General features: G+C 37.6%; 2 long non-coding RNA genes across 3 annotated transcripts; one reads left to right on the top strand and one right to left on the bottom strand.

Annotated features, from left to right (window-relative positions):
* Positions 1-53,854: 53,854 nt before the first annotated feature.
* LOC122232685 lies at positions 53,855-70,656 on the bottom strand. Its single transcript, XR_006210074.1, has 3 exons — positions 70,569-70,656; positions 60,795-60,988; positions 53,855-54,007 (listed from the first exon to the last, which is right to left on the bottom strand). It is a non-coding gene; the product is annotated as an uncharacterized LOC122232685 (long non-coding RNA).
* LOC122232684 lies at positions 63,938-106,134 on the top strand. Of its 2 annotated transcripts, none has more exons than XR_006210072.1 (5): positions 63,938-63,978; positions 64,728-64,853; positions 84,590-84,667; positions 103,420-103,488; positions 105,825-106,134. It is a non-coding gene; the product is annotated as an uncharacterized LOC122232684 (long non-coding RNA). The 2 variants fall into 2 exon arrangements; XR_006210073.1 differs by lacking the exon at positions 105,825-106,134 and adding an exon at positions 104,813-104,899.
* The last annotated feature ends 38,045 nt before the right edge of the window (positions 106,135-144,179 follow it).

Consider the following 144,179-nt stretch of genomic DNA (forward strand, 5'->3'; position numbering starts at 1 on the left):
TATTAAATCAGTTGTCCAATGTCCCAGGGATTGTAAGCGGCAAAGCCAAAATTCCAAACCACTGTGTGACTGTGTGCCATGAGGACACTTCAGATCTCTGTACTAGTGCCAGATAGGAACTGAGTAGAAGGCTTCTGCTCATCTATAGCTCATCTACTGTTGACTTTGCTCACTCCCACACCTACAATCCCCCCATTTTCCCTCCCCCAAAATGTCAATTACCACTATTGCCACAAAACCTCCCATGACATGTCTAATCCTCAAAGACTGAGTTATGTTAACTATGGTAATTCCAGTTCCAGCTCTATACTCCCTTATCTTCTTGGATTATTCTCAACATGTTGGTTCATGTGTGTGTTTTATCTTCCTAAAGAAATGTACATTTATTTGAGGGAAGAAATATTTTTCTGCCTTTTATTATTATAATTTTTTATCTTCCACACAGTTAAGAAGTTAACTCCCCTACACTGATCAGTTGATTATGTTTTTCCTTAAGATTCTACTCAGCCCTACCTCAAGGGCTTGCCAAATGCCATATTGAATGCTTCCATCAATAACCAAGTCCTGGGACACAGGTTTTCCGCATGTGGGTCTGATGTAGATCCTGGCATATATGAAATCCACTTATTTCTCACAGGTGTTGCCTAGAATGATCCAGCAATACTGGGGAATGTGACTAGAGTCACACAATGCCAGTGCAGAGAAGAGACGGTTAAGATGTGAACATCAGTTCATCTTCCAGAGCTAAGATCTCCTCCTGTATGGTCCTGTCTCCTCTCAGTATGTATTTCCACTGGATCCCAACTCTATTGGGTTTTTCTTGAATTTTAAAACTTTTGTTATTATTTCTACAATGTTTAATTTAAACAAATGCATGGGTGTTACTTTCAACAGTCTTTAATGTAAATGCATAAATAGAAACTTATTTCAGGATAATATAAACTGAATTTTCATATGGATGACACTCAATTCTATCTGAAATACCTGAAATGAGGGGGGATATATATACATACATGTCCTAAATATCTGATGTTTTTTTGTTTCATAAAAACAAATTTTAACCATTTTGTAGTATATTTTTCAAGAATATATATTTTGCATTTTCACAGCAGCTATTGAATACACTTTAAAATACATTTTTATAGACATCAATTTTTGTGCTATGAAGCAATGTGCTTGTCATTGTTTTTTTTTGCTTTTTTGTTTGTTTGTTTCTTCCTTCAATTACATGTCAGCTGTCACATACCCTTCTGTTATCAGGAATATATCTAAGAGCCCACTTCTAGGTCACCGTTTTTAATTCCTGTGGGAAGAGATGCTAGAAAAGCAAGCTTGTTAATGAAATCACAATGCCTGAATGACGCCCAGGGGAATAAAATGTATAGGTTTAGTGCCTGGGCTTTGTCACGGCTGTTTTAGGAGCTGAAAGGCCTTTATAACATTTTCCTTATCCATGTCTTTGGTTGAGCTGGCTGAAGTCAGATTCCTTGGGCAGATATTATGGCAAATACAAATTCTGTGCAGAGTCTTCTGCAAGATCTTTTTTAGTGATATCAACAAAGAGATGCACAATTATTTTGATTCTTATATTCATTATCTAATTGTGGAGACTAAAAAGACATCATAGGTACATTACCAAAGGAGTGAATAAACATCAAAAAAGAATTTAAGGCCAGATAGTATGGAGGCAATGTACCTTTGAAGAAGTGAAAGGCACATCTGGAGCAGATCCTCCTGGCTGGGCGAAACCGTGGAGGTTAAGAATATGGAGGTCACACAGGGGGTCGTTAATAACTTAGGTGGGCTTGATGTCTAACCAGCAGGAGATGCTATGATTTATTTCTGCGTGATGATAGAAATCTTCAGTGCCCAGAGTTCCCTCGTGTTCATGGGGACTCAGAATGTATTTGGGGTTCTTTTCACTGCTCCTAATTTAGACCTATGACTGTCAGCTGTTTTGCAGAGCCAGGGCCTCTGAAGTCATTCCTTATGAGGCTTTGTGAAAAATTTGGACGGCCTAGGACACACACATGTAGGGGAGGAAAAAAGAGAAGAGAGAGAGGAGAAAGTAGGTAGATTTTATTTTTTTTACAGTTGGCCTTTATTTTTTAAATAACCTTGTACTCCTTTTCAATTTCCCCTTAGAACTGTTTCTCCTCTGCTCGCTTCCTTTTTCTTCATTATTTTAATGGCTACATCTTTGCTCTGATGTGTCAATGGGAGTGGAAAATCCTGTGAAGCCAGGGCTTAATGAAATGCCAGCTGGAACAGAGGGATAAAGTTTCTTTGGAGCAGCTTCAAAGGGATGCGGGCTGGGCGAGCTCCGGGACAATGGCGCCCAGGCCCGAGGACAGGGACAGCCCGGCCAGCTGGCCCTGCCTGGCCCTAACAAGGCGTGAAGGGATGGGGCCCCACGTCATTGAGCACACTGAGCTGTCATGGGTACAGGATGGGGGATTTTAAACGCTCTCTCACACATACAGGATGTGTCCTTATATTTCACAACAAATGGTATTTTCATGATATGAGGGACCAAACTGTGACTTTTGCTGGCAGAAGCATGAGCTAATTTTTCTCAAATGCCCTGGCTTCCTGAAGCCTGCCAGGCACCTCCCCTCTCCACTTTTTCCCTTTTGGAATAAATATTACATTTCCTTTTATAGGAGAATTACCACAGAAACTTTAGTTTTGATAGGACGTGAGAAAGATTTATGAACACTCATTGGTCATTTTTGGTCAGGTGGCATTTCTCTTTTCTTTTTTTTGTGAATAAAGCAGGCAAAGTGACTTGGAAATAGGCTATAAATCTGGAAGGCTCAAATGCCACGTCTGGTTGTCGGCCCCATTTAGACCTCAGCTACGGAGGCCCTTGTACTTTGAATGACATCAAATGACAGCTGCAGTTTACATTTAGAAGGGATTTTTAGGAAATTACAAGGTACTTACTTCAGCCTCTACATGGTTCATTTATGTATATTACTATGCCTTGTATAAAACCTGTTCTCTTACTCCTAGTACCTTGCTATGGAGGGCATTTGATCAATTACATTGACTAACTTATTTTATTAACTTCCAGAATTCTTAAAAGTGTGTTATTGGGGCTATGTCTTTGTAAACTGACTCTTCCAGAAGCTGAGATATTTCAAGTCTAGAACAAGAATGGAAAAGATAATTTTCACCTATTTCTCTTGCTTATGAGAATTGACAAACAAGGGTTTGGGTTATGTTTTATGTTCCAAACAACAAATATTTATTGAGAAATCAAGACTGACATGGTCCCTGCTCCTCACGACTTAGAAAACTTAAAATATGGACCTTTATTCAATTCAGCTCCATAAGCAGGTATAAATCACCAACCCGTTTGCAGCTATTTAGTTACCTGCCAAGAAATAAACCCAAATAGGAGATCGCCCTGCCTTCAGGAGACTCACCTATGGGCAGGAAAGTTAAGACTCTACATAGGAAGCTCCATTTTTGTTGGTCAGAAAGAGCAGAAAAGCAGAAACTTCATATGGTTTAATCTAATTTTATGGTAATTTATAAAAATGCAATACGTATAGAATTATGTGGCTTTTGGTGAAGGATTCCTAAAGAAGATGACATTTGAATGTGACTGGTAAAGACAGAAAGATATTCCAGAGGAAATTCCGGAAACAAAAACCTAAAGGAAAGAAGTGACATGGTATGTGAGGAGAACTACAAAACACCAAGGATAATGGTTTTAAATCATTCAAGAAGGCAAAGACATTCTGGGGATGATGCCAGTCAGGTCAGTAGGACAAGAACAAGGAGGACTTTGAGTGTCTGCCTCGGGCTTAATTCTGTAGGTTATCAGGAGGCAAGAGAGTGTTTCAATGACTAGAGTGATCCGGTCAAGTAGAGCATGTTGGATATATCATTTTGCCTCTCCTGTGGAAGATGGATTTGCAGGAGTGGTTATCCTCCACTTGACCCACCCCTCACACACCTGTTCTCTGTACTTCTTTTGTCTTGCAGGCTTATCACTATGGCTCCACTACTTAGGCCCCTTCCCATGTCAGTGTTGGTAGGGGTTTACCAATGGAAAGCACTGGCAGCAGTTTGAGTCAGTCATAAGGAAGGATAGTTTGTTGTGTTCATTCCCCTGGTCCCTCTATATCTCCCTACATGTTTAGTCATGGTTGTTTTCCTCCGTGGTCACAACACTGATCAGGCAGCCCCTCTTCTTTGGCACTGGCTCTGACCAGATTCTTTTTTGAAAAGTCACAACTTTCTGCTCTTACTAATTTGCATCTTTCACCATGTCCTTTTGGCTTCTTTACCACACCCCCACCCTGTGCTTATGACTGAGAATGGTCCCTTTATTAACTCCTTTGAGCTTAGCATTTATTGCTAGGACTTTGGTAAGTGTAAAATATGGAGATAGAAAGTTTAATTGGGAGAATACTATGATGGCTCACCTGAGAGATATGAGGGGCTAGATTATATTCTAGAGGAATACAGTTATATTCTAGAGGAATTTAGGATATAAAAATTAGTGACTGAATAGACTAGGTACAGTAAGACCAATCACTATGAGGTCAATTTTTTGAGGGGCAATCAGAAGACTAGGAAAAGTTCCTAAAGGGCAGAGGTCAATGCAAGTGAGGCCACGGGGAAGAGGCTAGAGATATTGCTGTGAATGTTGATCCTAACACAAAAAATTGTTCAGGTCCAGTATTGTCTATTTGAAAGACTTACAGTGCTATAAGTATTATAAACCACTCTACTAGGGTGAAGTTCTAATACATAATTGTAATAATTACTGCATTTTCTGTTGGGTATTTTTTAATGTTTATTTATTTATTTTGAGAGAGAAAGCACAGGGGAGGGGCAGAGAGAGAGAGAGAGACAGACAGACAGAGAGAGCGAATTCCAAGCAGGTTCTGAGTTATCAGTGCAGAGCCCGATGCAGGGCTCGAATTCATGAACCTGACATCATGACCTGAGCTGATATTCAGAGTCAGGGGCTTAACCGACTGAGCCACCTAGATGCCCCATCCTTTGGATATTTTTATGATAAGATTGTTATGTTTTAGTCCTAAACATAAGTAAATCAGAGGTTTGCAAGTGGACAAGAGATGGTGTATGTCCCAATTCTTTAGTTTAGCTAGAGCCACTCTCTCCTTTAAGAACTTGTTTCTCCTCAAAATGCTGTCTTGTGTCTCTATCTACCCACTCTTGATACTTACTGTTATTTGCAGTTATGGAAGAGAAAATGACGCCAACTATACTACACTATTTTGTCTTTGTCTCTGAAGCAGATTTGACTTTAAGTGGCTCCTACAGGGTGGATGTTTCCCCCAAGTGATGATGATAAGGTCATTTGACAATGCACACAGGAGGAATTAAAGGTAAAAATCAGATAACTTACAAATAAATATTCCAGTATAACTCTTACACATCTCATCTTTAATCTAGTACATGTAATTTACAGAGCAAACAATTAATACCTGGATAATCAACCAAGCATTGACTTGACCTCACTACTCTTGGTGAAGCTACCACCATCTTGATGAAACAAAATCCAAACAATAATCAGATGCCTAAAAGTTCTCTACTTATCAAGGCTTTCTTTTCTTATTTCAGCTATGGGTGCTTTTGTAGAAGTTTATGTGCTACTGCTATGTGCTGGGGCCCTCCTATGTCTTTATCCAAGTCTGGGAGGCTTTGCTGAAGGTCAGAGGACCCAAGAGCAGTGTTCTTCAAGCTGCCACTATAACAACAGTAGCTCACCCTTGGTCAAAGGTGCCATAAGCTGTCATGTCCTGCCAAGGTTAAAATACCTTATGGCCCACTTAAATTCGTATACTATGTCCAAAGTAATAAAAGCCAATTTTACAATTCTAAATTCTAACTGGCTTAATATGAGCTTTTTAAAACTTCAAGATCAGAATGCCCTGTCCACCCATTCAAAGCTGAGGCTCAAAGCTACAGTCGTGGCCTTACCAGAATCCTCAGCTATGACATGGTTATTCTACCAGATCCAATTTTTATTACTCAGTATTACCAGACAATACACAATGATATCAAGATTCTAAAATTCACTGGGAGTGCAGCAATCCCTGTCCCAGTGCTGGCTTAACCAGCTAGTAAAAAATGTCAGAGGTTTCATACTCTCTTTTTTGTATATTCCTACCACTGTAATTGGCATCATTTGTTTGATCATGGTGCCATATATTCATTCCTATAATAAAACAAGGTGACCACAGTAAGAACGTAGGAAATACCTAAGTTTCTGGTGTGAAGAGAAGGCTTTTTGAATTTCTATTTCTTTGGACACTGTTAGTGAGCTCTGCTGATAAAATTGCTAATGCAAGTAGGCCCTATATCTCAGAGGAGTTAAAGGTTCATCAGAAATCTCTAATATTGCTGTTTGCATCTTGATGAGATGTATTTATACAAAATCATTTTTGTAATTGCTAGCAGTAAAACACATTGAACTTCAGAACCAGTTTCCAGCCTTTATTTCTGGGTTAACGTTTACAGACAGAGATGCTTGTGACCATGATTTCTTCATAATTGATGGGATTTCATTCCTTCCTTACAGGTGGACCAACCACCTATAGTTCTCAGAGCATACTGCCAATACATATTCTCACAGTGTCCTTTAATTTTGATGGAAATGGATGCCTCTTCCTTGGAAAAATTCACATGGTACATTTTATTTTATTTTATTTATTTTAATTTATTTTATTTTTATTTTTTTAATTTATATCTACATTAGTTAGCATATAGTGCAACAATGATTTCAGCAGTAGATTCCTTAGTGCCCCTTACACATTTAGCCCATCCCCCCTCCCACAGCCCCTCCCGTAACCTCAATTTGTTCTCCATATTATGAGTCTCTTCTGTTTGTCCCCCTCCCTGTTTTTTCTATTATTTTTATTTCCCTTCCCTTATGTTCATCTGTTTTGTCTCTTAAGGTCCTCATATGAGTGAAGTCATATGATTTTTGTCTTTCTCTGATTGACCTGTTTCACTTAGCATATACGCTTCAGTTCCATCCATGTAGTTGCAAATGGCAAGATTTGATTCTTTTGGATTGCCAAGTAATACTCCATTGTGTATATATACCACATCTTCTTTATCCGTTCATCCATCGATGGACATTTTGGCTCTTTCCATACTTTGGCTATTGTTGATAGTGCTGCTATAAACATGGGGTGCATGTGTCCCTTTGAAACAGCACACCTGTATCCCTTGGATAAATGCCTACTAGTGCAATTGCTGGGTCATAAGGTAGTTATATTTTTAGTTTTTTGAGGAACCTCCATACTGATTTCCAGAGTGGCTGCACCAGTTTGCATTCCCACCAGCAGTCCAAAAGAGATCTTCTTTCTCCGCATCCTCGCCAACATCTGTTGTTGCCTGAGTTGTTAATGTTAGCCATTCTGACAGGTGTGAGGTGGTATGTCATTGTAGTTTTAATTTGTATTTCCCTGATGATTAGTGATGTTTAACATTTTTTCATGTGTCAGTTGGCCATCTGGATGTCTTCTTTGGAGAAGTGTCTCTCCATGTCTTTTTCCCATTTCTTCACTGGATTATTTGGTTTTTGGGTGTTGAGTTTGATAAGTTCTTTGTAGATTTTGGATACAAACCCTTTATCTGATATGTCATTTGCGAATATCTTCTCCCATTCTGTCGGTTGTCTTTTAGTTTTGCTGATTGTTTCCTTCGCTGTGCAGAAGTTTTTATTTTGATGAGGTCCCAGTAGGTCATTTTTGCTTTTGTTTCCCTTGCCTCCAGAGACGTGTTCAGTAAGAAGTTGCTGCGGCCAAGGTCAAATAGGTTTTTGCCTGCTTTCTCCTCGAGGATTTTGATGGCTTCCTGCCTTATGTTTAGGTCTTCCATCCATTTTGAGTTTATTTTTGTTTATGGTGTAAGAAAGTGGCCCAGGTTCATTCTTCTGCATGTCGCTGTCCAGTTTTCCCAGCAACAGTTGCTGAAGAGACTGTCTTTATTCCATTGGATAATCTATCCTGCTTTGTCAAAGATTAGTTGGTCATACATTTGTGGGTCCATTTCTGGGTTCTCTCTTTTGTTCCACTGATCTGAGTGTCTGTTCTTATACCAGTCCCATACTGTATTGATGATTACAGCTTTGTAGTATAGCTTGAAGTCAGGGATTGTGATGCCTCCTGCTTTGGTTTTCTTTTTCAAGACCGCTTTAGCTATTTAGGGTCTTTTCTGGTTCCATACAAATTTTAGGATTATTTTTTCTAGCTCTGTGAAGAATGCTGGTGTTATTTTGAGAGGGATTGCATTGAATATGTAGATTGCTTTGGGTAATATCGACATTTTAACAATATTTGATCTCCCTATCCAGAAGCATGGAATCTTATTCCATTTTTTTGCGTCTTCTTCAAATTCTTTCATAAGCTTTCTACAGTTTTCAGTGTATAGATTTTTCACCTCTTTCGTTAGATTTATTCCTAAGTATTTTATGTTTTTTTTGTGCAACTGTAAATGGGATCAATTCCTTGATTTCTCTTTCTGTAGCTTCATTGTTTGTGTATAGGAATGCAACCGATTTCTGTGCATTGATTTTATATCCTGCAACTTTGCTGAATTCATGAATCAGTTCTAGCAGTTTTTTGGTGGAATCGTTTGGGTTTTCCATATAGAGTATCATGTCATCTACAAAGAGTGAAAGTTTGGCCTCCTCCTGGCCAATTTGGATGCCTTTTATTTCTTTCTTGTTCCTGACCTTAGGGGAAAAGCTCTCAGTTTTTCCTCATTGAGGATGATATTAGTGTTGGGTCTTTCATTTATGGCTTTTATGATCTCGAGGTATGCTCCTTCTATCCCTACATTCTTGAGGTTTTTTTTTTTTTATCAAGAAAGGATGCTGTATTTTGTCAAATGCTTTCTCTGCATCTATTAAGAGGATCATATGGTTCTTGTCCTTTCTTTTATTGATGTGATGAATCACGTTAATCGTTTTGTGGATATTGAACCAGCCCTGCATCCCAGGTATAAATCCCACTTGGTCGTGGTGAATAATTTTTTTTTTAATGTATTGTTGGAGCCAGTTGGCTAATATCTTGTTGAGGATTTTTGCATCCATGTTCATCAAGGAAATTGGTCTATAGTTCTCCTTTTTAGTGGGGTCTCTGTCTGGTTTTGGAATCAAGGTAATGCTGGCTTCATAGAAAGAGTTTGGAGGTTTTCCTTCCATTTCTATTTTTTGGAACAGCTTCAAGAGAATAGGTGTTAACTCTTCCTTAAATGTTTGCTGGAATTCCCCTGGAAAGCCATCTGGCCCTGGACTCTTGGTTTTTTTGGCAGATTTTTGATTACTAATTCAATTTCCTTACTGGTTATGGGTCTGTTCAAATTTTCTATTTCTTCCTGTTTCAGTTTTGATAATGTATCTGATTCTATGAATTTGTCCATTTCTTCCAGATTGCCCATTTTATTGGCATATAATTGCTCATAATATTCTCTTACTATTGTTTTTATTTCTGTTGTGTTGGTTGTGATCTCTCCTCTTTCATTCTTGGTTTTATTTATTTGTGTCCCTTCCTTTTTCTTTTTGATAAAACTGGCTAGTGGTTTATCAATTTTGTTAATTCTTTCAAAGAACCAGCTTCTGCTTTCATTGATCTGTTCTACCGTTGGTTTTTTTTTTTTTTTTTTTTTTTTTTTTTTTTTTGGTGTCGATAGCATTAATTTTTTCTCTAATCTTTGTTATTTCCTGTCTTCTGCTGGTTTTGGGTTTTATTTGCTGTTCTTTTCCAGCTCCTTAAGGCATAAGGTTAGGTTGTGTATCTGAGATCTTTCTTCCTTCTTTAGGAAGGCCTGGATTGCTATATACTTTCCCCTTATGACCGCCTTTGCTGCATCCCAAAGTTTTCTGCTATGAGTTTTGTGTTGTGGTGTTATCATTTTCATTGACTTCTATATACTTTTTAATTTCCTCTTTAACTGCTTGGTTAGCCCATTCATTCTTTAGTAGGATGTTCTTCAGTCTCCAAGCATTTGTTACCTTTCCATTATTTTTCTTGTGGTTGATTTTGAGTTTCATAGCGTTGTGGCCTGAAAATATGCACGGTATGATCTTGATCTTTTTGTACTTACTTAGGGCTGATTTGTGTCCCAGTATATGGTCTATTCTTGAGAACATTTTATGTACACTGGAGAAGAATGTGTATTCTGCTGCTTTAGGATGAAATGTTCTGAATATATCTGTTAAGTCCAACTGGTCCAGTGTGTCATTCAAAGCCATTGTTTCCTTGTTGATTTTTTGATTAGACGATCTGTCCATTTCTGTGAGTGGGGTGTTGGAAGTCTCCTACTATTATGGTATTACTACTGATGAGTTTCTTTATGTTTGTGATTAATTGACTTATATATTTGGGTGCTTTCACATTTGGTGCATAAACGTTTTCAATTGTTAGGTCTTCTTGGTGGATAGACCCCTTAATTATGATATAATGCCCTTCTGCATACCTTTTTTACAGTCTTTATTTTAAAGTCTAGATTGTCTGATATATGTATGGCTACTCTGGCTTTCTTTTGTTGACCATTAGCATGATATATGGTTCTCCATCCCCTACACTCAATCTGAAGGTGTCGTTAGGGGTAAAGTGGGTGTTTTGTAAACACCATATAGATGGTTCTTGTTTTCTTATCCATTCTGTTACTCTATGTATTTTGATTGCAGCATTGAGTCTATTGACATTTGGAGTGAGTACTGAAAGATAGAATTTATTGCCATTATGTTTCTTGCAGACTTGGAGTTTCTGGTGGTTTTCTCTGGTCCTTTCTAATATTTGTTGCTTTTGGTATGTATGTATGTATGTATGTATGTATGTATGTATGTATTTTTTCATCTTTTCTCCCCTCAGAGAGTCCCCTTAAAATTTCTTGCCAGGGCTGGTTTAGTGGTCACAAAATCCTTTAATTTTTGTTTGTCTGGGAAACTTTTTATCTCTCCTTCTATTTTGAATGACAGCCTTGCTGGATAAACTGTTCTTGGCTGCATATTTTTCTGATTCAGCACACTGAATATATCCTGCTACTCCTTTCTGGCCTGCCAAGTTTCTGTAGATAGGTCTACTGCAAACCTGATCTGTCTTCCCTTGTAGGTAGGGACTTTTATTCCCTTGCTGCTTTCACGATTCTCTCCTTGCCTGAGTATTTTGTGAATTTGACTATGATATGCCTTGATGGTAGATTTTTGTTGAATCTAATGGGGGGGGGGTCTTCTGTGCTTCCTGGATTTTGTGATCTTTGTCTTTCCGCAGGATAGGAAAGTTTTCTGCTATGATTTGGTCACATAACCCTTCTACTCCTATCTCTTTCTCTTCCTCTTCTGAGACCCCTATGATTCTGATGTTGTTCCTTTCTTTAATTTTTTTTTAATTTTTATGTTTATTTATTTCTGAGACAGAGACAGAACATGAGTAGGGGAGAGGCAGAGAGAGAGGGAGACACAGAATCTGAAGCAGGCTCCAGGCTCTGGACCATCAGCACAGAGCCCAACGTGGGGCTCAAACTCACAAACCATGAGATCATGACCTGACCCAAAGTCAGTCCTTCAACCAACTGAGCCACCCAGGCACCCCAAGATGTGTTTCCTTTTTAATGAGTCACTGATTTCTCTAATTCTTAAATCGTTCTCTTTTTCCTTTCTCCCTCTTTTTTTCTGCCTCATTATTCTCTAGAATTTTGTCCTCTATATTGTTGATTCTCTGTTCTGCCTCATTCATCCTTGCCTCCATGGCATTTATTTGAGATTGTAGCTCAGTTATAATATTTTTTTACTTCATCCTGACTACCTTTTACTTCTTTTATCTCTGCAAAAAGGGATTCTAATCTATTTTCGACTCTAGCTATTATTATTGTGATTCTAAATTCTGGTTCAGACATCTTGCTTGTATCTATGTTGGTTAAATCCCTTGCTGTCATTTCTTCATGCTTTTTCTTTTGGGGTGAATTCCTTCATTTTGTATTTTGAAGGGAGAAAAGGAATTAATGAGGTAGAAAAATTAAAATAAAAAAAATTAAAATTAAAAAAATATTAAATTTAAAAAATTAAAAACACACACACAAATCGAATAAATGATGCTAAATTCTAGGTGTGTTTTGTCTGGGTGTTAAAAGTGGTTTGACATATTAGAGAAAAAAAGAGGGGGAGGAAAAAAAGAAAATTGTTTGAGAATTTGAAAAAATGAACCCACTGGAGTAGACTAAAATGAGAGGATGGGAATAAAATAGAATTTGAAAAAATATACACAAAAGTAAAGAATAAATTAGAAAAAATTAAAGAAAATAAGAATTAAAAATAAACATGAATATTTTCTTTCTCTGTATTCAAGAAAAAGAAAAGGAATGAAAAAGAGAAAAAAGATTTTAAAAAAAGAAAGAAAAAAAGAAATCGTTTGAAAATTTGAAAAAGTGAATATACTGTAGTAGACTAAAATAAAATGATAGAAGTAAATAGAATTTGAAAAAATTTACATAAAAGCAAAAAATATGGTAAAAAAATTAAAGAAAAATATTTTAATAGAAATTGAAAGTAAAAATGAAGTTTTTCTCTTTCTGCATTCAAGAAAAAGAAAAGAAATGAAAAAGAGAAAAAAGAAAAAGAAAGGAAAAAAAGGAAATCGTTTGAAAATTTGAAAAGGTGAATACACCGAAGTAGACTAAAATAAATTGACGGAAGTAAAATAGAATTTGAAAAAATTTACACAGAAGTAAAAAATATAGTAATAAAAGTTAAAGAAAAATATTTTTAATAAAGATGAAAATAAAAGGAATTTTTTTCTTTCTGTATTCAAGAAAAAGAAATGAAGTATAAAAGAGAAAAGAAAGAAAATTGAATAGATGGAACTGCTAAGAGATTGAAGTAGGGCTGAAATTATTTCGTTTTCCCCTACAAGTCAGTCTATGTAGCACTTTATAATCCATAAACTAAGCTGGAGGTGAGACTTGTGTTTTTGAGAGAGAAGTTGGCCCAGTTGGGCGGGGCTCAGTGTAACGGCTCTGTTCTCCACTAGATGGCGCTTCTAGCCTACTGGGGTGGATGGTTGCAGCACTTGTAGGTGTGTATGCACATGCCCCGGAGCGATAAAAATGGCGCCACCCAGCTGCCCAGTCTGTTCTCCCAGATCAGCAATCGCGGACCTGTCTTCTGTCTGCAGCTCTCCTCCACTCCCCGCTTTTTCACTCTCTGTTACCAAGCCCCAGACACACTCTCCCGAATTTTGTCTCAGATGCGGCTGTTTTCCCCGGCCCCTTACTTTTGACCGACTGCAGCTTTGACCCACTGCGCCCCTCTGTGGGAGGGCCTCACTGAGCAATGGCCGAGTGAGCAATGGCGGAATATCGGCAGCACCCAGGAACGCCCACCGGACCCTGCTGCTGCTGGTGCCGAGACTGCAGCCAGGTGCCAGCCCACCCCAGAAAAAGTTCGCGAGACAGTGTAGCAGCAGCATTTCAGGGATTATGGAAAATCACAACACACATCTGGCACCCGGCTCTACCCTTAACGACCTTGTTCCAGCCCCAGCGAATGTGGCCGTTTTCTGGGGTCTGCCAGGACCAGGTGGCTTCAACAGTCTCTACCAATTGTCCTTCCAGCAGTGGAACCGCTTTTCCCCGTGTGGCCCAAGAACCTCCCGGACCCCACTCTGTTCCTGGGGATTCGCCCTTCCACCAGAGCACCGCCAGGTATGGAGCTGTGGAGTTGCAGCCTTTGCGCTCCCCTTGTTTATGGTCTTAATGGAATTTAAACCCTCTCCTTTCTCCTTTGTCCCTTTTTAATTTAGTCCCTGCAGCTGTTTCCAATTTTCCACTTTCTCTCCAGCTGCTTTTGGGGAGGGGTGCTTTTCCCGTATTCTCCCCCCGCCCCCCAGTGTCTGTCCTCTCTCCGCTCACAAAAGCACCTCCCTTCCTGCACCTTCTCGCCCCCCAAGTTCACTTCTCCACGCCACGTACCTACTGAATTCTGTGGTTCAGGTTGTGCAGATTGTTGCGTTAATCCTCCAGTTTTCTAGGTGGGTAGGATGGTTTAATGTTGGTCTGGCTGTATTTCATGGACGCGAGACACACAAAAATCTTCCATGCTGTTCCGCCATCTTGGCTCCTCCCTGGCACGTTTTATTTTCATGACTTCTGGCTGTAGGGAAGGGATGCTCAAGGTGGGAGCCTTATATTTCTCCCTAGATGAAAAGGCATAGCGATGTTTTCCAGGACTGCCATCTTAGTAGCCCCAACTATTTTGGGAAGTCCTTAAGAAGGGCTTATTGAAACCAAATTCAGCACATATATCTGAGAGGCACTTGAGGATGTATTTGAACACCAAAGATGTTCAACCACATAGCAGAAGAGATCACTGCTATGAAATAATAAGCACCGTGCTTTCTTTCATAAGAGGAAAAAAAAAACTGTTTCAGCTAGATGTGTTACTTGATGGATTCAGATCTATTTTTATTTGCACAGTCACTCTTAAGTGCCTACAGTCTGGCTGGGACTGAGCTACACACACAAGAAAGGCAGAGGAACAGTCAACATCCTTAAAATATAGTAAACACACATACACTTGGAGCATATGACACAAAACTAGATATAATTAATTATGAAGGTTCCCCAAATGCAATAATAACATAGGATAAAATGATTCCTCATGTAACAAAATTAGTACATATGTGGGCTTTCAGGACTTCAGCCTCTTTGGCTATTTTATAGGATATACCACCTTAGGAATCTGACAGAAAACTGAGCTTAACCATGAGAAACACACTCACATATACAATTGTGCAATCCATATTATGGGAGGGTGTTATGGATTCCTTGAACCATATCTATAAATCTTCCCCCTGCCTGGGAGTCAGTCTGTCAAGCCAGGATTAAGATATTTAACATTGCTAGGACTCTTTATAGCTCCAAATACAGGACGCTTTTGTTCCTTTAGTAAGTTTTGTTTTCAGCTTTAGCTGAAACTTTCTCTTTCAAACTTATCTACTACTAAACTCCATCATGAACCTTATTCTGTTAGGAAGATAACCTAGTTTGCTCTGGTGACACTGTTTTTATATTTTTCACCTGCATGCCTTGCTCATGCTGTCGTCTCTCAGTGATGCATTCACACATATTTATGGTGCCTCAGTAAGGCATAATATGGTGCCCTGCACATATTTATAGTGCCCTGGGATACATCAATGAACAAGATGGATCAAAAGCCCTGTCCTCATAAAGGTTACATTCTACTCTACAGAAATGCCTGACTCCTTCTTGCCCTCCCCTGTCCTACCAGTTTGTTCAACCAAGATACAGTCCCCTCCCCTCTGTGAATGCAAAATTTCTTTCCTCTGATATTTTGTCAAATATAAACCGCCTGTTCATCTTCAGCAAGGTGTGAGCTTTCTTGTATCTAGTTATCACATCTACTTAGTTTGATACAGCCCTACATTCTCATCACACTGCCACATTTCTTTGCCTTCTCTGTGTGGTACCTGTTAGGTACTCAGACGTTTTGATTGACTGATGATCATATATGCTATCCTTTCCTGCAATAGCCTACCATAGTTAAGAAATCAGCTTAAGAGAAATCTTGCATTTGTATGGCATTTAACCTTTGTATTAACATATATTATTCTAGCACATTCTCAGTATAATCTCTCCATTTATAAGGTAAGTAGGAAAAGTGGTATTATTCCAACTTTAAATACAGGAGAGTTAAAGGAAATTCAGTCACTTGCTCAAAGTCACAGAGCAAATTAGTCCCCAACTAAGAGTAGATTCAAAGTCTCTTGGGTCTTATCTTATGCCTAGTTCCCTCCACATTCCATAGGGCTCCAGTATTATAAAACAACCAGCTAGGAAGCACAATCAATACTTTAGGCAGAGCAAAATGCAGTGTATAAGAACCTTCAATTACTTGTGAGGGGGTGGGAAACAGACAGCTGCAACTGAAATCTGCAGGTAATTCAAAGACTTTCATTTAGTTCAGCACCCTCCTCCACAAAATGGAGACAGGTGGCTTAATCTGACACACTCCTTTCTCTTCTCTCTAATCTTACATTTGTGTTTGTAGAGGGCAATTCCAATCCCAACGCCCATTGTTACAGATCCCATCTCTATGGGGCAGCTTACTATATGATCTTGAATATGAGCATAAACTGGCTTAGATGGACTTCAAAATACCTAAAGGAAAGTAGAGCAATCAAAATGCCTAAATGGAAAATAGAGCCAATAACTTGTTTCCTAATGCTTCAGGAAATAATGGGGTTGTATTGAAAATGTTTGTCATCATATTTCTTAACATAAAGTTAAAAGCACAATATTGGGCAGCTAGAGTGGCTCAGTTGGTTAAGCATCAGACTTTTGATATCTCACATGTTGTGAGATCGAGCCCTGCATTGGGCTCTGCACTGACAGTGTGGAGGAGCCTGCTTGGGATTCTTTCTTTCCCTTTCTCTTTGCCCCTTTCACACTCACGCTCACACTCATGCTCCCTCTCTCTCTCTCTCTCTCTCAAAATAAATAAAGTTAAAAATAAAAGTTAAAAGCACCATGTAAATGAAAGCTCCAATCCAAATCTCAGTCCCAACAAAGGTTATTTCCAACTACCAAAGCAGATATGAATTTTCCCTTCTCTAGATTACAGAGTACATAACATTCATTCCAAAGAGCTGGTGTTTACATATAGGCTTATACCAAATACAGTCTTGCCTTCCCTCTTTAACAGAAAGACTATAGTGGTTCATTCGTAAGGTCCTTCAATATTTTCAGTTATTTATTTTTTTAATATTTATTCTTGAAAGAGAGAGAGTGTGTGTGAACAGGGTGGGTGGGAGGATGGGAGAGAGAGAGAGAGAGTCACAGAATCTGAAGCAGGCTCCAGGATTTGATCTGTCAGCACAGAGCCCAATGAGGGGCTCAAACTCAGGAACCATGAGATCATGACCTGAGCCGAAGTCAGATGCTTACCTGACTGAGCCACCTAGGCTCCCCTCAGTCATTTCTTTTACGTGATCTCAGTAAGTAGGTTCTAAATAAAACTTATTAATGTTAGTCTAGCTGGATACAATGGTTTCCATTCTTCAGGGGCAGTGGTGACTTACCCAGTCAGTTGGTGCAGAGTCAGGTCAGGAACCTTAGTCCTTCACACTGTAGGTGTTGCTCTTTCTCCAGGGCTGCCCCTCACTCATTCTTGTGGAAAGTACTCCAATGAGAGCCTATCATGTGTGCTTTTTCTATCTACAGCACAAACCATTAACATAAAAGGAGCTTCAAAACACTTAATTGAATAGATGAATTCATGACTCCCAATAGCATAATTTTCCATTTGATAAAGAAAAATAAGGACTTTAACCTCAATTGTTTGTTGTCCAAGCATCTATTGTTTGTTTTACCTAAGTGCAAAGTATGACTATAACACACAAACATAGGTAATGGGCATAATAAAAATTCTCTACATGTGATTACCTCATTATTATACCAGCCTCAGACTATGATTTTCTACACCCCAAACGGAAGAAATATGTGATTGTAGAGGTTATTATTTCTATTTGAAGCACAGATGTGTTTAAACAGATGTAATGGTTTTTTTTTTAATGTGTTGAGAGGAGGGTAGCTTGGAGACCTGGAAGCTGTCTCTCAGCTTCACTTCTGAGGAGCTGTGTGACATTTGTCAAACCAATTAACCTCTCTGTGTTTGAGAGTTTCCATGTTTTGAGGAGGTTAAAATAATACTTGTTTTCTATAGCTGTCTACACCCACAAAGTGAAAGACATGTTTTAGAGGAGCTAAGGCAATTATTCAGATGATTCAGGCTAAAATCAATCCTGCTATGGAAGAAAAGGAAAAAAAAAAAGTGTGCATTTGGACCTCAGCTGTCGAGATTGCCTGTCGACATCAATCAAATTCAGAGAATAAATGGTTCAACCCTTTGCTTCCCTTTGCTTGTGTTGTGAAGTCACCTTTAGGGGCATATTAGCTTGTTAAGACCAATGAGAGAATCATTAATGGCTTCAGGTCACTTAACATGCAACCAAGAATACTTGAAACACAAGAAGGCTCTGGATTGTGGGATTCCTGAGTTTTAAAGAATACTCATCTCCTCAGGTCACCTTCAAAATTAGCATCAAAGAGGAAGGGGAAGAAAAAATAAATCTAGACTTGGTTTTCTGTCCAGAATGTGCTTGACATTGTGGTGGGTGTCTCATTCATCTATTTGCTTCATTCAGCCCTCAAAACAACAGTATCAGGTAAGAGTTCCAGAAGAGGAAACTGAGGCCCAAAGAGAGTGAGGAGCCCCAAATCCCACAATCAACAGCTGACTGGAACTTCATTCCAGGTCCCTAAGTTACCCACCATATCATACCAGCCCCTACTGATGGTCTGATATGATTCAGTAAAATTCAGTAAACATGAGTGAATCCCTGCAAAGTGCCAAGCATGATGCCAGAAGTTGAGCACAGTAATGTAAATGAGGCATGGTCCTACTATCATGAACTCTTACCTGTAAAAGGAAAGAATGACATACATTAACTTGACAGTAATACAGCATGAGCCATCTACAACAAAGTACAGAGAAGGGGCTGAGACACGGGCTCCTACAAATACCTCTAAGGAACATCGTACAAAGATGTTGTCCCCTGGGCCCAGAATCTATTCTCTCCTAACATTAAATCAAAGGTCAGGAGAAGAGTCTAGCCTCAGTGGGTTCATTGTGCAGAGTAGATAGAACCTAATACTTAACCTCAACTTTACAGTTTGAATTCCAACTACATCTTTTACAATGCATTAAACGTGGCCCGAGTTACTGAACTTCTCTGAGTCTCCAGAGCCTGCCTTGGTAAAAGGGTGAGGGAAATGGCTGCTTCACTGGGCTATTGTAATCAGACATAAATCATTAATGGAGAGTGCCTAGTATATTTCCTGGCGTGGTCAATACTAAAAAAGATGCCATCCTTATTAATCTAATTTTTCTTCTTCTTAAAAAGAAATATAGTGGGGGTGCCTGGATGGGTTAGTTGGTTAAGCATCAGACTCTGATTTTGACTCAGGTCATGATCTCACAGTTCATGGGACTGAACGCCACATAGGGCTCTGCATTGACAGCAAGGAACCTGCTTGGGATTCTCTCCCTCCCTCTCTCCCTCCCCACCATGTGTATGCATGTGCACTCTCTCTTCCTTTCTTTCTTTCAAAATAAACAAACAAATATTAAAAAAATAAATATGATGGGAGCTAACAAATAGTCCATTAATGTCTATCAGGGATTAAAGAGTGAATTTTTAGTGTCTATGTTCTTGAGTTAAATCACTCATGGAAAAAACTATCTATCTATCTATCTATCTATCTATACACACATATATATTAATAATTATGAATAAACCACTCTACTTGTCACATTGATTATTCATTACCTACCAAGCAAATTCTGACATTCAAGACTATTTCTATTTTGGTCTTGATGTCTCCTAATTAAAAGTAAAATTTGTCTGGGCACCTGGGTGGCTCAGTCAGTTAAGCGTCTGACTTTGGCTCAGGTCATGATTTCATGGTCCATGAGTTGAAGACCCACATCAGGCTCTGTGCTGACAGCTCGGAGCCTGGAGTCTGCTTAGGATTCTGTGTCTCCCTCTGTCTCTGCCCCTCCCTGCTCATGCTCTGTCTCTCTCTCTCTCTCTCTCTCTCTCTCTCAAAAATAAACGTTTAAAAAAAAGAAATGTTGTAAAAGTAAAATTTGTCATGTCACCTCAGCTACCATCTGAATTCCTCCAGACTAAGGATCCTCCTTTTGTTATTCTGAAGTTTCTGTGCCCACAAACCCCACTTTGGCACATAAAGCAGCCTTAAATAATAGTGCTCACCAATTCTCTTTTTTGATCCACTAATTGCTGTGCTTTCCACCCAAATAAGACTGAGTGGACTGTCAAGGTCAATAGGAACCTCTTCCTCATAGACCAGAGTCTCTTCAGGGTTTGGGACCTGGGCCTTATGCACTAAAAATTCTGGTGAGTGCCTGAAACATAGTTAAGTGCTTCCATGTATTAATGGGATGGAATGTACATTGATGAAAGAAGGTGTGAATTCCAGTTAAAATAACCATCAAAAGCCTATTTGAATAGGAACAAAGATCTACAAAATAGAGTTGTTAGAGGACAATCAGGACGGTTCTCTCTGTGCGTTGAAGTTCTTGTTACTGGCACAGTGTGTAACTGGAGAAGATGTACGTGGTTATCAGATTCTCTTAAGAATTGTTAGCCAGGCACCAGTAAAGCCTAAGATGGCAGGTAATTATACCAACTGACCCAAATATATAATATTGGTATATATAAAAAAAGACACAGGCTTCCTTAACTAACAAACTTGCCATTCAGATAACCTGGCCCTATGAGAACCCAATCAGAGGCAAGCAAGGCTGGATGTGTCCTGAATCCTGAGTTTAAATGAGACCCCTGCACAGGAGGCCCACTGGCTAAGCACTGTAAAATAAACAGGAAAAAGGGTCTGCATCAGGTCTTGGCCAGGATAAGTATAAAACCCTCATGATCTGATAGAGAACACAAACAGAAAGAATATTTTATTGGGCAGTGATAAAACTTGGTTATAGAAGAGGAGATACTGATTTGTGATATTCCTGTTGGATAGAGAGGCAAGAAGTGTTTGAAAAGTCCTCCCCTGCAGCCATGTTGAAATTAGGGTGGTGACAAGGCCCTCGGATTAGAGGCATGTTCCCCAAAGGCCCTAAGCTTAGAATTGCAATCAGAGGAGACAGATGTTTAACATGCAGTGCTGCAGCCAGTAAAGAGGCTAATGAGATTCCAGGCTGCTTGTCCACAGGGCTAGCCATCACAGTGTCACTAGGCAGGGAGGCTGCTGTCCCTCTTACAACCACTCTTCTGAAACTGCATGTGTGACATGGCATCTGATTCTCAGCAGCTTAATAGTGACATTGTCTACTTAGACTAGCCAGACTACAGCAGGGGAACAGGGTGCTGATTAACTGGCTGGAAGGAGATTTCTTCTTGGAAGGTGGCAGAGGGTCTGAGTTGGATTAGGAAGCCACAGCCACAGGCAACATGGGGAGAAGACATATATGCAGGTCTCTGCACCATGAACTGGACTACTGAATTTGGACTGAAGAGGGTGAGGTAGATACCAGAATTGTGCCATGCAGATGCTGTCTAAGCGTCTTGACGTGACCCAGCCAAAAATAAGAGGAAAATGTAGAAGATATTTCCCCCTCCTCCTGGAAAAGTAGATTTGATTGGCATTTGGCTTAAGAATATAACAAAAAACAAACAAATGAATAAAGAACAACAACAACAACAACAACAACAACACCAACAACAAAAAACCCCAAATGTACATAAGCCTATTTCTACCTGGCTGATGAAAAGAGTTCATGGTCTTGGCAGGGCCAAGAATAGTGTCAATGAAACAAAAACACAGTTGATTGGGACAGAGAAAATAAGGGGCATCCTCCCGCCCTGGTACTACTCACTATGGAAATTGTGAGTAGTTTCTTTATCCTCTGGATTCCTGAGAATCCTCTGGATGCTCAGTCCCATAATCTGTCTTGTGAGCAACACTTACCCTTATGGGGACAGTCGAATGAAATAATGGATGTTGAACTGATCTTTAAAAGTACAAATATCATACACAAATGAGGCATCTGTGATTAAAACATTCACATTCATTGTTTTGCTAGTCAATACATTTTCAAGAGAAGAGATTGATCAAGAACACTGGAGGGGAGGGGTGTCAGTGATAATAACAGCCTTGTTCTCATAGGCACAATTCTATTCTTGAAAGGATGATTTGAAAATTTCCATAATTATTAAAAATGAGACTAAAGTCCTAAAAATTTGGAGAGGGCCTGTTGATATACCCAGTGTTCACTTGCTATTTAGCAAACCTACTTAACTAGCCATCTACAATGGTTAAAATAATTCTGTTTCAAAACTGCCAATGTGTGAGGGTCTGTCTCATTTATGCCCAGAGAGATCTGGATGGCACTTCCATGTATAGTTGCACAGGCTGTGCATTAAACAACTTTCCTGCAATGTTCACATAGACTTCAATGAAAAATAACATCTCCTAGAATTGTGTAATGTAGAGAATGTAGAGACTCATTCTGAGAATAATTCTAGAAGAATTTTTTCAGAAGTACATTAGCCTATATTCAACCCAAAATTGTATTAAAATCAGTTTCTTGCAGGTCAGATCATTTTTGGTTTCTTCTACAAGCAACAAATGTGAAAAGTAGTTTACCACAAATATTTTTGCTTTGAAGGAGAGCTACTTGCATCTTCCCATGGAATTACTTCTTTCTATGCTTGTCTTTTTAACATGGGGTTGGAAAAAGGGATTCTGGTGTGTAGAAATTCAAGCAGGTGGCAAATAGGCAAGGTTTTACTTCGAGGGGTGGCTTACATGGACACCATGTTCTTCTTTCCACAGAGCTGCCCTCTAGTATAAAGAAAACCATTTTTAATTTTCAACTTAAAAAATGATTTCAACAGAAATATTTTACTTTCCTTCAGTGGCCTGACTTTCATCACTACCAGTAACTACTGATAGTATTATGTCACTGATATATTATGATGCCAAACTGAAGGCTGATGACACATGTTTTGGCATATAGAAATTATTCTTAGTGAACTAGGTACTTCCCCAAATGCAAACTTAAGAAAAATGCATTCATTTTTTTCCCTTTTATATCTATCTATATGTCTACGTCTACGTCTATATCTACGTCTAACCTGCCAGTATATGTTCTTAACTGAGCCTTTATTAGAAAGTGCTCCACATGCTGGGATTTTCCTCCTTCTCAATCCCTCTCCACCTTAAGTGTCCTCTACCTTCCATAATTTGGAAGGGGATGGCTGAATGTTATCTGATGATTGCCACCTAATGCTACCCAAGTCTCACCTCTCTGCCCATTGCCATGCATTTATTTGTGGGAGAAGTCTTGGCTGTTTTGTTCTTACAGCTAGATTGGAGATTTGGGAAACAACAAGAGTGGCAGTGTTTATTTTTCTCTACCCAAAGGTACCTCCAAAGAAGACCGTTCCCCGTATCATAGTTTGCAGTGGGTTTATATTTATGATACTTAAAGATCTAACGATATCTTCAGAACTTCTTGGTCATATATATTAATATATCAGTTTATCCCCAAATATTTCATTTATTTTTTGTGTTTCCTGTATTTTTTAATAATCATTAAATTATACTTCTTGTTCATTTATGTGTATTTGGAGTTGTTATTTTCTCCCTTTTTTCATCTCTCCTCTATTCCTCATCTCAGGTCACCCTGGCAGCTAATTTGTAAAATCTCTTAGTGTTCACACAGGACTAAGTAATAGGCTATAGGAAAACAGCAAGGGTTAATTCACTTCCTCTGCGGACTATGGAGAACAGAAACTGCTAGAGGCCATAGAATCTTATGGAGTGCTCTGCTCACGAACTACATTTTTGCTCTTCACTATAGACTTCATTATGTCAAATGGGAAAATAACTAGCTTGAGTTTATCTTTTGAGACTTTGATTGATTATTGGTAATAAGAGCTTATAAAAAGTTTACTTTCTATTATATACCATTTTGAACAGATTTGTACATTTTTTTCTGTGGCAGTAATAGCTTGGTGGAAGGGAAGATCAAATAAACATAAGACAAGAGCTATGGAACCAGAAGTTTAGTCATGAAATTGGGAGACGATATGGTAGGATATACAGAAGTTTATTTTTGCAAACAATTTTTAGGAAACCAAAAATTCTGTCTAGAAAGTTCACTTTTCTACCTGTTTTTCCTTTCTCATCTCATCTTCCTCTGAGATTATTTCTCTCAGTCTATTGGCTGTACATCTATGGCAAGCCTTAATTGAGGGTACTAAAGCAGGAATTGATGAGCCTCCTTCTTCATTGCTCATCTTCAACATCAGTGCTGCTGTCATTCCTCAGTGGGGGCCAATGACACACATATGTGTCAGTTATTTTGTTCGATATGGATATTATAGATTTTTCTCGTTTGCTGCCCAACCTACTCATTAATTATGTCCCTGTGGTCACCATGGGGATGAGCAAACAAGGAGATGGATGTATCAGCACAGAAGTCTTACATTATATGTCTGCTTTTGAAATAAGTATGCTTGATAGAATTGTGTACCAAAGGGGGTGGATTTTACCGTATGCAAATTATAGCTCATTTTTTAGAAAAAGTAAGTAGGTGTTTCTTTTCAATAAATGTTATTAGAGGATCTCCTATTTGCTAATATCTGGGTTAGTTGTCAGGGGATGAGTTCAGCTTTGTTCTTTTTTGTTTTTACACTTCATCCCTAATAGCTAGGATTTTCTGAAAGCAATTGTTGATGCAGTGACAGAAATAGTATTACTTTCCAATACTCATCATTATGAACTTGAGACCATAATGCTTTAGGTTTACCTTAAATCTGACCTCTAACAATAAGCCTTCCCTGACCAAATTTTCCAAACAATTCATTAAAGAGGGGGAAATGGTTTATGTTTGGGCAACACTTCCTAGTTAGAAGAGTCAATTCTCACAGATTACTGTAAAGTTATAATCTCTACTTTTCAGATGACAAAAGTCAAGCTCAGAAAAGTTAAAGAATTTGTTCCACTGTACACAGCCCTCTAGTAAGCCCAAACACAGGGCTGCTGACTCCACTGTTCTATCACATCACATCACATCACCTCCCAGATGTCCTATCCTTAATGTGACTTAGTCTGAGGCACTTGAAGACAGCAATGTGTCTTTTCCTCTCACAAGAGGACCTTTATGGTTGGGGGGCCTCAGAGTAGTCATTTCCTTCCCACCTACAGTGTGTGTGATCTGAATATGAAATGATGGCAGGGATCCAAAGAAGGGCAGCTTAATTATAAACATGAGTATCTCCACACACTAGATATATGAATATAAATGTCTCTACATGATTTCTCCATTTCTCTTGCATGCACACTTAGTTCCTGTTCAGCTTTTTTAAGTCAAGATATCTCTTTAACATCCTTACTTCTATTTTTTATTCTTTTAAGATCATCTTCTGGAAGCCTTCCAGTCTACTCACTCATGTCCCTCATTAACAAAAATCTCTCCTCCCCTGAAAAATTATCTCTAATGAAATCAGCTGACTGTATCCTACCCTATCTTTGGATTCCATTTATCTTTACTTATTCATTGATTGCTGCTCATTTAATGAACAGATTTGTGATATCTTTAATGTTATGGTTATATATTTTCCTGCTCCATACACACAATTACAGCTTACACTTAGGTACATTTTTTTTTAATGTATGAGATTTGTTGTCAAATTGGTCTCCATACAACACCCAGTGCTCATCCCAAAAGATGCCCTCTTCAATACCCATTACCCCTCCTCCCCTCCCTCCCACCCCCCATCAACCCTTAGTTTGTTCTCAGTTTTTAAGAGTCTCTTATGCTTTGGCTCTCTCCCACTCTAACCTCTTTTTTTTTTTTTTCCTTCCCCTCCTCCATGGGTTTCTGTTAAGTTTCTCAGGATCCACATAAGAGTGAAAACATATGGTATCTGTCTTTCTCTGTATGGCTTATTTCACTTAGCATAACACTCTCCAGTTCCATCCATGTTGCTACAAAGGGCCATATTTCATTCTTTCTCATTGCCACGTAGTACTCCATTGTGTATATAAACCACAATTTCTTTATCCATTCATCAGTTATGGACATTTAGGCTCTTTCCATAATTTGGCTATTGTTGAGAGTGCTGCTATAAACATTGGGGACACTTAGGTACTTTTTGATAACTGGATTGATTATACCTCACTTAGATTCACCTTTTGTATTAATATGAGAAACTTTAAGCTAAATATTTCTTTTTAAACACAATTTCTGCTGAAGCTATAAACAAGCAAATATCTGTTTTCTTGTTTATAAAACCTGAGTCCCACTGGATGGGTCATAAGGCCATGCACTGAATGTTTGCCAACATATCTATAGAGTCAGATATTAATCCATTGATTCCACAAATCCATACTGAACTCCAAGTTTGTGAAGACCCTGTGCTGTTCCCTGCTGTTATGAAAGATTCAATCCTGTCAAAATACAAGATCTCACTTATAAAGTATTGGGTTAAACTTTGACCAACTGACGTACAATCTTCCTCACAGAAACTTCCACCTCCAGATGAAGCCTGCGTCTATACAAATACTAGTAAACGTGCTATTTAAATGACCATATCAATTTCTATTTATTTTCTTAAATTCACACTTTAGCTTAAAGTGTGCTGGAGTAATGATGAAATCAAAGGCAAAAACACTTCTTTTTTCTCTTTCATTTTAAAAGAATGGGATGTCCTCTTCTCTTCTCCACCAACACTTGCATTCCAAACAACACATTCTAATTCTCTTTCAATATAAATGCTCACATCCCCAAGGAACAGGAGGAGCCAGAGGAGCAGCAGAAGGGGAGCTATGCTGAGAAAGGCATTGGTACCCTAAGGGACAGTTTTTATCTCGGGAGAACTGACCTTTTGGAGAAAGCAAATTGAATTATCTTTCTCATCCTTTCCTTTTGCTGTGACATCATTAAAATGCATGTTACATACCAACACTTGTTGTTTTGTATTCATTACCTTAAACTAAAATTAATCAGTTGTCACAACGATTTAACACGTTTGTTAATGGTTCCTAGCCAAAAATCTGTATTGTTATAAGAAAAGCAGCTTTATGTATACACCCTTGAGAAAAACGCCAGAGGAGAATTAACTGGTGGCCATTGAACATTCCTTTCTCCTGCTCAGAAAATAGCCATCTTCATTCTCTTCTTTAGTCGTTGAACTAGTGTTTCTGTTTTGATGCTTGACATGAAATTTGCTGCTTTGACAGGAAGAAACACTTTTTGTCTAAGTCTGATTAATACAAATTAGATCCTACAAAGTTTAATAAATACATGAATTTAGCAAATAAGCATTTGTTAAGGTCCAGTTTGGAGCCCAGACACTTACATTGGATTTGTTATTTAACACATATTTATTGAGAACTGATGGAACTGGTGAAGATCTATTTATAAAAGACGCAAAGCCATTGTCTTTGAAAAACTCATATAGTCTTGTCAGACAAAAGTTGAGTAAACAGTTAACTCACATCACCATGTTTTAAGTGCTCTAAATGAGATAAGCATACTCCCGAAAGAAAAGGTTTGAGAGACAAAGAAAGGATGTCTCTCAGGAGTCATCGAGGCTGGATCTTGCATAGTCCTATGAAGTTTATCTAGTATAAGTGGGAGCTAGCCTGGGGAAGATGATCTAAAATACCATGCCAGGCAGAGAGAAAAGCAGACCCAAAGCCCAGAGCAGTGGGCTGAGGTGAAGTGGCATTTAGGGACAGTTCAAATCCCTAGAGAGTTTTAGGAAAGAACAGGACCTGATGTAATGCTTTATTTATTTATTTATTTATTTATTTATTTATTTATGAGTGAAACCAACTCTTCTCCTTAATTTCTATTAATATTATGTCAACTATTAATGAGACAATAACTATTCCATGCATTAGTCAAAGTCCTTTCTGAGAGGATATTTCTTAAATCCTTCATCACATTGTATAATCTCTTGGAAAGGTGAGAGTTAGTTACCTGCCAACTCTGAACAGAAAATTCTGTCAACTGCGTAACACAAGTAATCTGAAATGCATGGCACAATGCTCACATTGATGGATGCAATTTGGCTTTATATTGACTTTACATTTTCACAGTGATTTTCTCCTTTTTTATTAAATTTATTTATTTATTTTACATCCAAGTTCGTTAGCTTATAGTGGAACAATGATTTCAGGAGTAGATTCCTTAATGCCCCTTACCCATTTAGACCATCCACCCCCTCCCACAACCCATCCAGTAACCCTCCATTTGTTCTCCATATTTAAGAGTCTTTTATGTTTTGTCCCCCTCCCTGTTTTTATATTATTTTTGTTTCCCTTCCCTTATGTTCATCTGTTTTGTCTCTTAAGGTCCTCATATAAGTGAAGTCATATGATATTTGTCTTTCTCTAATTTCACTTAGCCTAATACCCTCTAGTTCCATCCATGTAGTTGCAAATGGCAAGATTTCATTCTTTTTCATTGCTGAGTAATACTCTGTTGTATGTATATACCACATCTTCTTTATCCATTCATCCATCCATGGACATTTGGGCTCTTTCCATACATCGTGGATAGTGCTGCTGTAATTATTGGGGTGCATGTGCCCCATTGAAACAGCATACCTGTATCCCTTGGATAAAAACCTAGTAGTGCAATTGCTGGGTAGTAGGGAGGGTCTATTTTTAATTTTTTGCAGAACCTCCATACTGTTTCAGCTCCATTCCGGAACCTCCATACTGAGGTTTTGCAGAACCTCCATACTGAAATGCAGCTCCATTCCAGAGTAGCTGCACCAATTTGCGTTCCCACCAGCAGTGCAAAAGACATCCTCTTTCTCCACATCCTCACCAACATCTGTTGTTGCCTGAGTTGTTAATGTTAGCCATTCTGACAGGTGTGAGGTGGTATATCATTGTGGTTTTAATTTGTATTTCCCTGATGATGAGTGATGTTGAGCATTTTTTCATGTGTTGGTTGGCCATCTGGATGTCTTCTTTGGAAAAGTGTCTACTCATGTCTTTTGTCCATTTCTTCACTGGATTATTTGTTTTTTGGGTGTTGAGTTTGATAAATTCTTTATAGATTTTGGATACTAATCCTTTATCTGATATGTCGTTTGCAAATATCTTCTCCCATTCCATTGGTAGCCTTTTAGTTTTGCTGATTGTTTCCTTCGCTGTGCAGAAGCTTTTTATTTTGATGAGGTCCCAGTAGGTCATTTTTGCTTTTGTTTCCCTTGCCTCCAGAGATGTGTTGAGTAAGAAGTTACTGCGGCCAAGATCAAAGAGGTTTTTGCTTGCTTTCTCCTCCAGGATTTTGATGGCTTCCTGTCTTATATTGAGGTCTTTCTTCCATTTTGAGTTTATTTTTGTTTATGGTGTAAGAAAGTGGCCCAGGTTCATTCTTCTGCATGTCGCTGTCCATTTTTCCCAGCACCACTTGCTGAAGAGATTATCTTTATTCCATTGGATAATCTATCCTGCTTTGTCAAAGATTAGTTGGTCACACGTTTGTGAGTCCATTTCTGGGTTCTCTATTCTGTTCCATTGATCTGAGTGTTTGTTCTTGTGCCAGTACCATTCTGTCTTGATGATTACAGCTTTGTAATACAACTTGAAGTCAGGGATTGTGATGCCAATTGCTTTGGTTTTCTTTTTCAAGATTGCTTTGGCTATTTGGGATCTTTTTTGGTTCCATACAAATTTTAGGATGGTTTGTTATAGCTCTGTGAAGAATGCTGGTGTTATTTTGATAGGTATTATATTGAATATATAGATTGCTTTGGGTAGTATTGACATTTTAACAATATACTTATTATCCAGGAGCATGGAATATTTTTCCATTTTTTTGTGTCTTCTTCCTTTTGTGTCTTTCACCTCATAACTAGATTCATTCCTAGTTATTTTATGGTTTTGGTGCAATTGTAAATGGGATTAATTCCGATGATTTCTCTTTCTGTTGCTTCATTATTGGTTTAAAGGAGTGAAACCGATTTCTGTGCATTGATTTTATATCCTGCAACTTTGCTGAATTCATGGATCAGTTCTAGCAGTTTTTTGGTGGAATTGTTTGGTTTTCCATATAGAGTATCATGTCATCTGCAAAGAGTGAAAGTTTGACCTCCTCCTGGCCGATTTGGATGCCTTTTATTTCTTTGTGTTGTCTGATTGCAGAGGCTAAGACTTCCTATACTATGTTGAATAACAGTGGCAAGAGTGGACATTCTGTCTTGTTCCCAACCTTAGGGGGAAAGCTCTCAGTTTTTCCCCATTGAGGATGATATTAGCGTTGGGTCTTTCATATACGGCTTTTATGATCTCAAGGTATGCTCCTTCTATCCCTACTTTCTTGAGGGTTTTTATCAACAAAGGTTGCTGTATTTTGTCAAATGCTTTCTCTGCATCTATTGAAAGGATCATGTGGTTCTTGTCCTTTCTTTTATTAATGTGATGAATCACACTGATTGTTTTGCAGATGTTGAACCAGCCCTGCATACAAGGTTTAATCACACCTGGTTGTGGTGAATAATTTTTTTAATGTATTTCTGGTTCAGTTGGCTAATATCTTGTTGAGGATTTTTGCATCCATGTTGGGAAATTGGTCTATAGTTCTTTTTAGTGGGGTCTTTGTCTGGTTTTAGAATCAAGGTAATGCTGGCTCATAGAAAGAGGTTGGAAGTTTTCCTTCCATTTCTATTTCTTAGAATAGCTTCAAGAGAATAGGTTTTAACTCTTCCTTAAATGTTTGTTAGAATTCCCCTGAAAAGCCATCTGGCCTTGGACTCTTGTTTCTTGGGAGGTTTTTGATTGCTAATTCAACTTCTTTACTGGCTATGGGTCTGTTCAAATTTTCTATTTCTTTTCTGTTTCAGTTTTGGTAGTGTATATGTTTCTAGGAAGCGTGTTTCTTCCAGATTGCCCATTTTATTGGTGTATAATTGTTCATAATATTCTCTTATTATTGTTTTTATTTCTGCTGTGTTGGTTGTGATCTCTCCTCTTTCATTCTTGATTTCATTTATTTGGGTCCTTTCCTTCTTCTTTTCGATCAATCTAGCTAGGGGTTTATCAATTTTGTTAATTATTTCAAAGAACAAGTTTCTGGTTTCATTGATCTGTTCCACTGTTGTTGGTTTTTTTTAACTTATTTTTAATTTATTTTTTTTTATTTTGATAGCATTGATTTCTTCTCTAATCTTTATTATTTCCTGTCTTTAGCTGGTTTTGGGTTTATCTGCTGTTCTTTTTCCAGGTCTTTAAGGTGTAAAGTTAAGTTGTGTATCTGACACCTTTTTTCCTTCCTTAGGAAGGCAGGCCTGGATTGCTATATACTTCCCTCTTATGACTGCCTTTGCAGAGGTTTTGGGCTATGGTGTTATCATTTTCATTGGCTTCCATGTAGTTTTTAATTTCCTCTTTAACTTCTTGGTTAACCCATTCATTCTTTAGTATGATTTTCTTTTGCCTTCAAGTATTTGGTATATTTCCAAATATTCACATGAAAGATGTTAGTGATATGGCTTCTGTGAAGGTAGTGAAGTTGAGGGTGGGAAGAAATTGTTGAATTCGGCATATGTTAAGGAGGAAGAAGAATCAACATGATTAGCTGGATTATCAGATATATATGAAAGGCATTTAGGTGCAAGAAGCATGTAGCCTTCACTCTCCAGTACTTTATATTCCGTCGGAGAAATCAAAAGTAGGAAATTTAAGCGCTGATATTTTTAAGCAATTTAGGGTTGTAGAAGTAGCTGAACTTTGTAGGTAGCTAATATCCTGCAATACCATTTATTAATCATAGCTTAGCAGCAGTCACCTTCCATGTTATGACCACTAATATATGGCAAATATGTGGTACTAAGAGATAGTCTACAAGTAAGTAAATATTGTATACTATTTGTATACTATTAGGAATATAACATAATTCTATGTTAAACAGTTAAAGCAAAATGGTGAACTAATTTAAGACTTTTTATATAAGTCTTCAAGGAAGAAAGGAATCATTCTATTATGCAATTAGGAAATGGAACAAATATATTTGTTTCAGAATATCTCAAGGCAATGGATCACTGACCTCCCTGATCAATATTTGATCTCTATAAGTCAATAAGTTTTTTCTTATGTCTGACCACGATCCATTCAATTCATTTAAGCCCTTTTGCTTTTAACAGATCAGCTCAGATTTCTTTTTTGTCTACCAAATGTAGTTATATTCTTTCTAGTAAGTGGCTTATCACTATGATCCCATGCATCTTGTGTGTTGGAACTATGGTTAATTTCCTTTGTTTTCCTAGCTCTGCTTGAAGAGCATGCTAGCGTATATCTTTAATACTTGTATATTTTCTAAATATACCTTAGCTAGTCACTGCTATAAACAGGGGAGGAAAACAAAACAATTTATCTTTATTTTTCTGAAGTTTTCATTTCTACTTCTAATTTAGAATTTCCTCTCAGAGAAATAGATATAGATGTTTGTTCCATGCAACACATTCCACAAGTAAGAATGAGGCATTTCCAGTGAAGTTGTTAAGTATCCTTGGTACATAGGAAGGTTTGCTCTGTGTTCTAGACAGAAACCTGAGGCAAAGGAAGGGCCTGATGTCTCTATATCACACAAAACTTAGCTGACATATTTAGTTCATCAAATAGCCAATACATGCCTTGCCTAAGAAACCTGTAAGTTTATATATATTTTTTTATTTTTAGTGCCCCAACCTTTTCCTTCAGGGGAGACCTTTAGGTGGCCCACATTTTCCTGAAGTTTTCTATTCTCTGATTAATTGTTCCCAGGAGGGATATTGTCTAATTTAAGTATGTATTCAGACTGGGTACTGCAACTCTCTGGGAGATTTTACTTTAGGCCTTCTCCATATTTGTGAAATAGAAGGTGTTGTTCCCTGTAAAGGAATATAGGCATTAACAAACAGGCAGTGTGGCTCATTGAGGGAGTAATGGGGGTCCTCCCCAGAGCCCTTTAAATGGTGTCATACAGCCACAGTCTATTTGGCCTCCATATAAAGCAACTGTACATCTGAATAATGACTCAGTTCTTCCCTCCAGCTGTTAATGTTAGTGACTCACAGAGTCTGAATTTAGAATCCAGTGCAAACTCTGAGGGTACATCCTTCAAGGTAGATAACATGAATGCAGCATCTGATGCTGTGTGGTCATATCTGGACTCAGAACCTGAATTTTGGCCTACTACAGTGTGGGGAGTGTAGTCCCTATTTCATCGGGTTGCTTTAAGTTTCAAATGAGTATATGCGTGAAGTTTCCTGTTTAGCATAGTGTTCAGCCTGTAAGGCCTTATTAAACATCTTTTCTAATCTGTTTCCTCTAAGTCAAAATCTGTGAGCTTTGGATAAGTTTTCATTCTAGTTCTTGTCCAGGGTCTTAGTCTCTGAAGCATGGAACAATGTGTGGGGGTATATGTGTGTGTGTGTAGGGGGCGTGGGGATATGTAAGAAAAAGTTACCATGAGTGGCTGCAATTTATAATGAATTCAATATGCCATAGCCTTTCTAGTAACTTGTAACTTATATAGCTGTGATCAATTGTTGGGATGCCCAAAGGAAAGCTATTCAGATACCTACAGTTATAAAACATACAGCATAAATGTTTACTAGTATGTTCACATCTGTGTCTTTCCAAATTTTTGGTGGCTTCCAGAGATCCCCCAAATTCATTTAGTCTACTTCTCTGTCTGTAGGCAGAGATTGCTCTGACCAATCTCCCGTCTAGACTGCATATGGTAGAGAGATGGACTTCAATGTATCATATCTGTGAATCTATCTTGTCACACATATGTATATATAAACACAGCTCTATAAATATCCACTTAAAAAGGTCTGGCCCAAAAACAAAATTGGAAGTATAATGATAGCATTTGCTATAGTAATAGCATTTCTGAGCATTTTCTCAGAAACAAGATCAAAAAGTTATCACAATGCCAAGAAACAGCTGAGGACTTTCCTCTTAAGCCAGAAGATTCCTTGAAACTGCTTAGGATAAAATAATATCAATAATAACTTCTTTTCCATATATTATAACTATGAAGTTAAGTTATAATTTTAGTATGTTGTATTATAACTATAAAATTAACCATCATGAGGCATTCATTTAAATTCTATGCACTCAGGGATATATTTTTGTCCAGGATTCACAGATAAAAGGATGCATGAGTGAAAAGAAATGGTTGAAATATCAAGTATAAAGTACACAGGTATTGAAAGTGAAGACATAATAACAAGAACTGCTCTTTCACTTTGCTAGCTCTGTGTTTCTGTTTATAAGACTGTGTGTGTGTGTGTGTGTGTGTGTGTGTGTGCATGCGTGCACGTGCATGCACGTGCAGAGTGGGCAACTACTCACAGCCACCATCCTGTAAACATTTGCTTTCTTAAGTCCACCCACCTCACTGGAATAAAATTATTTAAATTATTCAGCATCTGAAAGCACTAAAATGCACATGGGCCCAGTTGGCAGTTATTTTATGCCTATTAGGCCCTGCAGCCTACAATAAAGAAGGAGGGAGCTGGGCTTCTTCCAGCATCACAATGACGCACTGTTCACACATCAAAAGCTATACAACAGAGGCAGTTGATGTTTATGGGTTCCTGTTTGCATGATGCCACTTTGGTAGCTCAGCTCTGAGGTTCCCTTTGAAGGGAGAGGGAATGGAATGTGTGGAAATGTTGATAGCAAATTCCACCCTCCCTCCTCAGCAGAACTAAAGGGTGTAATTTCCAAAATGGCCTCAATCTGAAATTTAGATAACATTTGACTCTTCCCATCCCTCTGTGAGACCTCTGTCCAGAGATAGAGGAATATTCACAGAGTTCCCTGCTTTATTTCTCACATAGGACTCTGAATAATACTCAACCTGAGTATGCTTATGTTTAATGCTTTTTTATGGAAGCAAATTTGCATTGGTAATAACCAGGATATGAATCTGTTATTATGTAGTTTGCTACTCGCCCTCACCCAAAGACAGATTTCCAAAGTCTCATTGAGAAATAAAGTTTAAAAGAAATGGATGCAGGAGATGGGGCAATCCAGTTTTCTCTGCATTTCTCCTCAGGTAAAGTGAAGAATACTTGGATGCCTTTAAAGCTTATGCCCTTAGTTACTGAGTACATTAAGGTCCAGCATGTTTGTGTAGTGTGTGTGTACACACGGAGGATATGGTGAGTATTTACTACCATGCAGTCATTGATGCATTACAGTTTATAGAGTCAAACTCATCATTCATACAAGTAATATATTCGTACAAATTGGACAGAGTAAGGAGAAGAGCCACAAAAATGATTGAAGGGGTGAAGGCCCTAACATACGAGGTGAGATTAAAAGAATGTAGTGTGTGTAGCTCCGTGAAGCTGCTGCTAAGGAGCTATGGTATCACAGCCTCTGCCTCAGGGCTGTAAACCCCCAAAGAGGAATTTTCAGGCTAGTAAAAGGGGCATTACTGAGAAGGAAATGAGCAGAGAGGAGTTGTCTGCATATCAGGGAAAAAAGTTTGTTGGAGTAGAAGCTATTAAGCAGCAGAATTACGTCCCCAGGGAGACAGTGGAGTCTGTGACCCCATTACAGGAGTCATAAAAGCCTGGCGGGATGGTCCAGTTCCCCAATATGCTGTAGGGAGAGACTCCTCCCAGCCCCTTGGAGACCTCAAGGGGATGCGGGATGGAGTGCTACTCCTCCATTTCTTACCATTTATGGTTCCAGTTTGGTGCTGAGATGAATATTGAAGGCAGGATGCCCCACTGCCCGGATCTGATGCCAAGGCTAGATTTTATAATGTTCTGATAGATACTTAGGTATTATCATCAGACTCTTTTATTAAGCTTTTGATATATCTAGGTGAAATATAACCCCTAGGTTGTTTTGGAAACAGCATCATTTGACACACACTTTAATCTGGAGGCATTTCCCCCAATATTTTTTAAAATGTGCATGTATGTTCTGTGGGGAGTTGGGTAGGAAATGAACCTGTTTGAACTGCAGTTCATCTCAAAGTTAACTGTTTTTATGCAGCCTATGTTCTGTGTGTGCGTGCCAAATCTACAGCCACACTAATGGAATATTAATATATTCTTATGAGGCGGACAGATCGAGGTTTGAAAGGAAATAAAATAAAATAAAATAAAATAAAATAAAATAAAATAAAATAAAATAAAAAGAACAAATTAAAGAAATTGGAGCCAGTTAGATTGTGGGGTCGCAGCCACAACCCCCCGGGGGAAGGACAGGGGGAAAGAGAGGCAGTGCTTTCTCTTTATCTTGCGAGCAATTACTGGCAATTTGTTCTGGCCAGTAAAACTTCTGATATTATCATGGTTGCTGAGTAATTTATCATCAAAGTTTAATGTGAAAACAGGTGACTGTGTAATCACCAATCTAGGAACAGAAATAGAATCGTTATTATTTCTGCCTGAAGAGAGAGATTTTTTTTTTCTGTCAATTGACTTAACGGCCAAAAGGCTGTTCATCATATCACCATGAATTATAAAACCTCTATTAAATATTCATAAAAGTTTTGAAATGAATGTGTGATAGAGATGAAAGCTGGGCTAATTTAAATACCTACCAGACCTGTCTTAATTACAGAGGTAAAATGAGATATAAAAATTATAGCAGCAAAGAAAAAAAACTTGAAACAGTTCATTCCATACATTATAGAAAATGCCTTTGCAAGCCACTGTACACAAAGACAGGAGCTCACTGGGCAGCATTGATTTCCATCTCCCTTAAAGCATTTCTGAAATGTAGTTGGTGATGTCTTTCTTCTACAGGAAATAGAAGGGAAGCGTCTATGAAACTTTAGGCCAAATGATTTGTGCTGACTCTCTCCGAAATGTAAATAAAAATCCTAACTGTAGAAGCACATCCATTTGCACCTGTTCAAGTCCTTAGGGAAAAAAAAATCATATGAAGCTGAATAGAAGTCAGGATGTGACCAAAAGAATGCAATAACAAGTTTCTCTAATTTTTCGTACTATGATTGTGTGCATTTCATGGACCTGTGAAAACAACACATAATTTGTTTTGTTTTGTTTTGTTTTAAGCTTGGACTATTACAACCTCTGCCATCTTAAGAGGGACATTCTCCAGAGGTGGTAGAACAATTCTAGGAGAATCAATCAGAAGCCAAGATATATTCATGTTCCCAAATAATCTCAATCATAATTTGCTAAGCAAAGGCATTCTCTGTTCCTCCACAGATCAGGATAATAGGAATGCAGTTATAATTCTGATCTTCTGTCTTCAGGCAAATATCAAACCTGACATTAAGGGCTACAGTATTTGTGAATTGATCATTAGTACCTAATTTATATATATCTCAAGGTGATCCTGTGTTCTCAAATATTTTTTTTAACTGAACACAGATGTTTTGATGGGCATAAAGAGGGAAAGAAAAAAAGGATACTTTCAGGGGGCATAGGTCTATGTTGTATCATGATGGACTCTCAGGCTAAAAGTCAGGTACCAGCTGGCTTGACCTTGAACAAGGTGCTTCACCTTGCTGAGTCCCAGCATTGACATCTGTAAAATGAGGGGATTAATTTGGTGGTGGCTAAAGACCCATCCAACTCTAAAATTCTGTGAGTCTACAATTATAAATAGGATGATAAGATGCTCTCCTGCTCTTAGGCTGCCACCCAGGAGAATGAATTCCAGTTTTAATTTCCTTTTTGGTGATAGGAAATCTGAAGACAGGCAAGGTTAAATGACCCACCCGGAGGCCCAGAGCAATCAGTGATGGAATCACAGCCTCAGCTCACAGCCCTGGTTCCTGGCTTCCAGTTTTATCAGCTTATTGAGACTGAGTCTTTTAGGATGTTTGTTAGCATCTTATTGGCTTATTCATATTGACATCCTGGATGGTACCATTGATTCAGGGGAGATGCTCTATTTTTTAAATATTTCATAAATAGATATTGCTTGTTCAATGAAATTTTAGATTCCTTAGCAGGCGTGCGCGCGCACGCACACACACACACACACACACACATTGCTTTGCCTTATTTAATTTTATTTAATGCCCCATTATCACAAATAATCTGGAAAAATTTAAATTGAAAAACACAGGAACAATATCAGTAAAATCCAAGGAGGACATTATTTTGGGCTGTGAGTTTACTGAGAAGTATAAAAGAAACAGATGGTAAAAATACATATTTCTCTCTTCCTTTACCTTTCTTCCCTTCTTTTCTTCTTCAAATATTTTTACTTTCACTTAATTTTTTAATTTCTTTCTTCTATTTTTGAAATGTCTTTCTCATTAGTCTGCCAATAGCCTTTCTGAGCATTGCTTAGCACCTCTGGTCATTTTCTTAACCAAACCACTCTATCTCTAGAAGCACCTCAGTATGCTAGGGGCTGGCTTCCAATAGCAAAGACGCCAAAAGTCAGCCCCTAATGACAGTTAACTTTTAATGGCTTGTAAAAATAAATATACCATTACCCAGATCAGTCCTGAGCCAGAGTCGTGTATTTTTGTTTTTTATGGAAGACAGGTAACTCCAGCTTCAGGTTGAGATTTAATTCCTAGGTCAGAGTGTTTTAAGGAGGGGAAGAGGAAGGAAAAAGACCAAAGAAAAGAAGCAGAGAAAGGAGACAAAGGATGCCACTGAGACACACTGGGATGGGCTTTGTAATGACAATGACTGCAAATGTGCACAGCGGGTGTAAACTGTGGACATGGCACACCATCAATTCTCTAGTTTCATATTCACGTGCTCTATATGTGCACTCCTAATTATTAGAAATTTAATCCCATTTTTTTTTATTTCAGAAGAATCTTCATCTTACACACATTCTCATACCCAGATAAGATTCCAGGACCTCCATGGCCAAAGGTTGCTTGATGTATGGCCTTTGATATAATGGTTAAATTACCTATTGCATAACACACACGCGTGTGCACACACACATGCACACACACACACACACAACCTCCAAAACTTAGCAGCTTAAAACAACACCCATTTCTTATTTCTTATGATTTGTGGCTTGATTGTGGCTATGATTTGGGAGCTGCACTCACTTGAGCAGCTCCCCTGATCTGCTCAAGATGATGTTGTATCTACAGTTACCTGGGGGGTTCAAGTGTGATGAATCTTACATGATAGTTCACTACATTATGCATGGCTGGCAATTAGTGCTGGTTGTCTGGACAAACAAACAAACGAAAACATGGTTCTCTTCCATACAGATTTTCCATGTACCGTTGGCTTCTCACAGCATGGCAATGGGTTACCAAGAGCACTAAAGCCCAGAAGCTTCTGTCCCTTTTTAGGCTGAAGCCTTGAATTAGCACATTGCCACTTCTACCATATTCCATTGGTTAAAGCAAGTTACAAAGTAAGCCCAGGTTCAAGTGTGGGGACTAGACAGGGTGTGATGCACAGTTCACTACCTCTACAGTGGGCTCCCTGACAGAACTGGGAGGTGCCATGAACTCCTCTATCCCAAGTATAGGATGGAATCTGGAGAATTCAACTCATTCAAGCAACTCTCTTCCAGGCAAGATATACATTAGAATGCATGTCTCATTCTACTCTCTACAAACATGTTATATTAACCAAAACAGCTTTTAACTGGTGGCCAATTTCCAACATCTCTTTCTTTTGTGGAGATTAAAAAGACTGGAAAAAAAAAAAAAAAAGGTTAGAGAGGGAGGGAGCCAAAACATAAAAGACTCTTAAAAACTGAGAACAAACTGAGGGTTGATGGGGGGTGGGAGGGAGGGAAGTGTGGGTGATGGGTATTGAGGAGGGCACCTGTTGGGATGAGTACTGGGTGTTGTATGGAAACCAATTTGAAAATAAATTTTATATTTTAAAAAAAAGTCTGGATAATGACCTTCCTAAAATAGTTCTTCCTATACTTGGCAACATAGGTTGGGTCTATATGTATAATTTGGTTTAGAAAAATATAGTTGAAGACTACATTTAACAACAGGTTGCTAATTACTTTTGAAATAATGACAACTTCATTATTTTTTTTCAAAACTCAACTTTTGGGAAGGCAGTCCCAAAAGATTTGTAAAGATTTGACTTGTTTAACTTCTTCTGAGTGTCTATTTAAGACTATTCAGTAATGTTTGTCAACTCTGAGTCAATTTTTTCTTTCACCTACAAATTTCTAAGACATGTACAAGCAGCAGGCTGCCTTCTTCCTGTAAAAAAACAAGTAGGCCCTCTTAGGTTCTACTTTGAAACACTGGCTGGGGTCACTTTATCACAGAAATGATACTTAGCTGAGGGCTCAGAACAAAAGGGTGTCTGAATTTACTGCCACTCATTTTTAACTACCTACTTCATCCACTGAGGTCTTTTATCAGCCTGCCTGAGGGTTGGGAGTCGAGTTTTATCTCAGATGGCACCTACAAGAGCCAGAAAATGAGGGAGCTGATGTTGAGGAAACTTGATGTGAATGGATACTATGCTGTGTTCTTGGATATAATTACTTATTGATGCTGCAAACCACCATATTATTACACCACATACAAGCTGAGATCTCATTGTCATTGAACTTCAAGTCACTGAACTACAAATGATCTTTTTTAGATTCTTTTGACTATTGTTCTAACCCTGAGCCAAAATCACTCTTGCTGTGATTTCCTCCTATTATTCTTAATTCTACCACTTAGGGAGATAATATTTCATTTTCTCACCTTCATACCTCTAATCTCTTATCTACTCTTACCTCATGATTTTGTCTTGTATTTAATAAAGAAATTATAAAAATTCCAGATGGGAACTTCTTTAGCTGTCAAAGGCCAAAACTCCCACCCAGGCACAGTTAAGTAAGCCCATAGTTACTGCCTGCTACACTGGGTGACTGGTAGTCCCTTGGGCCCATAGTCCAATCCAGATATTGCCTCTCTTATCTGCTCCCCTTATAGTAAAACAATTCAATTTTTCTATATCCATTGTACCAGATTCCTCACTTCGCAATCTGTCTTCAATCTATTCCATTTGAGCTCAATCTTTCACTGCACCCAAAGTCAACTATTCAATGTCAGTAACACACTCCATCACGACAAATCCAAGGACCACTTCTCTGTCCTTATTTAAAATTGTAACAGCCTTTTACTTAGTTTCCTATCCTTTGTTCTTGGGACATTTTTTGTAGTAGTAAGGAAAGCTTTAGAGATACCATATTCTCCTGGACATTTTCCTATTCCACTGGCAACCACCGCTGGCATCCATTTGCTTGTTACTCATTTATTGCCTGATCTCCAAAAACCAGAGTGCTCCAAACATCAATCCCAGGTCCACTTCACTTTTAGATTTTAATTTTAATTTCTGGTAAAACATGAAGCTATAAAAAACTCACATTGTACTATAAAACATAACTAAAAGTAACATTTTGTATTCCATGCCTCCCCAACTCCCAACTCCCAACTCCACTCTCCAGAGCGATGGATCAACTTTCAACTTTTAACGGTTTCTTATGGCAGTTACCTCCATCTTTTTAAACATTCATCTTACAACTTTTAGATTTAACAATTTTAAATATTATATATTTACATTTCCTCATGGAAGATAGTTATTTCACCTTCTTACTCAATTTCCCTTTTTATTTCCTATCTTTCTCAAGAATTATATTTTAAAAGGTTACTTTATTTTTATCATTATATTCATTGTCACTATTAAATAGTGCTGAACCAAGTAGTATACCAGCATACCAATGGTAGTTTCTGTACCATTGTTTTTTTCTGGTGCCATTTACCTGATCATTGTTCTTTCATTGTCTTAGTTTTCTGTATTTTTTTCCTTTGTTGATTTCCCCCCAAATTTTCCAATGGAATGATTAAATAATTATTAAATTATTAATATATCCTTCTGTAGAAATTGCAGCTACACTTACAGCCCTTCCCCTTGTTGATGGTGTCTGCCCCAGTAGGAAATACAGTAGCAGGGTTCCATACTTCATACAATTTTACCCCCACCTCATCATGACATTGTAATATTCTTCACAATAAGAGCTGTATTTTGGAGCCCATTAATGACAATTTAAATAAGAGGAAAAAAAAACTTGTTATAAGCAATCTCAACTAAAGAGGGTTGTATGGAATGGGCCACTGGGTCAATATGTCAAGAGAGTGTAAGAGTCACACTATGAATATTTTCTTTATATGAAAGTGGTACTGGCCTTGTGTGGATAACTATATCTTTACAGTTCTCTTTGTAACAAATTCAATATAAAAACACACATGTTAAAGTATTCAGCAATGACTTTTGGGTTGTGGTGATGATAACAGTAATGGTATTGGACAAGATGAGGAACACTGGGAATTTAGGGTTACCACATGTGTAGGTGAAGGGTGCTTGCATGGCTTTGACTTTCTCAGTTTTCAGGTTAATATGTAGACTCAGGTAGTCTGGATAAAGAAAAAAGTTAAAATGTGAATATACGAACAGTTATGTGAGAAGAAATACTTTGAACACTAATGTCTTCCAGAGGAAAGAACAAGATCACTGTATAGAAGAGAAATAAGTGTGCCATTCTTAGACATGTATTTTGTTTGAGAAAAAAACACAACACAATAATAATCAGGACTATCACAGACTCTCCTCTTTACTTTGCTCCACAATCATCATTCTTTCCACCAACCCAAAATGAAAAACTAACTTTTACCATGTTTAGTTGTGTTATAAAAAGGACCAGAAAAGTGAGATGGTATTTCATAGGGTTTCACTGGTGCCATTATAACATGTTAATTTTTTCTGAATATCTTTAACATGCATATATTTCTGGGTTCACAGAAAATGAACTATAAGAACACTAGCTGTACTGTTACATATTTATATGTACTATAAATAACAGAGATCATTAACAAATATTATAAAGTATAAAAGTATATAAGCAATGTCCTTTACTTTGTAATCTATTGTGACCTCACTTAAGCAGCATCAGGGCAAAAGTGCCAAATTGTGGAAAATTGGTCTTATCGGGAGCTAGGAATGCTCCAGGGCCACTGGAATTCATAATTTGGGCCTCTTACAAGGCTGGAAAGAGGATAGACTAACTTTCCACCACCCCATGATATGGCCAGCTTTATTATTTCTCAGTTACAGAAAGACCACTCCTTTTCTCTCTGGTGTGGCACCGAACAAAAAGTAGAGAGTTTCCTGTTGCTGCCCTAACATAGCACCCCAAACAAGAGATAAACAGATTGCCATGCACAGACATAACCAAAGCAGACTGAGATTCACTGCAATAACTTGAAATTCACCAAACACACATGACTACAGAAAAATTCTCTGTGCTAGCATGGGGATTAGGGCAGGAGAGATGGTGAATATTATGGAAAGACTAAAGAGAAGTCAGACAATCCCAGGCCCTAGTCCACTCCAATTCTAGTGAGGAGAAATGGCAGACACACATAAAATAGTAGGGAAAGCCACACAGGTTCCAATATCAAATACCAAATGGATGGTATTCTCCAAAGAGAGAGATGGTGAGGACAGGATCAGCTGAGTTGGGGTCATCAAGAAGTTGAGGGAAGCATAACTTATAAGAGGAAGAATGACTGAAGCTGGGTCTTACAGAGAGTGTGGGCTTAAATGGATAGAATGCAGGAGAAGGAACATTCCAGACAGAAAGATCTGGAAACAAAGATTTAAGTAGGGAGTAGATGCAATATCTGATGAAGAGATGGAACCAATTTAAACAGTGAAAGGGACATTGGGAAGTGAGGAATCATGCATCACATTCATTCCAACTAAATGCCATTTCAAAGTTTGTATTTGGTTTATAAGTGCTAGCAAAGGCACCAGAAGGTGAGCTGGAATCCATTCTCTAGCTGCTGACCCTGAGAGGAAGAAATTTTAGGTCCTACCTGGCTTGCGTCCATCAAGGATCAATAAGAAGTGATCTGTCTTTTGTGGTCACCATATCTATACCCCATCCTATACCACTCACCCTTGACCTGGAGTCCATGGAACCATGAATGGAGGGAGTTTGGTGGAATGAGGACATTAAAAGACAAAATGAATGTAGAATAAGCATGTCTGCTTTTCTGAGAGAATAGAGAAAGTCCTTATGTTGGAGGGAAGTGAATAGACAAAATTTTCATGCTAGTTTTGGGGCATCTAAAAGAACATGATCTTTTATTTCTGATATTCTGCTGACTCCCTAAACTTAACATTTTCTCTGTTCATAGACTTTCTTCATGGCCATAGACTTGAAGAAAAGTTGGCAATGCTAATGGTCTCTTTATGAGGAAAAAAAAAATTCATTCAGTGAAAATTCCCTTTGTGCATTTGTTATTATGCTGTCACCCTTTCAGTCTTTAATAAGTGATGCAAGGTAAAAGGCTTCTTTTTGTAGAGTCCACTTGGGCATCTATGGTAATCAGCTAACTATTGTTCATTGAGTACCCCTTAACTGCACTGCAATGGGTCAAGCACTTTGGAGGCACATATAAAACTCTATCTCTGCTCTCAAACACCTCACTAATTCTTAGGAAGCTGGGATCATTAATTTAGATAATTTTGTGGCATCATTTGAAAAATGTATATATTAGAGAGAAGTATTTTCAGAGTTGATAGAAGATCAATTGATAAAGATCCTTTCCATTTGGAGAAGTCAGGAAAGGTATCATAGAAATTATTCTGAAGATGAATGATAAAGGATATGTGATGGAATAAGCTTGAGAAGATTCAGATTGCATGCAGCAGATGCACCAGGTACAAGGGGAAGCTGCGTGACTGGGCAGTGAGGATGCTGGGTATGTTGGTTAGGAATCAGAACAAATTACATGGTACTGACCTCTATTTGTAAAACACTTACTTTTTTGCTAAGTCCTGTGATATATGCTTTTAATATACTGTCAATTTAATTATCCCAATACATATATTAGTTAAAAAATAGTAATATTCTCTAACATTCATCACACCTTTAGATCCTCCAGTCTCAGTCCTCAGGAATTACTCATTTGTAGTGGACATGGATATAGACTCATGCCCCAGATGATTCGCCCAAACCAATCGTGATACTCCCTTTTCACCCTTGCCAGTAATTGGTTTGGGGATGCAAAGGCCTAAGATAATTTGTACCAATAATTAGAAGGAGATCATATTTGGAAGCTTCTAGCAACAAAGTTTTTTGCTGTTAGGTAAAGCAAGGGAAGCTTGCCTCTCTTTTGTAGAGGACACAAACAAGAATGTGTGCTTTGCAGATGATGCTAAAAGCTCCTTGGGATGAGAGAGGAAGCCAGTGTATGGTCAGAGCTCACATATACTGGGGAGATGCAAAAGAACACAGAAAAAGGGAACTAAGCCCTAGTTGCATCAGCCATGCTGCTTATGCTCAACTACCTGTCAGGGATCAAACAATGGTTTTCCAGACTTAAGGGCATTGGAACCTTCTTGAAACCCGAAGCTAAAAGTATTCTAACACAGAATTTAATTCTCATGGCAACTCAATTAAGCATATACTAACACAATCCCCCCTTTGCAGATGAAGAAACCAAGACACAAAGAGATTGAAAAACTTGTCTAGAGGCATAAAATTGCTAAATACTGGAGCCAGGATTTTAAATAAGAACATGTGAATCCAGAGGACATAGTCTTATTTCCTATACTATCCAGTTTCAGGAAGGACGTAAGTAATATCCTTCTACAGATGAGGAATTTCAGACCCAACACCATCTACCAGCTATAAACCCAGCTGTGTCAAAAACAATAATTTTAAGCTCGACTTCTAGACTGCCACTTCAGACAATGACCACCAGTATGATGTCAGTAATGGTGCTACTACCTGATGTTTTGCAGACTTTATGTGTCAGACATTGATCTAATCTCTTTATAAATGTTGACTTACTTAGTCTTTCCACAAACCTTATATGGCATTCTCTATTATTCTCTCCACTTTAGAAATAAATACACTGCACTAAATAATAAATTAATTTAGAAATTAATTCTCACATTCATTGGCATCCAGAACAACCATGTCCTGAGCACTATATCCAGAGTTTTGCAGTCATTATCTTGAACTGTCTCCATAACCCAATGGCAATGAAAAAAAATATTATCACCATTTTATGAATAAGGAAACTGAAGCACTGAGTTCAGTAACTTGAAGAACACACAGCTTGTAAACACAAGGATTAAATTCAACCAAGTCTGTCTGTCTCCAAGTTTCCTCCATTATTGCCTCAAGCTTCCATGAAAATGGAGCATGAAGTACAGGCATCTTGGGAGCCCGGGCTCTTGGCCTTCTGGACTCTGCTTTGGAAAACCCCACTTCTCAGCTTTACCTGGGACAGCTTTACCTGGGACACTCTGAGCTGCAGAAAGTGTACTTGCTATAGCCCCACTGATCCTTACTTATCTGGAGATCCCTGGGGGCCTGGCTCTCAGAGGGAGAGCCCTGGACATGCGCCTCAGTTTTAATGAAATTGGACATGTGAGGAGAGGAGCTTTCCTTGTGGTGTTTCTGTATTTCTTCATCTGGCCCTAGGTTACACACAGAATCAGAATGGCGCAAGTCAACATTTCTACAGAGGGAAGAAAAAGAGGTCAGTAGAATTGCTTCTGCATTTCCAAAGGTCTGTGACTTGGACAAGTTTTTATTCTGGTGCTCATCTGATCCGTGTCAGCTCACCTTCTCTGTGGATGTGCACTGGCAGTTTGGTGGCCGATATTTACTTTGACAAGACTCTGTTTCCTAGTGAGCACAGAGATTTAGTGCAGCAAAAGAAATTTGTGCTGCCGACCGCATGCTGACACTGTTTCTCATCTATACAACTTTTCAGCCTGTCAGAATATGAGGGATGAACCTCAAAAATTATCTGCTATGACTAATAAAGCTGGAATGTGCATCATTCTGTGATCTTAATTATCCTTTGATGGTTTTGGAGGATTTCGTGTAAAAGGGAAGATCATATCTCAAAGAGTAGAATCCTAGAATATTAGCGCTGGAAGGGACCTTAGAGATGATTCAGCCTTTCACTCTAGATACAGACAAAATGGGTTTCAGAGAAGTGCAGTGTCTTGTTTTAGTCACACATGCTATTTTAATCAGATTTCAGCTAAGACTCAAGGTCTAGCCATTGATCATCCTCCTTTCAAGTATATTATATTGTACTTCCTTTTGTCCCACAAATAATTGTGTATATAACCAAAATGCCTATGTGTTTGTTCACTGAATAACACGATGGGCTCAGGTAGCACGTGAAAGATGATGCATTGTGTCAATGAACTGGGGAGAATAAGGGCAAATGGGTCCAATAGGGCATATACAAGGTGGTCTACCACAATTTGTTATTTCTCTTTCTCTCATTCTCTCTGTCTCTGTCTCTCTCTCCTGCTCTTTCACAAGAAATACCTCAATTATCTAAACATTACTTCTTCTGATGTTTTAACCATAAAAACAGTTGAACACTGAGAAAAAAACACCAATAATCATACATTTTATATAATAAAAATAAAACTTTCACTGATACCTATTTAATTTTATTAGACCAACAAGTTAACTATCTTGGGTATCCTATCTTCTTATTAAAGCCCATTAGAGGTCTGTGTTTAACCAGACATTTGGGAGGTGCAAGATGATATAAGCTACTAGCAAGAAGAAAGTTTTAAAGAAGTAGTGGGCAGTGTGACACTTCCAAGAAAGCCCAATACAGGACCAAATTACACAAAAATATAACTGCTTATCTCATGCAGTATGTGGAGAGAGGCAGTCCCTTTCTCTGTAGTAAGGCATTTTATCACTACACAAAAACTCATGTTTGTAATATTAAGCATTCATCACCAACAGCTAAACTGTGATGTTTGGGTTATGTTTAAGAAGGTAGGAAAGTAGATAGCTCTTTCCCACTTCTCTCTAAAAAGAGAGAGAGAGAGAGAGAGAGAGAGAGAGAGAGAGAGAGAGAGAGAGAGGACAATTTGAATGATCAGTGTCATTTATTTGGAAAAAATTAAACTTTTTTCAGATTACTTATTTTTTGGTTATTACTGCAACTAGTATAATGCTAAACACTATTAACCCGTCAGAATAGTCAGAGGGCTGAAGAAGGATATCTGAAGAGAATCTGAGAATTTTTGTCTCTTGGATATTGGGTAAATGTACCATAAGGCTCTTTTTTTTTTTTTTTTTTTTTTTGGTTAAATTTAATGAAAGAACATAGTTAATTTTCTTTATTCTTCTACCTCCTCTTTTAGTGAAATTCTGTTGGTGCCCACTGTGTGAACAGGTCCTGACTTGCCCAAACCTAGTGGTAGGACTTTGGGAACATTGCATTAGAAAGGTGACATTTTTTTTTAAACAAGAATCTCTGATCTCTGAGAGAGATTTCCATTCTCGTGCTGTAGGACCACAAATAAATGTCATATTTCTGAAAATGTGTGAGTGTGTAGCCCAAGTGAATATAAATTAAGCACTGATTTCCTTATTTACTATGTGAAAAACAATGATGCCCTATTGATAAAACATTAAACCTATATAATGTTTGTATTGGATTCTCTTGGAGTTTCTTGAAGTTGACTCCACAAATCAGTTATGCAATTTTCTTAACCTCAAACTTAATTTTGTGGGTGAAGAGGCAGCAGTCTCTTGTTTGTTTGAGCTTCCTGGAAGGACAGAAGCTTATGAAGACATTTAATTGCTCCAATTCATGCTAGTGTCTAAAGTTTGACATGTACTTTGAAAAATGCTTAAGGCTTCAGGGGGACTCTGGAAAGATGATGAAGAAGTGCCAGGATTCTGTTCTACCACTGAGACAATTGGTCTGGCGGAATCTGCCTGATGTATGACTTCAGAACTCTGGGGTTTACTGAAGCCTTCCAACTTCCAAGGAAAGCCTCTAGTGGTAAACTGTGGTTATTTCAGTCCATTTTAACTCCCCTCAGAAGCAACTACCCATCCCCCACCCTTCAGCCCTATGGCAGGCAGCTGTGCACATGCTCCGAGAGCAGCTTGCACACAGTTTATAGGAGGCAGGGTGTACAATAAGGATGTGGTCCTCCGAATGTCAGGAATTTGTGTTCTGATCGCTGATCACTGCTTTTAACAATGGAGGTGTGGACAAAGAGATGGGCAGCCATTGCTGCACCCATTCCCATTGTCATAAGCCCCTCCTCCTCAGGCTAAAGCAATTTCTGGGGGATTTGTAGGGATGGTGCCTTTTTTCTCTTCTTCATTCTTCTTTTAGTTACCGGATATTGAATAATAGCACACTGAAAGGAAACTACATATATGCGAGAAATTTGAAAGTCACTGTACAAGTCCACAGGAAGATGCAGGCTCAGAAAAGACCCAAGGAGACCTTAAGTTTACACTTCAGTCTGATCCTCTGCATAGACACAACCACAGAAACAAACAACACAAAATAGCAATTCCTTTGAAAGGGAAATAAGCAGACAACCAGAGTTAACATATTATTAAACTCAAATGCTTGGTTTTCAACAACAACACAATCACAAGTTATACAAAGAAGCAGATAAGTATGGCCTATTCAGTGCAAAAACAATAGATCAACTGGAATGCCCCTGAGAAAGACCAAATAGTGGGCTTACCAGATATTTTCCATAATAGACCCTATGGTATACCACAAATTAAATCTTAGTAAAATTTAAAAGATAGACTTCATTCAAAGTAACTTCTCCAGTCACAATAGGATAAAATTAGAAGTCAATAACAAGGAAAACCAGAAAATTTAAATTTTTGTGGAAATTAAACAACATACTCAAAAAAAAATGAATCAGAGAAGAAATCATGATGGAAGTTAGAAAACACTTAGAGAGAAATGAAAATGAAAATACAAAGTATTAAAACTTATGGGATAAAAAGAAGGCATTGCTAAGGGAGGAATTTATAGCCATAAATGCTTACTTTAAAAAACAACCAAAAAAATCCTGAAATCAATTACCAACTCTAAAACTCAGGAAACTCAAAAAAGAAGAACAAACTAAATGCAAAACTAGCTAAAGAAAAGAAATAGATATTTTATACCCATATTCATACCAGCATTATTCACAATAGCTAAATCATGGAAGCAAATTAAGTACCCATGGACAGATGAAAGGATAAGCAAGATGGGGCATATACATACAGTGGGCTGTTATTCAGCCTTAAAATAGGAAGGAAATTTTGACATATGCTACTCACGGATGAACTTTGAAGACACTATGCTAAGTGAAATAAGCCACTCCCAAAATATAAATACGTACTATATAATTCCACTTATAGGATGCGTGTACATTGGTCAAAATCATAGAGACAGAAAGTAGAATGGTGGTTGCCAGGGGATGGAGGGGAGAGGGAAATGGGAAGGGGTTTTTTTGGGTATAGAGTTTCAATTTTGTAAGATGAAAAATGTCCTAGAGATGGATGGGGGTGATGGTTGTGCAACAGTGTACATAATTGTACTTAATAGAACTGAGTTATACATTAAAAAATGGTTACTATGGTAAATATTAGGTTATATGTATTTTACTACAATTTTTTTAAAGTGAAAGAAAACCATTTAAAAAAAAAAAGCTTAAGCCTTTCTATTCTGCTCTATCAAATACCAGAAATAAGAGGAAATTTTAATTCAAATGGGCCATTTTATAGATGAGCTCACTGAGGTAAATGAGTGAAAAGTAAACTACTCAACCAACAGAATCTATATTAACCATAATCTTGATGTTTAGTGCTGTGATGATTAATATAAAAGACATAATAGGTTTATAAGGCATGGTCCCTACCCTTATGAAACTTAAAATGGACCGAAATAACCACAGTCCAGTCCAGTTTGAAAGTTATGGCTACTCCATTTAACTCAATAAAAAACAGAGTATTGAGGTATTGATAGTAAAGCTCATATAACATTATATTATTGATGCTAAATATTATAAAACTTGCTTTTGTAAATACAGTTTTGTTGGAACACAGACATACCCATGTATTGTCTGTGGTTGCTTTTGCATTATAACCACAAAGTTGAGTGGTTATCACAAAGATGGTAAAGCCCCCAAGTCTAAAATATATCCCTTTATAGGAAAAGTTTACCAACTCTGACTTAATAACTTCAGCAAAGGCTTGAAAGGCCTTAGAGAAGAGCTGAAAACCAAGATAGATATTAAATACTGTCAGCATTTGGAGAGGAGAAAAGAGAAGAGAGAACATGCCTAAGAAAGAAACAATATGAATGAAGGCATGAAATAAAAACACAGGTATGAGGTAGAGATTTCTGGGTGAGAGAGAGTAGGTTTCCAATGGACAGGAGACAGGTGCTATGGAGCCAGACCACGAAAGCTGTGAGCCAGGCAGAAAAGTATCAATCATACAGGCGAGAAACAAAAAGCTGTGGAAAGATTTGGAATATGTGAATGACATAAGGAAAGTCATATTCAAAGAAGTTTAATCTAACTGAAACAGGAAGTAGAATACAGAGCTGAAAGCCACTCTGATGACTTCTCTACTAGAATTGGAGGGACTTGTGAGTCCAACCCCTCATCTTAATAATCAGATGATACTCCAGGGAAGGGAAAAGGTAAGCCAATTGGCCATCATTTGCTCTTCTGCAATTTCTTGGCAACCACTGGTCCTGCACCTCTGCTGTTCCATGGTCTGTTTTTGGGGATAGTTGGCCCCCAACTAAGAGGCCCTTTCTGTGACCCAGTGAGAACTAACTCATCCTATAATTGTTGGTTAATTGTCTCCAGGGAGGGCCATTTGGTGGAGATAAAATCATCATCATTTGACCATGTCTGATGTGAAATTTCTTTTAAACAGATTAGTAAGGGAGGAAGCAGGGGAATGAAAGAATAAAGGAAAAGGACAGTTTACTGTAGCTGTAGCAAGAGAGAAGCTGTCTCTCACATGATGACATTGACCTCAAGCCAGCTCTTCAGGGAATGGAAGGAATAAATTACCAGGATATGATTTTAGAAGTGATATCCCAGTTGAGCCAGGAGGTCTTTGCAATTAGAAGGTCATTTGTGTGGTTAACAATGTTGCCACAGCCCCAATACTGCTTTCTCTCAAGCCACAGTAGAGAAAATCATCCAAATAAGTGTGGGTTATTATTTTTTTAAAGGAAAGCTGAAGAGCATTTACTTAGTCCTTAGTGGTGTAGCAGGCAATGTGGAATATCTTTCATCTAAATGAAAAATTGGAAACATAACTTTTATGCCTAGATACTATCAGGGAAATCAAGATATTAATATACAGGCTGAGAGCAAATGAAACTGAAATGAATTCTCTCCTTTTATTTAATGGCTGAGGTTGGGATTTTTTTTTTTCCAGTGGAAAAGTAAACCAAATGCAATTTCTTTTGGCTAATTGTAAGCTCTTTGTGGCTGGGATTGTTCATATGTTTCCGTTGCATTTCAGAGCCCCTAACATTGTTCTGGGGTATAAAAAGTGCTTTCCAATGCCAGTACTTTGCTAGATGGTTTATAATCCTGACTCTTTAAGACCACTGGTCAAACCAAGAGACATTTATGTAATGCCTACTGTGGAAAAGTATCTCCCCCATGTGTTATTCATCAAGGAAACTCAAACACATTTTAAACAATGTAAACTGTGCTGAGGTGGAAAGATGTTGGACCAGATACCCCCCCCCCCACCCTACCCCCACACTCCTCTACTGGCCATCTGACTCAGTAAGGATTTGAGAAAGTGAGATGCTGAGTGCAGATGCTTGGCAAATTTAAGTCTCGTTCACTTTTATAAGGCTCTGCATTGACAGCTTACCATGGTATCCCTAGCTCATTCTCTCAGCTCCTCCATGTCTGTGACTTTGGGTGCAGAAGAAAGGCAAAAAAAATGGACAAAAGTCCAGTGAGTGAGGGGGTGTGATCACAGCTGGGGACCCGTAGGATTATATTGCACTTAGAGCCTGAATTTTAGAAAATATTTAATGTGATGGGATGACACATCTGTTCACCAGTCTCAATAACCTACATATCTACATGTCAAAGTCAGTCTTCTAGTCTTCACACACAACACCGATTTTGAGCATTGAGGTAGCACTGCTCTGAACTACTTGGGCTTTCTCATATGGCAATGAATTTGACTAAGGGTATACACTAGTGTCTTATGACATTGTGACTAATTATTGAATATGATTCCAGAGAAGGAGAAGGTCTCATCAGTATCCTTAAAGGGCATACAGGTAAATGGCCCAGAAATTTCAAAGACTAGAGACACACATGAATAAGTTGGAAAGGAAAAAATAAATTACTATATACTACTCATTGATATAATAGCATGGCTAAAGAACTCATTAAGTTCAGTCACTACAAAACTCAGTGGCTCTTCCACCCTTCAGGTCTTGACTGGAGATGCAGTTCATCAATGATCAGGAAGAAGAGTTTTATAGGAAAAGGACATGATTGAATATCTCCTATACCTAGAATTGGGGATATGAGCAGTGGAGGTGAGAACAGGTGTGAATTAGCACTATCCCACCATCATATTTTGATTCACATGATTCATATACTTCATAACATCAAGTGTCTTTTAGAGCATCTTAAGACCTAGCCATCTGTTTGGTCATATCTCTATGGTGAATGCATTGGAATCTTTGCTTTTTTTCCCAGAAGATCTGAATTTGAACCTAGTTTGCTACTTCTTCACTGTTTGACCTTGTACCAGTTGCTTATCCTTTCTGAACTTGAGTATTCTCACATGCCAAATGAGACTATTATAATACTTAATACTAGGATTGTGGGTATAAAGATGAAATAGGTTTAGTTAAGTACATAAAGATGGCTCATAGTGAATGTTAATCCTTTCAATACCTCAGTAAGTAAGTAGCAGAAGGTAGAATGGCAAAATCATTTGACTCAGTGTTAGAAGACCTTGGTGTTACATGTATGTGGCAGCTAACTTGGGTGTAGCCTTGGATAAAGCAGAGAGGTTCTCTGTGCCTCAAGTCTTCTGGCTGAGAAATGAGAGGGGTCACTTTAGAAAGAGCATATTCAAAAAGGTGCATACCACAGAAAGCACAGAAAAGAAACTTTGCTGGGAAGGGAAGAGGCATCTTTTAAAATCTATCTGAAATTTTAGCTAATATCAGACCTTTGTCTTAGGGATTTTGCAAGAAATATATATACTTTCATGCAGTGCATAACCTAATAACAATGTGACTACAAACTATAAATAGTCTAAACATATATACCTTAATATTAAGGATAATGACTATCATTTATGAAGTATATCATGCCCAAAACTGAGCTGGAGCTTTATACGAAGCATTTCTTTTCTCCATGAAAATTCCTGTATTTGGATGAGGAATCTGAGTTGCAGATATGTTAAGTTTCCAGGTCCTATGAATCAGAAATAGTGGAAATGGAATTCCAATCCAGGTTTCTTTAGTTCTAATTGGAGTCTCCCATACAACAAGCCATTCTTGCATCCAAATCAATGTTGGCCTTTCAATCTGTTAAAAAAAAACCAAACAAACAAAAAAATGAAACAAACAAAACAAAACAAAACCCCACCTATTTAGTTGCTGCAGTCATAATCTAAACTTTTCTTGGTCTTCCTCTTCAGAGTTTGCTTCCAGAAGCACATGAAGAAATCCCTCTCATTCCTTTTTAACCACAGCCTGTTTAAAGTCCAAATGTTTTCCTAATTTCAGATTTCACACTTACTAACCAGACTTAATTCCAATTATCATTTTAATTGTGAAAAACCAAAACCATGTTCAAAGACACACTTTTGCCATGCTGGAGAATAGTTGAAACAATATGCTTTGTGTTTTGAAGAAAATTCCAAAAAACAATCCCAGAAATGGTTCACTTCACTGAAATGATTGTATGTCCTGCTAAGTTGACTGCTTTGATTATAAATGGAGCTTTTTAAAAGCCTTCATACTGGCATGGATTTAAAAAAAATCTGCCTCAGTGCTTCATTAAATTTCTTCCCACCCCTCACTCCTAAATATATTCCATAACTAAGGTATGAGAGCTCTACATTAGTGAGATAGACACACCGAGAGAAGAGTAGACTAGAAGAACATATAGAATCTATCTCATGTTACTTTTCTTAGTTATCCTGGGATCAATGGTTTTACTCAGCAGTCTGTTTTTCTCCTAGAAAACTTCATCTGGAACCCCCATATTGAGAATCAGTTGTATATGTTGATGTGGAACTGAGGGACTCAGAATTTGACCCATTAGTTTTTTTTTTTCTAGTTGTGAGAGACAGATCAAAGAATACATTCATAGTGCCCAGAAGACTTTGCGGAGTTTAAAAACACTGCTGAGATCATTCATGGATTTTCTCAGATACTTTTTTTTTTTTAATGAAGATTCCTTCTGTAACATATCCTAAAATCTTACCTTCAATTTGTCACTTGAAATGAAGTGACTAGACTACCTGGCTTATCTCTGAGGTCTCTTCCAATTCTAATAATCCCAGGTTCCACTGAAGATTCCACCCAGAAAGTGAGATGAGAAGTCTTTAGTATGGCTTTGCCATACATGATTTTATTTCATTAGGAATATGCTGAGGGGCATATTCCGAGGAAGCTGGGGTTTAGGTAACTTTCTTTTTCACTCTCTCCATACCAACTCCTTCTAATGATGAATCTATGTAAGAGTCTTAAAAACAATTTATCATTGTGTTATACTAAGTGAGCTGCTCAACATCTGTAGATGTTTCCTATGCTGGCTCATTCCATTCATTGTCCTCAAACACTGTGATTCCCACTAGGTCACAAAATGCCTCCAAACATATGGCAAATAATGCAACTAATTCAAAAAATAATGCAACTAGTTACATGTTTAGGAGCTTTTGTTTTGTTAACAATTTGACCTTTAACCTTCTGTATGACCTAGAGCACTCCCTAGCATCAGTATTTTATTTAAAATGACCTGGCTTGGGGGCGCTTTGGTGGCTCAGTTGATTGAGTGTCTGACTTCAGCTCAGGTCATGATCTCATGGTCTGTGACTTCAAGCCCCATATCCGGCTCTATGCTGACAGCTCAGATCCTGGAGCTCTCTTCGGATTCTGTGTCTCCTTCTCTCTGCCCTTCCCCCACTCATGCTGTCTCTGTCTCTCAAAAATGAATGAATGTTAAAAACCTAAAAAGATAAAAATAAAATAAAATGATCTGTCTTGGAGAGATGAGCCTTGAGGTCTTTTTGGCTCTAAAATTCTATTAATCTCTTCACTGTGCTAAGCAGAGACGTATATACAGACTAACGTTAAAATATAGTCCTGCCCCCAAAAGAAGTCGAAAATCGGATTGAAAAGCTCACTAAGGCTCCCATGTAAAAGACATTGCATGTCAATGGGGGGTCTGTGAAGGCTTTGAACAGGGCAGTACTGCTGATAAAAATTTTAAATGGAATAATACAAAATTCTGAGGAGGACAGCATAATGGCGTAAAGATACTATGGTGCTAACCAGAGAATCCTTCGTGGTAGAGAGGAAAGTTGGGCCAACTTATGAAGAGACAATGTGGTGAACTCTTAGGTTTCATCTTTGCATTGCTTCAAAGATTCGTTTGCTTATGTTTTATTAATAATATTGTCACATTATTTTTTTTGCCAATTTATAGTCAAAAGCATAAAGTATTGAAAAACAAGTATATTTTTGCTCTTATTAGAATAGTTTTTAAAATATATATATTTCCTAAATGTCTTCCAAAAGAAAATGGAGTCATTATAAACCCATACCTACCTCATTTTTGTAAGGGAAAGGGAAAACTTAGAGACAAAATTCTGTAAGCCCCTATGGGAATCAATGAAGTTTGAAAGATAAAATTAAACAATCTGGTTAGAATTTTTATGAAGAGAAGTGAATTTTTATTGAGAACTTCTAAATACACATTACCACTTTACTCTTTATTACCTATTCTCTTGCCATTTCTTTGCCTCCTTTTCTTGCATATAAAATAGTGATAATGATTGGACTGACTTCAACAATTCATGAGTATTAAATACAACAAACATTGTAATTAGTCAAAATAAATGAAAGAGAAAACACATCTCTAAAAACATTAAAGAGAAAAATAATCATTGCTTTTTGTTTTGATTGCTCAAATTCATATTAGGATTCTACCACTTAAGACAGTTACCTATCAAATCTTTCAGTCCTCCGTTTCTTTATTTGTAGAAATGGGACACCAGTAGCAACTCTTTCCTGGCATAGTTGTGAGGATCAATGACATCACAAGCATGGAGAGGAAACAAAGGCTGACATATGATCAGCCGTCCATAGATGGTAGCAATTATTGTGTCTATAACTTGCACATATTAAAATTCATGCTGGGTAAAGGGAAAGAGGTGGTGGCAGCCAGGCTTTATGTTATATATGTTATGTTACTCTATTTTATTTATTTATTTTTAAAGTGTATTTATTTCAAGACAGGGAGAGTGTGAGTGGGGGAGGAATAGAGAGAGAGGGAGAGAGAGAGAATCCCAAGCAGCTTCCACGCTGTCATCTGGAGCCGGATGCAGGGCTCGAACCCACAAACTGTGAGATCATGACCTGAGACAAAACCAAGAGCTGGACACTTAATTGGCTGAGACATCCAGGTACCCCTCGATTTATTTTAGATTGCTACCTTGGATTTTGGAAAAGAAAATACTATCGCTGGTAACAAAATTACCTTAGTACTGTATTTCTTAAGACATGCAAAGGCAACAGAGGCTAAAAAGCCAAGCTAAATATATTACCAGCTTATGTTCAGGAAGGAAATACAGATAGATGGCTGAATGGATGGATGAATAGATAGATACAATACACTGCACATTTGACACACTACTCCAAATCATTTTGCAAAACTTTCTAACATGCTTTGCCTTTTGTTCTCAGGAAATAAAAAATATATCTAATATATATTATATATTTATTTGTTATATTTATATAAAATTATATATAAATTTTATATTTATTCATATATTTATTTATTAAATATATTATATATATAATTTATATCTATAATTTCTCTAATTGCCAAGGTGGCACATGTTAAAAAAGATAATTTGGAGGGCAGAAGAAAGCATAAAAAATGAGTTTGGAATTTGCATAGAAATTTCCTGTCAAGAGATAAAAGACTAGCATATTTTCTTCCAGTCTTTTTTATAGTTTTATTACTTGAATTCATACTCTCTATGAAATGTTATATCCCTAATTTTACTTAAAATCATATTATGAGCACATTCTGACTCTGAAAATTATTAAAAAAAATTATTAAATAACTACACAATTGCCCTCATATTATCCCAAAATTTAAAAAAAAATCAGTTAATAAATGCCCTTTTCACATGATTGTTGTTCTCAAATAGGTTATGGAGTTGGGGGGTTAATTAAGTACTGAGCACCAAATGAGGGTCTCTGTATTGTACTAGCCCTATGGGATGGAGAAATACAGAGTATTTGGAGAAAAACACAAATTCAGATAAATACAAAAAAACAGAGTTTCAGATTCAGGGTAGAGATATTTTTGAAGGAAGAGAGAAAAGGAGGGAGGAAAGGAGATGCAAAGAATGAAGAGAGAAGGCAGGAAGCAAGAACAGCAAAGAGTCATAAAACAGTGTTTTGCACACCCTGGGTTGTGATTCATCAGCATTTATAAATAACAAAAATGGATAGAAGATAAAATATTAGAGACCATTAAATATAATACTGGTAAATATTGTTTATGAAATTTTGTTTCGGTTATATTATGTACTCTATCATGATAGAAATGCATTTCTGACTATGAATCGGGGCGGGGGATGTTTAAAAACGACTGTTAGACTACTAAAACTTCAGTCTTTATGTAGTTACTGAAGTCCATTGAGCCTAATAATACTTTAACTTTATAGAAGTTTAAGATCCAAAGAAGAAGAATGATGTGCTCAAGGGCACAGGGCACATACAGCCAGAGCCAGATTCCACTCCACTGCCCTTTTCTCACAACACCAAATATTAAGTTGTGAATTGTACTTTTTTTCTGTCAAACTCATGATTTGTTCTATATCCAGTCATTGTGCAGTTCCCTCTCAGATTATTTTTAGTTCTACTGAAAGCCTGTTGACTCATTGGAGCCATCTATGTCTTGTTTGTCACACTGAATGAAGGACTTGGACAAAGCTATGGTATGGAGACAGAACTAAAATTACAGATTCCGATGCAATGGCATTTGCATTTCTAGCCCTACAGTGTTTTATAATCCTATTGTAAATACAGTCAGTGTCAAATTGTGTGGTGATTATACCAAAAAAACCACTCTATGTGCCAACAGAACATTCTCAGGTATTATGCCTTTAAGTTAAAATTTATCGAAATAAAATGAGCAGGGGGTAGGGAGGGGGGATAGAAGTACAATGCAGTTTGCATTCTTCAGAAGCCTTGCTCAATAAGTACTGAGTTTTGATCGATTGATACAGTGTCATATTTGACTAAAGAGGTGGGGAAGTTGCTACTGTCGCTTTGTGCTGGATGGCAGCAGAATGCACTATTGATTTTATATGTTGGATGGGTTGTCAGTGTATAGTGCATTGTTGATTTTGACTTTTATAGCCAACATGTTTCCTTTAATTGGATCATTTGTAAAAGAGAGGAGGGGACCTGTTCTCCTTTGACAGTGACTGATTACGATCATTTCATGTTTGTCAATATTTGATAAACCCACTCTTACCCAACAACATGGCTGCCTTTATGCATTTGTTCATTCGGTTCCACTTCTCTATTTACCCCAGTATCACTTGCGACTGGTCTGCCCCAATTTTCACTCGCAATTCACTGCTGTATTTACTCTTTCAGCAGCACACAGTCAATTTTTTTCTCAAGTTTGCCAAGCAAGTCCCTCTGACAATAACAACCAATCTACTTCTGAACAATCTCTTTGGTCTCCAGACCCTGCCTATCCTTTTTCCTTTGGCAACTGCTACAAACTGTCAAGTTATGCAGAACAGTTCAAATACCCACCATGAACCTGTAGTTGTCACACATCTTGAGCTATCAGATCAGGTTTCCTAGAGGAAAGAATAATCCATTGCTCTCTCATATCGGGATTATTCCATACCTGTGGATGATAGCCTGTAAATTCATTCTGAGTGGAGACCATGGTTCTTACAATCTTCATTTGTTCCCAGAAAGCACCATTATATGTAATTAAGAGGAATTGTGAAATGGTGTTTTGTGTCCTAGATGCTCATTTGACAGCTGCTGTTTTATCTTTTTGTACTCTACAGTTGTTAGTGTCTTCCAGACACAATACAATAAAACAGAAACTTCCTAGCCCCTGTTTTCACCTAAATTCTGTAGGTGTAGATTAGGAAATGTTTCTGAGGACAGTAGAATGTTTCTGAGGAAAGTAAAATGTCTCTGAGGTAAAAACAGGTGTTTTTAGGAACAGGAATCTTAGTGGGAAAAGACTAGACTGCAGTTAAGAGGTCTGAATCATGGTCCTGTGGACCTTGGGCAAGTCATTCAACTTACTTGTGCCAGAATTTATTCACCTATAAATTATGAAGGTCATATTAAATGGTTTTGAAAATCCCTTCCACAGTTCCTTACAATTCCATGGTCCTCGAATATGAGGCTTCAGTGCTCCCTGACAGAAACTTGCAAGGCAACCTATGTATTTTTCAGAAAGAGACTTTCTGAAATAGGTAGATGATTCGGGAAAATTGAGGCATCCTACTGTTCACTCTCTGGACAAATGTTGCCAGACTGCCTCTAGATGTTCTCCAAGTAATGATGGATGATAATACTGCTACTCTTTTTTTTTCCTGTATTCTGCAAATCATATGCCTTGTTGACAGGTTTTCCTATTTGTGCCAAGGATGATTGTTTCAGAGACCAATTCTTTTTAATTAGAGGATTCTGACAGCATGTAGTCAAATATAGCATATTGGTTATTTGCAGGTACAAATATTCAGTGTAACCTTATTGACATGAAAAAAAAACAATACAATTGGAATTAGTGAGATTCAGAGGAAGGTATTATTGGCTGTATGGCAAAAAAATAAATATGAAAATGCTACATTGTAGGCATTTCTCACTTAGCATTATATACAAGGAGACATTTTCATTTACTTAAAATATTTGGAAATCAGGTATAATAATATTAGAAAAAATATGTGATCTGGGATTTTGTACTCATTGTAATTATTGTCATATATAAGATCTAAACCAACTTTACTAAAGGTAGATTTGAGTCTGAACTGATTGAGCAACAAATTTTAATATAGTTTTATTTATTTATTTTTTTTCTGATCATTACCTTCCAATGTGTCATAAGATTTTTCTTCTCATCTCTTAAGACATAGGAGGCTGCTATTAGAGTTAACCAGTCACTCTGGTAGAGGAAACTCAACTCCTTCCGTTAGGGACCTCTGTGGTGGTGAGTGGGGCTTGCTCTTGAACACCCCTTCCTTTCTTCCTCCTTTCTCCTTTAGTGGGTTGACTGCTGGGAAACTGATAGAAAAGATCAAGTAATTCTCACTTAATTGTGAAACTGTAGAGAGCCTATATGTTGTGGGCATTGAAATTGTGGTTCGAGGTATACATGTTAAGTCCTATTAGAGATAAGCTCTCTGATGTGGAGAATGTGTTCTATGGCTTAGCTTCTCATTATTTCTTCTCATTCCAATTATTGGTAATATGTGAGGTATTTTACTATCAGGGAATCTTCTAGTAATCAGAGGCACCTTTTGGTTAAGATATATGCAAGTCATTTCAAGTCTGCATATGCTTGATGCATACAGTTGACCCAAGGGAAATTTACTTTACACACCTTTGCTACTTCAATGATATGAGTGCATGGATGTCCCTTTTCTTTGTCTACAAATTCTCTCCATTTATTTTTCACCTGCTCAAATAGGTCCAAGGTTAGATCAGCCAGAATTATGTCTCAACAGATGCTTAACCAGGGAATGAGAATCAGTTTTCTGGAAGACACCATCAAGCTCTACAATGAATTGGATATTGAAGCACTCCCTTCCCAACAGAGAGAGAAAAGAAAAAGTCACAACATTATGTCCCAAGATTGACATTTCACAATTAAGTAAATTTTCTTGAATTCTTCATTTGCCTTTAATATAGGCTGAAGTTCTGAAAAAACAAAACTGGTTCTACAGGAACATGCATTACATCGTGACTTGCTTTAGAATGGTGTGTACTTGGAACTTCTTTTCAGCTTTGTGATGTTGATTTTAATCTAATATGAGTGGAACATTCCATTCAATATAATTCTACATAATCTGAATTTGTGCTGTATTGAGAGACTCTTAATATACTGAAAACTTTTCTTTGTTCTTGAAATTGCCAAATCACATATTTATCAATAATTTGAGATCTAAACTGAAACCACTAGATAATTTTAAGACAAAAACCATTATTTTCTTAGATGCCAGAAATTTCACCTACTATATCTTTGGTACTATCAGTACAAATGTCAAGACAGTGAAAGAGGCAAATGATATCTTTATAACAAAAGTAAGGGTCTGCCATCCACACTTTGATGTCAGTTGCCTGTTGTAACTAACTATACCTGGCCAGGTCAGGAAAACCCAAGGATTAGCAACCAGAGCATCTAATTATTCAAAATCATATTAAACATCCCACTTATGGTTGCATAGGTTGAAGAAAGCAAGATCAGATGTCATACCAATGTATAATACTCTATGTTATAATACTCCATGTTATGCTGCATACTCTTAGGAAGAGAATAGTAAATACAATCCAAAAGAAGTACAAGAAATAGTACTAACATTTCAGAAGGCACAGGTCCATCAAAACATTCCCAATGCCATATATGACAAAGTTCACAAAGGAATTCTATAGAAACTGTATCAAATTCATTTAGGCCCAGGAGAGAGAGTGTGGACCAGTATAAGTCATGAATGTAGGTAAAATAGTACCAATCAAAGAAAGAAGAAATTATTCCAAGCAGGTCAGTTTCCATACCTAGGGCACACTATATTTACTCTAGATAGATCTATAAAGGACACATCAACCAAAGGCTGGTATTCAAAACACAAGGCAGGCAGGGAATTCTCTCTAGCCTTATTGTTCAGTGTTGTTGGTTTTATTTTTCCCTTTCTTCTTTTTTCTGCTTTTAAGGGTTTCAGTCATTTTTATTCATTTCAACAGCAGGTGTGAAATAGTAGGCTGTCATCTGCCTTTTTGTAGTGCTGCGGGCCAAAATTATAAATGGGTTGACATTAATGGCAGTCGAGAATTTAGTGCTGTATTGGTAGATGGTATTGAAAATGTTTTGATATGACAGATGGAATGCCTACTGCTGACACTTCAGTTAGACTTTAGCTGGCTACATGTGGCAGAGGGTTTTTTTTTAATGCTTTGCTGTTGGTATCTAGGTTTTAAGGCATTTCTTCATCTTTATACTCCATTCTTCTTTCTCTCTTTTCTCTGATGTTTAATTTTTTTTATCTTTTCTCTTTGCTTTCAGTTTTTGGCATGACTAAGAGCTAATGGAGAGTGAGGATGGTCTCACTCAACTAGAAAGAGTAGGACTTGAGTGAGAAGAACTGAGACTTCTTATCCTTTATCAAACTTCCTTAGGAAGGAAATGCCCGAGGCATCAGAGGTCTTCCACAGTGCATGCACCTATCCTGCTCTACACACACACACACACACACACACACACACCAGAGTCTGGTTAAAGTAAACACCAGGAAAGCCCTGGTAGGCAGAATTCTCTCAACTCAGCTGGATAGGTTACTTTGCAGAAAAATAGCAGTGTTCCATGTTTAAATAAGTTTGTGAAATGCTGGTTAAACAAAGATGAATGAATTTCTTTTCCAAAGAACTCCTCAGAGTCTTTGAAGAGTGATTTTCAATGTATGTTGTCTTTCAGTCACTATGGTCCCTAGGTTGTTACTTCTTAGGGTCTCTTAGTTAATTTCATTTATCCATGAAAAGACTTGTTCTGTTAGACCAGACAAATGTTGACCTTAACTACTTTATGCGAAAGATTATCTTTCCCATATTACTTTTCTCAAGAGTTTCAGAGATAAAAAAATATTTTTCTTTGTTTTCATCCTTGTGAACTCTGTACTTGCTCATACACGTTTTTCCTCAATTGGATAAGGTAGGTTATGATACCAGGCTGCCTCAAATTCAAATTTCCTACTACCTAAGTTTTTAGAAACTTCAATTTGAAGAGTCACAGTATAGAGCTCATTTCTGAAAATTTAAGAAGATAGCTCATCTCATCCTTAAAATTAAGAAGTATTTTAAAAAAAAATTTTAATGTTTATTTTTTGGAGAGAGACAGACAGAACACGGGCAGGGGAGGGGCAGAGAGAGAGGGAGACACAGAATCTGAAGCAGGCTCCAGGCTCCATGCTGACATCACAGAGCCTGAGGCAGGGCTTGAACACACAAACCTTGAGATCATGGCCCAAACCGAAGTGGGACACTCAACCGACTGAGCCACCCAGGTACCCCCAAATTAAGAGATATGTTTGCTTTTACTTTTTGAAAAGTAAACACTTTACTGTTTCTCTTGAAAATATCTGAGCGCTTACCTTTTCCCATATTGTCAACAGCAAATATCTTTATGTGTAAATTTTATCAATTCTTCAAATATTTGTATATTTCATTATTGAAAACATTTCAAAACTGTTCAGACAATCCTAATGTCTATATCCAATATAGATTGGGTCACATACAATAGAATAAGACTATTCTACAGGAGTGGAAAACACAATATTTATGGCTAGAAAAGACATCACCACTTATACCCTTAAGAGAGAGGATGTTAGGTAGGCTAAGGAAGATGGAGACTATATGAAAATGTCAAATAGCACTTCACCTAATAAAATAAAGAACAAAGATCTCTGTGTAGTATTGTGACACTACTGAAGAGCAATTAGTTTATTTTGCCTGTGAAAGGAGTAAAGAATTTGTAAAGATTGAATTTGGGTTGGGCCCTGAGAATGAATGGAAATGATCTGGGTGTAGGAGGGCATTTCAGGCAGCAGAAACAGCTGGAGTGGAACAACACCCAGAGCGGCATGAAGATATATGATATGTTTAGAGAATTTCAAGGAGTCTGGTTAGGACAAAATATCATGTATATAGGTAGCATTGGGTTGAGCTGTAGAGCCCCAATCCTCAAAGCTGAATTCAGGCCATAATATGAAGGCAATGGAGGGTATTGCTGAGGGTATTGGACTTTATTTTTCAGGTAGAACTAAACCAGAATGAGGATGGAAGCAGGAAGTTCTCATGTTCAGTTGCATATCTGACTGAGGGTTCTGAAATGGAAACAATAAAAAATGAATTGAGACTAACTTATTGGGCCAAGAACAAGGTACTGAAATTCTTTAAATTAGTGTAAAAGTTGATATATTTGTGACCTGGATAACTCTTTTACATTGCATTGTATTCTCTTTTATCTTGAGATGCTTTCCCACAATGTCCTTATATTTAATATGTAAGTTTTATGAAATTTTAGTCCTAATATGAAATATTTATATCAGATATTTAGGAAGGCTTGCATAAATCTAAGCAATATATTGGGATCCATGATGTCATAAACATTTAGGATATCTCAGAATTTTCCAGGGCAGTTGGCTTATGTCATAAGAAATTAAAACACCATAGGACAAAGGTAAAATAGTTGGATGAGCTCTCTGATAAAATCATCTCTGAATTGGTAGTGAACATCACATTTCGCATGTGTATTGCTTGTGAGAATTATACAATATTCTATCTAATTATCATGCAGTGAGGAAGTACAGGATCGGAAGAAGAAAGGAAATGGACTAATGATGTAATGGAAGTTCAACTTATCTAAGATTGTTGTCATCGAAATGTGTCTTATGAAAATAAGCATCTTTCAGGCAATTGAGTTTTCTGTAAATCTGAAAGCCAAGCTAGTCTCAGTCCTCCTTATGTCATGCCTAATAAAGGAGGATTATCATGCCCTGTTTTAAGGTGGAAAAACTTGGGCAATAAAGAGAGGGAGGAAACCAAAAGCTGTGAAATCAGTTGAGATTTGGGGCAGAAGTCATCATCTAATTCTACTAAGTTACGTGACAATTGTTTCTTAGTCAGTAATGGTGTGTTGTTATTACTGGTATTTCTTTGAACTTTTTAGGACTGGTATTTCTAGGAAGTTTTAACAGAAGGTGGAGATTATACTTCCAGCGAATATTTAGAATGCTATGGGAAAATAATGCAAAGACCAACTGCTTTGCATCATCCTTAAGGCTTCACAGAAAATGACATTTGTACTGAGTTTTAAAATATGAATTGAGTTTTTCCAGATGGACAAAGGGAGGGAATAGTGAATTTCTTGAAGGTTTAATATGGTGTGTTCTAAAAAGGGTGTATAACAGTAGTGGGGCGGCTAAGCAAGTCTTAAAAACTTAGGTGGAAGCCATGTTAAGACTAGCCATGCCTGTCAACATGAAGACTTAAAATGTTTCTCTGGAAGCCATCAGATGGCCTTGGAGATCTTAACCACTGATGTGACATGACAGCAAATACTGGGTAGAGTGTGGAATAGTTGCACATGAGCATAAGAACACTAACTGTTTGACATACACAATTTTAAATACAGCAGCATTATTTATATGGTAGAATCTTCTATTCCAGACCTACTACAAAATAAAACAATAAAAGCACCACTTGACAATAATAAATCAACCATGATTTGTTGCTAACTATGATGCTAATTGTCATAGTCTATGGGTTCTTGAAGAGAAAATGATGATTTTAGAGTATTTCCATATATACATAACAACCTTTCAATACATTAAATTTGAAAAAATTCAACACTTTTTTGAGTGTATAAGCATATGGTAGGTCCTGTGCTGTAGACCAGCAATAAAATGTTCAACAGGATACAACACTTGCCAAACAAAGAGCTTCAATGTATTGGTGCAACCAGGTCAGTGACTAGGAAATATTCAGCCTGGTGTAGTTAGTAAGTGCTGCTAAGGGTGAAAAAAGGGAATTCCAGGGAGAACTGTGCATCCCTGTTTTCTTTACATTTTTGTGAAGGAAGGGAGCTGGCAAAGTGAGGCTTGCTGAAGGAAGGATTATTCTAGAGACTGGTTAACACTAATATATTAATCATAAAATTATAAAGTATGTTAGTTTTTTAGGAGTGCCACAAGAAAATACAATGGACTGGGTGGCTTAAACAATAGAAATGTATTTTCTCAAGTTCTGGATACTGGAAGTCCAAAATCAAGATGTCCACAGGCTTGGTTTCTCTGAAGCTTCTCTCCTGCTTGAAGATGGCCACCTTTTCACTTTGTCCTCACATTAGCTTTTCTCTGTGCACTCCGAGTGCTTCCTCCTCTTCTCATAAGGATTGCAGTCCTAATGGATTAGACCCCTCCCCCTTATGACCTCATTTAACCTTAATTTAACCTCTTTAAAAGCCATACCTCCAAATACAGTCACATTACAGGTGAGGACTTCGGCATATGAATTTTATGGGAACACAATTCATAAAAAAAGAAATCAGCTATTTCTGTTTCAGATTTCATTTCACTAAAGTTTAACTCAGTGACTGGAGAGCTAAGTTGATAAACTAACTCAGGCAAAGGTGTTAACAGGTAACACAAATTTAATGTGTAATCTCTCCTGGCAGTATTTTCTAAAAAATGAGACTCTTTACATTTGATGTCTTGTATGAGAACTCCTGTCTTTAGGACAAACTGAGGTAGAAGGCAGTTTAAAGCCATAGATGGATTATGATGATACCCCAATTACATCCTTCTTAGGAGCAATCACCTGAGAGTCCATGCAAAGGGTCAGTCCTGCAGTCCTGTGCTGTTTTGTCAGAAAATAGAATTACAATGCACGGACTCCATACTTTACTGTGCTGAGATGTTGTGACTGCCTGCAAACTATTTATTCAGAGATTTGAACACATACACATGAACAACAGCATCAGAAGGCAGACTCTCTATGTTTCCTTTCTAGATGTTGGGTTGTCACATGCTCACAAAAATACTCCTAGCCTAAAGGGCTAAGTAGAGGGCTGGCTAGGTGTGATTGGAAAAATCTATAGAATGAGAAGAGTGGAGAGATAGAACCAGAGTTCCTCACATGCTCACAGAGGGCAGGTGTCCCCCAGACTGCTCTTGGAGGGTCCTTGAGGTTCTGTGAACCTGTTCAGGGTGCATCACAAGGGCTCACTACTTTGTTCCAGTCAGAGCAGCATGTTTCCATTGATTTACCAGCTAGGGTTCTGGCTGCAATGTCATTTGAATAAAGACTAACATCTTCTCAATCATAGGTTATAAAGCCAGGTTCTCAGTGACTTCAGAGTAATTGAGTTGGATAAACTTACAGGTGTTCTGAGAAGTAGTTAAGGGGACAAGGGGAAAGAGCAGTGGTCTCTTCCATGGATTGCTCTGCCCTTCTGGTGATTTAAATCCTGCCCATCAACCCATAGCCTCAGAATCTGCATTATGGCTCTTAAACCCTTATCTCCTACAGACTACTTAATTTCCAGTATGAATCTGTCTCTCCAATTAGACGTAGTTTTCTGTGAGGCAGGAGTCCTATGTTTCTTTTGTGGGCATTCCCACTGGGCATATTTTGCTTGACATGCAGCAATCCACTGATTTATACAGACATTTAACATGTATTTATCAGGCACCTACTATTTGCCAGGCACTCTTTTAGACTCTGGGTTTCCAGAGTTGAATAAGCTGTCCAAGTTTCCCATTCTCATGGAACTTACCATGAATGCTCAACTAATTGATATATGAGGTTCCCTGTGTGATAATGTCAGTGTTGCATTCTGTAAGATCTAAAGATTTCAGTTTATAGCTAAGAATGTAAACAAAGGACAGAAAGATTCGCTTTCTGAAGTTTGCACAAATCCAATTCCTGCTTTCTTTCCCTTAGCACATGACAAAACTAAGGGGCCTCCCAGGGGCAGAAAGAATCCATCACAAGGGACCTGGAGTTATGTTGGAAAGAATTCCAACCAAAGAGATTTATGAGGCAGTATAGTCACTGCTCAAGGGAGGGGAAGGTAGTACTATAGCTTAAGATGTTTAAAACCTGGCTGCAAGAGAAGCAGGAAAATGCACCACAGGGAACAATTCCCTGCCAGGTTCTGAGGGATGGAAAAATGACTTAATGGCACTTTCACTGTCTTAACTTAGGTGATTTTTTTCTAGTAAGCAGACATCTTCTATAATTCCCTTTGTAAATAGACTCATAAGATATAGATGTGCCTTTCTCTTATGTGACTTATACAAACCACTATTGTTGTTGTTGTTGGCTCACAAAGAGTTGGAAGTTCATGATTAAGTGATGAAATGAACTACATAGGTTAAACTGAAAACCATTTTGTTACTGAAATCTTGGGTCAAATCATGCCCAATTCCAGAGGCCAAGAGACACTCTGGGGCTTTAGAAACTCAAAGAATCAAAGAGTGAAAAAATTGGAAGGGGACCTGCAAGTTATCTATTTGAACCTTTGGTATTATGTCAATGAGCTAGAGGTTTTCATTAAAGCATCTATGGAAGGAAATAGGTTTTTGTAGATGGAAGAATTGTACATATTACAGGTTCCCTGGGCATCTGACTCCAGTCTTTTTAACATTATACTCCTCATGTGCTCTTTTCAGTTTTCTGCCAGAATGTCCTCTAGTGCCTCAAGCACTCAAGTCAATATCCCAACAGCAGTTCATACTTACAGCTAAGGTACTCTTAGCACTTCTCAGCTAGGTTAGCCTGATATTAAGCTCAAATCCCTCCTCATTCAGACAGAAACAAAATGAAACAAAACAAAAGAAGGAACAACAACAAACTTTCTAAATCAAAGAGGCCAATACTATTTGTTAATTCTTCTGAATTCCAATAAAATGCATTGTGTGTGTCACTCCTTTGGGCTTGGAATGAATTGCTTTGTACACCATCTTTTTTTTATGTTGACTTTCTTTGACCGTTTCCTGTGTGTTGCATGTGAATTCAGAAAGGTAGAGGCTTGATGGGTACTTAGTAGATTATGGGGAGAAAGTCATTTTTAATGCCAGAGAGACTGACTAGAAAGACAAAACAATCTGGGTGAGATTACTCTGGGTTGATCTATCACATCTTCAGGGACAGCAACATTTTCATGAAATCTAAATTGTAGATTTATAGGTCATATAGAAAATATGAATTTTTTCAGTTCATCTTAAGGAGCTGGCACAAACCTAATACCATGCTTGGTAAGGAAAATGTGTGTATGAAAACACATATGTGTGCACACACATACTACCAAATAATCACACTTATAAGTATAGCTGCAAAAATGCTAAGCAAAATTTTAGCAAATTAAATTCTGTGCCATATCAAAAGAATGATACACCATGGCCCAATAACATTTACACCAGGTGTGCAAGATGGGCTCACCTATTAGGACAGCCATAAATATAATTTCTCCCATCAATAGGTAAAAAGAGAGACAAAAATGTAATTAACCTAATAATTGCCCAAATGCATTTCACAAAGTTCAAATCTGTTTCTTATTTTTTTTTTAAGTTTATTTATTTATTTTGAGAAAGTGAGAGACAGCCTGCACAAGAGTATGGAAGGGGGAGGGAGGGAGAGAAGGAGAGAGAGAGAGAGAGAGAGAGAGAGAGAGAGAGAGAGAGAGAGAATCCCAAGCAGGCTCTACTCTCCTAGCTGAGCCCAAGGTGGGGCTCCAACTCACAGACCACAAGATCATGACCAAGCTAAAATCAAGAGTTGGACGCTTAACTGACTGAACCACCCAGATATCCCAAATCCATTTCTGTTTTAAAATAAACAGACTAAGGTGAAAAAAAAAGAAGCTTCAGAATGAACTAAGAATACGGATAAAGACTTGTTTTCGAAACTATGTACACCTTATTTGACTACATAACTCCAGAAGCATTTCCAATAAATTCTGGGGGAAAAAAGGAGATGCCTGCTAGCACTGCTATTATTCAACAAGTTTCTGAAGTTCTACCTGATGAAATAGGATAATAAAAATATAGAGCTATAAATACTGTAAAGGAAGTGACAAAATACCATTACTTACAGATTATAAGATTGTCTACTCCAAAAACCCAGTGAATCAAAGAAAAAAATTACTTTGAGCTAACAATGAAATACAGTGAGATTTGCAGTTACAAAATAAGTAGAGAAATCTAAAGCTTTCCTACCCAGTGGCAATAACCACTTAGAACACATAATAAAAAAAAAAAGATTCTATTTGCCATAGCAACCAAAATAAAAAATATCAAGAAGCAAAAATGCATTAGTCAAAGAAGTATATAAAACTTTATCTAACTATATATTTACACATCCACATGCACGTGTATATGTGTGTGTGTGTGTGTGTGTGTGTGTGTGTGTGCGTGTGCATGAGTAAATAAATAGAGTGATGTCCCATGTTCCTGGATGGGAAGCTACTATGAAAAAACTTACTCTTCTGAATTAAACCTTAAAGATGTCAATAACTTTTCCAAATATTTGACCTGAAAAAACTATGCTACATTTCTTCTAACAAAGTAAATGATAAAATAGCTCATTTCAAGGAAAAAAAGACACAATCAGTTCATTGTTTTATTTTTTACAACTTCAAAAATCAAAACTGTATGATTCTGGTACAGAAATAGACTAATAGATCAATGAAAAATAGAGAAAGTATAGAAACCAGCCACACTGTTCATATCAGAATTTAGAACATCATACAGAAGCAATCTTAAAAAAAAGTAGGAATGTATTTTGTTTATAAACGCAGTTGGAAAAAAAACCAAACAAATGCAAAATTTGGTTATACTTCATATACTATACCAAAATGAATCACAAATAATTTAAACAGACATATTTTTAAACTTCAAATAATAGAAGAAATATCACCAAAGAAGGAAGTCAAATAGATTTTATAGATTTTACCAAATAAACTTTTAAAACATGTGTAGAGAGAAAAAAAAAGTAACTTCAAAAAATGTAAATAAACTACTACAAATATTTTCAAAAGATACACAGGATTAACAGTTTTGTTATATAAAGCCTGTCTTCTAATCAAGAAAAAAAGTAAGAAATGGGATATAGGCATGAATACATAGTTCTTAAATTTTTTTTAATGTTTATTTATTTTTCAGAGAGAGAGAGAGAGACAAAACACAAGCATGGGTGGGGCAGAGAGAGAGACACACACACAGAATCTGAAACAGGCTCCAGGCTCTGAGTTGTCAGCACAGAATCTAAAGCGGGGCTCGAAGCCAGGAATGTGAGATCATGACCTGAGCTGAAGTCAGATGCTTAACCAACTGAACCACCCAGGTGCCCCTAGATAGTTCTTTAAAGAAGATGTAAAAATGGTTAACTGTCTGAAGTATATAGCAATTTCCCTGAGAACTACACTTCAAGGAACTTTTTTTCTGGGAGAATATAGACGCATACAGCTGTGTTCACAGGCTTATGCAAGTTTAGGACAACACTGCTTGTATTAGCAAATAGCTATGGAGAGCTCGAATTCCATAGGCAAGAGACCCATTGAACAAGTGTTAGGTTGTCCTACCATGGATTAGGAATTATATTTTAGATGAAAAACTAATGATATGCAAGTAGTCTAATGATTTATTTTTAAGTAAAAGTGCAGGCAGCAGAACAACCTATATAATAATAGATCATTTTTTTGTTAAAAGTTTTAAATGTTCATACATAAATATATGCATATGCTTCTTAAAGATTGTGGTTCATAATATTAACAATGACTAGATCTCTGGGGAATTACTGAACTACAGATGTTCCTTTTTATTATCTGCATTGTTTACCTATTATTGCTTTTAAATATATATTACTTGTATAAGATATATTTCTTTTTCCTTTAGAAAAGTGGTCCTGGACCAAATGCCAAACCCAAAGGATATTTTCTTTTGTCAAACTTTCTGCATCCTGCTTCTAGTGTAATTCCATGAAGCACCCTGCTTCTAGTCTAATTCCTTGTAAAATTTCAAAGGTTTACCTCTGACCCTAGGCACACACTGGTCTCCAACCCAAATTCCAAACAGTTCTGCTACTCACAGCCACCACGATATCTCTAAAAACAACCAACCACAACATTTGTAATATTAACTAAAAGAAGCAGATGCAACCATATATGCTACTTTTCATTATCTAGAAATTACAACATGTTTTCTACTCATAAAAGAAAAGGAGTCAGTTCTTTCACCTCTGAATTACAAAGTATACTTTGCATTAAAATTTAGGGATTCTAGACAAAATGTTCATCCAGGTGATAAGCACAGTATCTAGGCCCTACTATAGAGTTGGGAGTTCATGAAATGTTGGAAGAGGTCACTGAAAAAATGAGACCGTCAGTTGGCAACAAGCTGGGTCAGGAGAATCAGACAGTCTTCACTCCCTTGTCCTTGAAATGTACTTTCCGCCCACCATTCCCACACTAGGAGCTGTTCGAAGGAATCAGCCTTGAGAGAGTAAGGTGTTGACACCATCTGAACTAAATTTGTGACTGAACCCAGTTAAGGTCTCTATATAAGGCCTTATGATTCTGGCTGGTGGGTGTGGAGATCTTCTCATCTTGCAGCTGCCCAAGATAAGCTTAATATGTAAATTCCCTTGCTTATTAGAAGTTCCAATTACCAATCTGGAGTGCCTTGCCTCTTGAGTCTCCCTGCCCTCCGTGTACAAAGGCCCAGTTTGCAAACTAACATGAAAATATTTCAATTTTAATTTCTTTTAAAATTAGAAGATAAAAGGAAATACAATATATAATAATGATGATAATATTTCATTATAAATCCAGCCTGGATTATATTTGTCTTTATATAAACACAGTAATAAATTTATTTATTTATTTATTTATTTACTTACTTACTTACTTACTTACCTATTTACTTACTTACTTATTTATTTATTGAGAGAGTGACCTGTGAAGGAAAGTGCCTGGGGTTCCTTGAAAGTCACAATATAGTCGTGAGTGATTTATAGTCTAAGTAAAATGCTGACCTTCCAGAAGACTTAAAAACTATCTGAAGGGTAAGGAATGGCTCTCCCTTTGCTCATTGGCTACTCCCTTGGCCAACCTGAGTAATAGACTGCTGTCTGCCTTCCACTGAGCTCAGCTTCCAAATCCTTCCCATTACTTACTGTTGCAGCCACTAACAAGCTCTACTTCTCTGAAGCCAAGCAGGGTTTTCAGTTTGCCTGTTGTAAGCCATTAAGGGTGAAGTTAACTTACTATTTCTTAAATGGATCAAAAATATCTGAGAATATGACCTGCAACCAAGGTTTGTTTGTTTTTGTTCATTGTTGCTGTTTTGGTGATGGCTACTTACAATTTTTGAGAACTCAGAGGTGAAAATGCTGCGTTTAGACTTCACTAAAATGAGTTGAAGATTCAAGAAAAGTGAATCCTTATCTAATGAAATAGAAGTACAGTGAGACTCCATGTTAAAAATTAAATTTGAGGGGCCCCTGGGTGGCTTGGTCGGTTGAGTCTCCGACTTCAACTCAGGTCATGATCTCACGGTTCGTGAGTTCGAGCCCCACAATTGGCTCTGTGCTGACAGGTTGGGGCATGGAGCCTGCTTCGAGTTCTGTGTCTCCCTCTCTTGCTCTCTGTCCCTCTCCGACTCACACTCTGTGTCTCTCTCTCTCAAAAATGAATCAATATTAAATAATAATAATAATAATTAGACTGCTAAAGACCAAATACCAGAAGATAGATTCAAAGTTAATATTTTGGAAGTGGGAGATGTCTAAAGGAAAAAAATGTGTAAACTTACTAGTAAAGATACAAACTTCTGTCAAAAGATATATGTGTGTGCTTCTGTGTGTTTCATGTTGAATCTCAATGTAAAATGTATTTCATACTGTGGACCCTGGTCAAATAAAGTTTGCCAGAAGCACTATCAGGGGAAGACCCCATTCAAACTCAGGCCTTTGTCCTGTCCCAGAGGAAGAAAAGACAGGCCAGGGGAGTGGGAGAGGAGAAGGAAGAGAAGGAGATAAATGGCAAATGTTAGGGCTTCTTCTGAGCAAAACATCTGTTTAAAAAAAAAATTAATCCAATGCCATTTTTCTTGAGAATAAAACCAAAGCAGATCCTGAAATGGCACTGACATTGGTGGCCCAAGTGTCCCCTACTGCTTTCTATTAAGTCTGAAAGAAGAGGAATAAAAGCTCCATGAGAGACTTCAGTTTCATTATGTTCCCTGCAGTCTAAAAAGCAATGGTAAGTGGCGTCAAGGTCTTTAAAGAAATCTGAACAATCACAACAGTTTCCAAAATGTTTACTTTGAAGGAAAGAACATGTATTTTTCTCCACATGAAAACAACAACAAAAGAAGCCATCATTCCCAAGTCTGAGTGCACAGATGAGGAAATGTGGGAAATGGGCTGGCAAGGCCTTGACTCATTGTCCAGGACCCCTCCCACTCAGGAGGACTGTGCTGGTGATAAAGCAGATAAGCCCTCACCTTCTCTATAAACACCTGTCTTGTTTCACACCAGCTCCCACATTACACATAAAAACTTAAAATCTGTGCATGTGTGTTTTTAATTCACTATTTGAGATACATCAAGTGATAATCTCTTTGGAATTTCTGTTCATGTTTTATAGTTTTTGTTTATAAGATAATTTAGTTTCCACACCCAGATTGTAAACTCCCAGAGAGATGAGGCTATTTATGGCTGGCTTTCTTCAGTGAATGACACTATAATGTGGGGGCTCAAGAAGATGGTATTGAATGAATGAATGAGACTTCCATTAAAAACCACCACAAGAATTATTGTTGGCCTTAATTCCTTATGCTGATTTATTCCAATTAACCTCTATGTAGGTTTCATTTTCCTGAATGGAATGGGGAGTGATGCTTGATAATCTCTAGTCTCCCCATCCTATTAAATGTTACCAGTCTCTCTTCATACCAAATGGAAAGTCTCTATGTCGTGTCCTAAATACATTTGAGCTTTATTGTCTAGAGCATTATTTCTTAGTGTAGTCTGAGGACAGGTTTCATCAATGTCACCTGGAACACTTGTTACAATGGTGGCAGGGATCCACATTTGTAACAGGCAGTCTAGAGGACTGTTTAACAAAAAGTTAATTAATGCATTCAGACACAAATTTAGGGAAATCTTAGATAGAACTGGATCTGGGGGAAGAACAGCAGCAGCACAGGAAATGGGGTTAGTGGGGTCCAAGCAAATTCTCAGATTGTTCCTCTGAGTTGCAGTGAATTTATTTTCACACACTCAAGGAATGGGGAAACGGGTCCATAGTAGAGCTGGGGGTATGTTGTCCCTGAGTCTAGTTGAACAAAGTTCTCCTGTTATTTAGGACAGTCCAAGGAATACATTCCTGAGAGTTTGAAGAACATCACAGTATTTGTTTGGAGTCAGACTATTTACATGTAGCCTGCCCAGCCTCACCTATTCAGTCAAGTTTCTAGTACCAGCCTTATAAGGTTACAGTGTGAACTCTGTTAAATCTATGAAAAGCATCCAGCAAAGAGCTAATGCTCCTGTGTTAGTGTTTACTTACATGTACTACTATCTTCATTCACTTATTTATGTCTCTGGATACATTGTCAATATTAAAAATTGAGATAATATAAATTATACCTAATACTTAGAGCTCCACACAGATTTACAAACATTACCCCCTTTTACTTTTCATGATTCTCCAAGACAGAAAGATCATCATCCATATTTCATGGACAAGGGAATTAGAACATTGCTAGGTGACATCACTTTCCCAATGTTATCTGGATGTACAAGTCACCAAGACTACATGTACTAGTTTGGGGAAGGACCTGAAGCTGTATGAAACAAAGGCTTCAACTTTTAAGACTCTTTTAGGCCAGATGCAGGATATACATATACAGACGGTCCCCGACTTATAGTTTTTTGACTTGATGATGGTATGAAAGCAATATACTTTGAGTAGAAACCATACTTTGACTTTTGAGTTTTAATCTTTTTACCAGGCTAGCAATATGTGGTCTGATCCTCTCTTGTGATGCTGGGAAGCTGCTCAGTCAGTCACATCATCACAAGGGTAAGAACAACCAATACAATCATTCTGTAGCCATATGACTGACCAGTCTGTTTTTCATTTTCATCAGAGTATTCAATAAATTCCATGAGATATTTAACACTTCATTATCAAATAGGCTTTGTGTGTGATAGTTTTGTCTAACTGTAGGCTAAATGCAAATATCCTGAGCATGTTTTAAGGTAGGCGAGGCTAAGCTATGATGTTCAGTAGCTTAGATGTATTAAGCGTTTGGCTTACAATATTTTCAAAGTACAGTGGGTTTATCAGGACACAACCACAGTGTAGGTCAAGAAGATCTGTATAATATAAAGTAATACTAATAAGTTCTAAGGGTTATGAGTTGAAAACTATAAAAGTTCTGAAGAGGAAGAAGTCATTTTCAAATCCAGTAATAGGGAAGATTTCAAGAAAGAGATGTCTTTGAAATGCAGCCTTGAAAGACATTTCTGGTAGGGTCTGGCAGGTAAAGCTTTAGGAAGGAAAGGGTACAGCAAAATAAAGTTGCAGAAATGGAAAAGCACAATGTATGGTGGGAGAGGAATAAAAAAAACCCTAAAAGTAGAAAATGTATGGTCAACAAGGTGAGGAAAAAGCAAAATGACATTCAGTGGACACTCTGTAAATATTTATGAAATGAATACAAAGTTAATTTGAGGCCACTTGTGAAAGCCTTAAATGCCAGGCCAGGGTTTGGATTTTTATAGCAGGCACTGGGTAACCATTTCAGATTTTTGAGTCAGAAATGACATGCTGAGAGCATACTATAACTTTGGAGGCAGTCTCAGAGTAGCCCAAAGGGGGAAGAGACAAGAGCAGTGATGAATCAGAAAGCAATGGTAAAATTACAGGCAAAGGTAAGTTTGATACATATGATGGTACTGGAGGTCATGGAGAGTAAAGAATGGAAGGTAATGAAAGATTTTTCTTACATTTAGCATATAAACTTACACACATATACACCCCCACAGATAACACCTACATTACAGCCTCTTAACACAGGGCCATATATATTCACTCAAGAAGACAAATATATTTTGCTTTTGGAAAAGTCAGACCTAGGCACACCATTTTTTTCATTTTCCCATTAATTTTAATTACAGAAATGGGATGTATCATGTTACCTTTAAACTTGCATATCATGGATGCATGCTGAGATCCCTTTCAAACTGCATTTCAAACAATTCAATTTCTAAGGTCTGTGTTGAAGGAGATAGGGAAGAATTGACACTATATAGTTTACATCTCTGCATTTTAATATGAGTTTTTTTAAAGCCCTCCCCTCTAACAAATTACGTCGTTTGAATCCTTTAACTAAACATTTTTGGGTTTTGTGTCCTAGGGGAAGACCCTGCTTAGCTAGAAAGACAATAGAGTAAAAGCACCAGGCCTTCCTGTCAGCTTCCTAACCGTCCCCAGTGTTTGCAAAGTATCGGGCTATTTCTCAACCAACATTTTGGTAGGTTCCAACTGTCATCAGCTGGGAAATGTGTTGTTCACCTTCCCTTCCCTGTTCCTGAACACCTTGTCCTGCAGCACAGATTTCTCCAGCACAGACAGCAAATACGAAATGCATAAGTCCTGGTAATCATACAGAGGAAGGGCTCCATTTGCATACCCTTCATAATTCAATTTAATTTTTTTTTTGTCAAGAGTTCTGAATGCTTTGTGTTTGCTTTAATCAGAATGTTGACATTTACACTGAAGCCAATTTCTCTTTTTCTCCTCCGTGTTTTGTTTAACCACGACAAGTGACAGCAAACTGGAAAGAACAGACTTTTTAAATTGGCTCCTTGCCCAGAATGCATCATTTCTCTTGTAGCTTTTCCCCCCTTCCTATGCATCGCAAGAGGAAATGTGAAAACATACTCTGCGAACACAAGAGTGAGGTGTTAGTGCTTTTAGATAAAGATTTGTGTTGTATTTTAAAACTAGATTGCTGTACAGTTTCAAGCTATTAGCAGGAGCCTATTACATCGTGGCTCTGGGTCCTTGGAGAGATATGCTTAGTATATTTCAGTAATTCAAGGCAAATAGAAACTACATATGAAAATATTTAACAGCAAAAGCATCAACTGCTGAAGGCTGCAGGAAGCAATAAGCAAACATGGCACCTGCCATTAACTCTTTCCAACAATATTTTCTCTGATCTTTTCCTGTCATGCCCCAAATGGTGGAGGGTAGAACCAATGTGAAAATGAATCTCTGGATGTCAGCCATTCAGAAAAGCCTCCGTGTAACAAACACCATGTCTCCTTAGCAGAACATGTTATTTTTGGGTTTCACGCTTGATGTCGAGCAATTCTATGAGAATGTAGCTTATGTTGTATTAGAATTTGTCTATATATATATAATTCGATGGTTTAAACCAAAACTAAGTTGTTTACAAATGAGTTTTATCAAATACAGAAAAAAATAGCACCAAACACCAACCTGGTTGAAATGATATGTGTCCCTTTATGAAATTTAATTCTGCCTCGGGGCGCCTGGGTGGCTCAGTCGGCTGACTTCGGCTCAGGTCATGATCTCACGGTCCGTGAGTTCAAGCCCCGCGTCGGGCTCTGTGCTGACAGCTCTGAGCCTGGAGCCTGTTTCATATTCTGTGTCTCCCTCTCTCTGACCCTCCCCCATTCATGCTCTGTCTCTCTCTGTCTCAAAAATAAATAAATGTTAAAAAAAAATTTTTTTTTTAATTAAAAAATAAAAAAAAAAAAAAAAGAAATTTAATTCTGCCTCAACAAAAGGACAGCAAAAAAGGAAAAGACTGGGTTTCAAATAATGAAATAATAGATTCTTCTGATAATGTAATCTGAGGAGACAGAAATGTCTTCAACAAACCCCTGAAAATATATCTTCTTCCTGTGTTATCAGAAATCTGAACTAAACAAATAAATTTCAGATAATTAACTAAAAGGAATCAAAAGAAAGATCTAATGAGAGATCAATGTACTCTTCCTGACTTTCTACTGCTTAATGTGTGAGATCCCATATGATGGACATCAGAAAGTAGTCATGCAGAAAACAAGTCACCTGGACAGTAATCTCAAACTCTGGATTATGATTTCCTTCTGTGAATTCATTTTAATTCCTCCTGAACATCGTCTTCTTTTTTTTATTATTTTTTATTTTAGAGAGAGATCGAGATCAGTGGGGGTGAGGAGCAGAGAGAGAGAGAGAAAGAGAGAGAGAGAGAGAGAGAAAATCTTAAGCAGGCTATACACTCAGCGTGGACCCAACCCCACAACCTTGGTATTGTGCCCTGAGCCTAAATCAAGAGTTGGATGCTCAACCAGCTGAACCACCTAGGTGTCCCTCATGTTCATAACTATAAAAGCATAGTATAGAATAGAAAATAACAGAAGATTTACATCTTAGTAAGCTAAGCATTGTTGTAGGAAACTTCTTTTTTTCTTCAATTAGATCTGTTTGCATGTGTAAGTGGATTCGGTCATGATGTAAAAAAATATTTCTTACTGTTGGTTAGCAGTGGAAAAATTTTCAAAACACTAAAAATGTAAATATACCAAATTATACCTAACCTGCCCACTTGCTATTGTCACCACTGCAATTTGTTAAAAATGAGAGGGAGTCTATTTCTAAACACTAAATGTGAGTTTACCAAATACTTCTCTTGCCATCAGGGGCTCCTGGAAAAACATAAAATCATTTGGTACTTTAGCTAAGACATTAAATATCCCCTGGTATATTCAAAAGAAGAAATGAGTGAATAATGTTAGTATGGAGGACAGACAAGAAAGGGAAGGAAACAGCAAAAGAAAATCATCCCAAATGTTACCAGTTGCTGACACGGAATTTGTTAAATGTCTGTGAAAGAGCTGAGAGGTTAATAGGAGTAGAAAGAGAGAGGTCACAGTCAATTTAGAAACTTAGGATTTTAAGAAATTATTTCAGGCTAAGGGTGGAATCTATTAGTTTCCTAAGGCTGTCATAACAAAGTACCATAAACTGGGTGGCTTAAAACAACAGAGATTCATTCTCTTATACTTTTGGAAGCTAGTAGAAATCAAGGAGTCAGCAGAACAATGCTCTCTGAAGTCTATAGGGAAGAATCTATTCCACCCCTTTCTCAGCTTGTGGTATTCCCGGTATGCCTTGGCTTATAGATGCATCAGTTCAATCTCTGCCTCCATTGTCACAGGGCATTCACATTGTGTTACTGTGTCTGTTTCTACTCCCTTCTTATAAGGATACTAGTCATATTGAATTAGGGTCCACCTTAATGGCGTTATCTTCATTTGATTACATTTGCAAAGACCTTATTTCCAAATAAGGTCACATTCAAAGGTACTACGGGTTAGAATTTCAACATACCCTTTTCAGGGACACAATTTAACCCATAACAGGGGAATTGATTAAAATGTTCTCATACCTAATCGTTTTCTGAGATGAGGAGGAGAAGGAGTAGACAGAGTTGTGTATTTACAACAAATATTATCTGTCAACATGAAAGCCATACATACATGAGGCTGTGAAAAACAAACACAAGTATTCTAAGAATGGAAGTCTAGGTAATGCAGAACAAAACAAGTAAGGCTGGAAAAATATTTTAAATAAAATATTTGAAATCAGCCGATTGCTTACAAAGAAGTGAAGACTTATTGCAGGAAGACCTGAAAGAAGAAAGAAACCCAGAGAGGTGATACTGGCACTTGGGTCTGCTTTTCTCCTCAGGATATCTGACACTTGCAGAAGAAGAGAAATTAGGAGTCTGAGAGGCTAAATGTTAAAAATTGTTTATGACAGACCCATAGAGCTTAGGAAAATTGGAATTCAAAGCCCACTAATGGAGTCTCTGGGCAAGTTATGCCCACCAAAAGTTTCAGTTGAATTCCCAAGAGCTTCAACTTAGAAATAGGAAGTGAATAGAATAGAAATTGGGGATATTAGAGTTCAGCTTTAAATCATCTTAATGCCTGGTTAGATTGAGGTGCTGCAGGACTGTTAGTTCCACCACCACCTTCCAGAAGTAAATATAACACTCAGTGGAAAGGATGCCTGGGTGGCTTGGTCAGTTAAGTGTCCAACTCTTGGTTTCTGCTCAGGTCATGATCTCACAGTTCGTGAGATCTGTGCTAACAGCATGGAGAATGCTTGGGATTCTCTCTGTCCCTCTCTCTCTCTCTCTCTCTCTCTCTGCCCCTTCTCTGCTTGCTCTTTCTGTCTCTTTCTAAAAATAAATTAATTAAATTTAAAACATACACTCAATGGAAGAAGGAATCATGATCCCCAGTTTCAATAATCTCTAAATTTTATAGGCATAGCACCTAGCACTCAATGGAAAATAACCAGATATAAAAAAATACAAGCAGGTTCCTGGATTAAGCATCCAACGTCAGCTCGGGTCATGATCTCAAGGTTCATGGGTTTGACCCCAAGAATTGGGCTCTGCACTGAGAGTGTGGAGCTGCTTAGGATTCTTTCTCTCTCCTTCTGCCCCTCCCCCACTCAGACTTTCTCTCTCTCTCAAAATAGGTAAGTAAGTAAGTAAATAAATAAATAAATAAATGTTAAAAAATGCAAGAAAATGTAATTGAAAAATAGCAGAAACAATTTACAACAGAAGAAATATAAATGATCAACACAATGGAGTTATTACACATAAACTTTAAAATAGTTAAATACAGTGGATTCAAAGAAATAAAATATGAAGAACTTAGACAATAAGATACTATAAAAAATAAATGTACATTTTAATTAAAAGAAATGAAAATTAAGTATTCTATAGATGGAAGAAAAACCAGAGAACTAGAATAGATAAAAAAATATACACAGAGATAAAAACAATATGGAATGTTTTCATAAAAAGATAAAAGACATTAAAGCCATAGAGAATATAGCAAGAAAGTTCTAACAAAAGTATAATTTGACACCCATAGGAGGAGAGAGGGAAAAAAAATGTTTAAAGAGATCATGGTTGAGAATTTTCTGAATTGATGAAAAATCTCAATCTACATATTCTAATAATGTAACAAATGTTAAACTGGATTAATAAAACAAAATCCTACTTAGATACAATCCAGTAAAATGGCATGAAAACATAAAGGGGTGCCTGTGTGGCTTAGTCTGTTAAGCATCTGACTCTGGCTCAGGTCATGATCTCAAGGTTCCTGAGATTGAGCCTTGCATTGGGGTCTGCACTGTCAGCACAGAGCCCGCTTCAGATCCTTCTTCTCCCTCTCCCTCTGCCCCTCTTCTGCTTGTGAGGTCTCTCTCTCTCTCTCTCTCTCTCTCAGGAAGGAAGGAAGGAAGAAAGAAAGAAAAAGAAAGAAAGAAAGAAACAAACAAACAAACAAACAAACAAACTTGAAAAGAATATTAACAAAAAAAGTTCACCTAATGAGCGTTTGTAAAATACAAAAATTGCAGAATTAAAAAATATATATTTTTAGAAACACTAGGAAAAATTAATCAAAATTAACTATACACCAGGTGGCAAAGTGAGTCTCAACAAAATTCAAAGGATTGAAATCAGACTACATTTATTCCTCTGACTGACCACAGGGTAATTAAGCTAGAATTAATTTAAAAATAGATGGTTAAATTAAATAAATAAGTCTTCATGTAATAGAAGTTTAGTAATATACTTCTAAGTAATCCAAATCAAATATAAAATCACCATGGCAGTTAGAAGATATCTTCAACTGAATAACAATAAAAATAGACATATCAAAATTTGTGAGATGCATCATAAGGCATGACTAGAAGAAATTCATACCTTACAATTACTATGTTTGGAAGGGAAAAAAGGTGGCTAAAATCTAATAATTTAAGCATCCATCTTAGAAAGCTAGTAAAATTAAACTGAGGAAATAAAATAACAATAAAATGCAAAACAGACATGAAATAGCACCACCAAAAATAAAAGTTAACTCTAAAAATAAGATTTAAAAAACACTCCAGTGAAATAGATCAAGAAAAAAAGAATGTACAAATAACCAATGTCAGAAACTCAAAAGTTAAAACTACAAATCCCACAGAAATCACAAAGATCATAAGATTTAAGCACCTTTAAATAAATTTCAAAATTTAGAATAAATTAATACTTAGAAAAACACAGTAAATCAAAAGACATTCATAAAGTATAAATACTCTCACAAGCATTAAAATAATGGAATCTGTAATTAAAATCTTTCACAAAGAATAATCCAGGCCCAGTTGACATCATTTTGAATTCTATCAAAGATTTAAAATAGAAATAACATCAATCCTAAAAAAAATTAGTTCAAAGGGAAGACTTCAGTCATGAGGAAGTGAGGAACTTGAAAAATCCTTACCCAAATAAGCAATGATAAAAGTAGAAAAACTTTATTTAGAAATCCACCATATTTTAGAAATCAATGAAAGGCATACTACAAATTGAGAGATGTTTATTTAAGAACAGTAGGAGTTTCTGGAGTTTTAGCCTGAGATGCTTCCTTCCATTAACTCCATCAACAAAGAAATTCAACTATGGCAGGGAAAGCTATGAAAACCAGCAGCTTCCATGCTAAAAGAGGCTAACAAGAAAGGGTACAGAATGAGGAAGAACCCCACACCCAGAGGCAATGTTGAAAACACAATTAATCTCATTGTCAAATAAAGGGAGAAGACCAATGTTCTTGCATGTAGCCTGAGGTTGGGGCAAGCAACACAGTTATAGAATAGCCAAAATTTTAATATGGAGCTCTAGGAAATTAGATAGCCATTGGAGGCCTTGCAAAACACTCATAGATTTCTGGCAGTCTGGAAAGCTCACACATGTGCAAGCCTGCAAAATCTCTGAAGAGACAGAGATGGTTCTTGCTATTTATATGTTGTTTCTGACTGCAAGGGCATTCAGAATACATGTGCAGATGAGACGCCACAAGGCCCTGCAGAAGGTAAAAGCTGGGGAAGATTTGTAAAGTGTCTGAACATTGAATGAGTTGCAAACAACACCCAGCTCTCTAGGCAAAGGAAGAGTTTTATTTGTTCAATGTTTTAACACAACCCCTGACCAATCATTAGCTGACCAAAAAACTGTTCCATAGGTTACATCTAGGAAGCTGGGCTTGAGAATGAAAATGAGAAGAAAAAAAGCTGAGACTTTGGTGATTGAAGACTGTGAGGTAAGTAGAGTCTACATAATGAGTCCAGGCAAATCATTAAACAAACAAAAAAGCAACAAACAAAAAAGCAGCAACAGTAAGAGTTCTAGAAAAGGGGAATCAGAATCTATAATTGCTACAATGTGTTATACAAAGTGTCCAGTTTTCATTAAAAAAAAAAAAGGAAACTGGTCTTCATAGATTTGTATTTCTAACCTCTATACTTTTCCTTCTCTTCGAAGAATTCTTTTAATATTTCTTGCAAGTCAGATCTACTGGTGATAAATCCCCTTAGTTTTGTTTGACTGAAAAAGTCTTTATTACTGTTTCACTTCTTAAAGATAATTTCACTGGATACAGAATTTTAGGATGGTGTTTTTTTTTTCTTTTTCTTCTTTTAGTACTGGTGTCATCACTTTACAAATATGAGTGAATTAAAGTTTAGCTCCCTTTATGTTCCTTTATACTCTATAATATCATGGAGTATAACATGTAAATATTTTCTCTACACATATTGACAACCACATTGAAAAGTGTTATAATAATTACTTTAATCACTTTCAGAGGTTTACATATGATGTGCCTATGTCTTGGTGTAGATTTCTTTGGGATTAACCTTTAGGGTTCATTGAGCTTCTTCATTCTGCAAGTTTGTGTCTCTTGCCAAATTTGTGCAAATTTCAGCCATTATTCCTTCAAATACTTTTCTAGTCATGCCATATTTCTCCTCTACTTCTAGAACTCTGTCTACATGAATATTAGACCTTTGTTGAGATTTTCTACTTTCATTTGTTTCAAGTGTGTTTTTTCCTTGTTGAATAATTTTTGTAATGGCTGCTTTAAAATCTTCATCAGATCATTCTAATATTTCTATGATTTTAGAGTATTTTTCATTGATTGTGAGATCTTCCTCATTATCATATGACTAGTGAGTTTTGATTAAAACTGAGCCCTTGTTTGTATTGGTAAGAGACCGTTTAACCTTTGTAACCTTCCCATTTAAACCTTTTTGTTTTATCTGCCTCTTTTTTTTTTTTGGACACTACTTCATTAGAGGAAGGTTGGTTCTGCCTTATTACTCCCAAGAGGAAGTAAAGTCCAGATTCCTCACTCAGCCTGCATTAACTGAGGGATGGTGTTCCTCATTACTGATTGCTGGGCAGGATAGAAGTGCCAGTCCTGAGGTGATCTCAACAGACAGTGCATGTAGAGGTGGGCGTGGCCTTGTTACTACTCCAAGATGGTCAGTGTCCTCATTCCCCGCTTTGGCTTCTTCTTATCGTGAAATGAGGGGCATATTATGAATACTGAGTAGAGGCGGATGTCCATCCTCCTCATGTGGTCTCTAATGGCACCACTGGCTCATAACCAGCCAGCCAGTGGATATAAAAGTCAAACCTCCATATTTGATCTTCTCTGACACCACCCCAGTAGGAGTTTTAGGGTGCTTATTACAGTCTCATGTGGTTGGAAATACAGGTTTCCCACTCAGGCTTTGCTGACCTGGATAGAGATTCAAAAACAGTTTTGGTTTGTTTGTTTCTGTCGTATTTGACTGGAGTAGAGCACTCACTATCAAAATTTGGCTAAAGAGAGCAAGCTCTTGTTGGGACATTTTTATGTGTGTGTCTACACCTTTATGATTTGTTAGTTGTTTCTTCAGCCCCAAGTCTAGGATGTGTAAGGCAAAACTAGAAAATTGAGGTAACTCACTGTTTTATTGTCACTTAAGTCCCGAGTTCCTTAGCCTGTCTTTCTTATCCTCTCTATATTTCAGATCCATATTATGTTTACTGCATTTAAAATGCCTATAGTTATTAGTTATACTTGCCAAGAATAAAAGAAAAACGGATGTCTACTCCAGCTTCCTGGGAGTAGAAATTCTCCTGGTCTTTTTTTGTTGTTGTTGTTTCTCAAATAAACCGAATTTGTATCCCTCTCATGGATTTCTATTTGATACTTTCTCTACCCAAAACTCTCTTTTCCACATCTTTATAGGGATGGACTTGTATCTCAGCTTAAGTGTCACTTTCTTGGGTGTCTTTAATAGATCAAGCAATCTAACTCCTTTATCGTGCCAGTCTCTATAACATTGCAGTGTTTAATTTTCCTTATACTGATTAAAATGATAATTTCTTGTTAGGTTTCTTTTTTCTATTTTGGTACCTATTTCTGGTCACTGGAATATAAAATTTGTGAAAGCAGAAACCTGGTATATGTTGATAACTACTATCCCTGTATATTTCTAAAATAGTCCCTGGCACAGAGTAAGCATCTAACAAAGATTTGTTATATTTGAATGAATGATACAATTGTTTTCATCTTACATTTTCCTGAGTCAGTCTCTCATTAGGATGGAGAAGGAATATATTTCATCATATCAATAATAGGAACTCCTCTTTGCCTTTCTTGATAATCCAAAGTTACTGGCAAACAGGAGCAAAGGCCTGAGTGACAGGCTTATGGCTTTGTGGTTACATCCTGAGGATAATTAACTCTTCTAGGCCAGCTGTGACCCCTGCTGGGAGTCAGCCTGTGCCTAACATGATGACAGTACTGGCCCCAAATGAGGCCACTACACTTGAGGCTCTGTAGCGACTCCTGAGATTTTAATGAACCAAAGGCCCTGCCAAATATCAAAACTAAGGCAGAATTTAGGGACCAATTGATTCCCCAGAGAGCCATGCAAATGATTTGAATTTTAGAGAGTGGATTTGGTGGTCCTTCTTGCCAGTTTGAATGATTCCCAGCAGTGATAATATAGCCCTTTCACATCTCCTTGAATTTTTTTTTTTACATTTCAGTATTTCTTCGTGTCTGAGTTCAACAAATAGAAACTTATTGTCTCAGTTTTAGGCTTTTCTCACCTTTTAAAATGCAAATACTTCAGGGAAGGGGAACAGCTGGTCAGTCATTTTGATCTTAATGTAATGAGTTTATTAGAGCCAGTCTGGAGAGGGAATTCTAACACAGTGCATACTCTCCCACAAACATGGCTCTCTTTTGAAGCTTGCCAGTACTGGAACATTTCCCTACAGGAGGATTTCTCATACATGTAGCAATGCAGTAACTCTAACACATGCAGATGGAAGGCATAGCATGGGACATGAGTAACTGGATCTCAGAAGAAACTGCCACAATAGATAACTGAATTGTTTAATGAGAGGAGTAGGAACCTTAAATCCTAATATCCTTGGGTTTTGCATAATGAATGGCCAATGAATCCAATGAAAATCTTGCTTCAAATCTTACCATTTTATTTTAGATAGCAAAGTGCTATCATTTAAATATCAGATTCATTACTATGAACAAAATAAAAATGGGCACTGTGGTTGAGAATAACATTGTAAGAGATAAAATTAGGTTGCTTAGCTAGGAATGGTCACACAAAAAAGGTGATAGGTGAACTAAGATCCAAGACCATTCCTATCAAGAAGTAGGAAGGCAGAGAAAACAACAAATAGAAATCAATGAAGTAGAAGCCAGTCTAGTTTGTCAGAAGAATAATATGAGGAGGGAGCCAAGATGGTGGAACAGCATGGAAGTTTTTTGTGTGTCTCACGTCCATGAAATATAGCCAGACCAACACTAAACCATCCTGCACACCTAGAAAACTCATCTGAGGATTAACACAACAACCTACACAACCAGAACTACATAATTCAGCAGGTACGCAGCGCAGAGAGGGGAACTTGGGGAAAGAGAAGCCACAGAAGGCAGGGAGGTACTTTTGCATGCAGAGAAAGGATGGAGACGATGGACAGAATACAGGAAAAGCACCCCTCCCCAAAAGCAGCTGGAGAGAAAGTGGAAAATTGGAAACAGCCTCAGGGACTGAACTAAAAAGGGAGAAAGGAGAAAGGAGGGGGTTTAAATTCCATTAAGACTGTAAACAGGGGGAGTGCAGATTCTGCAACTCCTCAGCGTGATACTTTGTGGTGCTCTGGTGGGAAGGGTGAAACCCCAGGAGCAGAGTGGAGTCTGGGAGGTTCTCGGGGCAGATGGGGAGAAGCGCTTCCACCACTGGAAGGACATTTGGTAGATGCTGGGAGGCAACCTGAGCCCAGAAGACCGCAGAGAATGGCCACATTCGCTGGTGCTGGAACAATGTCCTTAAAGGTGAAGCCCAGTGCCAGATGTGTTGTGATTTTCCATAATCCCTAAAACACTTCTGCTACACTATTTCACAAACTTTTTCTGGGGTGGGCTGGCAACTGGCCACATTCCTGGGTGTGGCTGGCATTTGGCCATGGCTTGGTCAGACCCTCCCACAGAGGGGTGGAACAGGTCAAAGCCGCAGTCCCTCAGAAGTAAGGAGCCAGGGAAAGCAGCCATATCTGAGACAAAACTCGGAAGAGAGGTACTGCCTGGGGCTTGGTCACAGACAGTGAAGAAACGGGGAGTGGATGAAAGCTGAAGACAGAGGATGGGTGCGCAATTGCTGATTGGGGAGAACAGAGTTCCTATACTAGAGACTGGGTAGCTGTGTGACACCATTTTCACCGCTCCTGCGCATGTGCATACACACGTATGAGCAACACAACAATCTACCCCAGTAGGCTAGCAGCATCATCTAGTGGAGAAAGGAGCCGTTACACTTAGCCTCACCCAGTTGGGCCAACATCACACTTCAAAAACACAAGTCTCTCCTCCTGCTTGTTTATAAACTATAAAGCGCTTCATAGTCTGACTTCTAGGGGAAAACAAAGTAATTTCAGTTGTATTTCAGTCGCTGGCAGGTCCATCTATTCAATTTTCTTTCTTTCCTTTTTTTCTTTTTTCTCTTTTTCATTTCTTTTCTTTTTCTTGAATACAGAAAGAGAAAAATCATCTTTGTTTTTAATTTTTATTAACAATATTTTTCTTTAAATTTTTCTACTATAATTTTTACTTTTGTGTAAATTTTTTTCAAATTCTACTTTACTTCCATCATTTCATTTTAGTCTACTTCAGTGTATTCATTTTTTCAAATTATCTGAAGATTTCCTTTTTTTTTTCTCCTTTCCCCTTTTTTCTCTGATCTATCAAGCCACTTTCAACACCCAGACCAAAACACACCTAGGATCTAGCATCATTTATTCAATTTTTGTGTGTGTGTGTTAATTTTTTAATTTTAATATTTTTTAATTTTAATTTTTTTTATTTTAATTTTTTCTACCTCATTAATTCCTTTTCTCCCTTCAAAATGATAAATGAAGGAATTTACCCCAAAAGAAAGAACATGAAAAAATGACACCAAGGGACTTAACCAACACAGATACAAACAAGATTTCTGAACCAGAATTTAGAATCATGATAATAAGAATACTAGCTGGAGTCAAAAGTAGATTAGAATCCTTTTCTGCAGAGATAAAACAACTAAAAACTAGTCAGGATGAAAAAAAATGCTATAAATGAGCTGCAATCATGAATGGATGCCACAGCAGCAAGGATGGAGGAGGCAGAACAGAGAATCAGCAATATAGGGACCAAACTTATGGAGAATAAAGAGGCAGAAACAAAGAGCAGATGAAGGCAAAATAGCATGATTTATGAATTCAAGAAATCAGTGACTCATTAAAAAGGAACAACATCAGAATCATAGGGGTCCCTGAAGAGGACGAGAGAGAGATAGGGGTAGAAGTGTTATGTGAGTAAATCATAGCCGAAAACTTTCTCCTAACTTGGGGAAAGACACAGACATCAAAATCCAGACAGCACAGAGGTCTCCCATTAGATTCAACAAAAACCAACCATCAACAAGGCATATCATAGTCAAATTCACAAAATACTCAGGCAAGGAAGGATCATGAAAGCAGCAAGGAAATAAAAGTCCTTAGCCTACAAGGGAAGACAGATAAAGTTTGAAGCACACCTATCCACAGGCTTGGCAGGCCAGAAAGCAGTGGCAGGATATATTCAGTGTCCTGAATCAGAAAAATATGCAGCCAAGAATTCTTTATCCAGCAAGGTTGTCATTCAAAATAGAAGGAGAGATAAAAAGTTTCCCAGACAAACAAACAAAAATTAAGGGAGTATGTGACCACTAAACCAGCCCTGGCAAGAAATTTTAAGGGGGACTCTCTGAGGGAAGAAAAGATGAAAATCTAAATAAATAAATAAATAAATAAATAAATAAATAAATAAATAAATATCAAAAGCAACAAAAATTAGAAAGGACCAGAGAAAAACACCAGAAACTCTAACTCTACAAGCATGATAATGGCAATAAATTCATATATTTCAGTACTCACTCTAAACATCAATGGACTCGATGCTCCAATCAAAATACATAGTGTAACAGAATGGATAAGAAAACAAGATCCATCTATATGCTGTTTACAAGAGGCCCACTTTAGACCTAAGGACACCTTCAGATTGAAAGTAAGGGGATAGAGAATCATCTATCATGCTAATGGACAACAAAAGAAAGCTGGAGTAGCCATACTTATATCAGACAATCTAGACTTTAAAATAAAGACTGTATCAAGAGATTAAGAAGGGAATTATATCATAATTAAGGGGTCTATCCACCAAGAAGACCTAACAATTCTAAACATTTATGCACCAAATGTGATAGCACCCAAATATATAAATCAATTAATCACAAACATAAAGAAACTCATTGATAGTAATGCCATAATAGTAGGAGACTTCAACACCCCACTCATAGCAATGGACAGATCGTCTAATCAAAAAATCAACAAGGAAACAATGGCTTTGAATGACACACTGGACAAGATGGACTTAACAGATATATTTAGAACATTTCATCCTAAAGCAGCAGAATACACATTCTTTTCCAGTGCACATGGAACGTTCTCCAGAATAGACCACATACAGGGACACAAATCATCCCTTAGTATGTACAAAAAGATTGAGATCATACCGTGCATATTTTCAGACCACAATGCTATGAAACTCAAAATCAACCACAAGAAAAAAATTGGAAAGGTAATAAATACTTGAAGACTAAAGAACGTCCTACTAAAGAATGAATGGGCTAACCAAGCAGTTAAAGAGGAAATTTAAAAGTATATAGAAGCCAATGAAAATGATAACACCACAACCCAAAACCTCTGGGATGCGGCAAAGGCTGTCACAAGAGGAAAGAATATAGTAATCCAGGCCTCCCTAAAGAGGGAAGAAAGATCTCAGATACACAACCTAACCTTAAGCCTTAAAGAGCTGGACAAATAAGAGCAAATAAAACCCCAAAACAGCAGAATACAAGAAATAATAAAGATTAGAGCAGAAATCAATGTTATCAAAACAAATAAACAAAAAAAAAACAGTAGAACAGATCAATGAAACCAGAAGCTGGTTCTTTGAAAGAATTAACAAAATTGATAAACCACTAGCCAGTTTGATCAAAAAGAAAAAGGAAAGGACCCCAATAAATAAAATCAAGAATGAAAGAGGAGAGATCACAACCAACACAGAAGAAATAAAAACAATAATAAGAGAATATTATGAGCAATTATATGCCAATAAAATGGGCAATCTGGAAGAAATGGACAAATTCATAGAATCAGATACATTACGAAAAATGAAACAGGAAGATATAGAAAATTTGAACAGACCCATAACCAGTAAGGAAATTGAATTAGTAATCAAAAATCTCCCAAAAAACAAGAGTCCAGGGCCAGATGGCATTCCAGGGGAATTCTACCAAACATTTAAGGAAGAGTTAACTCCTATTCTCTTGAAGCTGTTCCAAAAAATAGAAATGGAAGGATAACTTCCAAACTCTTTCTATGAAGCCAACATTACCTTGATTCCAAAACCAGACAGAGACCCCACTAAAAAGGAGAACTATAGACCAATTTCCTTGGTGAACATGGATGCAAAAATTCTCAACAAGATATTAACCAACTGGATCCAACAATACATTAAAAAAATTATTCACCACGACCAAGTGGGATTTATCCCTGAGATGCAGGGCTGGTTCAATATCTACAAAACAATTAACATGATCCATTACATCAATAAAAGAAAGGACAAGAAACATATGATCCTCTCAATAGATGCAGAGAAAGCATTTGACAAAATACAGCATCCTTTCTTGACAAAAACCCTCAAGAAAGTAGGGATAGAAGGATCATACCTCGAGATCATAAAAGCTATATATGAACGACCCAATGCTAATATCATCCTCAAGGGGAAAAACTGAGAGCTTTCCCCTAAGGTCAGGAACAAAACAGGGATGTCCACTCTTGCCACTTTTGTTCAACATAGTATTGGAAGTCTTAGCCTCTGCAATCAGACAACACAAAGAAATAAATGGCATCCAAATCGGCCAGGAGGAGGTCAAACTTTCACTCTTCACAGATGACATGATACTCTGTATGGAAAACCCTAAAGATTCCACCAAAAAAACCTTGCTAGAACTGATTCATGAATTCAGCAAAATTGCAGGATATAAAATCAACGCACAGAAATCGGTTGCATTCCTCTACACCAACAATGAAGCAACAGAAAGAGAAACCAAGTAATCAATCCCATTTACAGTTGAACCAAAAACCATAAAATACCTAGGAATAAATCTAACCAAAGAGGTGAAAAATCTATACACTGAAAACTGTAGAAAGCTTATGAAAGAAACTGAAGAAGACACAAAAAATGGAAAAAAGATCCCATGCTTCTGGATAGGAAGATCAAATATTGTTAAAATGTTGATACTACCCAAAGCAATCTACATATTCAATGCAATCCCTACCAAAATAATACCAGCATTCTTTACAGAGCTAGAACAAACCACCTTAAAATTTGTATGGAACCAGAAAAGATCCCAAATAGCCAAAGCAATCTTGAAAAAGAAAACCAAAGGAGGAGACATCACAGTCCTGGGCTTCAAGCTATACTGCAAAGCTGTAATCATCAAGACAGTATGATACTGGTACAAGAACAGACACTCAGATCAATGGAACAGAAGAGAGAACCCAGAAATGGACCCACAAACATATGGCCAACTGATCTTTGACAAAGCAGGATAGATTATCCAATGGAATAAAGACAGTCTCTTCAGCAAGTGGTGCTGGCAAAACTGGATAACAACACGCAGAAGAATGAACCTGGACCACTTTCTTACACTGTACAAAAAAATAAACTCAAAATGGATGAAAGACCTAAATGTAAGAAAGAAAGCCATCAAAATCCTCGAGGAGAAAGCAGGCAAAAACCTCTTTGATCTTGGCTGCAGTAACTTCTTACTGAACACGTCTCTGGAGGCAAGGGAAACAAAAGCAAAAAGAACTACTGGGACCTCATCAAAATAAAAAGCTTCTGTACAGCGAGGGAAACAATCAGCAAAATGGAAAGTGAACTGCTGGAGAAGATATTTGCAAATGACATATCAGATAAAGGGTTAGTATCCAAAATCTATAAAGAACTGACCAAATTCAACACCCAAAAAACAAATAATCTAGTGAAGAAATGGGAAAAACACATGAATAGACACTTCTCCACAGAAGACATCCAGATGACCAACTGACACATGAAAAATGCTCAACATCACTCATAACCAGGGAAATACAAATCAAAACCACAATGAGATACTACCCCACACCTGTCAGAATGGTTAACATTAACAACTCAGGCAACAACAGATGTTGGTGAGGATGCAGAGAAAGAGGATCTCTTTTGCATTGTTGGTGGGAATGAAAGCTGGTGCAGCCACTCTGGAAAACAGTATGAGGTTCCTCAAAAAAATTAAAAATAGAACTACCCTATGACCCAGCAATTGCACTACTAGGTATTTATCCAAGAGATACAGGTGTGCTGTTTTTAAGGGACACATGCACCCCCATGTTTATAGCAGCACTATCAACAATAGCCAAAGTATGGAAAGAGCCCACATGTCCATTGATGGATGAATGGATAAAGAAGATGTGGTATACACACACACACACACACACACACACACACACACACACACAAAACGGAGTATTACTCGGCAATCAAAATGAATGATCTTGCGATTTGCACCAACGTGGATGGAACTGGAGGGTATTATGCTAAGTGAAATTAGTCAGAGAAAGAGAAATATCATATGACTTCACTCATATGAGGACTTTAAGACACAGAACAGATGAACATAAGGGAAGGGAAGAAAAAATGTTATAAAAACAGGGAGGGGGACAAAGCATAAGTGACTCATAAATATGAAGAACCAGAGGGTTAATGATGTGGGGGATGGATTAAATGTGTAAGGGGCATTAAGGAATCTACTTGTGAAATAATTGTTGTGCTATATGCTAATTTGAATGTAAATTTAAAAAAAAAGAATGAAACCTTGCAGCAAAATGGGAAATGCAGTAAGATGATAAACTGAAAAAAAAAAAAACAAAAAACAAAAACAGAAGAATATGAAAGATAAGAATATTGAAGGTAGGACTTTTTAGAGTTGTGTGATTGATCCTTAGACTATATTTTCCAAAAAATAGTAAGTGCAAATATTTGGAGGGATAACTGAATAGACAATAACAGAGGGGTAAAATCTTGATCATAAAGAAGTCTCAATTTGGAATTTGTAAACGTCATTTCTAATATGAATGTTACAAATTTTTGTTCTTAAAAATAATTATTTATTTAAATAACTCCTGAACAGAAAATCAAAATTATAGCTGAGGTCAGGAGCCACATTTATGATCTTTGGCTATGGAAATTTAAAACTGAGTACAGATCTCTGCTTTAACCAATGAAAATGGGCAAACTAATTTTTGTTGCAAAAAAAAAATGAAAATACCAATAAAAATAACCTTGATTTCAAGTTAACTCCCTTGTCCTTACTTTTAAGTCTTATTTCCTTGATAGGTGACCAGCTAAATGCTCCCCATCATCCTCTTAACCCTCAACTCTATCCATAGGTACAAACCACATATGCTTTCCATAGCACAACAGCGTAGAAACACTCACCTCCAAGCCTTTTGATGGGGCACTGAAATGTAACTACATGAGACACATCAGTTAATGTGGAAGGAGATAAGACAACAATGTGAAAACTTCTCTGTAATTAGCCTAACCAATTGATGATTGGCTGCTGAAAGATTTAAGCATCCTTTTCCATTAACCAAGTATGGAAGGGGGAGTAAACATTTGTGTAAATGCCTGACTGTCTGGTGGAGCTTTTCTATCTTAATAAAAATAGTGAGGTTCAAAAAATGACAATTTTTAATTTTTTTAATTTCATTTTAATGTTTGTTTATTTTTGAGACACAGAGAGAGAGAGAGAGACAGAGAGAGAGAGAGAGAGAGAGAGAATGAGTGAGGGAGGGGCAGAGAGAGAGAAAGAGAGGCACAGAACCCAAAGCAGGTACCAGGCTCCCAGAGCCCAACATGGGTCTCGAACTCACAGACTGGGAGACCATGACCTGAACTGAAGTCTGACACTCAACCAACTAAGCCACCCAGGTGCCCCAGGAAAAATGTCATACTTTCCCAAATGTTATTATTTCAAGGTTTATACTTGGAAAGTAACATAAGACTAAGGCCCCCATTACTCTCCCATCTCCCTTTCCATCAGAGAGGTCCCATGGGGCCCAGGCATCCTATAAGCGTTAGTACAAGGATGTAATGGCAGGATAAAAAAGAGACTGCTCAAAGGCAGTACAAGGAGGTCCTCCCACTCAGGTGGCATGCCTTGGGCTCCATGGTAGGAACCAGAAGCCTGAAAGTAAAGCTGGGAAATTGAGGATCATGGATATTGATTCCAAAGTGATGGGCCACAGAGGAGTAATGAAACCAATGTCAGGAAATTGTTCCTTCTGTGGAGCTTTGACATGATACACTAGATAAGTCATAATGTACAAAGCCCCAGAATAGCCAAAGTACTGTTCTCTGTCTAGCAGAACTTCCACAAAGTACTCATGTCCCTGTAGAAAGAGTAGAGTAATATAGGACGTATATGTTTGGTTTGAGGCACATAAAGCAGGTGTTTGAGCTAAATGTTTGATAAGATCAGTAGGTGTCAAAAAGCAAGAGCAACCATGTTTGGTAGGATAATCTCCTTTGCTTGGGTTTCTGTGAATGGACACATGAGTCAGGAGACACCTTTCTTGTCTCTTGCTGCACAGTAGAAGCTTTCAGTCAGATAGACATCTGGATCTATTCTCTACACTCCCTACCTTCTCCAGAGGTTTGACTGACTTACAGCCCCAGGCTTCTAATGAAATGTTTGGTCTTTCTGGTGACCAGTCCCATCCTGAATCATCTCATCACTTAACATAAACAGAGGTGTGATCTAAGGGGCTCAGGAATAAAAAGACACTTTTACCACTCCAGAAAGTCCAAGGATTTAGAATCTCCCTCCCAGACACCAGTGACAAAGTCAATTTCTTAATTATATAACAAATTGAAAGAGAGAAAGAAAAGCAAATGTCTAGATCTGCTGATCCAGGACCCACTTCTACAACAAGGATTAATAGAGGTCTATGTCATTCTTGGCCAAGTTTACAGTTGTATCAAGAATTTAAAGATAAAAGCAAGTAAATATTAGTAGTTTGAAGGGTTTTGTTCTGGTGCATTTGCTCCTGTAAGGTCTCATGGACTTGAATGTGCAAACTTAAGCCACCATTCTCATTGCCTCGGACTTATTTGAAAAACACCACATTATTTGTGCTGACTTCTTTTTTGTTCCCATTATGTTCTCACATTTAATAAGTGTTTCTTCACGGGGTGCCTGAGTGGTTCAGTCAATTGAGTATCTGAGCTTGGCATATAATAAACCTTCAATAAACACTGCAGATTAGCTATTACCCATTGATAGTTAATAAAACCCACAGCAATTGATATCTAAAGATATTTCCCAATGTATTTCAGTGCCATTAAAAAGAAAAATAAAAATCTATTAAATCATCATTGAGGAATTACTGGGTTGGGTTCTTTTACCTCTTTAGAAAGGTAAAGAAATGTGAATATCCTTCTTGCTTGATTTCGTAGCTCCTCCACCTTGGGGCACGAGGTCCAGATAAGGAAATCAAGAAATATGCTTGTTTGTTTCCTCCCCGCCCCTGACATCAGATTTGCTAAATGAGACAACTCAAAAACACCTCAGATCAACTGCACATGAAATCTTCATTTTGAAGCTTTTGGAGTCTTTCAATTTTCAGTTTTTGCCACCTCTTTACAGGGGCTAATTCAAAATTCCTATGAGCTATAGTAAAGTCAGACAGCCTTATATTTTTCTTCCCATTTCTAGTGCTTTTGCCACTTAAGATGTTTTGGGATTTGGCCACCCAAGTTGGAGTTTTCTCTTTTGTTTAAGGATCTTATAAATTTTGTTCTGTGCCCTACTAGCCATATAAACTTTTCTCTTGAAATCACTTAATCTATTATCTCTTTAAATGTGTTTTCATTGAGCTTTAAAAATAGTTTGAGGAGGTGTTTGGCCCCAGTCCAGTCCATACAAATTGTTGGAAACAATTAGCAAATGAATCCAAATACTTATGAATGAGATAGTTCCTTCAGAAAGGCACTAACAACTATTTTACCTAAAGGATATAAGAAGAAAGCATGGATGAATGCTTTTTAACTACAGAGAAATTCTTAACGTGAAATAAAACCCTCAACCCCACAAAGCACCAATAAATTTGAAGATACGAAAATTAGAAAAAAAAAAGTGTAATGATGAAAAGCACCATAGGCAAAATCAAACACTAAAAAAACAAAACAAAACAAAACACAACACCTGATACTCAAATTCCAAAAGGCTAATTTCCCAATTATATGAAAAATATTCTCAGTTAATAAGTAAGAGACCAACAGAAAAATAGAAAAAAACTATATATTCTATGAAAATAAATATAAATGGCTTTTAATGTATCAAATAATGATAAACATAAGTCAAAGGAATGCAAACTATAACACCTTTGAGATACCATGCTCAGTCTATTATATTAGCAATGATAGATATTTTTTAAAAAGTCATAACATGCTGCACTGGTGAATGTGTGGAGGAATTCCTATTGCTTGTGAGCATGAATTAGCACAACCTGTATGAACAGAAATTTGGCAATAGCTGTCAAAATCACAAATACCTCACTCTTTGAGGAAGAAATTCCACTGTTGAGGTTATATCCTTAGGTATCTGTTATTAATTGCAGTTTGCCTCTAATAGAAAAACTTGTTATAATTTTAATGTACATGAAAGAGACAAATTAAAAACAAGTAATTATGGTAGACCTATACAAGGGAATAGTATGCAGCACTAAAAAGGTAAAAGTTTCAAAAAGTCTCTGTACTAATGGAAATGATCTCTAAAGTAGCCTCTTAATTGAAGAAAGAACGTGTAGAAGTCTGTGTAAACTATTATAATCAGCTATCTTATATAGTAAGATAGAAAATAGAAGACATTAATACATTTTTTTTATATAACTATCTTAAATTTGCATGACCTATCACTGGAAGGATGCCCAAGAACCTGAGATCATAGGTTTTTGTGGTGAAGGGAACTTGATGTTTGGCACATGAGCTCACATGGAGACTATTCAGTGTACTTCTATTTGTAGCTTTGATTTTTGACCCATTTTCATCTTTTGCCTGCATAAAATAGTTAAATTTAAAAATAAACAATAAAGATGTCTGTAGTTAATAGTTTTGATTTTTTTTAGTTAAAAAATAATAATCTGCACTATTTTGATGACTATTCTGATAAATGAATAAAATATTGGATACAAGGAGAGGTAGGGCAAATAAAAGAGAACATATCAGCCTTATAAGACAGGCTTTAAAGAGTTAGTGGAAACAAATATTTATCAAAAGGTTATCTAAATTAAAATGAGAATTCCGTTTACCCACCTTCTGCAGAATGTAGCTTCCCTGCATACTGAAGAGTCTAGGTCGTCTACACAGAGCATCTGAGAAGGCAAGTCCAGGTCTGGTTAGGAGCTGGTATCTCTAAGTTAGCCCGGTGACCTTGAACAATTTACTGGGTTTTCCTAATTTTTCACTTCGGGTTCCTAATGGGAACCTTTCCTATGGGGAATTTTAATAGGAAAATACAATCACATATTTATTTTAGGAAAGAAGACCTCTTCCCCATTTATCTGTTTCTTAAAGAGGGTGGAGGGATCATCCTTTAGGATAATAGGCAGTACCAAAGACATTGTCCCTGTCCTATGACATTTTTCATCTCCTATGTTCCACACTTGGGGGAATCAGGTTCAGTCTTCTCGGGCCTCACTTATTACATCTAAATAATCAGTTAACTATTTCTCAGTATAATTTTATTGAGGAATAATTGGGAACACCTAACAAGTATAATTGTATATATTTGAAAATATTTTCCATTCTTATTGTCATTATTAATGAAGCAAGAAGGCAAAGAAGGTAACACCCAGAGCAATATTTTAGGAGCTCTTTGGAGCAAAAAGCTATATACAGATGGAGGAATAGGGGTCAGTAGAGGGGGACAGGATAGTAGAATGACAGGAGCTGCTCATTTCATTCAGAGCAGTGAGAAACGTGGGCAAGTTGTATACCCAGTGAGTTGGCTATGGGACCAGTACAAAGTCATGACAATCCAGACATCTCTGACTCTGAAGATGGTACTAAGGCTCCAATGAAACAAAGGACAGAAAAAGGTTTTGGAAATATTATGTAGAACATGTCTTAGCATTTTGGGAGCCTCTGGAATGATGCATGGGTAGTATTGCCAGTCAGTTTCCTTGGGAAACCAACTCTGAGACAGAGACTGACACAGTTAACTTCCACTGGAAAGTGCTCTCAGGAGCAACACTTGTGGGAGGGGTGAATGCAGGGTGCAGGAAGGGGCGGAAGGGAAGTTGGGCTGCAGTGCCGTAGTAACAGAGGACTAAGCAGATCCTGTGGGCTCTGGGATTGGCCCTGAAGCATTATTTCAAATTAAGGCAAAGGTGCCCAGCTTGTATCCCCCTTAGTGTTTTACTCTTAACTCCAGATAGTAAAGGAATATTGTCCCTAGGAAGGCAGCACGGTCTTGGGCAAAGCTGCTCTCTTCAGCCAAAAGCTAATTATGGAAACGGACAGACTGGGCTGAGAGCTGTCCACACTAATACTCCCAGCACTTAGGACCTGGGGAAATTAATGCTTCAGTCCTGATGGTGGGCACCTGGTCAACTGCCACAGCATCCAGTACAAATGGGGCCAGCCAGGTTAAGGATGGGATTTTACTCACCAACTGCTGCACGTAATAAAAATTCAGTTCTGACGAAATATTTTTCTCTAAGAACAGTGTGGATAGACCCATTGCATCTCTTCTCTGAAAAAGAACACCATGTGACTGCTGTGAGTTATTCTTACAGTCATTTCCAGGATTTCTCCAGAATCTGATAGAGGAGGATTTGTGTTTGGCACTGGCATTAACCTATATTCCTGGCATAGGTCTTCATCCCCTCAAACACGCACCTGAGAACTCAAATGGCTCACAGTTGGAACTGCCTGCAATCTTACTAGTGATAACAAAATGGAAAGGTTCAAGCCAAGAAAATTTTAAAAAGACATAAGGCATGACAGATGATGCCTCACACCAAGAATGCCAAGGGCAAGTTAATCCACCCTTACCTGAGGGCATTCAGATATGAAGAAAAGTGTGTACAAATCACAGCTGAGCCCTTCCCAGTCAGCAGGACCAGAAGCAGGGCTGGCCGTATGCGTAGGTGGAGAGAGTGACTGCCTGTACAGTGATTTTGAGGGCCCAGCGAAACCTTACATTTCCAAAGTACTTCCTCCGGATGTAGTTTATTTCCTGAAATTCTACCATGTCCTACTTATGACTCTGATTCTTGTTAAAAATACAACTCTGTAATCATCAGTCCTAAAAAGGTAAGGGCAGAGTATCATGAGAAGTGGGTTTATTCTTTATCATATCAGGAACTAGCTTGCGACCCTTGGTTAAGACTCTTCTCCTTGGAATTTAGATTCTGTGATTTGGTGGAGTGTCTGTAGTTCTGCTGTCTTTGCTTTTCCTTAAAGACGTCTGTGTGACACCTGGTTATTGCTCATTCCAGACCATCTTCGTCATCATCACCACCCACTTTGAAAATTCTGTTTTGGTTCCATTGCTGCTAATGGATATCTAACAACTGTCTCAAATGTGACAAATAAATGTCTTCTATCCTAAATGCGACAAAATTCTTGGATCGTAGAAGCAGTATGCTCAGCTCAGGAAAAGTTCTCTGCCTTTTCCAGGAACCCTCTCATTAGTCTTAGTGTATATGTGTATGTGTGAATGTAACTGTGTGTGTGTGTGTGTGTGTGTGTGTGTGTGTGTGTGTGTGTTGGGGGAAAGAGGATAGAATATGCAGATCTCACCTCTAAGTGTGAGCTCTAATCCTATTCTCTACAATCCCTGCATATTCCCTTGTAGCTCCATCAAGACAACTGATCAGAAACCTTCATAGAAACAGGAAGGCTGGAAGTCTCTTTGGGTATTCTGCAGCTTCAGTGTTTGGTGCAGATTTGGCCCCATTACAGTCCTTCAGTTCCCTTTTTTATTTGCGCCTCAGTGTCCCAGCGGCGTGATTGGAATATTATAATTTGAGTAGATGGTTAAATTAATAGGTGAATTGGCAAAAAGAGTGAATGAAAGTGAAAGACAATTGCCACCTTCCCTGAAGAAAACAACAAGGATGTAATTCTAAGGACAGTTATTTACTGAACAGGATTAAGGAAATCAACAAAGGGTGTGGAGGCCACTGGTGGTTAATAAGAACAAGAAGCCACTACCACCCTTTAGGCTGAAGGGGAAGGAAAAGAGCCACTGGGCAGGGTCTGTGGAGAGAGGTACAGCGACTGCCAGACCCTGATGACAAAACAGGCAGGGAACAGAGAAAGACATCATTTCTTGCTGGTGCCTCCTACTGTCCAAACCCAGCTAGAAACCAGAGGGAAAGGGGAATACCCATATTTAATCCTTAGAGACCAGCCCCCAGAGTCCTAGAGGACAGATAAAGGGATCGTAAATGGGGCTTATAAATGGAGAATGGCAGCACAAAGGATACAAAAGTGATTTTTCATGGAAGGGAAATTGCAAGCAGGGATAACATCAAAGAGGGAGAAGAAGGATCCATCAGGGGAAGGGGAAAAACTGTGAAGATGCTGGAGACAATGACAACTAATTCCAGTTATGTGGGATTGGAAATGAATAGTCCTAATGCCTTTAAAGAATTCTGGTTCTTTTTATTCAAGATTTTCTCGAGTAGCACTCTTGAGGGCTAGCCGTGTTCTCAAAATAGACAAGCTTAAATAGTGAACTTTTTAGAATAAATAATTTAAAGAATTATAATAATCATTTCCTAGCCACTTTATTGGTATCAGGTACTGTGCTAAAAGATTTACATAATGATCTAGTTTCATTTTCACAAAATCTGTGAGAGATGCTGTATATTATCATCTTTATTTCTTGATTGAAGAAACTGGATAATGGTGGTAGAGTGACTTGCCCAAAGTTGAATTTTGAGGAAATGAGAGAGACAGGCCTGTGTGACTTCCATTCTCCTAAGCATGGATACATTTCTTTGCTGTGCTGGTTTGTGAGTAGATCATGTGCATGGACCTTTCTGAAACTTGCATTTGAGCTGGAGGATTCAGCTAGGTTTGTTCTTGCTGGCTACTGCAGGCAATTCACAAGTGGTGGTTTAAAGCTCTGTTAGAGGGCCAAGAAAGGGAACTTAAGTGATTCCCATAACTGTTGAGAAGCTCGATAGGATCAATCAATTCAGAAAATCAAATTTGTAGTTCATTACTCTAAGACGACGCAGATACTTTAGAATCCTGTGTTGCATATGAAGTTAATCATAACCTAAACTATATTACAGCTTCAGAACAAGACCATGTAACAGGTGCCCAAACTACAGTAAGGGAAAGAAGCTGGGAGGGGAACTGAGGTGAGTAAATATCATCGTCTGCTTGTATCATCCAGAAGGGTGTTTTTTTTTCACTGTTTGGCTTTCTCTTGCTGCTCACGGGTAACCAGTCGTGTATGTGTTTCCTCTGTATTGCTCTATGCCTTTATGATGGGTGTGAAAAGATAAACTGAGGCATATTGAACTTCTAAGAGTTTATGTAAGCAAAAATTGATTTGGATCAGGCAGCATCTAATCTAGCAGATAGAAGTGAGCTCCAAGGAGCTTTACAAAATTTTTACAGCCAGAGGGAGGAGGAACAAGGAAATTATACTAGATTTAAAAAAAAGTGTGTTGGTTATTGCAAAATTACTTTCCTTTAGGGGATAACGGGTCTATCAGGCAGATTATCCAACTAGTGCTGATCATGTGATTCCAGAAAGACTGGTTGAAAATTCCATTTCTAAAAGAGCCGAAACTATAATTAGGTTAAGTCTAGGTTTAGTGACATGGGTCTTAGATAAACAAATCCATTTTGGGGCTTGTTGTCTTCTTCTCAACACAGGACATATCACACTGTGTTCTAAATATTTACCTAGCTTTCTCTGTAATTAGAACATAAGCTTCTTGAAAGCACAGCTTGTGTCTTTTACTATCTTTGAATTTTTAACCCTAACACCCTATTTTATCTTTGGAAGCCTATCTTTAATTAGATTGCGAAGACTGATTACAATACTTTAAAATATAGAAACTGCTATTCAGATTTAAGTTATTGGTCTTGTGTCATTTAAAAGCATAGTTGAACTCCTTCAACTTCCTTAGTGGACTGAATTTTTGTATGTCACATTATCATTTAAATGCAGAGGAGAAACTAGCTATTTTTTAGGAACATTTTGGTGAATACTCTTGTAAAGGAAAGAATCACCTTGGAGTTTAAGAGAATTCTGATTTCTATACATCAGGTTTGCTTCAAGCAGTGAGGATCTGTATGTGGCAGGATAGAGAAAAGCTGGGAAGCATAGTTTTGGGGACTGGAATAGAATTTAATATGTATTTTAAAATAAAAATTGCATCTTCACATGGTGAAGTCCATGTTGTGATGATGGAAAGCAAATCTGTATTTTTGTAGCCAGACTTCTACTACAATAATCTTAAAACCACTATAAAATGGAGGTGCTGGTAACCGTGTGGAAATAACAGGAAGAAAAAGAAATCACATGTAACTTCTCATTTCCTTGATAATGACTTCCGTATTTTTCTAAGTTTATTCCACCTCAACTTGGTTTGAATAATATTGAATACAAATGTTTTAGGGATGAGGGTTTTGTTTTATTTTGTTTTCTTATTCCCTCCACTCTCTCACCAGACAATAGAAGAGAAGTGATAGAAGGCAGAATGCTGGTTTGTAGGGGAATGGAGTGACAAGTGGAGGAGTAATTAAAAAGGAGACCAGGAATAATGACATTCAAGTTCAATGGAACAGACATGCAACACTGATAGAAGAAAACATCTGCATCAGTTGTCTTGTTTTTGTTTTAGAGTAAGGAGTTTGATACATAAGATAATAATTATTCTCTGATTCATTCACTGAACAAATAATCAATTACGGAGTAATCACTTGTGTTGGGCACTGGGAATAGAAAAGTAAACACCACCAGGCATGGTCTTGTAATGTTTACTATCAGCCTATGAAGGGAGATCCCTCTTTTCTGGTAGGCGCTGGCCGTGATTCTACAACATTGTCTAGTTAATTTACTCAGCAACTTTATCTGTGAGTCCTCACGACTTATGAGGGTTGATGGGGGGTAAGAGATGAGCTGCCCTGGGGTAATTCCTGGAAGGGAGGGTCATGCACCTGATCAAGTACCCTTTCAGGAGTTGCTTAAATCCAATACATGACATAGGGTCTTCTTGGGAAACACACGTGCATCCTGACTGATACTGTTCTAGGTTAGTCTTCCTAATCAACTTCTCACATTTGGTGGGCAGGGAAACAGAATCACCATCTTCTCATATTATAAAGTCATTGTACTAATGGCATATAATTCTTTTTGAATATTAGTAATTAGTGGTTATATTAAATTCTGTTTGATTATAGAAATTACTGGCTCATGCACCTTCATCACAGTTCCTTATCTTTCATAAAGGTATGAGAAAACCACAACATTCCTCTTCACTATTTTCTCTTGTGGTTGGACCTTCAGTCTCAATCAAAGGAAAAAATTCTGAAAGGGCATACACCTCTAAGCCTTGAGAATCAGATGTGCTCACAGTGACAAGCTTTAGTGTGCTATTGTACTTTTCATACTTAGCTAAACCCGCTGCCCTCTTTCCAACGCCTGCCTGAAATCATTGCTGACTGTTTTCTATTTTCACAGCATCCACAGCTCTTCTCAAGCTCGCTGACAAGCACCTCAGACACTGGCACTGAATCTGGCCCTTTCCTGCTCCTTCAGGCCCTGATCCCAAATTTCTGCAAAGTACCCTTACTCTGAGCACTGACTGAGCCTCTGCCACACCAGCGAACATTTCCTTCTCAGCTGTCAGAAGCCCCAGTCCTGGTTTTTCTCCACCTGGTCACAAATGTTATAATGATAAGACCCTTATGTTCGCTACATTTGACTTTATCTTGACTCTTAAAGTATCCATCAAGAATTACTTTTTTTTTTTTTTTTTAATGAGAGTGACCTGATGCCTCATCATTCTTAAAGGTGAGTGGTTCCCTAGCCAATGGGAACCAAGTAACGGTACGGAGGAGAGGGTGTAGTCAGATCTCATTAAAATCATCACTCATTTGAAGCATTTCTTTTCCTCAAAATGATTGGATAGCTCCAGTTGATGACGAACAAATGCAGGGTTCATTTTCGTGCTGTCTTTGTTCTGGCTGTTCCTAGTCTCCTGATACTTCTCCAATAGGATATAATTCCAAAGCTCTTATGTTTGATCATATTTGTTCCTGTATATACCTAGTTCTTAAATTCCCCCAGAGAGGTTGATCTGAGTTCAAAGTGAAATATGGATGACTTAACCATATCCCCTATTGCTTTCAAATTAATGCTGCTGGTTGCCAAACAACACAGCGCTTTTCTGGTTGTCTCACAGAATCAGAATGTATTCTGTAGGAGACTATAAGAATCATTGCATCCAAAAGCAACATTTTTATATAATAAGAAAACTGAGGCCTGCACATGCTAAGGCATTAGGTCAAGGTTATGCAGGTACTTAGTGGTAGCCCCAGGAAGGTAAGCTCTTGACCCCTGAACCAGGGCTTACCCTATCTCATAGTTCTTTTTTTCTATTAATTTTATATCATATCACTTTAAAATTAAACTGTCACAGTCAGTCATGATGATAGCAGAGAGAGGGCAAAATGTATATTTAGGATTAAATGGAGAAATATTAACTTATGCCTCAACTGATGCACATATGAAGAGCATTTTATTATATGCCTGCTGCGGTGTAATTACAACCACAGTCTGTATAGTCAGGCTGCCTGGGATTGCAGCCCAGCTCCACCAAACACTAGCTATGTAACATTGGGCAAGGTACTCACATTCCCTATTTCTTCATCTGTAAAATGGGGATACAAATAGTACTTCTCTCATGGGGTATTGCCAAGACAAAGGGAGTTTATCCATATAAAGGGTGAGAACAATGTATGGCATAGGGTAAGATCTAATAAGAATTGATTATTATTACTACCTGATGAATACTTTTGCATTGAGAGAACTCTGAGTGGAAAAAAGTTAGAAGGAACTGAAAATATCACGATTGCATTCAATTTCTGTCTTCATCCTGGCACTTATCTGCCTTGTACTCTTCAGCTGTTATTTCTCTTTGCCTAGGTTTGAACCCTGGAATGCGTGTTTGTCTTTTATATACAGAAGAGTATATTCATCTTGTTTGGGCATTACCTTTCTCTTATAATCGTATTGGAAGTTCATTGATTCTACAAGTAATTACCAAGTATCTGGCATGTTCTAGGCATTCTCCCATATCAATGAACAATGCAGATCAAAATCTCTGCCCTCATAGTGCTTATGGTTCAGTAAGGGAACATATATGACAAAATAAATAAGTAAATTAGAGATGTGTCAAAAAGTGAAAAGTGCTATGCAAGAAAATAAAAAGAGAAGAGGTGTGGCAGTTATTAGGGAACTTGAGCTTGGCAGGATGGGATGGAGAACCTCCCTGCAGAGGTGGCAGTTGAGAAGTCTTTCAAGGAGCCTAAGGAAAGGGCAGGGCAAGAGAAGAGAAAGTGTGCAGGCCTGGGTGGGAAAGATCTTGATATGATCAAGGGCCAGCAAGTAATCAGAGTGGCTGACACTCAGCAAGTAGGGGTAAGAATGGTCAGTGGTCTGAGGGACCAAAGAGAACCAGGGACCCAGGTCATGTTGGGACTCGTAGGACAATGTCAGGCAAATGGGGTTGTTTTGAGCAGGTGGGTAATGTGATCTGACCTACATATAATAGAATCATTCTGTTACGTGTGGCTATTTTGAAAATACACTATGCCAAGGACTTTGTGAGCAATATCTCATTTAACTACATAACAGCCCTGCAAGGATTTTTTTTTCCATGATGAAAACTGAAGTTTACAGAGACTTACAGTGGCAGATCAGTGATTCAAAATCTGACATGCCTACCTCAAAGTTTTATGTTCTTAACCATTAATTCTTATTTGTCTCTGATGTACTTTTAAATCTTAGTCTCATTATGGCTGTAGAAGAGCTTTTACTCTTTATTTTCCAGCAATTTCCTTTTCCTTTTTTCCCCCTTACTATTTGTGAATTACAGAAGATCTGTGTGTTTCCCCCATGCACATACGGACCTGAGGAAAGCGTTGTGTGGAAACCAGATGTCAAGTCTTCAGGCATATGTGTTAGCCTGACAAACTGACATGAATTGCATGAGTTGATATTGGCTATGCTGAGATTTTCCTGAGTATGGATAAAATGTTGAGAGGACAGGCTGAAGCAAAGTGAAAGCTTAGGGACTTATCAATTTTTTTTTTCCAGTGAGGACATCTATGATGAAAACCTTATCTTAGAAATAAGTTGTTCTCCAAAATCAGTTACTTGCTTAGAACTTAGAGGAAAATATCCCCTATACATGAGGTGTCAGGTGCGTGGAAAGAACAGTCCATTTAACTAATAACATCTCTGTGTTATAGCAGCCCTCCCTGTAACTTCTTGGGGTACCCTTTTGCCCTTACCCCGACTGTCTATTGTCAGGTCAAGAAAACTGTTGTGCTTCTCAGTATTTTTCCTACAAATATATTTCCTAATTTATTTTTCTTCTATCTCCAATCTTCTAGAGATGTTATTATTACTATCTACACTTGTTTGAAAATCGCCCATTTTCCCCCCCTCCCAGCCTCTTCTCACTTTGATTCCTCCTCTTAATATGTTCCTTCCTACCATAGATGATTGTCTGTCGCCAACAGGATTAAGTATGAATCCAGTGTTAACATTCTAATCTATGTCCTCTGGCTTATTATCTACTTCTCACTATATTCCTGTCAAGTTTAATTGTTCCTTTTGTCCCCAGTGAAAACGACATTCTTCTGCTTTTATGATTTTGACAGTGCTTTTTTTTCCTTTGAAATTTTTCCTACTTCTATCCACTATCGAAGTCTTTTTGCAAACACAACACCTCACAACGCTTCTTTTGTTGTTTTAGTCAGAGCAGGCTTATACTGCAGACAAAAGAATTCAGTTGCTAAACACAATTTATTCCTCATTCATGAGAAGTGTGTTGTAGGTGTGGGCCACTCTTCAGGGCACTGTCCTTGTGATGGCTCAGTATCTAGGGAAGAACTTGTTGAAATGGCATCTCCATATCAACAAGGACTTCCATAATTGCCTTGATAGAAGAGATCTCACATGGACAACTACATACTCTGGCCTGAAAGTGACACACATCAGTTTTACTCATAACTCACTAACTAGAGCTAGCCAGATGGCTCCACCTAAATATTGTGGAGTCATCAAGAAATGAGTTCTCCCATGTGTTTAGAAGAAGAGAAGACCAAATATAGATGAGCATTAAGCTTCTGTTCCATCCATAGAAGTTTTCTATGTCTCCTTCAATGAAAATAATAGAGTTATTTGTGAATATGTCCCCTACTGATAGGAACGCAGTACCTTTCAGTTACATTTAGATGAATCTCAAAGAGGCATATCCAAAATCATTAGAAGACCCCACTTTTTCTGTCACCTGAGCAGATATGCAGCAACATGCCTAGGGATGGCAGTCTCTGTTTCTAAATTCCATTCTCACACATGTTACCTGGATATAGATATAGATATAGATATAGATATAGATATAGATATAGATATAGATATAGATATAGATATTCATGGCTTTAGAAACTGATAAAGAAATATGATTAATACTTAGTCTTCCAGGGATTCTTAAAGACATTTTGTTAACTGGAGAACTTCCTTATAGTCTCTCATATGAAAATAAGAATATACTTTTTCCTGGGTTTTGTTTTGTTTTGTTTTGTTTTTTTTTTGCCTCAATTGTGAAAGAGCTTAGCTCTGTATGATATGGTGGGCAAAAATAGCCTTTCTTAAGATAGAATCACAAATATTCCCAGAAATAACATAGGAAATGGGAAAGGTACCGTAAATAACAATGTGGGAGGCATTTCCAACTTCAGAGCCCTTTTCTGTATGGAGTGCACTAAGCAGCAACTTTCCTCTGACTGTTCTACAAGTTCTGCTTCCAGATAGGTTTTTTTTGGAACCCACTGTTTTTGAGAGCATTTCTGTCAAAATGGGTGTTTGAATATGAGAAAACAATGAGATAATATTTAGCCCAGATACTCCAGACAGTATTTCAAATGGAAGCTTCCTTGCCCTTGCACTATCTTGAACAGAACACCAAATAAGCTAATGTGATTTTCAGAGCACAACATGTTTGAGATCTGTATTGGATTTGGGCCATTAGACCTAAGTTATAGCCACTTGTCCTAAACCTCTTTGGAATTAACTAAACTATGAATCCTGAAGTCAATTTTACATTTTGAGAGACATCTTCAAATAAAATGTCAACATGGTATAAATAGCAAATATTTACTCAATAAAGATTCTCCAAGATTCTTCAGAAGCAGTAAATAGTCCACCCTGCTCTCACAGTGCTTTGGCCTAGGAATGAAAAGCATCATGATCAGAAAAAAAGGGGATTGTCTATGTGGTCCTAGACTCCTCATTTAATACTAATACATGTATCTTCACTTGTCACTTTCATTTTATTGTATCTCGTAGGAAACAGTAGGTATCATCTCTAGAAAGCAAATAGGACTCCTTGTGTCTACAACATTGGTATCAACTTTTTTTTTTTTTTTGAGAGAGAGAGAGATAGAGAGTGCACACGTGAGAGAGGGGAAGAGTGAGAGGGAAAAGGGACTCTTAAGCAGGCTCCATGCTCAGTTCAGAGTCCAACACAGGGCTCGATATCACAACCGTGGGATCATGATCTGAGCTGAAATCAAGAGTCAGATGCTTAATCGACTGAGCCACCCAGGCTCCCTGGTCTCAACTTCTTTTGTCTGTACCCTCCATTGAGCTTCAGTTCTCCAAATGTACAGTCCAGTGGTGAGATCCAGCTGATTGGTCCTCCAACAAGGATGTGCTGGCCAAAATATAATGATACCAAGATATTTATTGTGCCCTAAATACACCACTGTGCCTTTACCTCATTGTAACACTTTCTGCAATGTCCCTCTCAGCACCCCTATTTTCAGAATCATACTCTTTCCCCCCTTAATGACATTCTGGGCATAGCTAAAGTATTTAATCCAAAAAAAAACCTTTTCATGAGATTAATTCATCAAAATCAGTTTGGGTCTATTCTATTATTTTATAATCTCTGCACACTCTGATCATGGCACTTTCTGTGTCATATTTCAATGACCTCTTTATGCATAATTCTTCTAGATGATGACCTCCCATATGCATAAATTCATCATTTATTCTTCCTTCTGCCCCTGGCACTTATAACACTGTACACTTTTGATGCCTCTGGATATTTAGAATGCAACAATGCAGTAGGCCTCTGGTCGCTTCTAAGGATCTGTTTCCTATAGCCCCAGATTTGGTTCTCTATCCACCAGTATATGCTCCTTGATGATGCCCCAATTGGTTATAAAAATATTATGATCTTTTATACACTGTGTCTTTTGTGGTTAGCACTTCCTTCAGAGAACATCCTTATAACTTGAGAAGTTACCTCAGTCATGAATAATTAAAAGTGGCTTCCTTGAGTATGTGATGGAAAAGGCTCAGAAGAAAGAGTTGTGATTCATCAATAATATCACCTGGGGCCTCTAAAGTGTAAACCAATAAACCACATGCCAATATTAATTTTCCCACAAAATGAGAGAGTTTTATGAAAATCTCAACACTGTGTTCTGTTCACCTTGTTTCGCTGCTGTGAATAGCCCAAACTGTCCTATGTGAGAATTAACTTGAGTCAGGACATTGGTGAGACAATGGTAGTGCTAATGGAACCAAAGGTAGAACGTGGTGAAGCCACAGGTGAGGGGCAACCTGCAGATTTCCACTATTTGTTGTCCTCTCACAAGTACTATGCTTCTCTCCATAAACTGTAACCCTCACCAGGGAGGATTGGCAGTAGACAGGGTTTCCCTCCACTGTACAGTTCTAGAAAGTGCCATTCACAAAAGTGGTTTTTAGAAAATAACAAGGTATTCCCAAGTAGCTGCTTTAATACAATGCTTATGAGGTAGAGGGGTAAGAAATCTGTCACGGGACCTTTTATTCCTTCTTATTCTCCCCGGTGGTCTTGAGAAATCTGGTCTAATCCCATCATATCTCACCAATCCTTATAAAGTCAAGGATTCACTAAATATATAATATATGTGAATTTCTAGTTCATGGTCCAGGAGTATATTTTTATTTATTTTTTTTATTAAAAGGTTTTTTTAAATTTTTTTAATGTTTATTTATTTTTGAGAAAGAGAGACACACAGAGTGTTAGCGGGAGAGTGTCAGAGAGAGACGGAGACACAGAATCAAAAGCAGGCTCTAGGCTCTGAGTTGTCAGCACAGAGCCCACCGCGGGGCTGGAACTCACGAACCGGGAGATCATGGCCTGAGCCAAAGTCGGCCACTTAAGTGACTGAGCCACCCAGGAGCCCCCAGGAATATATTTTTAAAGACAAGGCATGTATTTCTTTGGCTGAAACTGCCTACAGTCTCACTATAAAGTTGATAGATACAAATAAAGCCATTACTATAATATGGTGGGAATATGCAGTGAAGTTATTATTTTTATGGCACTGACTCTTACTACTATGAGAATTCCAAGGAAGTAGGAAACCATCTAATAAGGAAGGTTCTAGAAAACAAAGTAGAACTTGACCTGCAACTGCAACTGATACGGATTTCCATACTCTATGGTGAGATTTCAAAGGCATATGGGCCTGTATAACTGGATTCAAATTCTGGCTTGGCCCTGAAACTTTAAACAAAGAAGAAAAGCTTACTTTCACCTGCAAATAGTTCTAATAATAATAGAGACATACTGTATAAACAAATGGGTTAGCATAAGTAAGATTTATAATGTAGTTTTTGACAAATGGCTGATGCACAGTCAAATTAATGTAATTTCTCCTCTTTTTTTTTTTTTTGGTTTTTCTTTTATAACCTATGGAAAAAAGTCTGTCATTAGCTGGAGAATATCCCTGGGAATAGGAAAACATTAATTTACATTGACAATGAAGTGTAATTATTGATATTAGATATGTTCTTCATAGCAGAAAAGATGGTGAAGGAGAAGAGTATGTTGGCGCTGAGCACCCAAAGGGGATGGGACACCATAGGGAGACGGAATGACATGGATAAGGGGAGAATACTGACCTTTCAGTCTTGCTTGTGGTCAGCATATCTTACAGAATGGATGGTGGTCAAATAGAAAAAAGGGGTTGGGACATTTCTACCAAGGCTAGAGCCCACAATGCTTAGAAGTAGACAGGAGAGAGACACTTAGATGGTTCAGCTGGTTAAACGTCTGACTATTGGTTTCGGCTCAGGTCATAATCTCATGGATTGCAAGATGGAGCCCCACGTCAAGCTCTGCACTGACATTGCGGAGTCTTCTTGGGATTCTCTCTCTCCTGATCCCTCTGCCCCTTCCTCTCTCTCTCAAAATAAATATATGAACATTTTTTAAAAAGAAGGAGACAGGATGGGGTGCCTGGGTGGCTCAGTCAGTTAAGCGTCTGACTTTGCCTCAGGTCATGATCTTGTAGTGTGTGAGTTCAAGCCCTGCATCAGCTCTGTGCTGACAGCTCGGAGCCTGGAGCCTGCTTTGGATTATGTGTCTCCCTCTCTTTCTGCCCCTCCCACACCTGTACTCTCTCTCTCTCTCTCTCTCTCTCTCTCTCTCTCTCTCTCTTTCTCTCTCTCTCTCAAAAATAAATAAACATTTAAAAAAGCTAAAAAAAAAAGAAGTAGACAGGAGACTAATTGGGCTAGAGTGTTGGGAAGCATATTTTGAGCCAAAATATTTCAATTTGTTTCAATAAAGAAACAAATAAAATAGTCCTAACTCTAAGCAAGACAAATGGGTTCCTAAAGTGAATAGTTAACCATTAGATCCAAGGGGGTGGGGGGTGGAGGAGTTTGGTACAGTAAAGAAAAGTCTCATTTGAAGGTTGAGTAGTTTGTCCAATATATTTACAAAAGCCAGGTCATGCAGCAGTCACCTAAAATCAAGGCCTAAAAATCAAGCAATTCCATATCAGAAAAATTTAAAAAAGAGAATCATAATCCTTGAGAGGGAAAAGGAAAAGAAAGGAGAGGAGAGGGGAGGACACAAGAAGAGAGGAGGGGAGGGGAGAGGAGAAGAAGAGAAGAAGAAGAGGGAGTAAAGAATAGTAAGGAAGGAAGAATGATGGGAGAAAGGATGGGAGGAAAGTTTTTCCAGACAATGACACTTGCCAACATAGTGTAAATTTTCCTTTCAAGAGAGTTGACGTAGTAAGTCTAGAGAACTTCTCCTAGCATTTGAGTATTGTGTGCCAATAAGCATCTCTCACCATGAAAAGAATTATTGCCTTTGTTCCTCAAAATATGATGAACTAATTTTGTATACAGCTAGGAACACACACAGGTGGAGAATGTCTCCCTCTCTTATGACCTATACTGTTGTCAGTGCTCCAGCAGTCACAGTGGATGCTTCTGATAAAGTGACACACAAATTCCCTGGCAGGTCTGAGGTATTGAAGAACACAGTGACGTATGGACAAGGGGGGATCAACGCTTGTTGCAAGATTTACCTACCCTAAACCACCAAGTATTAGAATTGGCATTTCCCTCTTAGGCTTGGCAACAGTGGAATTTCTCAGTAAGAACATGGAAGTCATACAGGGGTTACTGGGCAATGATTTTGAGTGGTGTGCCCATTGCTAATAGAAAGAGTGGCTCCAAAGGGAGCTACAGGCATGTGTCTGGGTCAGCCTGGATCTGCAGGTATAGCAGATGTTGATAACATTGGGGTGGAATAGGGACCTTTGGTCCTTATGTAGATTCATGCTCTGACAGGAAGAGAGAAGAGGTGACTAATCTGGTTGGTCTGTTCTTATAGATCGCCTGTCTTCAGCTGTTTCATGGGACTCCTCCTCAGTAGATGCTTTGTGAGTGTGTACTCTATGATAAATATGATACAAGGCTTTGGGATACAGAGTGAGACAAAATAGATAAGGCCCCTATCCTTTATGACTTTATCAGCTTTATAGTCTGGTTTATTTGTTACTTACAATTGGCAGACTGTTAGCAACTACCCTTTCTGAAATATTTTGTTTTCTAAAACAATTTTATTCCTTATGCATTTTTGCATAGCATTTTTCACACTTGGAATTAAATAAGCAAGTGACTATACAGAAGGGCCTGAGTTCCTGGTATAGCCTACACTTCCTGAGGGCAGGCCCTGAATCTGTTTTGGGTCCCCAAGAGCAGTGCATACAAATTTGCTTTTTTAAGTAAGTGAGGCAGTGCTTCATTTGAGTCTGCAATTAAAATTCAGCCATGCCCCATATAGGATTTAATGCAGCGATGTCAAAAGCACAAAGGCTGGGAGCAAGAGTGCCCAGATTTGAATTCTAAATGACTCAGAGCAGCTCTCTAACTTCTCAGTGCTTCAGTTTTCTCATTTGTAAAGAATACAAGTGGTGCCTACTTCATAAGCTGTTGCCAGTGTGCAATTAGTTAATACATATAAAGAACTTGGTGGAATATATAGCACTAGCCAGGCCCTTATAAGTGATTGCTATCAAAATAGAAATAATATTTTATTATTATTATTATTATTATTATTATTATTATTATTATTATTTTCATGGGATTCCCTCCCTTATATAAGCTTACACACATAGGAATTGAGATGCATGTTATCTATACATCTAATTTTTTTCAGGGAAGTTTGTTTCAAATAACCTGTTCACTTACCTCCTTAAATATGTATCATTTTATGTGCTCCAGTATAGCTTGAGAAAATGTGGCGGTAGTAACTATGTAACATAGCAGCAATGCCTTCCTCTTCTAGATTCTATTGCCTTTTCTGTACAAACATTGACCAACTTCTGATTACATGAGTATCTCCAAACCATATTTTTTGGAAACAGTAGGAGAGTTGTAACAAACATAACAAGTCACTAAATGGTGGTTTTCCATAATTTCTGATAATTAGGAATTGACCACTGCTCTGGAGTTACCATAAGTTTAGCCAAATGATTCTCTCCATTTTGTGGATAGAGACAATGAGGCACTTGAGGGGTAATCATAGAAGTAATCAGTTTTTAAAATTCTGTTTTATCTGCAGCGTCAAAAGGTGCCTATACTTCTTTTTTAAAAGTCTAAACTGCAGAGAACTGAAAACATGGCCAAAGGACAAAACAGATTATTACTATGGTCTTGCTCCAAATCACATCAAAATGAATTTAATTGCAGTCTCCGACAATCAGATTTCATTTGGCACAGAAGTGGTCCTGTCACTTTTGTGATTTTAACAAACACTAATTACAATTGTGTAGACAGTGAATGATAATGGAAAGTTATAATGTTTCATCGTTTTATTAAATATATTAAGAAATTCTTTATGTTTAAATGTCTAGCTCTATTTCTGCAATCCTGGGAAAAAGGGTCAGATTTTGTATTTCAACTCCCCATCCCAGAAAAATAATAGATTACATCCTTGGGGCCAATATGTACTTAGAGAAATGCCATCTAGAACACAGATACAAGGTGTTCCAGCCCACTTTCTACCTTAGTCTTTTCTAATTTATACTAATATTTCAAGATCATCTACCTGCTTAAAACACATTAAAAGCTCATGCTTATATTGCACTTATTATATGCTGGGCAATATTCTGAGGACTGAAAATATATTTTCCCATTTAACTATGTGATCTTTATGATTCTCCTCTGAAGTAGATATTGCTATTAGTAGTATTTGATGAATAAGAAATGAGAGGCACACAACAGTTAACTAACATTTCCAAAGTCACACAGCTCCTAAGTTCCAGAACTCAGAAACAAACTCTGGCCAGTCAGTTGGCTTCAGAGTCTGTGCTTTAGAACCATGCTTTACTACTTCTTAAAATAAAGATCAACATAATCATCAGCTATATTCTGATAATTTTCAGTATATTTTACTTTAGAAAAGTAGTTTTAAAAGTTAAATTGAGCCAGCTTTCAAATAAGCTATAAATTGGATTTTTTGGTTGACAAGCTTATGTTTCTGGAATGGCTGAGTTAAATTCAGTTTACTGCCCCTTACTGTATTTTCCTAGCCTCAATCATGTCTCCTTTTTCATAAAATTTGCCTTAATTTTCCCTAAAGATTTTCTTAGGCTTTGCACCTTTAGTAAAATCTACTGGTATAGATTTCAGAGCTGTGAATTAATTTCAACATTAGCCTACAACCTAAATGATAAATAAATTCAGGTGCATGTGATTAAGTCCCAACATAGCCAGCACAATGAGAGACTGCTCTGTTCAGAAAAAGGAAAGGTAGCATAATCTGGTATTCTTTGGGAATGCTTCCTGGAGGAATCCAAATTTGTATCGAATCCTGAAAAATGGATAGGATCTAAATCCTGGAAGAATAAGAGAAGGTGCTGTGTCTAGAGGACAGATCCAAGGTCACAGACCATTCTTTGTAGACACTGAGATGTTGACTGGTCTGCTGGAGCTGGTGGCCACTGTTGAAAACCAATGGATAACCCTAGACTATATTTTCCCTCTCATCTCTAACCTAGCGTTTCTCTCCATAACACAATCTAGAATCTTATAATGCATGTTCTACAGTTACCTTGCATTTTAGCACAAACAATACTGTTAACTTCTGCCATGGCCTAGTTTTCAAAATTAAAAATAAAGAAATAAACTCTGGGTTGTAGAATTAAAGATCTTTCATACACTGAACCAAGAAATGTACTACTTTTGAATTTGTTGTGGACATGGGCAGGGGTAGTGGTAAATCCATGTGGGGTGCATCCTAGCTATCAAAGCTCACATCACTGAATTCTGAGATAAATGGAGGACTACAGTAGATAGAGGCTGACAGAGTATAAAATTCATCCTAGAGAATTCTATGTTTTCTGTAATACAGAGCTGCGTTGGGTCATCTTGAAGATGGATCTATATGCCAGATGATTTTCTGAAATATACCATGATATGTAGGTATTTCTGGTGGTTCACTCTTCTCCACCTGGGTTTGAATTGGGACCCTTTAGATACTCTGGGTACTGAGAGTAAAAGAACTTTACAGCTTAATTCATCATAATAATTTATGTGTTTAATCTTTCTTCTTAAATGAGTCTTGAGGTTCTGCAACTGGGTGTATACAGTGTTTATAAATACAATTAATATGGTGTCCACTTTCTGGAGTGGGATCAAACAATACAAGAAAAAAACACGTTAAATCAAGAAAAAAGCAGCTGGCTTGATTCTACTTATGAGTAATCAGAGCTTTGTTGCCCTCATTTAATAGATGTGTGAAGTCAGAAAATCATGAAATATTTGGGTCTCAACTGGCTCAGATCTGCACTTTTAGATAGGTGAATATCTATGCAAAAGGAATAGTTTAGAGTTCCAGCCATTCATGTGTGATACTCTTTTAAATAGTTCTGACTGTCTTTCAGACATCAACGGGGTATTTTGTACTCTGTACATGTATGGGATTGAGTCAGCACTGTGGTGGATGAATGCAATTGCACATTGTGTAATCATCCTTTCTTTTGAAAGGATGCTTGAAATTTAGAGTTTGAGGTGTGGTAGGAATGGAGTGTATACTCTTTTATATCACTCCAAACCAATAGTATAAAGTAGCAATATCAGTCATTCCCAAAATGACTAATAAATTCATTTTGCATACTGAAAGGACTAAGGATGCTGACCTGTAGAAGAAGGCAGACACCAAGTGATGAAGAGCTGCCCTCAGTTCTCAGTTTTGGTGCAGTACGAATAAAGCCCCAGACTCCGCACCACCACTATCCTAAGCATGGAGAGGCATCTTTTGGCCTGAACCAGAAGCATCTATTTCAGAATTACCTGGTTCTACACATGTTGAATTTTAAGGCTTGTAAAGTGTACAAGACCATTGTGGGGGAAGAGTGTGGAAAGAGCAGAACAATGAGGGAGAAGGGGTTAGTGATGAGAGCGGGGCAAATCACACTTTTCATCTCCATCAATCTGATTCCTCCAAGGTCTGGTCATCTTCAAGGGGAAAAAAAGTTAATAAAAAAGCCTTGAAGTGGGGCGCCTGGGTGGCTCAGTGGGTTGAGCGTCCGACTTCAGCTCAGGTCACGATCTCGCGGTCCGTGAGTTCCAGCCCCGTGTCAGGCTCTGGGCTGACGGCTCAGAGCCTGGGGCCTGTTTCAGATTCTGTGTCTCCCTCTCTCTCTGCCCCTCCCCTGTTCATGCTCTGTCTCTCTCTGTCTCAAAAATAAATAAACGTTAAAAAAAAAATTAAAAAAAAAAAAGCCTTGAAGTATGTGTAGTCAAATGTCAACATGCAGCTAATGCTTCACAAAGTATATTTAGCAGATAAAAAGAAAACTTTTAATGCCATCATGGATAACCATATAAAGTACAATCATAACCTTGCAAAAATATAGATGATAGATATGTAGATAGATAGATAGATAGATAGATAAAAAAAAAACTATGAGCAGGCTACACTGACTTGTTAATCAGATGACCTAAGTGTAAGCATTTTAGTTTGATAGCAGCCATTTCAGAAATAAGGAACATCTATACCTAACAGTTGAATACTTTAGAATGAGGATACATATTAAGTAACTACCTAAAAATTTAAATCTTGAGGGGATATAATGAATAACCAACAAATACCTAGAACTCTAGTTATAAGGCAAGTAACACTTTTTTTTTCCTGACCAGTGAGCTTTCTACTCTTGAACCACGATGAGCTAAGAATATCTACAGGGGAGTTTAATGAAACAAGAATAATTTGACCTGGAAAATGAGAGGGAGTGTCAAGGATTCATAAGGGGTAGTGACTCTTGTCCTTTAAAATCATAAAGAAATGGCCCTTTATTACAGTAAGAAAATATGACCAGATAGAGGTAGTTGCTGGGAATGAGAATCCACAGTAAACACATGCCACAGAAGTACATTTTATGTAATAGAACTGACTATCCAATCATGTATCCAGAGCAGTTAAATCTAATCTTGCCTAAAAACAAGGTGAAGAACTGTTTGAACTTTCAAGGTTCTACCCAGTTCTGTGAGATGGTGAGCTGGAAAGAATGAAAACATATGGCCTTCATAAAAATCCCTCTTCCTTTTCCCACTTTTCACTGGCAAGGGGATGCTGAGGACAAGGACACATGTTCCAACAGAAGTCATGCTGATGACATTTGTATAGAATTGTTTCCTTCTTCTCAAAGAATCAGAGATACAAGCACAGGAACAGAACTATTGCTTCCTTCTGTTCTCTAGAGGCCTTGCAGAATTGCTTCCAAAGGTCTTTCCTGCTCTGTCCAGTCAAGTTTTTGCTTTTTTAAAAAAAGTTTATTTTAATTTAATTTAATTTAATTTTATTTAGAGAATCAGGGAGGGAGAAAGAGAGACAGAGAGAGAATATGACAGTGCAGAGCCCAGAGCAGGGCTGGAACTCATGAACTGTGAGATCATGACCTGAGCCGAAGTCTGACACTTCACTGACTGAGCCACCCAGGTGCCCCTGTCCAGGAAGTAAATAAACCGAGAAACACAGTATCCTCAAGGGCCTCTGGAGAGCTCTTTTGTAATCTAATAGATCTTCTATTTAGAATATTTTCCTCCAAACAAACCCATTGCAGAAGAAACCCATCCTATTTTTCTTACCAATGTCCCCTGAGTTGCTCACTGACTTCCTATGTATTGTTGATCAGGGATACCAAAGGAATCTAACCATGTTGAGGTGTTGTTGGCCATCCAGTTCACAGATGGGAGTTTTATTCATTTTGCATTTTCATTCATTCTCTTCAGGTAACTTCTTTGGCACCATTCCTCTGAGGCGTTTGGATCCCCAGAGCAAAGCAAATGCCCCATGGTAACCCTGGGCTGGGACCTGGATGGATTAAGGGAGGTGTGAGGGAAGAGGTGCTATACTTGTCATCAAGTGATTCTCAGTCTTCAGGCAGATGACACACTAAAGATTGCCTTTCCTCCACCCACAGGGGCTATTGCTGTTGCTGAAAACCTGGTCTCTTTAAATAAATATTTTGTAATAAGAGGAAAAAAATCAGTCCGATTAATTTCTTTGTGCTCAGATGAACCTAAGTGATCATTACAGCCTGTGTGCATATGTATGTGTGTGTGTGGAGTTATAGTTATATATAGTTATATATTTTGTTTCTTACTAAAGGAACGGTTGAATAGAACTATCTGGTTTAAAGGATGAGCCTGACTGATTACTGTAATTCATAGGGCCTTAATTAGCTGCACAAACCATTAGCTACAATTAGACTATTATAAAACACTTGATGCGCTATGTCAACCACGGGGCCTCATTTATTCTTGTGGCAGGGATCAGGAGGGGGGAGGGCAGGCACACTATACCGCCAAGCATGCTAATAAAGAATGATTTTTGATTTAAGATGTTGCCGATAGTGCCTCAAAATTAATCTCAATAGCTGTCTAATTTGTGTCGGTGGATGGTATATTTATTGTAAAATGACACCAAAGCTAAATGAGTTACCTGAAGCAGGAGTGTTAATGTCAGTGCCTGGAGATTCAACTCCATATGCTGGGATACTGCGAGATGCCGGTGTGGAGTGCTCCCAGCGGACCACTTGGCCTCATCTGTCTCAGAATGCTCAGCAACCTGACTTCCACTTTATGATCCTTAAATAATAATAATAAAAAAGAAAGGGGGTGAAATGGACAGACACTATCTAGAACAGGAAGAGACAAAGAGAGGTGAGAAAAGGAGAAGGGGGGGAACTCAGCACAGAAGTATTGTTACAATATGAGTTTCCTAGGGCAAAGCTTAGCTCTAGATAATTATGGAAATGAAGAAGATAGCAGAGCCCAAGGTGTCCTTCAGGAGGTTTTCCATTAAAGAAGAAGAAATGAAAGGCCATGCTAATGGAATAGTCTCCCAGGAGGCAGAAGTAGAGCAGGACACATCATCTTCCATTCTAAAACTATTTGATAGTAATAATTCACATTTACAAGAGCTTTGAACCTTCACACCTCATTCCTATTCGCTAGAGGTTCCCAACAAGCGTGGGAGTCAGTTGTGAGGAGGAAGCTTTGATTCAGGAGACTGAGAAGGGCCCAGCCACAGTCACCTGGCCAGTTACAAATTGCAGCAGAACTAGAACTGAGATTTCCTAAGTCGGTGCTCTTTTCAGAACATACTCTCAAGGTTGTTCCCAAACCTAGCAAATCTTCAAAATTCTTAAAAACAATACATGAATAAAAAGTTTTCTTAGCCTTCCCCAGACTTTCTGGATTAGAAACTGGAAGCACAATGAAACCGAAGAATTTCTGTTTTCAGAAATCTCCCCACATAATTCTGGTGATCAGATGTGGAAACCACTGCCTAGACCAGTGGTTATTAAACATGGGTATGTCTCAGCCTCGATATGCTGCTGGACCCCACACCATACATTTCCAATTCAGAAGCTTCTGGGGTCTAAAAATGTACATTTCTAATAAGTTTTTAGCTAATGCTTAAGTTGCTGGTTTGAGGACCACATATCAAGATGTTTTTCAACAGTGGCTGCATATTAGAATCATCTAGGAATCTTTTCAAAATCTAATGTCTAGACTTGTCTCCATCCAATTGAGTAAAAAACTGGGGTGGAACTATGGTAACTGTGTTTTAGAAAGCTCTGCATCTTATTCCAGTGTGTAGCCAAGGCTGAGAACTGCCTTTGTACTAAACCATCTTTGGTTAATACAATTCAATTGGTGTCTATTATGGGCAAGACATGTATTGATGGCTTTTACATAATGACCCATATTATAAATTACTCCTTAAATTTAGTTATAGGAATTTTAAAAGTGTTGCTGATTAATAAACAAACTTTCTTTTGACAGAAAATAAAAATGATAGAACTCAAAGTGCCAGCCTCAGCTCCTGAATTGGCCTTTTTTGCCAAAATTATAATTATTTTTTTCCTACTTTGGTCAATGGGACTCTTGAATCTGGAAATCTCAAAATGGAGATTAATAGGCTATGTCTCAAACTATGTGAATCCGAATTTGTCATGTGTGGCATCAAAGTGTGCATTTTGAGAAGCACATTACTGGTTTAAATACCAAATGTTGCAATTTGATGAACTCAGATTCTGAAAACATCTTCTGTTTTTGTTTCTTGGAGTGCTTTTTAAAAATCAAGTTTAGGGGGCAGCTGAGTGGCTGAGTTGGTTATGTGTCCAACTCTAGGTTTGGGGCCAGGTCACGATCTCACACTTTGTGGGTTCAAGCCCCACATCTGGCTCCAGGCTGTCAGAGCAAAGTCTGTTGGGATTGCTTCTCTCTCCCTCTTTCTCTGCCTCTCCCCTACTCGTGCTCTCTCTCTTTCTCTAAAAATAAATAAATAAGCATAAAAAATTTAAAACAATAAAATCAAGTTTATCTTTAATATACCTTTACTGTCTAAGGTATCCTCAGAGATGTTCTTTTTCTGTGGATCATGGACCTTATAAGCAATTCAGTCTGGGGTTACTTATTGCCATATGTTACAGAGTATTCACTGAGATGTGGCTAGCTGCTGTAACAAAGAGGCCCCAAAATGTATAATAATTCAAACACAATAAAGGTTATTTTATACTATCTTAACAGTTCAATCAGGTATTGCTAGTCAGTGTGAAGTTTTCCTCCATTGATGATTCAGTAACCAAGGCTCCCTAAAGCTTATAGTACCATTCCCCTAGGGCTTCTGTATTCTCTTTCTCTAGTGAGAATGAGAGCAAGAAAGCAGAGTATGAAGGGGCCATACCCACTTACAACCCCTGGCTCAGAATTAGTAACACCCTCTGGTTGTTCTCCATATTTATGAGTCTGTTATGTTTTGTCCCCCTCCCTGTTTTTATATTATTTTTGCTTTCCTTCCCTTATGTTCACCTGTTCTGTGTCTTAAAGTCCTTATATGAGTGAAGTCATATGATATTTGTCTTTCTCTGACTGACTAATCTCACTTAGCGTAATACCCTCCAGTTCCATTGATGTTGGTGCAAATGGCAAGATTTCATTCATTTTGATTGCCGAGTAATACTCCATTGTATATATATACCACATCTTCTTTATCCATTCATCCATCGATGGACATTTGGGCTCTTTCCATACTTTGGCTATTGTTGATAGTGCTGCTATAAACATGGGGGTGCATGTGCCCCTTCGCAACAGCATACCTGTATGCCTTGTATAAGTACCTAGTAGTGCAATTGCCTGGTTGTAGGGTAGTTCTATTTTTAATTTTTTAAGGAACCTCCATACTGTTTTCCAGAGTGGCTGCACCAGTTTTCATTCCCACCAGCAGTGCAAAAGAGATCCTCTTTCTCCGCATCCTTGCCAACATCTGCTGTTGCCTGAGTTGTTAATGTTAGCCATTCTGACGGGTGTGGGGTGGTATCTCATTGTGGTTTTGATTTGTATTTCCCTGATGATGAGTGATGTTGAGCATTTTTTTCATGTGTCGGTTGGCCATCTGGATGTCTTCTGTGGAGAAGTGTCTATTCATGTCTTTGGCCTATTTCATCACTGGATTATTTGTTTTTTGGGTGTTGAGTTTGATAACTTCTTTATAGATTTTGGATACTAACCCTTTATCTGATATGCCATCTGCAAATATCTTCTCCCATTCCATCAGTTGTCTTTCCATTTTGCTTTTGTTTCCTTCACTGTACAGAAGCTTTTTATTTTGATGAGGTCCCAATAGCTCATTTTTGCTTTTATTTCCCTTGCCTCTGGAGACGTGTTGAGTAAGAAGTTGCTGCGGCCAAAGTCAAAGAGGTTTTTGCCTGCTTTCTCCTAGAGGATTTTGATGGCTTTCTTTCTTACATTTAGGTCTTTTGTTCATTTTGAGTTTATTTTTGTGTATGGCATAAGAAAATGGCCCAGGTTCATTCTTCTGCATGTCGTTGTCCAGTTTTGCCAGCACCACTTGCTGAAGAAACTGTCTTTATTCCATTGGATAATCTATCCTGCTTTGTCAAAGATCAGTTGGCCATATGTTTGTGGGTCCATTTCTGGGTTCTGTCTTCTGTTCCATTGATCTGAGTGTCTGTTCTTGTGCCAGTACCATAGTGTCTTGATGATTACAATTTTGCACTACAGCTTGAAGTCCAGGATTGTGATGCCCCCTGCGTTGGTTTTCCTTTTCAACATGGCTTTGGCTATTTGGGGTCTTTTCTGGTTCCATACAAATTTTAGGATTGTTGGTTCTAGGTCTGTGAAGAATGCTGGTGTTGTTTTGATAGGGATTGCACTGAATATGCAGATTGCTTTGGGTAGTATTGACATTTTAACATTTTTTTTCTTCCTATCTAGAAGCATGGAATATTTTTCCATTTTTTTGTGTCTTCTTCAATTTCTTTCATAAGCTTTCTATAGTTTTCAGTATATAGATTTTTCACCTGTTTGGGTAGATTTATTCCTAGGCATTTTATGGTTTTTGGTGCCATCATATAGGATTGATTCCTTGATTTCTCTTTCGTTGCTCCATTATTGGTGTATAGGAATGCAACCAATTTCTGTGCATTGATTTTATATCCTGTGACATTGCTGAGTTCAGGGATCAGTTCTAGAAGCTTTTTGGTGGAATCATTTGGATTTTCCATACAGAGTATCATGTCATCTGCGAAAAGTGAAAGTTTGACCTCTTCCTGGCCATTTTAGATGCCTTTTATTTCTTTGTGTTGTCTGATTGCTGAGGCTGAGATTTCCAATACTATGTTGAATAACAATAGCAAGTGCGCATCACCCTGTCTTGTTCTTGACCTTAGGAGGAAAGCTCTCTGTTTTTCCCCATTGGGGATGATATTAGCGTTGAGTCTTCCATATATAGCTTTAATGATCTCCAGGTATGTTCCTTCTATCCCCACTTTCTTGAGGGGTTTTATCAAGAAAGGATGCTGTATTTTGTCAAATGCTTTCTCTGTATCTATTGAGAGGATCATGTGGCTCTTTTCCTTTCTTTTATTGATGTGATGACTCACATTGATTATTTTGTGGATATTGAACCAGCCCTGCATCCCAAGTATGAATCCCCCTTGGTCGTGGTGAATAATTTTTTTAATGTATTTTTGCATCCAGTTGACTAATATCTTGTTGAGGATTTTTGCATCCATGTTCATCAGGGAAATTGGTCTATAGTTCTCCTTTTTAGTGGGATCTCTGTCTGGTTTTGGAATCAAGGTAATGTTGGGTTCATAGAAAGAGTTGGAAGTTTTTCTTTCATTTCTATTTTTTGGAACAGCCTCAAGAGAATAGGAGTTAACTCTTCGTTAAATGTTTGTTAGAATTCCCCTGGAAAGCCATCTGGCCTTGGACTCTTGTTTTTTGGGAGATTTTTGATTACTAATTCAATTTCCTTACTGGTTATGGGTGTGTTCAAATTTTCTATTTCTTCCTGTTTAACTATTGGTAATTTACATGTTTCTAGGAATTTGTCCATTTCTCCTAGATTGCCCTTTTATCGGCGTACAATTGCTTATAATCTCTTATTATTGTTTTTATTTCTTCTGTGTTGGTTGTGATCTCTCCTCTTTCATTCTTGATTTTATTTATTGGGGTCCTTTCCTTTTTCTTTTTGATCAAACTGGCTAGTGGTTTATCAATTTTGTTAATTCTTTCAAAGAACCAGCTTCTGGTTTCATTGATCTGTTCTACTGCTTTTTTTTAATGTTTATTTATTTTTGAGAGAGAGACAGAGCATGAGTGGGGGAGGGGCAGAGAGAGAGGGAGACACAGAATCAGAAGCAGGCTCCAGGCTCTGATCTGTCAGCACAGAGCCCAACGTGGGGCTTGAATTCACGAACCGTGAGATCATGACCTGAGGTGAAGTTGGATATTTAACCAACTAAGCCACCCAGGCACCCCTGCGTTTTTGGTTTTGACAGCATTCATTTCTGCTCTAATCTTTATTATTTCCTGTCTTCTTCTGGTTTGGGGTTTATTTGTTCTTTTTCCAGCTCTTTAAGGTGTAAGATTAGGTTGTGTATCTGAGATCCTTTTCTTCAGGAAGGCCTGGATTGCTATAAACTTGCCTCTTATGACCACCTTTGCTGCATCCCAGATGTTTTGGGTTGTGGTGTTACCATTTTCATTGGCTTCCATGTACTTTTTAATTTCCTCTTTAACTTCTTGTTTAGCCCATTCATTCTTTAGTAGGATGTTCTTTAGTCTCCAAGTATTTGTTAACTTTCCAAATTTTTTTCTTGTGGTTGATTTCATGTTTCATAGCATTGTGGTCTGAAAGTATGCACTGTATGATCTTGATCTTTTTGTACTTGCTGAGGGCTGATTTGTGTCCCTGTATGTGGTCTATTCTGGAGAACATTTGATGTGCACTGGAGAAGAATGTATATTCTGCTGCTTTAGGATGAAATGTTCCGAATATATCTGTTAAGTCCATCTGGTCCAGTGTGTCATTCAAACCAATGTTTCCTTGTTAATTTTTTGATTAGATGATCTGTCCATTGCTGTGAATGGGGTGTTGAAGTCCCCTACTATTATGGTATTATTATCAATGAGTTTCTTTATGTTTGTGATTAATTGATTTATATATTTGGGTGCTCTCACATTTGGTGCATAAATGTTAAAATTGTTAGGTCTTCTTGGTGGATACAACCCTTAATTATGATATAATGCCCTTCTGCATCTCTTGATACAATCTTTATTTTAAAGTCTAGATTGTCTGATATAAGTATGGCTACTCTGGCTTTCTTTTGTTGACCATTAGCATGATAGATGGTTCTCCATCCTCTTACTTTCAATCTGAAGGTGTGTTTAGATCTAAAGTGGGTCTCTTGTAAACAGCATATAGATGGATCTTGTTTTCTTTCCTATTCTGTTACCCTATGTCTTTTGATTGGAGCATTGAGTCCATTGATGTTTAGAGGGAGTACTGAAAGATATGAATTTATTGCCATTATATTGCTTGTAGAGTTGGAATTTCTGGTGGTGTTCTCTGGTCCTTTCTAGTCTTTGTTGCTTTTGGTCTTTATTTATTTGTTTTCTTCATCTTTTCTCCCCTCAGAGAGTCCCCCTTAAAAATTCTTGCAGGGCTGGTTTAGTGGTCACAAATTTCTTTAATTTTTGTTTGTCTGGGAAACTTTTTATCTCTCCTTCTATTTTGAATGACAGCCATGCTGGATGAAGAATTGTTGGCTGCATATTTTTCTGATTCAGCACACTGAATATATCCTGCCACTCCTTTCTGGCCTGCCAAGTTTCAGTGGATAGGTCTGCTGCAAACCTGATCTGTCTTCCCTTGTAGGTTAAGGACTTTTTTTTTTCCCCTTGCTGCCTTCATGATTTTTTCCTTGCTTGAATATTTTGTTAATTCGACTATGATATGCCTTGTGGATGGTTGGTTTTTGTAGAATCAAATTGGAATCCTTTGTGCTTCCTTGATTTTGATGTCTGTGTCTTTCCCCAGTTTAGGAAAGTTTTCCACTATGATTTGCTCACACAACCTTTCTACTTTTATCTCTCTCTCTTCCTCTTGTGGGACCCCTATGGTTCTGATGTTCCTTTTTTGTTTTTAATTTTTAATCTTTATTTATTTTTGAGAGAAAGAGACAGCATGAGCAGGTGAGGGGCAGAGAGAGAGGGAGACACAGAATTTGAAGCAGACTCCAGGCTCTGATCTGTCAGCACAGAGCCCAACACGGGGCTCGAACCCCTGAAGTGTGAGATCATGATCTGAGCTGAGGTTGGATGCTCAACCAACCACCAGAGCCACCCAGGTGCCCCTGATGTTGTTCCTTTTTAATGAGTCACTGATTTCTCTAATTCTTAAATCATTCTCTTTTGCCTTTCTCCCTCTTTTTTTCTGCTTCTTTATTCTCCAGAATTTTGTTCTCTATAGTGCTGATTATCCGTTCTTCCTCATTCATCCTTGCCTCCGTGGCATTTATTTGAGATTGTAGCTCAGTTATAACATTTTTTTACTTCATCCTGACTAGCTTTTACTTCTTTTATCTCTGCAAAAAGGGATTCTAATCTATTTTTGACTCTAGCTACTATTCTTATTATTGTGATTCTAAATTCTTGTTTAGACATCTTGCTTGTATCTGTGTTGGTTAAGTCCCTGGCTGTCGTTTCTTCCTGCTCTTTCTTTTGGGGTGAATTCCTTCGTTCACCATTTTGAAGGGAGAAAAGGAATTAATGAGGTATAAAAAATTAAAATTAAAAAAATTAATATTAAAAAATATTAAAATTAAAAAATTAACACACACACACAAAATTGAATAAATGATGCTAGATCCTAGGTGTGTTTGGCCTGGGTATTGAAAGGGGCTTGATTAGAGAAAAAAAGGGGGTAAAAAAGGAAATCTTTTGAAAATTTGAAAAAATGAATAACTGAAGTAGAATAAAATAAAATGATGGAAGCAAAGTAGAATTTGAAAAAAAATTACACAAAAGTAAAAAATATGGTAGAAAAAATATTTAAGAAAAATATTTTAATAGAAATTGAAAATAAAAAGAAAGTTTTTCTCTTTCAATATTCAAGAAAAAGAAAAGAAATGAAAAAGAGGAAAAAGAAAAAAGAAAAAAATTGAATAGATGGACCAGCAAACAGACTGAAATCCAACTGAAATTACTTTCTTTTCCCCTAGATGTCAAACTATGAAGTCCTTTGTAGTCCATAAACTTAGCAGGTGGAGAGACTTGTGTTCCTGAAGAGCGAGGTTGGCCCAGTTGGCGGGGCTTAGTGTAACAGCTCTGTTCTCCACTAGATGGCGCTGCTTAGCTTACTGGGGTGGATTGTTTGGTGCTTGTAGGTGCGTATGTGCATGCGCGGGAGTGGTGAAAATGGCGTCACCCAGCTACCCAGTCTCTAGTATCGAACTCTGTTTGATAGTATAGTATAGAACTCTGTTCTCCCTGATCAGCAATTGCACACCCATCCTTTGTCTTCGGCTTCTGTCCATGCCTGCTTTCACACAGTCTGTGACCAAGCCCCAGGAAGTACCTTCCTCCTGAATTTTGTCTCAGATGTGGCTGTGTTTCTTGACCCCTTATTTGGGAGGGACTGCAGCTTTGACCCATTCTGCCCCTCTGCAGGAGGGTCTCATGGAGCAATGGCCAGGTATTGACCGCACCCAGGAGCATTCGTGGAACCCTGCTGCTGCTGACACCCAGAGACTGCAGCCGGATGCCATCCCGCCCCAGAAAAAGTTTGCAAGATAGTGTAACAGCAGTGTTTCAGGGATTATGGAAAATCACAACACGCATCTGGCACCAAGTTTCACCCTCAGCAAACTTGTTCCAGCACCAGTGAATGCGGTTGTTCTCCTGGGTCCACTGGGCCATTTGCCTATGGCGGGAGGAGGAGGCCCAAACAGCGTCTACCAGGTATCCTCTCAGTAGGGGAACCACCTCTGCCATCTGGCCCGAAGACCTCCGGACTCCACTCTGCTCCTGGGGATTCACCTTTCTGACCAGAGCACCGCCAGGTATTGAGCTGCAGAGTTTCAGACTCTGTGCTCCCCATGTTTATAGAGTCTTAATGGAATTTAAACCCTCTCCTTTCTCCTGTCTCCCTTTTTAGTTCAGTCCCTGCAGCTGTTTCCACTTTCCACTTTCTCTCCAGCTGGTTTTGGGGGGTTGGTGCTTTTCCCCTACTCTTTCCCCAGTCTCCATCCTCTTTCTGCATGCAAAAGCGGCTCCCTGCCCTGCCCTCCCCTCTGCGGCTTCTCTCTCTCCCAGTTCACCTCTCCACGCCATGTACCTGCAGAATTCTGTGCTTCAGGTTGTGCAGATTGTTGTGTTAATTCTCAGATCAGAGTTCTAGGTGGGCATGATGGTTTAGTGTTTGTCTGGCTGTACTTCATGGATGCAAGACACAAAAAAAACTCCCATGCTGTTCTGCCATCTTGGCTCCTCCCCCTTAAAAAATTTTTTTTAACATTATTAAATTTTGACAGAGAGAGAGAGAGTGTGTGTGAACAGGGAAGGAGCAGAGACATAGGGAGACAGAATCAGAAGCAGGCTCCAAGCTCTGAGCTGTCAGCACAGAGCCTGACACAGGACTCGAACTCCCACGTTGCGAGATCATGACCTGAGCTAAAGTTGGACGCTTAACTGACTGAGCCACCCAGGCACCCCAGACATAATGTTTTGACTTTAGAAAATTACAACTGAAGTTAGATTTACCTTTGAACTTCACAGTCACATGAACCATATTCCTTTTTTTTAAGCTAGGTTACTTTTCTGTCACTAAATGATGACTGATAAAATAGAAGGAAATAATTCAGTTTTCTGAGAAGATGCCATAGAATAAAAGTCAATAATATAAAATAATAGTCATTCTTTAAAATTTTCTTTTCTGTCATTCTATTGATAATGATGGTCTATGCTCATTATGGCAAGATTATTAACTAAACAGGCAAATCTCTCAGAAGTCTGTGTCTATATACAGTCAAGATTTCCTCTGTCCTTGGTGAGGCCAGAGAATATATGCCCCAAAGCCAAGACGAAGATATCCTGAATCTCCTGGGATCTCACAGACATTCTGGTCACAGCACTCAAAAAAACTATAGCAGAACTAGAGAGATTTTAAGAAATGGACATGGAGACTATTGAGGGAATCATTGCTTGATAAAGACTGAGATATGTAAGGAAACTTAGATTGGAAAAAGAGAGACATATGGAGAAGGGCAGCATGTTTGGAGGCCATAAAGTCATGAAGGGAAAGCTTAGAAGTTCACTTACAATTCAGAAATACTTAACCGACAATACTATGTGTTAGGCACCAGGCCAGGTGTTGAAAAGTACAGTGATGACTTCTCCATGGGCCCTGGCCTCAAAAAGCTCCCTTTTCCCGGGGGAGATGTTACAGTGTTCCAGAGGACAGAGTTTGATGATTTTTCAGACATTTGGACCTGACTTTTGAATTCTAGGTCTACCCCCATTGGTTAACAAATTTAAGTAGTTGTTTAACTGTCATGAAAAGAGTTTTTTCATCTGTAAATTTGAGGATACAGGTAAATATGTCATATGACACATGCCTCAGTGTTATGAATGCTGATCCTTACAATAGGATTAGATTCTGGTATAAGTATGACAGTAACCCTTCAAGCTTGAGGTTTAAAGTTGATATAATCTTATTAAACAAAGACAGAGACAAACTGATGAGATGTGGTATTCAAAGTGACAGATCAGAGGGCAGGATATAGATCGACATTACTTTTCACATTATACAAATGGATGGATTCTTAAGAAAAACCATGTGTCTTGCCCTATCATAACACTTTAATGATATTCCTTGATAAAAGACATTTTTAGGAACAATTGTCAGTAAGAACCACAAAAAGAAATTTAGATTAACAATGTGTTGTTAAGCACATTTATAAAGTTTATTAAACCATATCCAGATCCCCTTTTCTTCCAAGTTATTAAACAAATGTATGACAGAGATAAATGTGGACAGGCCTCTTTGGTGTTTGTTAATCTCAGCATATCCAGTGAAGACCCATATGACTCTTAAATAAGGGTCTATTTCTTTTAATCTGATCCACTTGATAGATATATTGGACATAATCTGTCTCTTTCCAACATTATCTCTGAATATTCTGTGTTACATCCTATATAAGCAGCATATATTTATATAAAATAAAATATGTATGAAATATGTATCGTATTTTAACCTTTGTTTAATCTACATACCCAACAGTAGCAAAAATCATCACTGGAGATCCAATTCTTGGATTGGCATGGTATTCTAGTTCTTGAAGATCTCTACCCTGTAGAATAGTGGGGCAGCTCTTTGTGCATCTGGTAAAGACCGTTTTCGTGAAAAGATTCCAAACCAGTGAGTTAAGGGAATAAAGTTAATCAACAGAAATATGATACGTTTAATCACCTTACTCATTATATATGGAGATGAATATGTGTTTGAAACACAGAGTTGCTGCTAGAATAGAATTGGAAAGTATCTTTGAGGAGATAATCCAAAGAAATGAAAACCGGAAACGACTTTAGAGGTTGTTTAGTTGGCTACCCTATTTCACAAGTGAGTAAACTGGGGGCTAGAGAGAACACTGAGGGGCTCAGTTTCCTCAGTGGCAAAAAAACCACAGTAAGTTAACACAAGTCATGATGATCTGTAATGGATGGATAGTGACTTGGATATGATACCTCAGTATATGTACAACTAGCGGAAGAAATTTCTAAATGTCTTATCCCTTGTACTGACCCATTTTCTTATATATCACAGAAGCTTAGTGATTCTTACATTAATCTAAACAAATATGGGTAAGTCATAGCTTATAAAAACAAACTAAAGGACAGTTTTTGTTTGTTTTACAAATTGGCACATGGCACAATTTTTTAAAAAAATAGCAAACTGACCTCATATTTGCAGGCAATTTAGTTACACAAGAATTTTTAGCAATGCAGTAATTCTGTAAAATTTAGATAGTCTCTGGAATGTAGGAAGCAATTTATATTCTGTGAGGCAAACAAGAAGAAACTCCTAATACAAAATTGTCACTCTCTTGCTAATCTTTCAAGTATGAAAGTCACCATACTTAAAGAAATCCCAATTCTATATTTCCTTTCTCCTCTAACCTCCCCAAGTGAAAAAAAAAAAAAAAAAAAACCACTAAACAAGATAGTGGAACGTGTCAAATCAGCCTTAATTTTTGGCCTCTGCTCAGACACGATGGCACCACTCTATAATTACAACTAAGAACATAATCCTAACTTCAAGAGATAACATTTAGAAGTAATACTCCACTGGAAGGGGCTGTCTCAGCCGTAAATCCAGGTTTATCGAAGGCCACCCCACAACCATCACACAACGTGGGAGCCTCTGTCGATGAACTGCAGAGATATTGCCAGAGATGGGGAATTATCAGGATTCTTCTGTGCAGTCGATCTGCCACTTTTAAGTTCTAATACCTGCAGGTGCTGAGCAAAGAAAGGGCAGGTAAAAAGGCCGTGGGAGGAAAATACTGGTGTCCTTTGTAGGAGGTACTGGGCTCAATGCTCCTCAGTTCCTTTAATGCAATATTTTTGCTCCTTCTTGTTCTGAAAGAAAAAAGATCCCTTGGATCCAAATTTATCACAATCGAAATAAAAAATGTAAAAGATCAGTATAAAACATTTAACAGCAACAGTTAATAATGTATATGATAACATATTGCACTAATATATTGACAAATGTGGCAATAAAGTATTAATGTGATTATGTATCATCAAATATACCAGCCATTCATCCTCTCTTCTGTTCCAGTTTAAAAACAAAGCAAATCCTAAGACTATAAAGTGGGGATAGAATCTCCAAGTGTGATTTCAATTAAGCACATCTCTGAGAAACTCTACCCACAAGCTCCTAAGGAGGCAGGTTGTCAGTTTGATTATGACAAAGTGCCTTTAAGAGTGGTGACAAAAAGCCACAAGAAAATGACTTCTATATTTCAATCCAAATCTGAAATCCAATCTGGCCAGCCTTGGGCAAAGCTGAGATGTCAGTAAAGTTTGTTTTCACAGCCTCTTCTCCCCATTTAGGGCTTATTTTCTCCATCCCTGGGGTCTCTGTGTGCGATGGTCAGTTTTATGTTATCAGCTTAGTGAGGCTATGGACACTTCACACATCAAACACTATTCTAGATGTTTCTGTAAAGGTATTTTGAAGACAAGATTAAAGTTCATAATCAGCTGACTTTTAGTAGGGGAATTGTTCTGAATAATCTGGATGGACCTCATTCCATCAGTTTTAAGGCCTTAAGTACAGAACTGAAGTTCTCTGAAAAAGAAGAGGAAAGGTTGCCAATGGTCTATCTACAGTGTCAGCTCATGCTTGAGATCCTTCTTGACATCCTGATCTACAGATATGATACTTGCCTAGCTAGCCCCCATAATCAATAAGCCAATTCCTTATGCTAAATCTCTAATGTATATCTCCTATTGCTTCTATTTCTCTGGTTGAACTTTCTGGATACACAATGCTTAAAGACTCATTGTTTTGCTTAACTGCCAAAACAACTTCAATTATCAGGAAATAATTTACTCGGAGTTACCTTGATGTCTAAGCTTTTATGAATTCAAAACTTTTGTTATGTGCAAAATATAATTGCAAACATCCATGAACAAGTAGGAAAGAAGATACAAGGAAAGAAGATACAAGCATTACACCTTTCTACCTCCAATTCAGGTCCAAGAGACAGCCCTCTAATTTGTTTATAGGCCAGCCCAGACCTGAATCATATTTTTAAAGGGATTTCCAATATTTTATTAGTTTTCTTTCTTGGATTTTCTTCTTACAGAGGTACATAATTAAGGGTTCTGAAATATACAATGCCATTTGGAATTATTTTACTTATATATTCCTTTAGATTTCAGCCAGGATGGTAATGTACTAGTAGTCAGGCACTTGACTTATGAGAAAGTCTATGTTGGAATCATATAAACTATGCAAATAATAGAACAATGTTATGGATTTTAAGATCTGGATTAGAATTATCTATGGTAGATTGCTGTTTCAAATTCTTCAATCCATCTGTTATAGAATTAAATATCCACCTTCTTTGCTATGTGACTTTGGAGTACCTTCCACCAGAAAGGCAGAATATATTTTTCCACATATTGATGGTGAGTTAGATACTGTGACTTACTTTGGCATATGAAACCTTAGCAGATTTGACAGGAGCAGAGACACTCAATGGGCTTTTATGATTTACTTTTGTCTCTCATGCTTCTCTCACTTAGATTAAAAGAGATAATTTAAAGCTTTATCATCTAAAAAGTTATATACTTATTTCAGCCATGTTGATGATATCTTGAGAATTTCAAGGGCTTGGTGAGAAGTAGCCTTGTACTGGCACGGCTACCGTTTTTTTGTTTGTTTGTTTGTTTTATTTTCTATTGGTTTTTTTTTTTCTGGAAGATCTAAAACTTCAATAAATTTTAAATGTTTATTGAATCCAGAAAACATTAAAGTCTAATCCCCAAAGGAGAGTATGAGTTATAGAAAGACCAATGAATAACAAACATTTTTTTTTTTCTTCTAGCAGTACTCATCTTGTTAAAATAGTGATGCATATTGTGGAGAAGACAGAAGTTGAACAATGTCAAAAATCAAAAATTTATGTCAGGGCTCCATCATTTATTTTTCTATGTGATATTGGGACAATATCCTCCTTACTCATTCCCAATCTGGATATAATGGCAGCTTTTAAAAAATATTGCCTAGAGAACAAACAATAACAATACTTAAGATCTGATTGCCTTTGCAAAGTGCTATCATAAACATTGTTATTAGGGCAGCTTCATTTTTGCTTTATTTTTTAACTGCTGTTTCCGGAGAACTGTGACTCAGAGACTGAAAAGTTTTCCCAAAACCTCACCCAGGATCAGTGATGTAGACAGATGTAAACTCCAGCTATGTTGCCTCACACTTGGTGCTTGCCCCATAGTGCATTCTTTTTCTCACCAGGCAGATTTCATTTCTTTCTTCTGAACATGCTTTTGGTGGATTTATTTCCCTCCTGAGTTCTTCAATCAAAAGTGAGCGAGGGAGGGTTTTAGTCAAAGAATTCCATAGAATTAGTGGGTGTATATTTTTTATCTGTTTGTTCTTTGTCAGCATATCAAGATCGTGAAGCATAATGCAACTCATAACACTGTGAGCCAAGTGACTCCATTGTTAGTCTTCCATAGTTCCAGTTACTACTTTGCTCCTTCTGATGTGGAAGCTTCCCTGAAAAGATATGGATCCAATAGTTTATAGCCTTAAAGACCTTTGCCATTCCTCTATTTCACTCCTGAAATGATCTGCAGATTGTTGCTTTATTCCAAGGAGCCAACAAGACATATCTACCAACATAGGGTTGACTTGAATAATTTGTGGTCTCTTTTCTCTATGTTGGGAAGATGAATAGGGCTTGTCAGGAGTTAAAAGAGAAAAATGGCAGGCAAGAACAACTTACTTAGCTTGGTAAATGGAGGGGATAGAACTAACTTATATCTACATTTTAAATATGTAAATACTTATTATCAAAGTGAAGGAGGCACATTTTTTACCATATTCACCAAATCTGTTGTAATTTTAATTCAAATTTTTATTTAACAGGACTTAAATTCTCATGAGATTTTATTAGTAATAGGAAAATTATAATATAATGAAATAATGTTAGGAATTTGGTAACAAAGATGCAGATGTCTCATATAAGGAGGTCTCTGTGTGTTTTTGTGCCCTTTTTGTGTTTTAGCTGCAAAAGATATCAGAAATCTTTTGTTAGTGTCATTTTTTTATCATATGAAAAAATAGAGATCAAGAGAGGTTAACTGATGTATCCCAGGATGCTAGTAGGCAATGTGATCAGTATACCCTTGCCTTATCCCTCCGGAAAGCTTAATTTTGGTGTTAGATATAAACTTGAATCTTCCCACTTATGGGATCTTGAACAAGCTATTTAACATCATGTCACCTCAATTTCTACATCTTTAAAATTAACATAATATTAATACCTATCTCATAGGCAATGGATTTTAAAATAAGGGATAATGTGTGATAAGTGCTTATTATAGGATATGACACCTAATAAGGGATTGCTGTGTGGTTGCTCCTAAGATTTGTTTCTCTGAATGTTCCAGGCCAACTTGGATGCTTCTTTTAGCTTCTCACTACATTCAACACATATAACCATTGTATTTGCCATCTTTTTATATTACCAGTGTCTGTGTCCTCATACCCTAGAGGTGGTCACTTATAGGCAGAGACCTTCTCTTTTGTTCTTTGCATGCTGAATAAATAGTAGTGTTCTGGACTTGAATGTATGAATGTAACAGTGTCGTAATGAATGACTCTCAGTTTCAGATATATATAAATATTTCTGTACATGAATCAATTAGTGGAAAGTGGTATATTTGCCTCTGAGCCCATATTAATATAATTTTATATTACATCCTTTTATCTCACAATATTGGCACATGGTAGGCCCTTAATTAATGTAGACTGAATGAGTGAAAAAAATCTATTAATGCATGGCATCCATTGGTTCCTGTCTCTTGAAGCTATCCTTATAAAATAACACTAGACAATAAACATTCTTTTTTTAATTTTTATTTTTTTTTCATCATGATAAGTGTACTCTTTAATCCCCTTCCCCTATTTCCTCCATCCCATATCCACCTCCTCTCTCTGGTAACCTTCAGTTTGTTCTCTATAGTTAACAGTCTTTCTTGGTTTCTCTCTCTCTCTCTCTCTCTCTCTCTCTCTTTCCCATATTGCCCATTTGTTTTATTTATTTATTTCTTAAATTCCACATATAAGTGAGATCATATGATATTTGTCTTTCTCTGACTGACTTATTTCCCTTAGCATTATACTCTCTAGCTCTATCCATCCATGTCATTGAAAATGGCAAAATTTCATTCTTTTTTATGACTGAATAATAATAATAATAATGGTAATAATAATAATATTACATTGTGTATATATGCCAGATCTTCCATCTATCAATGGACACTTGGGCCGCTTCCATAGTTTGGCTATTGTAACTAATGCTGCAATAAACATAGGAGTGCACGTATCCCTTTGAATTAATGTTTTTGTATTCTTTGGGTAAATACCCAGTAGTGTGATTATTGGGACATAAGATAGTTCTATTTTTGAGAAGCCTCCATACTGTTTTCCACAGTGGCTCCACCAGTTTGCATTCCCACTAACAGTGCAAGAGGATTCTTTTTCTCACATCCTCACCAACACTTGTTCCTTGTGTTTTTTATCTTAGCCATTCTGATAGGTGTTAGGCGATATCTCATTGTAGTTTTAATTTGCATTTCCCTGATGATGAGTGAGTTGAACATCTTTTCATGTGTCTGTTGGCCATATGGATGTCTTCTTTGGATAAATGTCTGTTCATATTTCCTGCCTATTTTTACATTGGATTATTTGCTTTTTGGGTATTGAGCTGTATCTGTTCTTTATATATTTTGGATACTAACCCTTTATCAGGTATGTCATTTGCAAATACCTTCTCTCATTCAGTAGGTTGTCTTTAGTTTTGTTGACTGTTTCCTCTCTGTGCAAAAACTTTAGATTTTGATGTAGTCCCAATATCTTATTTTTACTTTTATTTCCCTTGCCTCAGGAGACATATCTAGAGAAATGTTGCTATGGCCAGTGTCAAAAATATTACTGCCTGTACTCTCTTTAAGGACTTTTATGGTTTCAGGTCTCACATTTAGGTCTTTAATACATTTTGAGTTTATTTTGTGTATGGCGAAAGAAAGTGGTCCAGTTTTATTATTTTACATGTGGCTATTCAGTTTTCCCAACACCATTTGTTGAAGAGCCTGTCTTTTTCCCATGATATATTCATTCCTCCTTTTTCAAAGATTAATTCACCATATAATTGTGGGTTTATTTCTGGATTTTCTGTTCTTTTTCATTAATATGTGTGTCTGTTTTTAATCCCAGTACCCTACTGTTTTAATTACAACTGCTTTATAATATAACTTGAAATCTGGAACCATGATACCTGTAGTGTTTTGTTTTTTTTTTTTTTTCCTTTTTCCAAATTGCTTTGACTATTAGAGGTCTTTTGTGGTTTCATACAAATTTTAGGATTGTTTGTTCTAGTTCTGTGAAAAAATGTTGTTGGTATTTTGATAGGGATTGCATTAAATCTGTGAATTGCTTTGGGTAGTGTAGACATTTTAACAATATTTTTTGTTCCAACCCATGAGCATGGAATGTCTTTCCATTTCTTTGCATTGCCTTGAATTTCTTTCATCAGTTTTTTTTTTTTTTTTTATAGCTTTCAGAGTACAGGTCTTTCATCTATTTGCTTAAGTTTATTCCTAGATATATTTTTTTTGCTGCAATTGTAAATGGGATTGTTTTCTTAATTTTTTCACTATTAGTGTATAGGAATGCAACAATTTCTGTGCATTAATTTTGTATCCTGAAACTTTACTAAATTAATTCTAATATTTTAAACATTTTATTTATTTTTGAGAGAGAGAGACAGAGCTCGAGTTGGGGAGGGGCAGAGAGAGATAGAGACACAGTATCTGAAGTGGGCTTCATTCTTTGAGCTGTCAGAACAGAACCTGATGTGGGGCTCGAGCCACAGTGAGATCATGACCTGAGCCGAAGTCAAAGGCTTAACTGACTGAGCTACACAGCCGCTCTTCTAACAGTTTTCTTTTAAATTTATTTATATATTTTGAGAGATAGAGAGGAAAGGAGGGGTAGAGAGAGAGAGGGCTACAGGGCTACAAAATCCCAAACAGGCTCTGCGTTAACAGCAGGGCTCGAGCCCACGAATCATGAGATCATGAAGTAAGTGGAAATCAAGAGTCAAAGGTTTAACAGAATGAGCCACCTAGGCACCCCCATTCTAGTAGTTTTTTTGGTGGAGTCTTTAGGGTTTCCTGTGTGTAGTATCATGTAATCTGCTAATAGTGAGAGTTTTATTTCTTCCTAACCAATTTGGATGACTTTTATTTCTTTATGCTGTTTAATTGCTGTGGCTAGGGCTTCTAGTACTATGTTGAATAAAAGTGGTGAGATGGGCATCTCCTTGTCTTGGTCATGACTTTAGGGGAAAAGCTCTCAGATTTTCACCACTGAGTATGATATTGGCTGGCTGTAGGTTTTTCATATAAGGCCTCCTTTATTATGTTGAGGTATGTTCCTTCTAGGCCTACTTTGCAGACGGTTTATCATGAGTGGATGTTGTACTTTGTCAAATGCTTTTTCTGCATCTATTGAAATGATCATAGAGTTTTTATTCATTGTCTCATTGATGTGATATATCACTTCAATTGTTTTGTGAATATTTATTGAAGCACCATTGCATCCTGGGAATAAATACCACTTGAATGTGGTGAATTATTTTTTAAGGTATTACTGGATTCAGTTTGCTAATATTTTGTAGGATTTTTACATCTATATTCATGATAAATATTGGCCTGTAGTTCTGTTTTTTGTGTGGTTTCTTTATCTGGTTGTGGTAAGGGTGATACTGGCCTTATAGGATGAATTTGGATGTTTTCCTTCTTCTTGTATTTTTTTTTGGAATAGTTTGAGAAGAATACGTATTAACTTTTCTTTAAATGTTTGGCAGAATTCTCTTGTAATGCCATCTGCTCCTGGACTTTTGTTTTTTTTTGGTTTTTTGATTTTGATTCAATTTTATTGTTGCAAACTGGTCTTTTCAAATTTTCTATTTCTTCCTGCTTTAGTTTTGGTAGGTTTTGTGTTTCTAGGAATTTATCTGTTTCTTCTAAGTTGGCTAAATTGTTTGTATATAAGTTTTCCTAATATTCTTTTAAAATTGTTTGTGTTTCTGTGGTGTTGGTTGTTATTTTTCCTCTTTCATTAGTGATTTTCTTGGGTTCCTCCTCTTTCTCTCTCCTTTTTTCTTTTGATGAGTCTTTCTAGAGATTTATCAATTAATTTTGTTGATCTTTTCAAAGCATCATTTCCTAGTTTCATTGATCTATTGTTTTTATCTGTTTTAGTTTCTATTAGACAATAAATATTCTTTTTTTTGAGAGAGAGAGAGAAAGAGAGAGAGCAAGCAAGTGGGGGAGGAGCAGAGATAGAGAAGGAGGCAGAGAATCTTAAGCAGATTCCACGCCTAGTGTGGAGCCTGACACAGAGCTCGATTCACAACCCTGAAATCATGACCTGAGCTAAAATCAAGAGTCAGTTGCTTAACTGAGTGAACTGCCCAGACACCCCTAGACAATAAATATTCTTGAGCAGAAAGAAGAATCTAGAGATAAGTCAGTGCATTCTATGAACTCAGTCTATTCCAATACTACTTTATGGAATTTCAGCAAATGGTTAGTGCATAAAGGTTGAGACAAAATAATTAGGCAAACTTTGTTTAAAAACATTCAGTTTAGGGGCACCTGGATGGCTCAGTTGGTTAAACGTCCCACTACAGCTCAAGTCATGATCTTATGGTTCTGAGTTCAAGCCCTGTGTTGGGCTTTGTGCTGATGCCTCAGAGCCTGGAGCCCATTTCAGATTCTGTGTCTCCCTCTCTCTCTTCCCTTCCCTCTCTCTCTCCTTCAAAAACAAATAAACAATAAAAAATTATTAAAAAAAACATTCAGTTTAGTTGAGTGTTACTGTAACTATAGTTCTCAATCAGTGCATCTTAACTGAAGAAATCCAAGTGGCCAAAATTCCCCTATGAGGAATATTTCTGAAAGGTTTGACAGATTTCAGAGGGCCCTGGGTTATCACCATCCATAACACAATTCATGCTAATGAATAGGTATATTAGAAATATTATTTAGGGTCACCTGGGTGGCTTAGTCGGTTAAGCATCTGACTCTTGACTTCAGCTTAGGTTATGATCTCCCGGTTTGTGGGATCAAGCCCCGTGTTGGTCTCCCCACCCAGCGTGGAACCTGCTTAAGATTCTATCTCTCCCTCTCTCTCTGCCCCTCCCCTGATCTCTCTCTCTCTCTCTCAAAATATATAAATACACTTGAAAAAAAAGTGTATAAAATTATTTAATCCTGTTCTACTTCATTATTGATGACATTGCCATACCAAGCCACAAAAACTCTTATCTTAGCACAGAGAATGTGTATGGGCACAGAAACTGAAAGCATCTTTTCCCAGAGTGCCTGGGTGGCTTAGTAGGTAAAGTGTCTGACTTTGGCCCAGGTCATGATCTCACGGTTCATGAGTTTGAGCCCCACATGGGGCTCTGTGCTGGGGACTCTGTGCTGATAGTGCAAAGCCTGGAGCCTGCTTTGAATTCTGTGTCTCCTTCTCTCTGACCCTCCCCTGCTGTCTCTCTCAAAATTAAACATTAAAAAAAAGCATCTTTTCCCCTTTATTTATGGCCCTTGACACACCCTTTGTTCTTTGCTACCACAATTTGCCACTATGGGCAGCAGTTGATTGAAACAAGCCCATTTTGTCTCCTCAGAGAGGGATTGAACCACAATTCTTCACATTTTAACCATTTTTTATATGCAATACCAGCACTCCTCATATTCATAATAGACAAAAGATGAGTAACAGAAGTTGAAGAAATTGAATATGTCTAGGAATATGCAGCTCCCCTGCTAGGTGTGCCAATTGGCATTACAACTTCAGAAATGGTACTTAAGGTTCAAAGATTTCCCAGGCAGGAAGATTCCCTTGTTGAGAGGTGGCTACTCTGGGGGGGTTAACACGTCAAGCCATTATCAAGCATTAACATCCCAGCCAAAATTATTTTAGCCAGTACTTTCCAAGGTGGAAACTTCCAGAGAAGAGAAAAACCCTATAGGAGAACAGGCCAGAATAGACACCACTGGTGGGGACACAGGAGAGGGCAAAGAGCCTGCTGAACGCTAGATGGGCAGAGGTGTTCTGAAGTATCTCTTTGTTGTTCTGCTGGGAACTGGCCAGATGATCAAGATTGTTCTTGGCCTTTCAGAAGGGGGATGTATGAGTCACATCTTAAATATAAGCTTTAAAAACACAAAATCTTCTGTTTTCTAGGCTTGGCCTTCATAGGTTTCTAAATCAGAACTTCAATTTCATCTCCACAGCAAAATAAGAAAAAAAAAAGTTTGATGAAGAACTGAGACAATTATGCAAGTAACTAAAGATGCCAGATCTACATTTTCAGAATGAATGGGAATGGGAGAATAAAATCAACTAAACTAAGTAAAACCGGCCAAAGAACACTTTGTTTTAATTGGTATAAAATATTATTTAGTCTGAATTATCTGAAAAATTACTTTTCTCTGCTTTTCACTTGATTTGCCAATACATAAAAGGCCTTAGGATGGGTCTACTCAGAGTTTCAATGATCCAGTTTGGATGTCTTTCTTAATCAAATTTTCTGGAAAATTACTCAACTGTCCAACTCCTTTTGGCCTACAGATACTGCCTCTGCACTCCTCTGGTACAAAGTTATTATACTGGGGATTTTTTTTTCTGTGGGTTCTGTTCTCACGGAGAGAAAATATAAGGTAAAACATATCTACTAGTTCATGGAGACTTTTTCAAAGACTTTTTTGACCAAACTTACCTCTTAG

The sequence above is a fragment of the Panthera tigris genome, chromosome D3, assembly GCF_018350195.1.
Source record: "Panthera tigris isolate Pti1 chromosome D3, P.tigris_Pti1_mat1.1, whole genome shotgun sequence".
NCBI classification, from domain to species: domain Eukaryota; kingdom Metazoa; phylum Chordata; class Mammalia; order Carnivora; family Felidae; genus Panthera; species Panthera tigris.